We start from the raw sequence: 132,508 nt of genomic DNA, 5'->3' as shown, positions 1-132,508 counted from the left end.
CCTATTCCCTATACCCTATTCCCAATACCCTATACCCAATACCCTATACCCAATACCCAATACCGTATACGCAATACCCAATACCAAATACCCTATACCCTATACCCAATACCCAATAACCTATTCCCAATACCCAATAATCTATACCCAATACCCTATACCCAATACCCTATACCAAATACCATATACCCAATACCCTATACCCTATACCCAGTACCCTGTGCCCAGTACCCAATACCCTATACTCTGTACCCAATACCCAATACCCAATACCCTACACTCCAACACCTGATTCTAATAATTAGCTGGTTTATCAGCTGAATTAAGTTAGTTAAAACTGGGGTTGGAGCGAAAACCTACAGGAGGGTAGCTGTCCAGGAACAGGGTTGGAGAGCCCTGCTATGTACCCTATACCCAATACCCTATACCCAATACCCTATACCCAATACCCTATACCCAATACCCTATACGCTATACCCAATACCCAATACCCAATACCCAATACCCTATAGCCAATACCCAATACCCTATACCCAATACCCAATACCCTATACCCAATACCCAATACCCTATACCCTATACACTATACCCAATACCCAATACCCTATTCCCAATACCCAATAATCTATACCCTATACCCTATACGCTATACCCAATACCCAATACCCTATACCCAATACCCTATATCCAATACCCTGTACCCAATACCCAATACCCTATACCCTATACCCAATACCCAATACCCTATACCCAATACCCTATACCCTATACCCAATACCCTGTACCCAATACCCAATACCCTATACCCTATACCCTATACCTTATACCCTATACCCAGTACCCAATACCCTATACCCAATACCCTATACCCTATACCCAATACCTTATACCCTATACCCAATACCTTATACCCTACACCCTATACCTTATTGCCTATACCCTATTCCGAATACCCTAAACCCAATACTCTATACCCTATTCCCAATACCCTATACCCAATAACCTATTCCGAATACCCAATAATCTATACCCAATACCCTATACCCTATACCCAATACCTTATACCCTATACCCAATACCTTATACCCTATAGCCTATACCTTATTGCCTATACCCTATTCCCAATACCCTAAACCCAATACCCTATACCCAATACCCTATACCCTATACCCTATACCCAATACCCTGTACCCAATACCCAATACCCTATACCCTATACCCAATACCCTATACCCTATACCCTATACCTTATACCCTATACCCAGTACCCAATACTCTATACCCAATACCCTATACCCTATACCCTATACCCAATACCTTATACCCTATACCCAATACCTTATACCCTATACCTTATTGCCTATACCCTATTCCCAATACCCTAAACCCAATACTCTATACCCTATTCCCAATACCCTATACCCAATACCCTATACCCAATACCAAATACCCTATACCCTATACCCTATACCCTATACCCAATACCCAATAACCTATTCCGAATACCCAATAATCTATACCCAATACCCAATACCCTATACCCTATACCCTATACCTTATACCCTATACCCAGTACCCAATACCCTATACCCAATACCCTATACCCTATACCCAATACCTTATACCCTATACCCAATACCTTATACCCTATAGCCTATACCTTATTGCCTATACCCTATTCCCAATACCCTGTACCCAATAATCTATACCCAATACCAAATACCCTATACCCTATACCCAATACCCAATAACCTATTCCCAATACCCAATAATCTATACCCAATACCCAATACCCTATACCAAATACCATATACCCAATACCCTGTGCCCAGTACCCAATACCCTATACTCTGTACCCAATACTCAATACCCTATACCCAATACCCAATACCGTATACCCAATACCAAATACCAAATACCCAATACCCTATACCCAATACCCTGTGCCCAGTACCCAATACCCAATACCCTATACCCAATACCCTATACCCAATACCTTATACCCTATACCCAATACCTTATACCCTATACCCTATACCTTATTGCCTATACCCAAAACCCAATACCCTATACCCTCTACAAGTCCCAAAGGCAGAAAGCCATTCTCTGTTCTAACTAGAGAACTAGTTAGTAATAATACCCTGTCGGTGTGTCGTCCTCTCCAGTCCTGGCCATGCATGAGAACGTGCTGAAGTGTCCGACTCCAGGCTGCACCGGACAGGGCCATGTTAACAGCAACCGTAACACCCACCGCAGGTACTCACAGTGTGTGTGTGTGTTTTTGTGCATGTGTCTTTTGTGTATCTGTGTGTGTGTCTGTGTGTGTCTGTGTGTCTGTCTGTCTGTCTGTCTGTCTGTCTGTCTGTCTGTCTGTCTGTCTGTCTGTCTGTCTGTCTGTCTGTCTGTCTGTCTGTCTGTCTGTCTGTCTGTCTGTCTGTGTGTGTGTGTGTGTGTGTGTGTGTGTGTGTGTGTGTGTGTGTGTTTAGAACCACCAAGACTCCTCCTATAGCTGGCCGCCTGGCCAAACTGAGCAATCGATGGTCACTCTGACAGAGCTCTAGAGTTCCTCTGTGGAGATGGGAGAACCTTCCAGAAGGACAACCATCTCTTCAGCACTCCACCATTCAGGCCTTTATGGTAGAGTGGCCAGATGGAAGCCACTCCTCAGTAAAAGGCACATGACAGCCCACTTGGAGAAACAAGATTCTCTGGTCTGATGAAACCAAGATTGAACTCTTTGGTCTGAATGCCAAACGTCACATCTGGAGGAAACCTGGCATCCCTACGGTGAAGCATGATGGGGCAGCATCATGCTGTGGGGATGTTTTTCAGCGGTAGGGACTGGGAGACTAGTCAGGATCGAGGGAAAGATGAACAGAGCAAAGTACAGAGAGATCCTTGATGAAAACCTGCTCCAGAGCGCTCAGGACCTCAGACTGGGGCAAAGGTTCACCTTCCAACAGGACAACGACCCAAAGAACACAGCCAAGACAATGCAGTGCAGAGTGGCATCGGGACAATTCTCTGAATGTCCTTGAGTGGCCCAGCCAGAGCTTGGACTTGAACCCGATCTAACATCTCTTGAAAACTTGAGCATGCATTCACCCCCCCCCCCCCCAAAGTCAATACTTTGTACAGCCACCTTTTGCAGCAATTACAGCTGCAAGTCTCTTGGGGTATGTCTCTATAAGCTTAGCACATCTAGCCACTGGGATTTTTGCCCATTCTTCAAGGCAAAACTGCTCCAGCTCCTTCAAGTTGGATGGGTTCCGCTGGTTTACAGCAATCTTTAAGTCATACCACAGATTCTCAGTTGGATCGAGGTCTGGGCTTTGACTAGGCCATTCCAAGACATTTAAATGTTTCCCCTTAAACCACCCGAGTGTTGCTTTAGCAGTATGCTTAGGGTCATTGTCCTGCTGGAAGGTGAACCTCCGTCCCAGTCTCATATCTCTGGAAGACTGAAACAGGTTTCCCTCAATAATTTCCCTGTATTTAGCGCCATCCATCATTCCTTCAATTCTGACAAGTTTCCCAGTCCCTGCCGATGAATAACATCCCCACAGCATGATGCTGCCACTACCATGCTTCTCTGTGGGGATGGTGTTTTCGGGGTGATGAGAGGTGTTGGGTTTGCGCCAGACATAGCGCTTTCCTTGATGGGAAAAAAGCTCAATTATAGTCTCATCTGACCAGAGTACCTTCTTCCATATGTTTGGGGAGTCTCCCACATGCCTTTTGGTGAACACCAAACATGTTTGCTTATTTGTTTCTGGCCACTCTTCCATAAATCCTAGCTCTGTGGAGTGTACGGCTTAAAGTGGTCCTATGGACAGATACTCCAATCTCCGCTGTGGAGCTTTGCAGCTCCTTCAGGGTTTTCTTTGGTCTCTTTGTTGCCTCTCTGATTAATGCTCTCCTTGCCTGGTCTGTGAGTTTTGGTGGGCGGCCCTCTCTTGACAGTTTTTTTGTGGTGCCATATTCTTTCAATTTTTTAATAATAGATTTAATGGTGCTCTGTGGGATGTTCAAAGTTTCTGATATTTTTTTATGACCCAACCCTGATCTGTACTTCTCCACAACTTTGTCCCTGACCTGTTTGGAGATCTCATTGGTCTTCATAGTGCTGCTTGCTTGGTGGTGCTCCTTGCTTAGTGGTGTTGCAGACTCTGGGGCCTTTCACAACAGGTGTATATATACTGAGGTCATGTGACACTTAGATTGCACACAGGTGGACTTTATTTAACTAATTATGTGACTTCTGAAGGTAATTGGTTGCACCTGATCTTATTTAGGGGCTTCATAGCAAAGGGGTGAAGACATATGCACTCACCACTTTTCCATTTTGAATTTTTTATAATTTTTTGAAACAAGTTATTTTCATTTCACTTCACCAATTTGGAGGAAAAACGCCAAGGGGGTGAATACTTTTGCAAGGCAATGTATGTGTGTATGTTTGTATGCGTGTGTGTGTGTGTGTGTGTGTGTTTGTGTGTGTGTGTGTGTGTGTGTGTGTGTGTGTGTGTGTGTGTGTGTGTGTGTGTGTGAGTCATTATATGTTTATCTATGTGACTGCATGTTCTGTATGTCACTCTGGATCAGGTTGATGTAGATGTACTGTGCAGTACCCTGACTCCTCCCCAGTATTCACTCTCTCCTCTTATTGGATGTCCCAGTTTGTCAGGATGCCCCATCGCAGCCACAGAGAAGCTGTCCAAGAGCCACAACCTTGACAAGCAGCATCTCTCCCAGCCAATCAGAGAGCACCTCAAAGAAAGTCCCAACAACAATGACAGAGTTTTGAGGTAAGGAACTGCCCTGTGATTGGTCACATCTCTCTATCTATCTATCTATCTATCTATCTATCTATCTATCTATCTATCTATCTATCTGTCTATCTATCTATCTATCTATCTATCTATCTATCTATCTATCTATCTATCTACAGGAAATAAAGAAATACAAGTTGAGAAATGATTTAATGCAAATCCAGGAAGTCCAAACAGCCTAATTCCAATTCTAACTGTAAGATTGTTGAAATTCCAATTGAATTCAACATAAATTCTCCACTTCATGAATGAATTCAAGAATTGAATAGGAATTTCAAATGAAATTGGATTTGACCCCAACCCTGTGACCTTGCAGTGACTCAGCAGCACCACTCGTGTTGTTGTCGACTGCTCGGGAGGCGGAGCCCTTGTAAGATGTGTCAATCAGGACATCCCAGTTTTAATCAGCACTAGTGCAATGATGTTTTTGTCATGTCACCTCAACATCCTGTTCTCTCTATTCACCCTCATCACGCTCAAAAGAATGATAATTACAGTTAACGACTAGACAGGTATTATGCTAAGTACATCCTCATTTCTTGGTATTTTAATTAATAATGCCACCCGATAAGCTAATTATGCGGGTTAGAGGGTATTGTGAGGATAAGGGAAAATAATTGCTTTCCTTGAGGAACCTCGTCTGTGGTCCGACAAAGTGCCCAAGTATTAAAACATAATAAAGCTAGCCTTGTTTTTTCTTCATTGTCATTCAAATGAGCTGGCCTTTTTCTGTGTGTAGAAAACACACCCGAGCTGGCTAAATATTCTACATGATATCATTGTTATAATGGTATCCACGTTGAATAAAGAGAAAGGTTATCCCAGTGCTCAATGGCAGAAAGCACACAGCTCAGTTCAACACTGTGTGTCTGTGTGTCTGTGAACATGACAGAAGCCATTTCCTCCGAGACAGTCCGTGAGCCATGCGAGAGAGCATGTTGTTTGAACCATGGTGTCATAGCCATTCCAGGCTACTGTCTGTGACCAGGGATATGGGATTGTACATGGTAGGAGCGGTGAGGCATGGAGTACTATACTCTGTGATAAGGAGAGGGAAATCACTGAACTACACTATCCCCTCCCAGGACCATTTGCGTGTGTCAGTGGATTTAACCCCAACAGGTCTGACAAAAGCCCTGGCACTCCAGGAAAACGAGAGGGTTTAAAGCTAATCAATTCCATGCTCTACAATATGCAAATGTGCCCTCTGCTGATAAGAGAGCCTTTAATCCTGCCCCTCTCCTCCCAAGCAGACTGTTCCTCTCACACACACCCCCCTTTCTCTCTCTCTCAATTCAATTCAATTCTCTCACCCACTGTCTCTCTCTCTCGCTCTCTTCTTTTCGCTCTCTCTCTCTCTCTCTCTCTCTCTCTCTCTCTTTGTCTCTCTCTTTGTCTCTCTCATTGTCTCTCTCTCTCTCTCTCTCTCTCTCTCTCTCTCTCTCTCTCTTTGTCTCTCTCTCTCTCTTTTTGTCTCTCTCTCCCTCTCTCTCTCTCCCCCCTCTCTTTTTCTCTCTCTCCCCTCCAGGCCCATGTGTTTTGTGAAGCAGCTGGAAGTACCTCACTATGGGCAGTACAGACCCAATATGGTGCCTGCCACACCTCGTGCCAACCTGGCCAAGGAGCTGGAGAAGTACTCCAAGGTCTCCTTTGATTATGCAAGCTTCGACTGTCAGGTGTTTGGGAAACGCATGCTTGCTCCAAAGATACCAACCAGCGAAGCCTCACCCAAAGCCTTCAAATGTAAGGAACCGTTGTCCTATAGCTGTATATATCTTTAGCCCACACATGCACCCCCCCCCCCCCCAGACATACAGACACAATACAGACACACGATTATATAGCTAATATCTCTGTTTTTCTGCTCCCTCAGCTAAACTCTCGTCCCCCAAGTCTTCTTCTCCTAGCCTCAGCCTGCATGGAGGTTATGGAAAAACTGCCTCCTCTTCTGCCTACGACTACTCCCATGAAGCCCAGGCAGCCCACATGGCTGCCACTGCTATCCTAAACCTGTCCACACGCTGCTGGGAGAGGCCTGAGAACCTGAGCACCAAGCACCAGGACCTGGCCAGCAAGGTAGCCCTGTTTATACCTGCTGCTAACATGTGTTCTTTGTCCTGATTGTGTCCACAAGTTACCCCCTAAACCCCTAGAGCTCAACTACTGCTAAGTTACCCCCTAGACTCCTAGAGCTCACCTACTGCCAAGTTACCCCTAGACTCCTAGAACTCACCTACTGCTAAGTTACCCCCTAGACTCCTAGAGCTCACCTACTGCCAAGTTACCCCTAGACTCCTAGAACTCACCTACTGCCAAGTTACCCCCTGGACTCCTAGAACTCACCTACTTCCAAGTTACCCCCTAGGCTCCTAGAGCTCACCTACTGCCAAGTAATCCCCTGGACTCCTAGAGCTCACTAACTGCCAAGTTACCCACCTAGACTCCTAGAACTCACCTACTGCCAAGTTACCCCCTGGACTCCTAGAGCTCACCCACTGCTAAGTTACTCCCTAGGCTCCTAGAGCTCACCCACTGCCAAGTTACCCTCTAGGCTCCTAGAGCTCACCCACTGCCAAGCTACCCCCTAGACTCCTAGAGCTCACCAACTGCCAAGTTACCCCCTAGGCTCCTAGAGCTCACCCACTGCCAAGCTACCCCCTAGACTCCTAGAGCTCACCCACTGCCAAGTTACCCCCTAGGCTCCTAGAGCTCACCCACTGCCAAGTTACTCCCTAGACTCCTGAAGCTCAGCAACTGGCAAGTTACTCCTAGACTCCTAGAGCTCACCCACTGCCAAGTTACTCCCTAGACTCCTGAAGCTCAGCAACTGGCAAGTTACTCCTAGACTCCTAGAGCTCCCCAACTGCCAAGCTAATAGAACGTAAGATCAGGTGGCGTTCATTAACAGGAAGAGGATGGTGTTGAGGTATGGTTGCATCACCTATCTTGTTTTTTCCTATCCCTTCATCCTTTTCATGTTGTTATTGAATTTGGCTGGCTGCCAGTTCCCTGGATTACCCTCCATCAGGTAGTCTTTTTTCATTATCTGCCGGCCGGATCTCTCTGTCCCCCCTCCCTTCCTCCCTCTGTCTATCTGTGCACAGGAGATGTAATTGGAGCAGCACTCTCCCCCATATTGTGTTTTTTTAAAAGCTTTTTGCCTTGGCGGTGAGAGTGACTGTTTCATAATTTTTCGATTTCCTGACATGGTGTTGGGCGATAGAAAGGGAAGATTAATGGCCATAGTAGCTCAGTAGCAGTGCTAGTCAGCCAGGGACCGTTCTGGGACCAGGGCCCGTTTTTTTTTTTCTTGCTCCCCACAGCCAACGTGCCGCGGCGCGCAACTCATTGATTTCTCTGGCTCCTCTACAGCCAATATGAATACCATTTCAGATGATTACTAAAGAGAGGTTCTGTTTCCTCGGTCCCCTCTTATAGATCTGACAATACAAATGGAGCCTGACCAGCGCTGTTAGCAATGTATGTCCATACAAACGTGTTTAAGAGAGACAGGTGGGGCATTAAGATAACAGGCGCTGGGGATAGACTTGTCGTGATACATTGTGGTGTGTATCACATGAGACAATGTAATGTTATTGTGATTGTCAGCATTACCATAATTGCCCTATGCAGAGCATGGACATCGAGGTGGACGAGAATGGGACTCTTGACCTGAGCATGAAGAAACCCGTCAAACGAGAGGGCACCAGCCCTGGGGTATGTTCACCGGACCCCTCCTCTTCCTCTTCCTCCCTGCACCATGGAGGCAGCAGTGGCATGACCTCGCCCCACACGGGCCCCGCCTACAAACAGGAAGACTGGGAGGAGCCTCTGGACTACACCAAACCCAACCGTCAACGAGAGGAGGATGTAGAGGAGGTCTGTCTTCTACTGTCTTCTTCTCCTTCATCTGTCCTTGTCTCTTCTCCTCGTTATGATCACGGAGGCTCGTTGCCGTGTGTACACTCATGCGTAACCAACAATTAAAATGTACTAAAAGATCCGGTTGTGTTTTCTACTCTTCTTGATTCCATTTGATTACACAGATGGAGCACCACACAGCGCGGTCATTTGCCTCGTCCGACCCTGAGGACATGGACCTGATGCAGGACTACCCCGAGGAGAGGAAGTACCCTGGAGAGGTCACCACCCCAAACTTCAAGGTCCAGTTCCAACAGCCAAAGGATTGCAAGAAAGATGTGCTCCTGTAAGTCAATGGTCTGTCTATTCTCCCTGGAGGAACGGCTGTACAAAGCATCCTTTAAGTCCACCACGTCACTCTCTCTCTGATTTTCTGATCCCCTTTCCCCTGAGATACTGTCATTCACCGTCCTCTCCTCTCCTCTCCTCTCCTCTCCTCTCCTCTCCTCTCTATTTCTGTCTCCAGGTGCCCCACTCCTGGCTGCGACGGCAGTGGCCACATCACTGGAAACTATGCATCCCATCGCAGGTATGGTATGCCCCTGTATATAGCACAGGCCCCAAGCCAATGATGTAGTCACACTGTATACAAGAAACATGGCCTCTTATTTAAATAACGATTTAGATTAAGATTGCGTCAATAATAGAATGTTTTCCTTGCTGGCTGTTTTCTATTTCCAAAGACTTTCCCAATAACTTTGAACTATATTTCATCTTTGATTTTTTTCCTCCCTCACTTTCTCTTTCTCTCTCTTCTCTTTATCTCTCCTCTATATTTCTCTCTTTTCTTTCTCTCGCTTTTCTTTCTCTCGCTTTTCTTTCTCTCTCTCTCTTCTCTTTCTCCTCTCTCTCTTCCCCTTCTCTTTCTCTCTCCTCTCTCTCCCTTCAGTCTGTCTGGGTGTCCTCTTGCTGATAAGAGTCTTCGGTCCCTCATGGCGACCCACTCTGCTGAACTCAAGTATGTCTGTCTTCCACTGGGCTTTCCCCTTGGTTCTGTCACTACTGTAGTCTAAAATGATCAATTCTATTTACTTCTATTTCTGCTGTTTTTACTGGGACTGCTAACATCACTGTTACTGCGTCTGCCCTTGTAATTCTCCTGCCCCCATCTCCGCTGACAATCCAGAACTCCTACACCCTCACACCCGTCAGTTGCTATGGTGCAAATGTGATGGTTCTATTTGTCGGTGCGTTGACATTTAACCCATTCCCCTTGATTTCCCAGGTGCCCCACACCAGGATGTGATGGTTCAGGACATAACACTGGAAACTACGCCTCCCACAGAAGGTACAGAGCTCATCAGTGAACTACCAACCTACGTCCACCGACCCTACCTACTTTCCATCTTGTATGGGAGACAGTCGCAAAACGACCTTCTCTCTCCCTCTCCCTCGCTCCTCCTTCTCACACACACAGACACACAAGGCCAGTGAAGCTTAGAAAGAGATCATGGCAGTTTCAGGCAGGACTCATACACTCACACACTCATCTGCAATTGTGAAAATCAAGTTTTATCTATTTTTGATATGCTTATCCTTTTAGTTTGGTTTTACTACTTTGTTGGATTTACTATTTAAAATAGCGGTTTTGGTTTATTTTATTTTAATTTAAAATGTTTCACTTTCTTTCGGGCATTAGAATAAAAAAATAAGATGCTTCCATATAATGTTCCATCCCTTTGTCAAACAGTAACGTCACCACCATAAAAGACGATTGTTCAAGGTGTTTTTTCCACCCTTTTTTTATCGGCTTCATACTTTCTGTTTTCAGTTTGTCTGGGTGCCCCCGTGCCAAGAAAGGTGGATTAAAAACATCTCCCACCAAGGACGACAAGGAGGACTCCGAGCTCTTAAAGTTCGTACCACTAAGAAAGCCACGCCCTTTTTTCTTCCAATTAAGATATACGGTAAAAGTCACTTCCAAAAAAGTAAAGGCAGTCACCATGACCTCCGTGCAGAGGCAGGATGACCTGTCCCCAGTCTGTCTCCTAGAGATGACATCATCACAGCAGTACCACACCCAGACCAGCCTGAGACACACTGCGCTGCCTGTGCTGACTCATAGTACTGTAGTTCATCGTAGAGTATTGCAGTGTAGATCATGTCTCAAAAAATATTACATTAACATTTCTCTGAAATTGTCTCTTTTCAACTGACGACAGCTAATAAAAGACCTTGGTGTCTGTGTTTGTTGAATGTGCTTGCTTGGTTATGCTACCACAACATGATGCCAGGCAACAGGTACAGTACCTATAGTGAGGTACCTATAATATTAAACCTACGGCGATGAAGAAAAACTTTGTTTTTAGTCGGGCAGGTTTTTGGCCTCACAGTGCAATAGTGTTGCATAGTGAAATAGTGTTGCATAGTGAAATAGTGTTGCATAGTGCAATAGTGTTGCATAGTGAAACAGTGTTACACAGTGCAATAGTGTTGCATAGTGAAATAGTGTTACATAGTGAAAGAGTGTTGCATAGTGAAAGAGTGTTACATAGTGCAATAGTGTTGCATAGTGAAAGAGTGTTACATAGTGCAATAGTGTTGCATAGTGAAAGAGTGTTACATAGTGCAATAGTGTTGCATAGTGAAAGAGTGTTACATAGTGCAATAGTGTTGCATAGTGAAAGAGTGTTACATAGTGCAATAGTGTTGCATAGTGAAAGAGTGTTACATAGTGCAATAGTGTTGCATAGTGAAAGAGTTACATTGTGAAAGAGTGTTACATAGTGAAATAGTGTGACATGGTGTTACACAGTGAAACAGTGTTACATAGTGAGATAGTGTTACATAGTGAAAGAGTGTTACACAGTGCAATAGTGTTGCATAGTGAAACAGTGTTACATAGTGCAATAGTGTTGCATAGTGAAAGAGTGTTACATAGTGCAATAGTGTTGCATAGTGAAAGAGTGTTACATAGTGCAATAGTGTTGCATAGTGAAAGAGTGTTACATAGTGCAATAGTGTTGCATAGTGAAAGAGTTACATTGTGAAAGAGTGTTACATAGTGAAACAGTGTTGCATAGTGAAAGAGTGTTACACAGTGCAATAGTGTTGCATAGTGAAAGAGTGTTACATAGTGCAATAGTGTTGCATAGTGAAACAGTGTTACATAGTGCAATAGTGTTGCATAGTGAAATAGTGTTGCATAGTGAAATAGTGTTACATAGTGCAATAGTGTTGCATAGTGCAATAGTGTTGCATAGTGAAAGAGTTACATTGTGAAAGAGTGTTACATAGTGAAATAGTGTTGCATAGTGAAAGAGTGTTACATAGTGCAATAGTGTTGCATAGTGCAATAGTGTTACATAGTGCAATAGTGTTGCATAGTGAAAGAGTTACATTGTGAAAGAGTGTTACATAGTGCAATAGTGTTGCATAGTGAAAGAGTGTTACATAGTGCAATAGTGTTGCATAGTGAAAGAGTTACATTGTGAAAGAGTGTTACATAGTGCAATAGTGTTGCATAGTGAAAGAGTTACATTGTGAAAGAGTGTTACATAGTGCAATAGTGTTGCATAGTGAAAGAGTGTTACATAGTGCAATAGTGTTGCATAGTGAAAGAGTGTTACATAGTGCAATAGTGTTGCATAGTGAAATAGTGTTACATAGTGCAATAGTGTTACATAGTGAAACAGTGTTGCATAGTGAAAGAGTGTTACATAGTGCAATAGTGTTGCATAGTGAAAGAGTTACATTGTGAAAGAGTGTTACATAGTGAAATAGTGTTACATAGTGAAATAGTGTTACATAGTGAAATAGTGTTACATAGCGAAATTGTGTTATATAGTGAAATAGTGAAATAGTGTTACATAGTGAAATAGTGTTACATAGTGAAATAGTGTTACATAGTGAAATAGTGTTACATAGCGAAATTGTGTTACATAGTGTTACATAGTGAAATAGTGAAATAGTGTTACATAGTGAAACAGTGTTACATAGTGAAACAGTGAAACAGTGTTACATAGTGAAACAGTGTTACATAGTGAAATAGTGAAACAGTGTTACATAGTGAAATAGTGTTACATAGTGAAATAGTGAAACAGTGTTACATAGTGAAATAGTGTTACATAGTGAAATAGTGAAACAGTGTTACATAGTGATACATAGTGAAATAGTGTTACATAGTGAAATAGTGTTACATAGTGAAATAGTGTTACATAGTGAAATAGTGTTACATAGTGAAACAGTGTTACATAGGGAAACAGTGTTACATAGGGAAACAGTGTTACATAGTGAAACAGTGTTACATAGTGAAATAGTGAAACAGTGTTACATAGTGAAATAGTGAAGTAGTGTTACATAGTGAAACAGTGTTACATAGTGAAATAGTGAAAGAGTGTTACATAGTGAAATAGTGTTACATAGTGAAATAGTGTTACATAGTGAAATAGTGTTACATAGTGAAATAGTGTTACATAGTGAAACAGTGAAGTAGTGTTACATAGTGAAATAGTGTTACATAGTGAAACAGTGTTACATAGTGAAACAGTGTTACATAGTGAAATAGTGTTACATAGTGAAATAGTGAAACAGTGTTACATAGTGAAATAGTGAAACAGTGTTACATAGTGAAATGATGCCAGCTGCTGTAATGGCAGTCTTACACATTCTTTTTTTATATTAAATTATGTTATAACTATATTTACCATAGACTTTGTGCTTTACATCTCATCTCTCTCTACAAGTCACATATCTATAGATATACTAATGTTACCCCTGTCTCTCTGTCGCTCTCTTTCTTCCCTACAGATGCCCTGTGCCTGGCTGTGACAGCCTAGGTCACATCAGTGGGAAGTATGCCACGCATCGCAGTGCCTATGGGTGCCCGCTGGCTGCCCGCAGGCAGAAAGAGGGGATGCTCAACGGTAACCCTTTCTCCTGGAAGGCCTTCAAGACGGAGGCCCCCACCTGCCCCACCCCCGACTGCGATGGATCAGGACACGCCAACGGCAGCTTCCTCACACACCGCAGGTAAGGACCAATTACAACACAGAACACAGGCCAGCTTCCTCACACGCTGCAGGTAAAGACCAATGACAACACAGAACACAGGGCAGATTATTACCCCTGGTTGCATCATCAATCTAACTGTATCATTTTGTGTTTCATTCATGGTTTCAAATACTCAACTTTATGAAATGGACCATTTTTATTCCTCCTGTTTTGTAGTCTCTCTGGCTGTCCCAGAGCTTCCTTTGCCAAGAAGAAAGCCAAGTTCCCTGGAGAGGAGTACCTGAGCACCAAGTTCAGGGCCAGTGACGGTAAGAGCACAACGGAATAGGGAACACCTTTATGTGGCAGTCAATGTCTAGTCAATACAGTATTTCAAACTGGGTTGTTTGTCCATTACCTCTGTGGCATTGTTCTTTTCGAGCTTTTAATAGTTGGTTTAATAAAATAATGAGTTTTTTTTAATGGTGAGAGAGCGTTGCGTCTTTTCGTTTTTTCAAACTATGATGCTGGTCCAGTTTTCCTGTTCTCTCTTATGACATCATGCGTCTCTCCCTTTTCATCCTGTAGTTCTGGATAATGATGAGGACATCAAGCAACTCAACAAGGAGATCAATGAGCTCAACGAGACCAACAACGAGATGGAGACAGACATGGTGAACCTGCAGACACAGGTGTGTGTGTGTGTGTGTGTGTGGTGTGTGTGTGTGTGTGTGTGTGTGTGTGTGTGTGTGTGTGTGTGTGTGTGTGTGTGTGTGTGTGTGTGTGTTTGCGTACGTGTCACATTATTGAGTCAATATCTAACAGTTTAACATTGTGGTTTATTGCAAAATGACTGAGCTCAAGTAAATGTATGTACAGAATGTGTAAATAACTGTTGGGCTGTGGTGCAGATCTCATCCATGGAGAAGAACCTGAAGAACATTGAGGTGGAGAACAAGCTGATAGAGGAGCAGAACGAGGCTCTCTTCATGGAGCTATCTGGCCTCAGCCACGCCCTGATCCGCAGCCTGGCCAACATACGTCTCCCACACATGGTGAGTTATATACACTTACATACAGTACAGAAACAGCTGTGGCTGAGGCTTGAACATGCAGACACAAACTAATACACACACTAACACAAACTAATACACACACACACACACTGACAGAAACACACTAACAGAAACATATACTGTACATACAAACTGAAATTCCTTGTTTTCACATCACAGCAGGAGCCAATCACTGAGCAGAATTTCAACAGCTATTTGAGCACCCTGACTGACATGTACACCAACAAGGAGTGCTTCCAGAACCCGGAGAACAAGGCGCTTCTGGAGAGCATCAACAAGGCTGTGAAGAGCATCAAGGTGTGAAAACCTCCAACGAGGAAGAAGAGTGAAAACATGTAAAAGGAGAGGAGAGATGGAGTCAAGAGACCACAGTATATTTACCGAGAATACAAATACAAAAAAAGGGCATTCAGGTTTTATAAACGACAACTTAAATTAAACCCAGGGAGCATTCTGTAAAGAAGAAAAACGTAACTAGGACCAAAATCCAAACATGCTGCTGCTGGGATCGGAAGGAGGAAGTGGAACGGAACCAAATCCTTCAGTTTGAATTGATGAAAGAAAATCTATATCTGGGGTTTTGTTTGTTTGTTTTATGTTATCTTTGTCGTTTTCATGTCTGTCCTGTTTTGGAGGTATCTCATTGACTGTCCCATTCAAGCTTTAGTTCAGCAACAATTTGGAGAAGAAAGAAAGAAAGAAAGAAAAAAGATGGAAGTAGTGGGTCTGATCTGCCTACATGAGGTGAAGAAAACCGTTGAGGAAATAACAAAAACCAAGCCGAGAAAACGGCAACACTGTGTCCTAGGGAAGACACTAAGGCTTCAGAAAGGTTGCTCTGGGGCAGGATAAGGAGAGCGTGCTTGTGAACGCTGCAGCAACCCCTATTGAGGAGAAGTGAATGGAAAATCACTGAACTCTGAGGTCTTCTTGAGCAATGGTTCATGTACTTATTGTTGTTACTACTGCAGCAAGATGTCAACACGGCTCTATGTCTCAATTCAGCCGAACAACTCTTCAAATGAAGATTAAGTCACAAATCACTGGGGAGTTTTTCTCTTCTGAAAATCAACAGTACAGCCTGTACTATATTTTTAATGGAACAACTGGTGTATGAGAGCAGCAAATGCAGCCTTTTTTCTTTGAACTGAATGACGATAGTAACGGTCAATTCCTGTTAGTTATATCAATAGTTTTTATGAACATAGAAATTGCACTTCATTTCAATGAATAGTTTGTGGTACAATAATTCTTGTTATATAAATTATAAAAAAATTGGTGAATGCTCAAAATTGTAATTTATTGCCATTTTATGTTAAACTACTTGTATTTATTTAATGTTATCTATTTATTAACTTTATTTTATTGTTTTGTGAAACACAAAATGCAACCCTGCTGGTCTATCATGGCCATAAAGATTTAAAACAGGGAGTCTTCTACATCAATATTTAAAAATCTATACAGATAACTGTTCACACTTAATTATTTTATATATCTTATTTTATTTTAAATATAATTTTTTTTACATTTTTAAGTGCAGATATTTTATAACTGACAAAGTTTTGATAATTTTATAAAACTGTTTTCATTTCTGTTATTTCTGTTATGATAAAGTATCTTCGGAAAATCCACGGCTTAAAAAGAAAGTATGTATTTATTATTTATTTAATATTGAAGAAATTCACTGTCATATGGTTGTATATTTATTTAGTCATTTCTGTTTGTGCTGTGATGGCTGAGTCTTAGTAGTCTTAAAATCCATTGCTAATATTTAAATAAAGAAAAAAACATGGTCCGAAAGAAAATAATAGAATATTGTTTGATTTGCTTTCATAGATATACCAGCAGTTCTTCCTAAGCAGAATAACCAACAAAAGCAGTCACTGTTCTGTTGGTATCAGATTGTTTTTGTGTCAGCAAGGAATTGTTTGCGTTTTGTCAGGAAAAATAAGACCAAGAAAATAGAAGGATAAAATGTTTCTTCCCCGAGCGCTTTGTAGTGGCCAACACTGGCTAACCCAAAACATCTTTACTGTACCAGAGATGTTTTAATGCCTTTTGATCAAATATTTTTCTCTGTTTATTCTTTTCTCTAAATGTCTCTGGCAGAAGCTCCATAGAGCTCTGTTCCAGTGTGTTCTAGAGCTCTGTTCCAATGTGTTCTAGAGCTCTGTTCCAGTGTGTTCTAGAGCTCTGTTCCAGTGTGTTCTAGAGCTCTGTTCCAGTGTGTTCTAGAGCTCTGTTCCAATGTATTATAGAGCTCTGTTCCAGTGTGTTCTAGAGCTCTGTTCCAGTGTGTTCTAGAGCTCTGTTCCAATGTGTTCTACAGCTCTGTTCCAGTGTATTATAGAGCTCTGTTCCAGTGTGTTCTAGAGCTCTGTTACAAAGTGTTCTAGAGCTCTGTTCCAGTGTATTATAGAGCTCTGTTCCAGTGTGTTCTAGAGCTCTGTTCCAGTGTGTTCTAGAGCTCTGTTCCAGTGTGTTCTAGAGCTCTGTTCCAGTGTGTTCTAGAGCTCTGTTGCAGTGTGTTCTAGAGCTCTGTTGCAGTGTGTTCTAGAGCTCTGTTCCAGTGTGTTCTAGAGCTCTGTTGCAGTGTGTTCTAGAGCTCTGTTGCAGTGTGTTCTAGAGCTCTGTTCCAGTGTGTTCTAGAGCACTGTTGCAGTGTGTTCTAGACTAGATGTCTGGGTCTAAAACACTTTAAGGAAAAACTAAACTATCAAGGAGAATGACAACTAATATCAGATCCACTTCTACGCCCATGTAGCCTTATTTTAGATTTCATTTGTTGATGCACAAAGTGCCACAAAACCCTCACTTTCTTTCCTGATTCTTTGCATTCTGCAATGTACAATGTCTAGTCACGTGACATGACCAGGGCATCAGACCGAGAGTTGGGATTGTTTCAGATGCCTTTGTTTCTTTGCCAAGATGGCCATAAGTACACTGTATATACATTCTGTATAAATAGAATTTTAAAAGCTATATGAATAGAAACATGCATATATTTTTCCAGTGTAATTGTTGCCTCTTTTCCTCTTCTGTTAGCTTATCAGAGGAACTACACATGTCTGAGAGTTGTGACGAATAGAGGCGGATATGACTGTGGCTTTTTAGGTTTCCTTTTCTATGGATTTCTCTATCTTTGATCCAGACATGGTGAAAATGCTAACGCATGTTGTAGTGAATCTGAAATGCTAATGTATGTTGTAGTGAATCTGAAATGTCTGTAATCTTAACTAAATGGTTGGCTCTTCGTTCAAGTGTCCTGTGAGTGAGTTCATGCATAGAGGCCTCTTCGTAGTGGTCACATTGGCGCTATATTGTGCTGTACTGTGTCGTTGTGATAAGGTTATGATAAGGTCAGCTCTCAAACACAGATCACAATGTTAAAAAGCCAATAGGGAAAATGTAGTACTTGCTCTGAGTGATCTGTTGCAGCTAGTAGGAGACTCTTTGATAATCTGATGAGGTAGCCTAGTGGGAGACCCTGTGATAATATGATGAGGTAGCCTAGTGGGAGACCCTGTGATAATATGATGAGGTAGCCTAGTGGGAGACCCTGTGATAATATGATGAGGTAGCCTAGTGGGAGACCCTGTGATAATATGATGAGGTAGCCTAGTGGGAGACCCTGTGATACTATGATGAGGTAGCCTAGTGGGAGACCCTGTGATAATATGATGAGGTAGCCTAGTGGGAGACCCTGTGATACTATGATGAGGTAGCCTAGTGGGAGACCCTGTGATACTATGATGAGGTAGCCTAGTGGGAGACCCTGTGATAATATGATGCGGTAGCCTAGTGGGAGACCCTGTGATACTATGATGAGGTAGCCTAGTGGGAGACCCTGTGATACTATGATGAGGTAGCCTAGTGGGAGACCCTGTGATACTATGATGAGGTAGCCTAGTGGGAGACCCTGTGATAATATGATGAGGTAGCCTAGTGGGAGACCCTGTGATAATATGATGAGGTAGCCTAGGGGGAGACCCTGTGATAATATGATGAGGTAGCTTAGTGGGAGACCCTGTGATAATATGATGAGGTAGCCTAGTGGGAGACCCTGTGATAATATGATGAGGTAGCCTAGTTGAAGACACTGTGATAATGGGTAGTGTAATTAGCTTTCAGCAAGTGTAATGAAACTCTCTCGTGTATTTTTTATTAAACCATTGAAAGTGCCAGCATTTGAGTATGGACTTCTAATAGCACACTGGGTTATGGCCACTAGCAATGTACTGGTACTCACCCCAGCAGAGTGAGAAAAAGAGAAACAAAGACCTGCATATTTACCCTGTTTGTGTTTTAACGTACAGTACCAGTCAACAGTTTGGACACACCTACTCAGGGTTTTTCTTTATTTGTACTATTTTCTACATTGTAAAATAATAGTGAAGGCATCAACACTTTGATATAACACACATGGAATCATGTAGTAACCAAAAAAGTGTTAAACAAATCAAAATATATTTTAGATAGAAGATTCTGCAAAGTCACCACCCTTTGTCTTGATGACAGCTTTGCACACTCTTAGCATTCTCTCAACCAGCTTCACCTGGAATGCTTTCCAACAGTCTTGAAAGAGTTCCCACATATGCTGAGCACTTGTTGGCTGCTTTTCCTTCACTCTGCGTTCCAACTCATCCCAAACCATCTCAATTGGGTTGAGGTTGGGTGACTGTAGAGGCCAGGTCATCTGATGCAGCACTCCATCACTCTCCTTGGTCAAATAGCCCTTACACAGCCTGGAGGTGTGTTTTGGGTCATTGTCCTGTTGAAAAAGAAATGATAGTCCCACTAAGCCCAAACCAGATGGGATGGCGTATCCCTGCAGAGTGCTGTGGTTGCCATGCTGGTTAAGTGTGCCTTGAATTCTAAATAAATCACTGACAGTGTCACCAGCAAAGCACACCCATCATACCATCCACATCCTCTTCCATGCTTCACGGTGGGAACCACACATGCAGAGATCATCCATTCACATACTCTGCATCTCACAAAGACACGGCGGTTGGAACCAAAAATCTCAAATTTGGACTCATCACCAAAGGACAGATTTCCACCGGTTTAATGTCCATTGCTCGTATTTCTTGGTCCAAGCAATTCTCTTCTTATTGGTGTCCTTTAGTAGGGGTTTCTTTGCACCAATTCGACCATGAATGCCTGATTCACGCAGTCTCCTCTGAACAGTAGATGTTGAGATGTGTCTGTTACTTGAACTCTGTGAAGCATTTATTTGGGCTGCAATCTGAGGTGCAGTTAACTATAATGAACTGATCCTCTGCAAGAGAGGTAACTCTGGGTCTTCCTTTCCTGTGGCGGTCCTCATGAGAGCCAGTTTCATCATAGTGCTTGATGGTTTTTGCGATTGCACTTGAAGAAACTTTCAAAGTTATTGAAATGTTCCGTATTGACTGACCTTCATGTCTTAAAGTAATGATGGACTGTCATTTCTCTTTGCTTATTTGAGCTGTTCTTGCCATAATATGGAGTTGGTCTTTCACCAAATAGGGCTCTCTTCTGTATACCACCCCTACCTTGTCACAACACAACTGATTGGCTCAAACGCATTAAGAAGGGAAGAAATTCCACAAATTAACGTTTAACAAGGCACACCTGTTAATTGAAATGCATTCCAGGTGACTACCTCATGAAGCTAGTTGAGAGAATGCCAAGAGTGTGCAAAGCTGTCATCAAGGCAAAGGGTGCCTACTTTGAAAAATCTCAAATATACAATATATTTTGATTTGTTGAACACTTTTTTTGGTTAATACATGATTCCATATGTGTTATATCAAAGTGTTGATGTATTCACTATTATTCTACAATGTAGAAAATAGTAAAAATAAGATAAAAACCCATGAATGAGTAGGTGTGTCTAAACTTTTGACTGGTACTGTAAATCTAAACACTGTTTGAGATGAATAATTCCCTTTGCATCAGTGTCCGAGGGGTTTGATTCAATTAATGCTATCGCGTTTTTATGCATGGCAGTAATACTTTTCATACCAAAATCTTTTGACCCTCCCCTCTATTGTTTTTATAGAGGGGATGCAGAGTTTGGCTAGCAGGTTACTGGAAAGAACTGACTAAATCTACATAATAAATACGATTCTAGGGCATTAGCCAAAGCTTGCGGCGATAGCAGGGATTGGATCAAAGCCCTCCGAGTGAAACGAGAGGAACGTGTGGGAGTGGAGATTGATTTGCAGCGCTAGAGGTCTCCCTCTTGGTTTGAGAGAGAGAGGCGTTTGTTACATAAATATGTGTCCATCACTCAGAATGTCAAAACCTTTAAAGGCTTCTCCCCTTTTGTCTTGTGTAACCTTTCCTCAGGAAGGAGTTCTTGATACATTTGATTAAGAAAGCAGCTTATTCTTCCACCTCCCTTTAATGCACATGTATACTAAACTACAAGAGTATACAGATTATGATTATTCTCGTATCTTATTCGAGATGGTATGACCCCTTTTAAACTGCTTTACTGAGATGTAAGATTAAATGGCTAAATGACAGTCCAACACATTTATAAAGCTAGGTACAGAACTTAATCTAATCAAGTGTTAACGACAACAGCTTGTTCATTTGATAATAAGTGATGAACATATTCTTCATATAAGGAGTTTATGTCTTCTGTATTTGTAATGTTTTAGTATTTTTCTAAATGGCCGATTGTGATGGGATAGAAGCACTGAACATTTGGACTGTGTCAAATTGGCACAGAGTAGAGTGTGTGACTGGTTTTGGTTAAACACATGGTCATGTTACGCCAGCCAATGTAATGCTGTGATGACAGTTTTTATTTATAAACACTACATTTGACTACATGGATGATAATGTTCATGTCTATGTATGAGACAGGATGGAGGAGCATGGTGACATATTGTACCATGGCATGTAAAATGATCCATTTCAGTTGGTAGTTGTGAATGAATGTGGTCTCATGTAGTGGTTGTAAAAGTACAGTGTTGCATGTAAAAGCTATAAATCTCTGTTTGCTCGGATCAAAAGTGATCACACACCTGTAAATCGCCCTGAATAATGCAGAATAGAAAAACCAATGATCTAATATCTCAGTCTGTGGTAGGCCAGGGTATACAAAAGATCCTTAATGTCCTCTCTTTAATGACCTTTGCCCTTCCTTCACTAGTTAAATTGAGGACAGACAGAGTAGAGTACCCTGTAAACATGAGGAAAGATAGCCCAAAGCTCCATATTCTGAGATTGGTACTGTACACATCTGGAGGCCCCTGAGAACGGTCCCCTGATTCTGTTCTGTCCAGCAAAGGGAGGGAGGGAGCCAATCATTAGGTGCCTATACTTCAAACATTATCACCCAATTAAAAAAAACACAAAACATAACAAATCAAAGTAGATCACATACATACCCCACTAACATTCCCTGGAGAAAATCCTATCTGGTAGAATGGTAAAAGGTGTCATTTAGCTAATCAAACCAAAACAAACTCTTTCTGTAGGTACTGTAGCTTAAAGCTGTGTGCTTTTATCATGTGTGCCTTTCTCGCTCCACTCATTGCAGGCAAAGGTATGTTTACATTTGAAGAAGCTGGCTCAAATCCTGCTCAGGAGGTTGGCAGGGGTGAAGACAAAATGTTCAGGGGGTCAGGGAGGATTGGGAGGGCTATTTAAAAAAAGAAAAACAGTGATTAAATGTGTCTTTGACAGGCAGGAGAAGATACTATTGCTGTTGCCGTGGTGACACATTCATGTTGTTACAGAGACACAAAACATCAATATGATATAATGGTAAAGAAACTGTGATCTAATTACGATGATTCAGGTACCCAACTGCATGGACAGTTTCTGTAAAGGAAATATCAAAATGAACATAAACTTTATTATAGATAATGCATTAGTGTGTAGGGCATTATTTTGAAAAAAATGTGGAAGTCTCTGTACATATTTGTATTAAGGAACAATGTTATTGTTGTTGTATTAAAGAACATTTGAAAAAACGTTTGTGACTAAATCCACAGCCAAGGGTTGCCCTGCTAGCCCATTTTTACAGAGATGAGCTATTTTTACTGGTGATTTTCTAGGCATTGATATTATTAATACCCTTTTGAAAATTACAAACTTCCAAAATTACAAGCACTTCCACAATGATAGATAGTAAGGATTTTTGTTACTTTTGTAGAGGTGGTTGTTCTTTTGCTACCATTTTGTAAAGCAGGACAGGCCTTGGCTGTAAGGCCTCTGGGTCTCCTGTTTTCTTTTGGAAGTTTACTCTGTAGTTGGGCTGAAATTGTGACTCTGTGTTTGTGTACTTGTGTACATGTTCCCTTGTTCCTGTGTCAGTATTATAAACAAGATAAGTGATGTCAGTTATTGTGGGGGTATCAACCATGTTATCTATGAAAAACATTAATAAAGAATTATAGACAAGTGCATCGGTCGCTTGAGTTAATTGGTGTGTGTGTGTGTGTGTGTGTGTGTGTGTGTGTGTGTGTGTGTGTGTGTAGATGCCATACACTGTAGGCTATGGGTTGCCAGAGAATAAAAGAAAAGAAAAACCATCTCTCTTGTTTTGTCGTTTGCCAAAATGGAGGACAGTGTTTGATGACAGGCTGCACGGACATGGTTGAGCACTGCCATCTGCTGGTCTACATGGAATCTCAAATAGTGTGCCACAGTCACATGACATGTTTGTCAGATATTTGCCAGGTCATTATTGTAAATAAGAATTAGTTCTTAATTGACCTGTCTGGTAATATAAAAGTAAAATACATTTTTGTCAGTGAAATCTCCTCAGACTCCAGTAGCCTATTTTCTATAACACGAACAAGCATGAACTACTATAACCTTTTAAAAGGCATGTTGCTGTCTGTGTATACATAGAAATTTAAATTACTATATGCTATTTATCTTAGGCTACTATAATAGAACAGACAGCATACATTATTCAGCTCTGATAAAATATGATTTGCTTCATTTAGTTTCATGTCCACATCCTGGTTCAACCCTAACCCTAATCCTAACCTCAACCATAACCTTAACCTTAACCCTAGCTTCATGTCCACATCCTGATTCAACCCTAACCTTAACCCTAAACCTAGCTTCATATCCACATCCTGGTTCAACCCTAACCCTAGCTTCATGTCCACATCCTGGTTCAACCCTAACCCTAGGTCTAAACCTAGCTTCATGTCCACATCCTGGTTCAACCCTAACCTCAAACCTAGCTTCATGTCCACATCTTGGTTCAACCCAAACCCTAGGCCTAATCCTAGCTCATGTCCACATCCTGGTTCAACCCAAACCCTAGGCCTAACCCTAGCTTCATGTCCACATCCTGGTTCAACTAAAACCCTAGGCCTAACCCTAGCTTCATGTCCACATTCCAGCTCAAACCTAATCCTAAAGATCAATATAAAGCTCGCATTCAACTGATTGATGTGCTATATTAATCAGGAGTGATGAAAAATGAGCAATCATAGCTGTTGTTGTCAACACTTGATTACATAAAAAAAATCATAGTTTTTCTATTCTACTGTGTAAACATCTAGCAGCCTGCACCACATTCACTTTGGTGTACATTTACAGTTGGGCTTGTTCAATTACTATATTGTATGTTCAGGCCCATTATTTACTTTATTGTATCAATCAATAGCCAATCAAAATGTTAATTAGATCGACGTTGCTTTTTTCTGACGTGTGACGTAAGCGCGTCGACTGGTTGAACGTTTACGTCTCAAATCAAATGGTATTGGTCACCTGCGCCGAATACAGCAGGTCAATACTTTACACTGCAATGCTTTCTTACAACCCCTTAAACCAACAATGCAGTTTTAACAAAATAAAAGTTAAGGAAAAAAAATGTTCTAAATAAACTGAAGTAAAAAAGTAACACAATAAAATAACGAGGCTATATACAGGGGGTACCGGTACAGTGACAACGCGGGGGTACAGGTTAGGTCAGGTCATTGGTACGTTGGTAGGGGTAAAGTGACTATGCATAGATAATAAACAGCAGTGTACACAAATCTAAACTATTTTTTTTTAAACCTGAAACGGGAGGGGGGGTTCAATGCAAATATTCCGAGTAGCCATTTGATGAATTGTTGAGCAGTTTTATGGTTTGGGGGTAGAAGCTGTAACGTTTTGGGGGTAGAAGCTGTAACGTTAGCGCCTAGCTAGCACTAGCATTGAACTGTCTGAGCGCTACCGAACAAAAGCCTTAAAACAAGCTGATTTATAGCGGCAATCGGTATTTTAACACGGAAAAATTGCTTATCAAGTTCTAGGTAATTATATCTTACAATTAACGTTATGTTGGCGTGTGTCTGTCGACCTTGCCTAACGTTAATCCTGAATCTTTGTTGTTCTGCCTGCGTTGCGTGGAAGACTCCGATTACGATGTTGTCGTTTTTTCTTCTTCAGATTTCCAATGTGTCAACCACTTAAAAACATATTTAGATACTAACTAAACCACTTAATTGACATGATCTGACACGTTTGCGTATTTGTTGTGGATATTTTGGACTCAAAATTGGGTTAGCTTGCGCAAAAAAATAGTAACCGCAACGTGTCTCACGAAGGTCATCGAGTGCACGATGCATATGGGGGTAACGTTGTAATTTTGACATTTCTTTCTGAACGGAATGTTGTTTTTAGCATGGGGTGTTTGTTTTTCAAGCTTTGTGTTATAAAACGCAGCGTTCTTTTACAGGAAATAGTGTACTTTTCTCCTTAACACAAGGCAAAGGTCCAAGTCCCACAGCGCCATCTTATGGTCCTGTATTTGTAATCTCTGTTGAAAAATAAATTCATAATGTTATTCAGAAATATTCATTACCATCGAGGATTTTCTCAAATCATTTATTGTGCTTAAATTAGTCATTTGGCAATCAAACACAATGTCTGTTTGGGCATCAAAGGAACTAAGCATTATTAAAGTGGCCAGGCTCTTTTGTTCTCTATTGCTTTATGACACAGCAGGCCCACTCAACATTTGGCTTGTCATGTCCCCATTGGTATTGTTCGCAGGGGCAGGCCACAGGTACAGCACTCACACCTAATGTGCTTAAGAAGTCAATTCATGAAGCACTTTTAGTATAAGTCATTGGAAGGCAAAAATGGGATTGTTTTATTCTGAAATGTACAAAATATGAAGTGGAGGATGATGTTTTGTTAAAGTGGTTGCAATGCAACAAACTCTTTCAATTCAATTGTGCACAACCTGTTTTCTGCTCTTCAGATAAAGACTCAGAAGTTCCCTTTCTCTCTTGCCAGTCAAGATGGGAGGAGCTGTGAGCGCTGGCGAGGATAATGACGAGTTGATTGACAACTTGAAGGAGGCGCACTACATCCATTCTGACCTGGTGGAGCGGGCCTTCAGGGCTATCGACCGGGCCGACTACTACCTGGAGGAGTACCGTGACAGCGCCTACAAGGACCTGGCCTGGAGGCATGGCAACATCCACCTCTCAGCCCCCTGTATCTACTCTGAGGTGATGGAGGCCCTGGACCTGCACCCTGGCCTGTCCTTCCTCAACCTGGGCAGTGGGACTGGGTACCTCAGCACTATGGTGGGACTCATACTGGGTGAGTTGCTGTAACTGGTTTAGCCAGCAGCATACCACCCTGCATCCCACTGCTGGCTTGCTTCTGAAGCTAAGCAGGGTTGGTCCTGGTCAGTCCCTGGATGGGAGACCGGATGCTGCTGGAAGTGGTGTTGGAGGTCCAGTAGGAGGCACTCTTTCCTCTGGTCTAAAAAAAAAATTATCCCAATGCCCCAGGGCAGTGATTGGGACATTGCCCTGTGTAGGGTGCTGTCTTTCTGATGGGACGTTAAACGTGTGTCCTGACTCTCTGGTCACTAAAGATCCCATGGCACTCATTGTAAGCGTAGGGGTGTTAACTCCGGTGTCCTGGCTAAATTCCCAGGCTATCCCTCATACCGTCACCTAATCATCCCCAGCTTACAGTTGTCTCATTCATTCCCCCTCCTCTCCCCAGTAACTATTCCCCAGGTTGTTGCTGTAAATGAGAATGTGTTCTCAGTAAACTTACCTGGTAAAATAAAAAAGTAAACAATCTGGGCCTGGGTGAGTTACTGTAGCAAACAGTACAACCACTCTGGGCCTGGGTGAGTTACTGTAGCAAACAGTACAACCACTCTGGGCCTGGGTGAGTTACTGTAGCAAACAGTACAACCACTCTGGGCCTGGGTGAGTTACTGTAGCAAACAGTACAACTACTCTGGGCCTTGTTGGAGTTGGAAAAGGGGGAAATCAGCATGCCAACTGATTGGAAAAGTTGATTGAAATGTATTGTGGATGTTTGTTCTTTTTCTGTTGTAATCCTGGTTCCAGGTCCATTTGGTGTGAACCATGGGGTGGAGTTATATGCTGATGTGATTGAGTATGCCTATCAGAAGCTAGACTACTTCATCAAAACCAGCGAAAGCTTTGACAAGTGAGACTCTTTACCTCTGATTGCCTTTTTAGTCTACAGCAGCCTTGAAGTTCTCTCTGTCAGTAGACATTGTGGCTAGTTGAATATCAGGTGGGAGTATGTAGCCTGTAAAATAGATTGTTTTTGTCTTTTAGTTTATACTGTATTTGTGTTTTTAGGTTTGAGTTCTGCGAACCTTCTTTTGTGGCGGGGAACTGCCTGGAGATTCCTCCTGAGAGCAGGCAGTATGACAGGGTGTACTGTGGGGCGGGGGTGCAGAGAGACCATGAAGAATTCATGAAGAACCTGCTGAAGGTGGGGGGTATTCTGGTACTGCCCCTAGAGGAGAAGGTGTGTATACTCACACTAACTAGATTTCCATCCAACCTTTTTATGCGACTAAAGCACTTGTCAGATAGAAAATGTCATGACAGGCCAAATTTGTCGGTAAACTCAGCAAATGTCGACAAAATAAAATCCGCTAGAGGTGGTGTGATCTTTTTGTCTGTAAAATGTATTATGCGATAAAAGGCGGTGAAAGTGCCATATGCCCTAACACGACACAGCTGATTGAAATATCCATCTCATCATCAAGCTTTGATCATTTGAATCAACTGTGTAGTGTTATGGGTAAAAACCAAAACGTGCACCCGGGGGTGGGGGTGGCAAGACTGTTTGGGGAAACTCTGCCCTAATGTACCCTCTTCTTGTACCCCTTCCTAGCTGACCAAGATCAGGCGTACAGGCCAGAGCAGCTGGGAGACTAAAAAGATCATTGCTGTATCCTTCGCTCCACTGGCACTGCCCCAACATAACACCAATGGCGAACCCAAGACAGTCCCACTACGTGAGTACCTTGTCAGTTTGGGATTTTATAACATAAAAGTCAGAAGAGATGAGTGAAACACTATAGAGGGAAAAAAACAGACGTTTTGATCACCATCCAAAGCATACTAACGTTCTCTTCATTCTCTCTCCTTTCTGATCTCTGGTGACCCACGGAGCAGCCATGTTTGAAGTGCGGACGCTGCAGGAGCTGGCCCGTATAGCCATCCGCCACACCCTGAGAGTGACCACGGACAACGGGGAGGGTCAGCCACGGGGTCAGGGCTCTTTTGGAGGAGGCAGGGGCCTGGGGGTCAGTGGGCTCCACAAGTACGGCCCACGTTTTAAACGCCGGCGTGTTCACCGCCGCCACTGCACCTCTGTAGTACTGGCACACAAGCGTGTGGTGAACAATGCTGACCCCACCCCTGCTCCCCTGGACAACAACAACAATAACCACGGGGGGCAGGAGGATGGGCAGCGAAGGGCAGCCCGGGAGGAGGAGGAGGAAGCAGAAAAGGAGACAGGGGAGCTACTCCCAGCAGAGCCACCTATAAACATCCTGAGAGAGAGGATTCTCTGTCTGCCCCTCCCGGAGCCTCTGAAGATGTACCTGCTGTACTGCCGGGAGAAATGACTTGTCCACAGATACAGCACCCAGCAGAAACCAACAGCCCCTGACTGGGTCTCTGTTTCTGACTGGGTTTCAGACCCCTGACTGGGTCTCTGTTTCTGACTGGGTTTCAGACCCCTGACCGGGTCTCTGTTACTGACTGGGTTTCTGACCCCTGACTGGTTCTCTGTTTCTGACCCCTGACTGGGTCTCTGTTTCACACCCCTGACTGGGTCTCTGTTTCTGACCCCTGACTGGGTCTCTGTTTCTGACCCCTGACTGGGTCTCTGTTTCTGACCCCTGACTGGGTCTCTGTTTCTGACCCCTGACTGGGTCTCTGTTTCACACCCCTGACTGGGTCTCTGTTTCTGACTGGGTCTCTGTTTCTGACCCCTGACTGGGTCTCTGTTTCTGACCCCTGACTGGGTCTCTGTTTCTGACCCCTGACTGGGTCTCTGTTTCTGACCCCTGACTGGGTCTCTGTTTCTGACCCCTGACTGGGTCTCTGTTTCAGACCCCTGACTGGGTCTCTGTTACTGACTGGGTCTCTGTTACTGACTGGGTCTCTGTTACTGACTGGGTCTCTGTTACTGACTGGCTCTCTGTTTCGGGCCCCTGACTGGGTCTCTGTTTCTGACCCCTGACTGGGTCTCTGTTTCTGACCCCTGACTGGGTCTCTGTTTCTGACTGGGTCTCTGTTTCTGACTGGGTTTCTGTTTCTGACTGGGTCTCTGTTTCTGACTGGGTCTCTGTTTCTGACTGGGTCTCTGTTTCTGACTGGGTCTCTGTTACTGACCGGGTCTCTGTTTCTGACCCCTGACTGGGTCTCTGTTTCGGGCCCCTGACTGGGTCTCTGTTTCGGGCCCCTGACTGGGTCTCTGTTTCGGGCCCCTGACTGGGTCTCTGTTTCTGACCCCTGACTGGGTCTCTGTTTCTGACTGGGTCTCTGTTTCTGACCCCTGACTGGGTCTCTGTTTCTGACCCCTGACTGGGTCTCTGTTTCTGACCCCTGACTGGGTCTCTGTTTCTGACCCCTGACTGGGTCTCTGTTTCTGACCCCTGACTGGGTCTCTGTTTCTGACTGGGTCTCTGTTTCTGACTGGGTTTCTGTTTCTGACTGGGTTTCTGTTTCTGACTGGGTTTCTGTTTCTGACCGGGTCTCTGTTTCTGACCGGGTCTCTGTTTCTGACCGGGTCTCTGTTTCTGACTGGGTCTCTCTCACCGTTTCTTACTCAATTCCTTTCCTGTCACTGTAACAAGGAGACATATTTGACCAGTATGGGAAGGGTTTCACCTTGGGGATAGAAAGGTGTCTCTAGGCTCTCTGGTACTCAGTAACTTAGCTTTCTCAATGGTGCAGATGTTTTAGACAGCCAAACAGATCAATTATGTGAATGGTTTTTCTGTTGCAGTAGTTGGGAAGGGAGGATCTTTGTGATTTAACGTTTTAACTCAACCCAACAGAAGTTGTTTCCCCCTTTTAAGCTGTGTGTGAGAATGGGATCCATTATATATTCTGTGCTGAGTGAGGACTAGACTAGATCTATGGTGATGTCTGTTATCTGGTTGGAAGACCTAGCTCTACTTATTGGACATCACCTGCAGCAACATGACCCAGAGCACGTTGGTCCAGATCTTCTCTACTACGAGAGACTGGAAGAACCATCTGAGATTGCTATCGAGCCTTGTGCTTCATAAATGGAGAGACTGGGGGAGAAGATGGGATGGTGTCAGAGAGGAGGAGAAAGTTTGTCATTTCAGTAGTGTCCAGAAGCCAGAGAGATGTTTGACCTCTGAAGAGAGGTGGTGTCTGTTGATGAGATGTGTTGTGACACTGATGACCCATGATGCCTGTGGTTTAGAGACACTTAAAGCGATATTATTGTTTGACTCTATTTTGTTAGCAGACTGGCAGTGGATATTAGGTGTTGTTTGAGTTAACTTTCTTGAGAATAAATGCAGGAGACACTATGATGCCATGATCATGTCCAGCAGACGTTTGTTTGAACATGACAGACTAGGGTTGACCATGCTTCTTCCATTGTTATGATGGATTCTGCTCAAATTCTCTTCTTTTTGTAAATGTGTTTATTCTTCCCTCTAAAATGGTTCAGTTCCATTTTTAATTTAGTCAATTCTGAAAAATCATTTAAATTTGATTCATAGGTAGTTAAACTGGGATTTTTTTTTTCATGAGTTGAATTTCATTACCTTCTGAATGAATTTAAGATTAAAGTAACTCCAACCCTGACTTGTACATTTATCCAAAGCTGGTCTTTTGGTTTACTCTGTAATCAATAGTGAAAGAAAGTTAGTTTACAGAGGATCATGTTTTTTTTCTTCTACATAAACTATATATACAAAAGTATGTGGACACCCCTTCAAATTTGTGGATTCAGCTATTTCAGCCACACCTGTTGCTGACAGGTGTATAAAAATCAAGCACACAGCCATGCAATCTCTATAGACAAACAGTCAGTAGAATGGCCTTACTGAAGTGCTGACTTTTGTGCCACCGTCATAGGATGCCACTTTTCCAACAAGTCAGTTCGTCAAATTTCTGTCCCGGCTAGAGCTGACCCGGTCAACTGGAAGTGCTGTTATTGTGAATTGGAAACGTCTAGGAGCAACAACGGCTCAGCCGCTTAGAGGTAGGCCACAAAAACTCAGAACAGGACTGCCGAGTGCTGAAGCGTATAAAAGTTGTCTGTTCCAAGTTACAAACTGCCTCTGGAAGGAACGTCAGCGCAATAACTGTTCATCGGGAGCTTCATGAAATGGGTTTCCATGGCCAAGCAGCCACACACAAGCCTAAGATCACAATGCCAAGCATTGGCTGGAGTGGTGTAAAGCTCGCCACCATTGGACACTGGAGCAGTGGAAACGTGTTCTCTAGAGTGATGAATCACGCTCAGTCCGGTGGACAAATCTGGGTTTGTAACACTACCTGCCCGAATGCGTAGTGCCAACTGTAAAGTTTGGTGGATGTGGAATAATGGTCTGGGGCTGTTTTATATGGTTTGGGTTAGGCCCCTTAGTTCTAGTGAAGGGAAATCTTAATGCTACAGCATATAATGGCATTCTAGATGATTTTGTGGCAGCAGTTTGGGGAAGACCCTTTCCTGTTACCACATGACAATGCCCCTGTGCACAAAACAAGGTTAATACAGAAATGGTTTGTCGAGATCGGTGTGGAAGCGCTTGACTGGCCTGCACAGAGCCCTGACCTCAACCCCATCGAACACCTTTGGGATGAATTGGAACGCTGACTGCGAGCCAGGCCTAATCGCCCAGCATCACTAATGCTTGTGGCTGAATGGAAGCAAGTTCCCGCAGCAATGTTCCAACATCTAGTGGAAAGCCTTCCCAGAAGAGTGGAGGCTGTTATAGCAGCAAAGGGGGGTCCAACTCCATATTAATGACCATGATTTTGTAATGAGATGTTTGACGAGGTGTCCACATACTTTCGGCCATGTCGTGTGTCATGCCACTGCTATAAGCCTGGAATCACATAAGACAGGAAATGCATGTAGCTACTATGTGTGCTGTCAAAACAGCAGAGAGAAAAAAGAAACCATTTCTGACTTATGCCATTTTGTTGATGTGTGAAGGTTTATCTTTTTGCTTGTTTAGTTATTATACATTGTGTGGTGGTCATCTGCATATAAATACAATTTTATATATATATATTATTTAGCTCATACTTGCTACAGATACCTTAGACTGGATGTTAACCTTTTGCCTCGATTCAACATTCAGCTAAGTTCAATACTTAGTCAGCCTCCAGTGTCAGTATGTCGCATGAAATTGGCATTTTAGTCAAAACTATTCTGATTTGTCCCTTTCTAATATAACGCTTTCACATTGATTCCAAATGATAAGTGATAAATCTTTACTCACTTGGCCAGGTAGGTTGCTTTGTTCATCTGACTCATAGCACGTTTTGTGATAGTTTACATTTCAATACTGTGGTAGAATATGAGCGATAAAAAGGTCTTTCCCAGTTTACATTTTAGTCATTTAGCAGACGCTCTTATCCAGAGCGACTTACATTTCCTACATTTTTTTTTTTCTGGCCTGGCCCCCCGTGGGAATCGAACCCACAACCCTGGCGTTGCAAACACCATGCTCTACCAACTGAGCTACAGTTTGCTTTTATACTGTGCTGTAGAACCATTCCTTAAGTTCTGTCAAATGTTTATGTGTTGTACTTTCAGTGTTTAAGGATGTTATTTTGGAATTTGAGCTGTACTTTTGACTGCTGTTAATAAAGTCCATTTATGCAAAAGTTGAAAGTTTAGCATGTGATCATACAATTTATAGCACTTTAACTCCACCACACAGTTTCACTTGTTTAAATAGATCAATGTGTAATTAGGTAATCTTTATTCAAATAACAGTCGAGGACTTCTGCGTTGCCAGTCACACCGACTGTAGTGCATCTGCATCATTTTAAAATTTGTCAACAATATCTGCGAGTGAATATCAGAATCATCTTATAAAGTTTAGATACGGTGACATGACAACGGGATAAAAATGTAGGGATTTAATTTAGATGCCAAATTATATGGATTGGTGACGTAAGAATTTCCTAAAAATCATGCTGAGTTAATGTTATGGTCAGATAAAAAAAAAAAATGAAGGGCTAACAATTGTATAAAGATTACCATTTCATGCCAAATGCATACAAGTCTCAACACACAGAATCTGAGTGAACATCACATTTTAGGATAGAACACATCCTTCCCATATAAAACAGTAACAGTTGATCCGACCTTAAAAAAAAAAAACTTCAACACTAAAGCCATTTGAAATGCACGTACCGTGTCAGATAAACACATAGAAAATTAAAGTGCACTTAAAATTATACAAATCCAAAAATAGTCTATTTCAAAGAAAATAAACAATTGAAAAAAAAAAGTATCTACATGTGTATAAAAAAAAAAAAAAAAAAAGAAGTTAACCTTTTTCAGTATTTAATTTTTTACACCTGCAAAGGTGATACAGGACTTTCTATATCTTAGTATACACATATACTGTCACAGGGTAGTATAACCCTGCAGTAGCAGAGAGGGAGTGGGGACAATGCTCAGATGCAGGTTTAAAAACAGTGAATTAAGACTGCATATTTATCCAAAACATACAAGGAAAGCTACCTTCATTTTTTTCAGACCAAGTCCATTTTGATTGAGGCCTCTTGACATAGGTAGAAAGTTTAAGGTACAACAAATCAGTTGATTCCAAGGAACACTCAGAGCCAGATCGGAGGTTGGTAAAGATGAGGTTGAGGCAACACACAGCTCCCTGCCTCTCCTTTAGCCAGCCGCTGTAGGTCTGTAGAGTCTGGAGAATCTAAGGCACCTCAGAACCCTGATAGATGATTAGGCTTGTGTTGACCTCTAGTTCCCCTCTTCCATATCCCTGTCATATGTGCTCCAGGAAGAACAGCATGTAGTGATTCCAGCAGCGACCGGCCACATCGCGTGACGTGACAGACATGTTGCAGCGTGCTTTACCCTCCGGCCTGTACAGTTAGTTCACCATGCAGTACAAACAAAACACTCCCCACTTATTGAGAACAACAGAGACTTAAAGCTCAACTGTGTACAGACAGACCTGGATAACAGCTTGTAAACCTAAAGTAGGGACATTGACAACCAAACACTTCTGGACAGAGACACACCCCCCCCGTCATTGACATGTACAGCAAAGCATTTAGATCAAGGTGTAATCTGCCCTTTCAGATGCCAGTCCCCATGTCCACGTCTCCTCCCGTCACACTGCAGACCTAGGAGGGGCCCAGGAGGACACATGCATAGTAGTGAACTAGAGCTCAAAAAAGGATTGGTCTAGACGACACCATCCTTATCTGTTTACATTAAGAACATGTGTGGGACCCATTAAGACTTAGGCCAGACTTAAGGGAAGGTAGTATTCAACTGCTTGTCTCTGGAACGTCATGCACAGATGGCATAGTATTGTACTGCAGTAACCATGTGGGTTGGTAAGGTAGATACAAATGTCTTTAAAAAAAAAAAAAAAAAGCAAAAATGATAAAGGTAAAAGGTAAAAGAAAAAAATATATATAAAAAATAAAAAAAGTGCTTGAATCAGTCTTTAGTCTCTGTCACTTTCTCTTGCAGACTGCAAATCAGTCTGCAAGACTGTAGAAAAACAAAACAAAAAGCAGTCTTTTCAATTTTGGGTCCAAAAACAGGAAACGTGTGGAGTTATCACTTGGGCACCAGCCCACGGGATTGTGGGTATAAAGGATGTCCTGGGCTGGAGGGGCTGTATGGAGAGTTGGGGGTGCGAGAGGTAGGGGTACCAGTCTTCTTACCCGTTTTAGGTCGGCTGGTTGGAAGAGAAGAAGATAATGCTTTTTTTGTGGGGGGGGGGGAGACATCGATGTGGAAACATCATTGGATGGCTTCTAAATTTACTTATGATTATTGCTTTATAAACCCTGTGGTATCGAGTAGACCTGTGACACTAAACAGGCAGAAACCCTCCCTACTGAAATAACTAAGGACAAAACCCAGAATGGCACTGGAGGGAAGTGACCATTTTACAGCTCCTAATCAATTGTGCCATTTCTTTGCGCTGATCGTAACCTTTTTTGTACATAATGTTTCCGCCATCATTTCTTATGACAGAAAAGAGCTTCTGGACATCAGAACAGCGATCACTAACCTCGATTTGGACGAAGATTTCTACTTCAATGAGTCGGAGGTGAAAGACATTGATTATCGCAGACCAGGCACAAATCCCCAACACTCAGAGGAGGAGACGGCGCTATAGGAGGCCAGTGCGCAGGAGACTACGTCGGAGAGCAGATACGTCACCCCTACCCTCTGTTCACTGGAGAATAAACTGGATGAGCTCAGATCGAGACTTATCAACAGGACCTAAAGAACTAGAATATCCTGTTTCTCAGAGTTGTAGCTGATAAAGGGCAATATAGATCTCTGCAGGACAGAATGGTGACGTCGGGGAAGATCCGGTGTGCAATCTCTTATATAAAAAAATAAAAGTATCGAAGTTCTACTCAGCCGAGTTAGAATACCCCATGATAAGCCGTAGACTAGTGATGTATGGGTTGACTCAACTCGCAGTCCCCGTGGTTATATCCGTGGGGCGGACTGGTTTAGGGTCATGAAATATTGTGTGGATGAAGGGCGGGTGGATGGCAGGCAGGTTGAAGAGAAAACAATACCATAAATTGTTTTTTTTTATTTTTTTTTAAAACATTCAGAAATGTATACTTCATATCTATGTTCTACATTGAGGTTTTTCTTTCATTATTTTAGGCTGTCTGGTATTAGTGCGTTAGCCTAATCTTTAGGGCCTAAGTGTACGCGTAAATAACCTTCACACCAATCGCCAAACACTTTTAGATACGGACAGAAAACATTAACTTCAGTACATGGAGGCAAAAATTGACAATGTCGGAGTTTAATTCAATAAGAATATTTGGCTTCCAATACTGCCTGTGAATCAGCACAACAATTTACAAAAATACTCATCATAAATGTTGATAAAATATTAAACTGTTATTCAACAAATGATAGATAACCATCTCCTTTATGCAACCGCTGTGACACATTTCAAAAAAGCTTCACGGGGAAAGCACACTTTGCAATAATCTGAGTACGGCGCTCAGAAACATACACCAGGCAATACAGATACCCGCTATTTTGGAGTCATCTAAAATCATAAATAGCATTATAAATATTCACTTACCTTTGATGATGTTCATCAGAAGGCACTTCCAGGGATCCCAGGTCCACAATAAGTTGTTTTGTTCGATAAAGTCCATAATTTATGTCCAAATACCTCCTTGTTGTTTGCGCGTTCAGTAAGCTACTCCAAATGTAGGAAGCGCGCCCAGAATTTCACAACGAAAAGTCACAAAAAGTTCTATTTACGTTCGTTGAAACATGTCAAACGTTGTATAGCATCAATCTTTAGGGCCTTTTTAACATAAAACTTCAATAATATTCCAACGTCTTGAAAAGCGTTATGGAACACAGCTACCTCATCACGTGAACGCGCGCCACAAAACTCATGTCATTTTCTGAGTCACCAACTTCCCGGCCTTCTTGTTCGCTCTCTGTTCACTGCAAAAGCCTGAAACTAGGTTTTAAAAGACTGTTGACATCTAGTGGAAGCCTTAGGAAGTGCAAAATGAACCCTAAGTCACTGTGTTAGATAGGCAATGACTTGAAAAGACCACAAGCATCAGATTTCCCACTTCCTGGTTGGATTTGTCTCAGGTTTTTGCCTGCCATATGAGTTCTGTTATACTCACAGACATCAAACAGTTTTAGAAACTTCAGAGTGTTTTCTATCCAAATCTACTAATAATATGCATATTCTAGTTTCTGGGCCCGAGTAGTAGGCCATTTAATTTGGGTACGTTTTTCATCCGGCCGTGAAAATACTGCCCCCTACCCAAGAGAGGTTAAAGAGGATGATAGCAGTGTTATGTATGATGATTGTGAGGCGATATACAGATTCAATAATCACTAGACAGAGACTTCAAATAGGCTTATGGCATGTCAAGGGAACTGTAGCCTTCTGTTTAGATGGGTTGAATGGAAACTGAAATCTGGACACCTACTGTAGGTATATAAAACTGCTCACATAGCCTTAATAATAATAATAATAATAATAATAATAAATAACTACTGCAGAATTAAGCATTTCTTACAGCAAAATTATTACTTGGAAACAGGAGTAGAAATATTTGATTTCTTTCTTTCAGCATCTTGAGAGTATGCGAATACTCAGTTAGGGACCGTCTGCAGAGGTGCCATCTTTATCAGCATCATAAAAGCTGATCGTATTTCATCCACATAAAATATGCATCCGGGGCAAACTGAACAGAAACGTTGGGTCGTTTTCACAGCTTCCTATTTCCATACAACCAGTCAAACTGATGTCGTTTGGACATTTGTATTTTTTTCTATTATTGTCTTTTATCCCCGGTCCCTAAACGTCTTTGCTCCACAAATGAAGAGATGACAGAAAACTTTATAGATGTCAACTAGATTGAAGCATTCATTCTATAAATATATGACATTGTTATATATTTATTTAGTCTTCTAGGTCAACATATGATGTCAGAAGAGAAGCTGCATGGATCTAATTATAGACAAGTTGACTAACAAATAGCCTACAGAAATGTTGGAAATTACAAGCAGAAACACATCTAAAAATCAGGAAAATTAAACAAATATTCTCCACCCCGTCAAAGTTTTGTTCCACCGACTGACTGTAGTGCATTTTATATATTAGCGGGATAGGGTTTGGTGTGGGCCTTAGGTTTTCACATGTAGTCAGGCGGTTTTCACATGTAGTCAGGCAGTTGCGGATGGGTTATTAGCAATTGTGGGTGGGTGCAGCTAAACAAACAGCTGACCCACGCACCATATTATTTACCAAGAGTTTCTTTATTTTTTTGTAGCTGTCCATTTACCACCACTAAGACCACACTCAAAGAGCTGTATAGGGCCATAATAAAATGCTCACCCAGAGGTGGTGCTCCTAGTGGCCGGTAACTAATGCAGGGACACTGAAAACCGTTGACCTAATTTCTACCAGCATGTCACCTGTGCAACTAGAGGCGAAAAAAAATAACCGTACGTACATATCCCAACCACAAGCCATGGATTACAGGCAACATCCGCACTGAGCTAAAGGCTAGAGCTGCCTTTTTCAAAGAGCGGGACACTAATCCAGACGCTTATAAGAAATTCCTCTACGCCCTCCAACGAACCATCAAACTGGCAAAACGTAAATACAGGACCAAGATCGAAACCTACTACACCGACTCGGACGCTCAGAGGTGGCAGGACTTGCAAACTATCATGGATTACAAAGGGAAACCCAGCCACGAGATGTTCAGTGACGCGAGTCTACCAGACGAGCTAAATAACTCGCTTTGAGGCAACCAAAACTGTGGCAAGCAACACAGCACCAGCTGTTCCGGACAACTGTGTGATCACGCTCTCCGTAGCCGATGTGAGGAAGACCTTTAAACATTCACAAGGCTTCAGGCCCAGCTGGATTACCAGAACTCAGAATGCACTGACCAGCTGGCAAGTGTCTTCACTGACATTTTAAACATTCACAAGGCTTCAGGGCCAGCTGGATTACCAGAACTCAGAATGCACTGACCAGCTGGCAAGTGTCTTCACTGACATTTTAAACATTCACAAGGCTTCAGGGCCAGCTGGATTACCAGAACTCAGAATGCACTGACCAGCTGGCAAGTGTCTTCACTGACATTTTCAACATCTCCCTGACTCAGTCTGTAATACTTACATGTTTCAAGCAGACCACCAGAGTAGAGGTCAACCGATTATGATTTTTCAACGCCGATGCCGATTATTGGGTGGCCAAAAAAGCCGATACCGATTAAAAATCGGACAATTATTTTTTAAATTTTATTTATTTGTAATAATGACAATTACAACAATACTGAATGAACACTTAATATAATACATCAATAAAATCTATTTAGCCTCAAATAAATAATGAAACATGTTCAATTTGGTTTAAATAATGCAAAAACAAAGTGTTGGAGAAGAAAGTAAAACTGCAATATGTGCCATGTAAAAAAGCTAACGTTTAAGTTCCTTGCTCAGAACATATGAAAGCTGGTGGTTCCTTTTAACATGAGTCTTCAATATTCCCAGGTAAGATGTTTTAGGTTGTAGTTATTATAGGAATTATAGGACTATTTCTCTCTATACGATTTGTATTTCATATACCTTTGACTATTGGATGTTCTTATAGGCACTTTAGTATTGCCAGTGTAGCAATATAGCTTCCGTCCCTCTCCTCGCTCCTACCTGGGCTCGAACCAGGAACACAACAGCCACCCTCGAAGCAGCGTTACCCATGTAGAGGAAGGGAAAAAAACTACTCCAAGTCTCAGAGCGAGTGACGTTTGAAATGCTATTAGCGCGCACCCGCTAACTAGCTAGCCATTTCATATCGGTTACACCAGCCTAATCTTGGGAGTTGACAGGCTTGAAGTCATAAACAGCGCAATGCATTGCGAAGGGCTGCTGGCAAAACGCATAAAAGTGCTATTTTGAATGAACGCTTACGAGCCTGCTGGTGCCTACCATCGCTCAGTCAGACTGCTCTATCAAATCATAGACTTAATTATAACACACAGAAACACGAGCCTTAGGTCATTAATATGGTCGAATCCGGAAGCTATTATCTCGAAAACAAAACGTTATTCCTGTTACATTGCACAACCTTCAGTGTTATGTCATAATTACGTAAAATTCTGGCAAATTAGTTCGCAACGAGCCAGGCGGCCCAAACTGTTGCATATACCCTGACTGCGTGCAATGAACGCAAAATGACACAATTTCACCTGGTTAATAATGCCTGCTAACCTGGATTTCTTTTAGCTAAATATTCAGGTTTCAAAATATATACTTCTGTGTATTGATTTTAAGAAAGACATTGATGTTTATGGTTAGGTACAGTCGTGCAACGATTGTGTTTTTTTCGCAAATGCGCTTTTGTTAAATCATCACCCGTTTGGCGAAGTCGGCTGTCTTTGTTAGGAAGAAATAGTCTTCACAGTTCGCAACGAGCCAGGCGGCCCAAACTGCTGCATATACCCTGACTCTGTTTGCAAGAGAAGTGACACATTTTCCCTAGTTAAAAGAAATTCATGTTAGCATGCAATATTAACTAAATATGCAGGTTTAAAAATATATACTTGTGTATCGATTTTAAGAAAGGCATTGATGTTTATGGTTGGAGCAACGTGTACCTAAGCGATTATATGCAACGCAGGACAGGCTAGATAAACTAGTAATATCATCAACCATGTGTAGTTAACTAGTGATTATGATTGAGTGATTGTTTTTATAAGATAAGTTTAATGCTAGCAAGCAACTTACCTTAGCTTCTTACTGCATTTGCGTAACCTCGTGGAGTGCAATGTAAAGCAGGTGGTTAGAGCATTGGACGAGTTAACCTTAAGGTTGCAAGATTGAATCCCTGAGCTGACAAGGTAAAAATCTGCCGTTCTGCCCCTGAACAAGGCAGTTAACCCACCGTTCCTAGGCCGTCATTTGCCTAGTTAAATAAAATGCCAAAAATAAATACATACAAATTAAAAAATATAAAAATAAAATTCAAAAAACATATTAAAAAACGGCCAAATCGGCCCTCATTAAATCGGCCATTCCGATTAATCGGTCGACCTCTACACCAGAGTCTCTGTGCCCAAGAACGCCAAGGTAACATGTCTAAATGACTATCGCTGCGTAGCACTCACATCTCTAGCCATGAAAAGCTTTGAAAGGCTGGTCATGGTTCACACCCAGGACCCACTCCAATTCGCATTCTGCCCCAACAGATCCATAGATGATACAATCTCAATTGCACTCCACACTTCCATTTCCCTTCTGGACAAAAAGGAACACGTTAGAATGCTGTTTATTGAAGGCTGAGCTGTAGTCAACACCATTGTCCATTCCTCTCCAAGCTCAGCACTAGCTAAGGACCCTGGGATTAAAACACCTAATCACTAAGGAATTATCATGGTCCACACACACACCAACAGTTGTCAGGAGGCTGAAAAGATTTGGCATGGGCCCTCTGCAGCTGGGCCTTCCGAGTGGTGCAGCAGTGCTTGAGGCTACACTACGGCCCCGGGTTCAATCCCAGACTGTGTCACAGTCGGCCATCACCGGGAGACCCATGAGACAACGCACAATTTGCCCAGCATCGTCCGGGTTAGGGGAGGGTTTGGCCGGCCGGGATTTTCTTGTACCATCGCGCTCTAGCAACTCCTTGTTGCAGGGCTGTGTGCCTGCAAGCTGACTTCAGTCACCAGCTGTACGGCGTTTCCTCTGACACATTGGTGCGGCTAAAGAAATAAAAGCTGAAATAAAATCACTCTACTATTATTCTGACATTTCACATCCTTAAAATAAAAGTGGTGATCCTAACTGACCTAAAACAGGACATTTTTACTAGGATTAAATGTCAGGAATTGTGAAAAACTGAGTTTAAATGTATTTGGCTAAGGTGTATGTAAACTTCCGACTTCAACTGTACGTCAGAATGCTGTTCATTGACTAAAGCTCAGCCTTCAACAACATAGTACCCTCAAAGCTCATCATTAAGCTCGGGGCCCTGGGTCTGAACCCCGCCCTGTGCAACTGGGTCCTGGACTTCTTGACGGTCCGCCCCCAGGTGGTTAAAGTAGGAAACACCTCCACTTTGCTGATCCTCAACACAGGCGCCCCATAAGGGTGCGTGCTCCGTCCCCTCCTGTACTCCCCGTTCACTTATGACTGCATGGCCATGCACGCCTCCAACTCAATCATCAAGTTTGCAGACGACAACAGTAGTAGGCCTGATTACCAACAATGAGACAGCCTACAGGGAGGTGGTGAGCGCCCTGGCAGAGTGGTGCCAGGAAGATAACCTCTCCCTCAATGTCAACAAAACGAAGGAGCTGATCGTGGACTTCAGGAAAAAGTGGAGGGAGCATGCCCCTATCCACATCAACAGGACCGCAGTGGAGAAGGTGAAACTTGAAGCTTTCCTCGGTGTAAACGTAATTGACGATCTGAAATGGTCCACCTACACAGATAGTGTGGTGAAGAAGGCGCAACAGCGCCTCAACCTCAGGAGGCTGAAGAAATTTGGCTTGGACCCTAAGACCCTCAGAAACTTTTACAGATGCACAATTGAGAGCATCCTGTCAGGCTGTATCACCGCCTGGTACGGCAACTGCTCCGCCCACAACCGTACGTCTCTCCAGAGGGTAGTGAGGTCTGCACAACGCATCACCGGAGGCAAACTACCTGCCCTCCAGGACACCTACAGCACCCGATGTCACAGGAAAGCAAAAAAGATCAAGGACAACAACCACCCGAGCCACTGCCTGTTCACCACGCCATCATCCAGAAGACGAGGTCAGTACAGGTGCATCAAAGCTGGGACAGAAAAATAGCTTCTATCTCAAGGTCATCAGACTGTTAAACAGCCATCACTAGCCGGCTACCCAACCCTGTACCTTAGAGGCTGCTGCCCTGTATACATAGACATGGAATCACTGGCCTCTTCAATAAATGGAACACTAGTCACTTTAATAATGTTTACATATTGCTTTACTCATCTCATATGTATATACTATATTCTACTGTATTTTAGTCTATGCCACTCCAACATTGCTCATCCTAATATTTATATATTTCTTTATTCTATTTAACATTTGTGTATTGTTAGATACTACTACACTGTTGGAGCTAGGAACACAAGCATTTCACTTGCTAAGAATGTGTGTGTGACCACTAAAGCTTGATTTGAATAGTTAGTCCGGGTAGTTATTTGCATTGACCCTTTTTGCACCAGCTCTTTTGACTCATCACATATGATGCGGTTACTGTTTATTATCTATCCTGTTGCCTAGTCACTTTATTCATAGTTGTATGTACACTACATTAGTAAAAGTATGTAGACACCTGCTCGTCAAACATCTCATTCCAAAACCATTCATATTAAGTTGCTGCGGGGACTTCCATTCAGCCACAAGAGCATTACTGTGGTCGGGCACTGATGTTGGGCGATTAGGGCAGTCAGCGTTCCTATTCATCCCAAAAGGTGTTCGATGGGGTGGAGGTCAGCGCTCTGTGCAGACCAGTCAAGTTCTTCCAAACCGATCGACCATTCATTTCTGTATGGACCTCGCTTTGCGCACAGGGGCAATGTCATGCTGAAACAGGAAAGGGCCTTCCCCAAACTATTGCCACAACGTTGGAAGCACAGAATAAATCTTGAATGTCATTGTATGCTGTAGCATTTAGATTTCACTTCACCGGAACTAAGGGGCATAGCCCGAAACATGAAAAACAGCCCCGGACCACTACTCTTCCACCAACACCAAACTTTACAGTTGGAACTATTCATTGGGGCAGGTAGCGTTCTCCTGGTATTAGCCAAACCCAGATTTGTCAGTGGGACTGCCATATGGTGAAGGGTGATTAATCACTCCAGAGAACGCGTTTCCACTGCACCCGAGTCCAATGGCGGCGAGCTTTACACCACTCCAGCCGACGCTTGGCATTGCGCATGGTGATCTTAGGCTTGCGTACGGCTGCTTGGCCATGGAAAACAAATTTCAGAAAGCTCCCGACGAACAGTTCTTGTGTAGACGTTGCTTCCAGAGGCGGTTTGGAACTTGGTAGTGAGTGTTGCACTCGGCGGTCCCGTTCTTTGAACTTGTGTTGCCTACCACTTTGCGGCAGAGCCGTTGTTGCTCCTCGACCTTTCTACTTCACAGCACTTACTTCACGGGGGCAGTCTAGCAGAAATTTGACAAACTGACTTGTTGGAAAGGTGGCATCCTATGACAGTGCCACGTTGAAAGTCACTGAGATCTTCAGTAAGGCCATTCTACTGTCCATGTTTGTCTATGGAGATTGCATGGCTGTGTGCTCAATTTTATACACCTGTCAGCAACGGGTGTGGCTGAAATAGACAAATCCACTAATTTGAAGGGGTGTCCACATACTTTTGTTTGTATATATGTAGAGTACATATCTACCTCAATTATCTTGTACATCCACTCAGTACTGGTACCCTGTGTATATAGCCTGGTACCCTGTGTATATAGCCAAGTGATCATTACCCATTTTGTATTTATTCCTTGTGCTATTTTTTTCTTCTTCTACTATTTCTCTATTTACACCCCCCCCCCCCCCCTTGTAAGAATTTCACTTTTAGTCTACACTTGTTGTTTACAAAGCCTGTGACAAATACAATTTGATGATTTGTACAGAATGGGACAGAGCCTTACCCAGACTTTGGTTTCTTGACTGCCCCAGTGCTGGTGGGCTCGAGGCTGCTGTGGAACCTGGAGGCATCCACCTGGATCGCATCCTCTTCCCGCAGAGCATCCTCCAACGCTGCTGCTACCGTGGGCGCTATGACTGGCTCCTCATACTCCTTAGTGGTCCGAGCGGGCAGGTCCATCTCCAGCATCAGGATATTCTCAGCCTGGGGAAACAGACAGAGGGGGGGAGGGGACTGCTACCACTCAGAGGACAAGGCGTGAGTCACAGTCACCAGGGACAGAGAGCAGAGGGAGGGGAGAAGAGCGAAGGACAGAGAGCAGAGGGACAGAGAGCAGAGGGACAGAGAGTAGAGGGACAGAGAGCAGAGGGACAGAGAGCAGAGGGACAGAGAGCAGAGGGACAGAGAGCATAAAGAAGATCATACCTTGTATCTGACCTCAGCCCTTATCACCATGGACGTGCGGGCGTGCTGACTCAGGGGTCTTCTGTAGCCCACCGCTGACACTGGCCTGGTCATCATCTGCTGGTCACTGAGAGAGTTATCAAAAAGACAGCCATACAATTTGTATGTGTTCCTTCCTACACGAGGGATTTTCCAACCACTTAGGTCAAACCCTGTGCATGTATGCATTATTGCAGCATGTTTTGTACGCATATTTGACCATGTGCATGTCTAACTACTACTGCATAATTCATTTGCACATACTCCTCTATGCGGGTGATGGGACGCATCTTCCAGTGGTCGTCCTCCTCGTCCAAGAACGCCCTGTTCACAATCTTATTCTTCTCCTCCATGGGGATGAAATTCTCAATGATGAGATGCCTGGCAGACAGAATAACAAGGTCAGGGGGACCTCTTAACAGCCTGAGGATACTATTATTGATAATAGGAGGATGCCTAGGCAGTCATGGGGCGGTGGGAACCAACCACAGTACAATACCTAATCTAGAACAACTCTCCATGTTCCTTCCAGATATGCAAAATCCAGGTCAAAGCTAATCACTCATGTTTATTCCAGGAATGTGCTCATTGTCAGAGGGGAACAACCAAAATAGACTACATTGATTTTTATTTTTTTTAACAGTGTGTGAGAAATGAGAGATGTGTGCTGGTTGGTGGCCTGGCTGGTGGCCTGGCTGGTGGCCTGGCTGGTGGCCTGGCTGGTGGCCTGGCTGGTGGCCTGGCGGGGTCCATACTTGAGTTTAAGATCCCGGGTCAACTCGTTCTGGGTCTGCTCCAGCTCCTGTCTCTCCTTGATGTGCAACTCCTGGACTTCATAGATCTCAGTTTTCACTGCCTGTAGCTTCGCAAAAAGCTGAGAGGAGACAAATCAGAGGTATAATGAGGCAGAGAGCACAAGAGGAGACGAAAACACCATGGTTTCAGTGTAACAAACAAATGTACCAAGCGCCAATGAAAACTGAACACATTGTGCATGCAACAATCTCTGTTTAACTCTAGTAAACTGACAACATAAAGGACAGTTTTCTATGGAATCAAATGCACTATTTTGATACAGTTCCTGATCAACCTTTTTCAGCTTCTTGGTCTTGATGTCGACTTCCTGTTGTAGAGAGCTGTATGTCTCCTTCAACTCCAGGGTCTCCTCGTCACGATTCTCCACCTGCTGTTGCATCTCCCTCTCTCTGCGTTTCTACACACACACACACACACACACACGCACACACACACACAGCCTCTCAGTAAGAAGGGCAAGGATGTGTAATCCCACAAAGAACACTACTCACATAAATAATTTAACTCTTCCCATCAGATGGCAAATCAATACTATTAAGATTGTCTATTGAGTGTTCAATTCTCTCCATCCATACATATTACCTGTTCAGCAATTTCCTGTCTCTTCTGTTCCAGGATCCTTTGTTGCTCATTGGTGTGGTCTACTATGTTCTTTCCGCCCATCAGAAGCTTACTCTCCATCGCCTGGGAGAGGACACAATCAAGAGGTGTCAAGGAAACACAAAATAGCAGTGAAAAGTTTAGACACCTACTCATTCAAGGGTTTTTCTTATTTTAACCATTTTCTACATTATAGAATAATTGAAGACATCAAAACTGAATTAACACACATGGAACCATGTAGTAAAAAAAAATTAAAAATTAAAAAGTGTTAAACACATTCTACAAAGTAGCCACACTTTGCCTTGATGACAGCTTTGTACACTCTTAGCATTCTCTCAACCAGCTTCACCTGGAATGCTTTTCCAACAGCCTTGAAGGAGTTCCCACATATGCTGAGCACTTGTTGGCTGCTTTTCCTTCACTCTGTGGTCCAACTCATCCCAAAGCATCTCAATTGGGTTGAGGGCTGGTGATTGTGGAGGCCAGGTCATCTGATGCAGCACTCCATCACTCTCCTTCTCAGTCAAATAGCCCTTACACAGCCTGGATGCATGTTGGGTCATTGTCCTGTTGAAAAACAAATGATAGTGGGACTAAGCGCGAAGCAGATGGGATGACGTATCGCTGCAGAATGCTGTGGTAGCCATGCTGGTTAAGTGTGCCTTGAATTCTAAATAAAAATCACAGACAGTGTCACCAGCAAAGCACACCATCACGCCTCCTCCTCCATGCTTTACAGTGGTAAATACACATGCGGAGATCACACATCCATTCACCCACACCGCGTCACAAAGACACGGCGGTTGGACTAAAAATCTCAAATTTGGACTCGTCAGGCCAAAGGACAGATTTCCACCTGTCTAATGTACATTGCTCGTGTTTCTTGGCACAAGCATTCTCTTCTTATTGGGGTCCTTTAGTAGTGGTTTCTTTGCAGCAATTCGACCATGAAGGCCTGATTCACACAGTCTCCTCTGAACAGTAGATATTGAGATGTGTCTGTTACGAGAACTGTGAAGCATTTATGCAATTTCTGAGGCTGGCAACTAATGAACTTATCCTCTGCAGCAGAGGTAACTCTGGGTCTTCCTTTCCTGTGGCGGTCCTCATGAGAGCCAGTTTCATCATAGCGCTTGATGGTTCTTGCGACTACAACTTGAAGAAACGTTCAAAGTTCTTGAAATTGTCCACATTGACTGACCTTCATGTCTTAAAGTAATGGACTGTCGTATCTCTTTGCTTATTTGAGCTGTTCTTGTCATAAATGGACTTGGTCTTTTACCAAATAGGGCTATCTTCTGTATACCACCCCTACCTTGTCACAACACAACTGATTGACTCAAATGCATTAAGGGAAAAAATTAATTCCACAAATTAACAAGGCACACCTGTTAATTGAAATGCATTCAAGGTGACTACCTCATGAAGCTGGTTGAGAGAATGCCAAGAGTGTGCAAAGCTGTCATCAAGGCAAAGGGTGGCTACTTTGAATATAATTTTTATTTTATTTGTTTAACACTTCTTTGGTTACTACATGATTCCATAGTTTTGAGGTCTCCACTATTCATCTACAATGTAGAAAATACTACAAATAAAGATAAACCCTTGAATGAGTAGATGTGTCTAAACTTTTGCCGGGTACTGTATAGAATGAAAAAGAGAATGTTGGGGTGAAAAAGACCAGAATGTAGTCTCCTCACCTTGACTTTGGCAGTCAGCATCTCGCCTGCTTCCTGCTCCTTTTTCAGGGCGTCCATCTTCCTCTCCTTCTCCTTTAGCAGCCTCTGTTTCTCCTCCGCCACCAGACTGTGATCCTCCATGATGGCCTTCCTCTCCCTCTCCAACTTCTCCTGCTGAACACGCCAATAATCTGCACCCACTTTATCAGATGGTTCTACACCATCATCATCCTCATCCTCCATCTCTCCATCCTCTGTGTCCTCTTCTAGTTCATCCCCAGCTTCTCCAACCCTCCTCCTCCTCCTCTTCTTCCCTGAGCGTTTCTCTAACTCTTCTTTGAGCCGAGCAATCTCTTCCTGGAACTCCCTGAGCAGAGCATCTTTAGGGTCCTCGTTGACGCGGGGCTTGTTCTTGATGTTCTTCGCCCGGTTTGAGTAGCGTAATGTGGTCAGTGTTTCCTCCACGTTGTAAGATGCTGGTCCGATGTTAGCCACCATGACTGTGCGGGCATTGCCCCCCAGGGAGTCCTGTAGCAGGCGGGTGAGCTTGGAGTCACGGTAGGGGATGTGGGTGCTCCTGCCATCCACCAGGGCTGAGATAACATTCCCCAAGGCTGACAGGGACAGGTTGATCTTGGTGGCTTCCTTCAGGCGCTCTCCCTGGGCTCCTGTCTTAGTCTGCCTCTCACTGCCAGCCAGGTCCACCAGGTTCAGTTTGCCCACTCGAATGTGGTTCTCTCCGTCGACGCCCAGCTCGCTGCACTCGATGGTAATGACGAAAATGGCATGTGACCGGGAACTGTGCTCATTCATATTGGTGGAGCCCACTGAGCGGTTCTGGTTCCCCACGTTCATGACGTGCTCTATTTCTCGTACACTCTTAGTGACAAAGGAGGAGAGGTCCTTGACGTATACGCCCGTGTCTGGCCTCTCTTTCAGCTCCAGCCGGCAGGACTGGTCCTTGGACAGCAGGTCCCTGATCTCCTCCTGGTAGATCTCCAGGTACGAGGCCCTCACCAGGTACTGCTGGTTCTGGGAGCGGGAGATGTGTGTGAAGACGTGCTCAAAGGAATTGGGGATTACACCCCTTCCCTCTGGGTCATTGCGCACCCCCTCCATAGTGTAGGTCTTTCCTGTACCCGTCTGGCCGTACGCAAATATGGTCCCATTGAAACCAAGTAAGACAGAGTCCACCAGGGGCCTGAAGGTTTCATCATAGAGATCCACCTGTTTGGAGTTCCAGTCGTACACAGAGTCAAATGTAAAGACCTTGGGGTGTTCATGGGCTGCAGCCCCCCGGGGGTTTCGCACGGCCACCTGGCCAAGCTTCACATCCACTTGCACCACCCTCTCAAAGTTGGCTGCCCGCTCCTTCTCATTCATGGGTCGACAGCGGACCACCACCTTCACCGACTCTCTGGTCTTAGACATCGTGACGGTCCCCAGACAAACTGGCCTTGTCCCCCTGGCTTGTGTTTCTTTCCTTCAAGTATTGTACAGAGTCAGAGTTCAGAATATCAGAGATGTCAGCATCAGAACCTGTAAAAATATATATTTTTAAAACACATATGATTATTTTCAAATAGCTATTGCCAACACGATTAGTTCATGTTTTCTTTTGTGATTATGAAGAACTTTGTGCACTGTGTATCAAACTAGCTTCCTGGCTACAACGTTTTCAGACAGATAGCTAGCAGCTACAAAACATGGCTAAGAGTATGTGGACAACTGCTTGTCGAACTTCTCATTCCAAAATCATGGTCATTAATATGGAGTTGGCCTCCACTCTTCTGGGAAGGCTTTCCACCAGATATTGGAACATTGCTGCGAGGATGGGCTTCCATTCAGCCACAACAGCATTAGTGAGGTCAGGCACTGATGTTGGGGGATTAGGCCTGGCTTGCAGTCAGCATTCCAATCAATTCCAAAGGTGTTCGGTGGGGTTGAGGTCAGGGCTCTGTGCAGGCCAGTCAAGTTCTTCCACACCAATCTCAACAAACATTTTCTGTATGGACCTTGCTTTGTGTACAGAGGGATTGTTCTTGTGCTGATTTAGCTTCCAGAGGCAGTTTAGAACTTGGTAGTGAGTGTTGCAACTGAGGACAGACTATTTTTTAGCTTGTGTGACCTACCACTTTGCAGCTGAGCCGTTGTTGCTCCTAAACATTTCCACTTCACAATAACAGCACTTACAGTTGACCGGGGCAGCTCTAGCAGGGCAGACATTTGACAAAGTGACTTCTTGGATAGGTGGCATCCTATGAAGGTGACACATTGAAAGTCACCGAGCTCTTCAGTAAGGCCAGTCTACTTCCAATGTTTGTCTATGGAGACTGCATGGCCGTGTGCTCGATTTTATACACCAGCCAGCAACGGTGTTTTATTTATTTAACTAGGCAAGTCAGTTAAGAAAAAATGTATAATTTACAATGACGGCATACCCCGGCTAAACCTTAACGACACTGGGCAAATTGTGCACTGCCCTATGGGACTCCCAATCACAGCCGGTAGAGATACAGCCTGGAATCAAACCAGGGACGCCTCTAGCACTGAGATGCAGTGCCTTAGACCGCTGCGCCCCTCGGGAGCTGGAATAGCCTAATACACTTATTTGAAGGGGTGTCCACATAATTTTGGCAATGTAGTGTAGTTAGCAAGCGAACAAAACAACACAGCTGGCCGGCGACGTTTAGCTAGCTAGCAGTTTGAGCTGTCAGTTACACTGCTAGCTAGCTGGTTAATAAAACTAGGCAAGAACACAACATAGAATTAGGTTAGCTAAACTAGCTACTGTAGTTAACGTTAAGTAATTTCGTTAGCAAAACGTTGAAAAGGCATGAGTTATTGGCACACACAAAGTCACGTTAGCTTGGCAAGCTAGCTAGATAGTTATCGGTCAGTGCTCCCTAGTGAAAGCGTCGGAATATCTCAACTCTGGTACTTCCAATGCTAGCGTTAGTTGATTGACGGTAACAAGCTAGCTAGCCAGTTCATCGCTGTGCACAGGCAAAATAACTCAATTGTCAAGGCTTTTCGGTTTGCTAATTCTGGCAATTATAGCAACAATAAAAGATATCTAGCTAACGAATTGGAGAACATGTAAACATCATCCGGCAACAGATTAGAAAATGTGATTTTGTTAGCCAGCTCGTTTATAAAGAATCGGGACAGCACCCTAACAACCTCGATCGGACGGCCTAGCAACGGAAAAGAACACATCCTTTCTCCGAAAGGGCTGTAAGACAAGACAGTGCAGTTTGATGATGGGAGGCATCTCTCCCTGTGCAGTTTACGAGAACAAGCACACAATTAAAGGTGAAAGTCATTGACATTGTTAACTAGCTATAATGCAAAATCCATGACAACATTGACATTGTCCGCTAGTTACCAGTCAAGCCAGTGCTTCCACCCAGTCAGCCATTAGAGCAGCCGTCCTTGCATCCCAGAAAACTGTCCCGGATGGAAAGGTGCCGGTTATGGCTTTTAACATCGCAGCCAATCGGTGTCTTTGTCCTGTTATGTAACAGCCAAATACCTCTCCTCGTAATAAATTGGAACAAATGTATCTTACAAAATCGTGTCAATATAACTTGGGACATTTTTCTAAAAAAAAATAAAAAAATGCATAGACAAATTGAACATTAAAAAGTGAGAACATGCATTAATTGGTTTAGGCTACGGACATGCATCACCAGTGAAGCCTGAATATTTTCCATGTATCTGCACTGTGCACATGCAGGAAGCTCAGCCATCATCACATTTTAGTAATTTAGCAGACGCTCTTATCCAGAGCGACTTACAGTAGTGAATGCATGCCATACATTTTTGTTCTCAGTACTGGTCCCCCGTGGGAATCGAACCCACAACCCTGGCGTTGCAAACACGTTGCAAACACCATGCTCTACCAACTGAGCCACACGGGACCATTTCAGGGTTATTTGCATAAATGCCATGTTCCCAGTAATTTTCATCAAAGAGCAATAATACAACTAGTTTGTAGGTACAAAGCTTCAAAACTGAAAGAAAACATCAGAAAGAGACACAGTAATCATGTTGTACACAAGTATAGTAAACATTTACTTTTGGCCTTATTAGAGCACATTACAAGAATGTATGAGGAAGACTGTCAACCTCCCACTATAACTAGTATCTCCAGGATCTGTTACTGCACTCCTGAGAGGGTTATTTTACACCCTCATCCACCAGTATTAAAGAAGAAAAGTAAGACAGGGACATTACACTGGAAGTCTTCTCCACCCAGGGTTCAACAGGGTGAACTGAGCTCCTGCTAACTTGGGGGTGGCAGGTAGCCTAGTGGTTAGAGCATTGGGCAAGTAACCCGAAAGGTTGTGAGGTCAAACCCCATTGCTGACAAGGTAAACATCTGTTGTTCTGAACCACCCACTGTTCCTAGGCTGTCATTATGACATTTGTTCTCCCAAAATAATAAAAACGCTTGAGTAAATGAGGGATACAAAGTATATTGAAAGCAGGTGCTTCCACACAGGTGTGGTGGCTAAGTAATTAACATCTGATCGTAGGTAAAAATGCTGGGTAGGCCATTATTTTGGCTACGCCCCCATAGGATGACAATGGAGCGTGAGTGGTTTGAGATGGATGCCATGGCCATCCATCTCAGTCACCAGATCTCAACCCAATTGAACACATATTGTCGATTCTGGATCGGTGCCTGAGACAGCGTTTTCCACCACCATCAACAAAACACCAAATTATGGAAATTGTGGAAAAATGGTGTCACATCCCTTCAATAGAGTTCCAGACACTTGTAGAATCTATGCCAAGGTGCATTGAAGCTGTTCTGACTCATGCCGTATTAAGACGTTGTTGGTGTTTCCTGTATTTTGGCAGTTACTTGTTTATAGCTGTGGCTATAAATCAAATAACATTTTATTGGTCACATACACATGGTTAGCAGATGTTAATGCGAGTATAGCGAAATGCTTGTGCTTCTAGTTCCGACCATGTAGTAATATCTAACAAGTAATCTAACAATTTCACAACTACCTTATACACACACACACAAGTGTAAAGGAATGAATAAGAATATGTACATATACATATATGGGTGAGCGATGACTGAACGGCATAGGCAAGATGCAGTAGATGGTATAGAGTACAGTATATACATATGAGATGAGTAATGTAGGGTATGTAAACATTATATAAAGTGGCATTGTTTAAAGTGACTAGTGATACATTTATTACATAAAATTTTTCATTATTAAAGTGGCTACAGATTTGAGTCAGTATGTTGGCAGCAGCCTCTAAGTTAGTGATGGCTGTTTAACAGTCTGATGGCCTTGAGATAGAAGCTGTTTTTCAGTCTCTCGGTCCCAGCTTTGATGCACCTGTACTGACCTTGCCTTCTGGATGATAGCGGTGTGAACAGACAGTGGCTCGGGTGGTTGTTGTCCTTGATGATCTTTTTGGCTTTCCTGTGACATCGGGTGTTGTAGGTGTCCTGGAGGGCAGGTAGTTTGCCCCCGGTGATGCGTTGTGCAGCATAGAAGGTATTGCGGAAAAGGAACTTTTTATTTTATTTAACTAGGCAAATCAGTTAAGAACAAATTCTTATTTACAATGATGACCTACCCCAGCCAAACCCAGGCGACGCTGGGCCAATTGGGCGCCGCCCTATGGGACTCCCAATCATAGCCGGAAGTGATGCAGCCTGGATTGTTGATGCTATGAAGAGTATAATAATGTAATGTATACAGCGTGTGTAATAATGCTACTGCTTGTTTAATAGCAGTGGTGTTGTGGAGGGTAAACACAACATTATTTTGCGCAAGGGTTTAGCGGAAAAAATGGGAGCTTGACTTTATTCACCGCGAACGGTGATCAGAGTTTACTAAAAACATTTTTATCACTACAGCACTGTAATAGTGAGTATGGAGTACAAGATCACACTCCCACACTGCAATGTCCTCCTCCTCACCCAAGATTAAAAAGCCATTCTAAAATTCTAAAAGCAATTTGTCATGGACTACCCAGGAAGGGCAAATATTCACAGCTCGTCTTGCTTGTTCAATTTTCCAGCCTAGTCCATTCCCGAAGAAAGACGACGGCCGGGCATGGACATCACGGTCTCGTTTGACAAAAGCAGGAAGAGGAGGACACAGTTCCCAACGAAGTGGTCAGACTGGCTTAGGATGTACAAGTCCAGCTGGGCCAAGTCTTGCTTGTTGCTCACCACCTTCACCTGGGCATGGACAGAAACAATGATACACTGAATATAGCAGTATGCAAACAAAGCATGTTTACCAACAGCGCAACACCTGTGAAAAGTGGATGTACTGGGTATTTGTATTTATTTTTACTGACCAAGAACATCATCCAATCGATCACTCCAAGCTCACCTTATTGGAATAACTTTTGGATCTCAGCGAGGTGGGACTGTGGCGATGTAAACAGAACAGGCAGGGGGTTTTCTTGACCCAGAGCTTGAGGGCCCGGCAGATCTCAGCGAGATCCGGGAAGGACATAACCCATGGTGATGGCGAGGGGGTTATAACCCATGGTGATGGCGAGGGGGTTATAACCCATGGTGATGGCGAGGGGGTTATAACCCATGGTGATGGCGAGGGGGTTATAACCCATGGTCATGGCGAGGGGGTTATAACCCATGGTCATGGCGAGGGGGTTATAACCCATGGTCAGGGCGAGGGGGTTATAACCCATGGTCAGGGCGAGGGGGTTATAACCCATGGTCAGGGCGAGGGGGTTATAACCCATGGTCATGGCGAGGGGGTTATAACCCATGGTCAGGGCGAGGGGGTTATAACCCATGGTCATGACCATGGGTTATAACCCCCTAAAACTACATTTAAATTAATACATTTGTTTTGGTATTTATTCTGTTATACCGCTAGTCAGTTAAGCAAAAATCATGCTGATGTTTCACTAATAGGACAGCTATTTACTGTGGATCCAGTGAGGTAGGTGGTAGGAAGTGAAGGACAAGCCACCAAACAAGACAGACCTGTCAGACTCCACTCCTACATGGTCACAAAATGGAAAGGATGTCCCATTCTGATAAATACAGACAGTGACGTTTCATAAAACACCATGAGTGAGGCTTTACAAGACATTTATACCAGATTCAACTGTTTTCACCACGTGGTAAACATAAATAAACTGAAATAGAAAACGCAACATGCAACAATTTCTAATATTTTACTGAGTTACAGTTCATATAAAGGCAATCACTCAACTGAAATAAATTAATTTAGGTCCTAATCTATGGATTTCACATGACTGGGAATACAGATATGCACCAGTTGGACACAAATACCTTAAAAAGGGTTAGGGTGTGGATTATTAAACCAGTCAGTATCTGGTGTGACCACCATTTTCCTCATGCAGCGTGACATTACCTTCGCATTGAACTGATCAGACTGTTGATGGTGGCCTGTGGAATGTTGTCCTAATACTCTTCAATGGCTGTGTGAAGTTGCTGGATATTGGCGGGAACTGGAACACACTGTTGTACATGTTTGGGATGCTCTGAATCAACATGCTCAATGGGTGACATGTCTGGTGAGTACACAGGCCATGGAAGAACTGGGACATTTTCAGCTTCCAGGAAATGTGTACAGATCCTTGTGACATGGGGCTGTGCATTATCATGCTGAAACATGAGGTGATGACTGCAGATGAAAGGCACAACATGGCCTCAGGATCTCATCAGAGTATCTCTGTGCATTCAAATTGCCATAGATAAAATGTCATTGTGTTCATTGTCCGTAGCTTATACCTGCCCATACATACCATAACCCCACTGTCACCACGGGGCCCTCTGTTCACAACACTGACATCAGCAAACGACACCATACACGTGGTCTGCGGTTGGGAGGCCAGTTAAACGTACTGCAAAACACCAGTCTCAACGTCAACAGCGAAGAGGCGACTCCAGGATGCTGGCCTTCTAGGCAGAGTTGCAAAGAAAAAGCCATATCTCAGACTGGCCAATAAAAAATAAAGACTAAGATGGGCAAAAGAACACAGACACTGGACAGAGATATGTCTTTTTCTTTGCAACTCTGCCTAGAAGGTCAGCATCCCGGAGTCGCCTCTTCTCTGTTGACGTTGAGACTGGTGTTTTGCTGGTACTATTTAATGAAGCTGCCAGTTGAGGACTTGTGAGGCGTCTGTTTCTCAAACTAGACACTAATGTACTTGTCCTCTTGCTCAGTTGTGCACCGGGGCCTCCCACTCCTCTTTCTATTCTGGTTAGAGCCAGTTTGCGCTGTTCTGTGAAGGGAGTCGTACACAGCGTTGTACAGTCGCTCTGGATAAGAGCGTCTGCTAAATGACGTAAATGTAAATGATCTTCAGTTTCTTGGCAATTTCTCGCACGGAATAGCCTTCATTTCCCAGAACAAGAATAAACTGATGAGTTTCAGATGAAAGGTATTTATTTATGGTTATTTTGAGCCTATAATTGAACCCACAAATGCTGATGCTCCAGATACTGAACTAGTCTAAAGGCCAGTTTTATTGCTTCTTTAAATCAGAACAGTTTTCAGCTGTGCTAACATAATTGCGAAAGCGTTTTCTAATGATCAATTATCCTTTTAAAATGATAAACTTGGATTAGCTAACACAACGTGCCATTGGAACACAGGAGTGATGGTTGCTGATAATGGTTATCTGTACACCTATGTAGATATACACATTTTTTTAATCTGCCGTTTCCAGCTACAATAGTCATTTACAACATTAATGTCTAAACAAGGACATTTCCCCAAACTTTTGAACAGTAGTGTATGTAAACTAATTTGTGCACAAAATTTGAGAGAAATAAGGTTTTTGTGCATATGGAACATTTCTGGGATCTTTTATTTCAGCTCATGAAACATGGGACCAACACTTTCCATGTTGCAATTCTATTTTTGTTTGTATAGATGGTATGTGAGAGATGTGTGGGTAAATACAGTTATAGTAACAATCCACCTGGGGGCAGTGTTTTACCGTGCCATGCATTCTTTTCATTGGCATGAACAACACCAAATCAATGAATTAGTTACAAGAAAGGAATTTAATTGATATAAGAAGACAGACTCTGTTCCATGACCTAGTCTTCAGACAATCTCTCTGACCAGTTTCAAAGTGTATTTTTTTGGTAACTAGGCTCAATACCTAAAAAACAATCCTTTAATCATCTCTGACTCTGCACCTCAATCACAACACTCCCCTTTATGGGGCAGGACTTCCTGTCTACACTCCTCTGGGCAGCTGACTCAGTAGTCTGCCCTTAGGCCAGAGTGTTGGGGCAAGCTGCTCCATGAAGTCCTCTAGGCTTACCACGCGTGGTAGTGGGTCAGGGCCTCCAGCTGGAAGAACTCACTGTAGGGGACATGTACCTGTTAAAATGGGGACACAGCTGTGAGCTTGAGATTGAATCCTTCCTGCGTCTCATTTCTCCCAAAGTGTGCAAATCACTTCATAGATTTAAAAGGAAAGGACTGGTGAGATCAACATCAGGAAACGTGATTTCGAAACGTACATTTGAGCCCGGAGGCGCGTGGTGGCGGTACAGTCATTGTGCAACTCAGCGTTTTTGCCAAAGACCCCAGAGAGTCGTCGGCTTGGTTTCCAAATCGACCTGAGGAACAAAATTGGCAATGGCAATTAATTATTTGAATTGGCTAGGCTATAGTTACCCCAACTTAAACTCTGAAGTTAGCCGGTTTAATCATAATTTATATTTGTAAAATAAAAAGCTAGATAGCAATAAATACATGAATCTGCATGAATAAATAAAAGTTAAATAAACTTGACGGGGTAGGCCGTCAATAAGGATTTGTTCCTAACTGACTTGCCTCGTTAAATAAATACAACCATAACCTACACATCACCAGATACTTATTCAAGACACCGGAGTAGCAAACGTTAATGTTTACAAGGAAAGTTGATACAATTATTACCCATGCAAGGCAAATATAAAATGTAGCCATTGTCGGCAAACGTTAACTCTGTAGCAAACGTTAGACTCATTTGTAGCAATATTGCTGTAAGGAAATAACAAACCACAAAAAAAGTTGCAAGTGATTCAGTTTCGCCGCCATTGTGTTTCATTCTACATCCCAGAATGCATTGGATACTGAAAAAAGTTTAACCCCCGAGGTGCTGATCTCCTTGTTCAGCTGTATCACTGAAACTTAAATTGATGTGGAATTGGAAATTCATATGATCTTGGATGGTATATGGAATCTTTAGACACATGTGTCTTTTTACAGACTTTGGTAAAAAGGTTTGAAGAGATTATCTATCACAGGATTTGTATGTGTAAGGTAAAACCAACACAGACCCTTAGACTAGCAACACTTTGTTTGGGTGTGGCCTCAAACCACATTACATAAACTCTTAGAAAAAACGGTTCCAAAAGGATTCTTCAGCTGTCCCAATAGAAGAACCCTTTTTGGTTCCACGTAGAATCTTTTTGGGTTCCATGTAGAATCCTTTGTGGAAAGGGTTCTGCATGAACCCAAAAGGGTTCCATCTGGAACCAAAAAGGGTTCTTCAAAGGGTTCTCCTATGGGGACAGCTGAATAACCCTTCAGGTTCTAGATAGCACCCTTTTCTAAGAGTGTAGTGCTGTGTGTGTGTTAAAGAGAAAGAGTCTGCCTGTATATTTGTGCATTGTATGGGGCATTAAAAACCCTCCCTGTCAACACTGCTGTCAATGAAGACATATGGTCTAATTGGGAGATAATCTAATCTTGTTTTATAATTATTGTAATTTAGAAGACAGCAGAAGTTAATGAGGTGTCTTTAGCTTTAAATGTTATACTGAACAAACAATTTCAACTATTTTACTGAGTTACAGTTCATATAAAGAGATCAGTCAATTGAAATGAATAAATTAGGCCCTAATCTATGGATTTCATATGATTGGGCAGGGGTGCAGCCATGGGTGGGCCTAGGAGGGCATAGGCCCACCCACAGCCAATCAGAATGAGTTTTTCCCCACAAAAGGGCTTTATTACAGACAGAAATACTCATGTTTCATCAGCTGTCCGGGTGGCTGGTCTCAGATGATCCCGCAGGTGAAGAGGTCCTGGGCTGGCGTGGTTACACGTGGTCTGTGGTTGTGAGGCCGGCTGGATGTTCTGTCAGATTCTCTAAAACGATGTTGGACACTGCTTATGGTAGAGAAATGAACATTCAATGCTCTGGCAACAGCTCTGGCGGACATTCCTGCAGTCAGAATGCCAATTGCACGCTCCCTCAAAACTTGAGTCATCTGTGGCATTGTGTTGTGTGACAAAACTTCACATTTTAGAGTGGCATTTTATTGTCCCCAGCACAAGGTGCACCTGTGTACTGATCATGATGTTTAATCAGCTTCTTGATATGCCACACCAGTCAGGTGGATGGATTATCTTGGCGAAGGAGAAATGCTCACTAACAGGGATGTAAACAACATTTTAGAGAAATAAGGTTTTTGTGCTTATGGAACATTTCTGGGATCTTTTATTTCAGCTCATGAAACATGGGACCAACACTTTACATGTTGCGTTTTTATATTTTTGTTCAGTATAATAGACAGACTAACCGTGAGCAGTTGATATGTTCATGGGTGAAATCTCCCATCCCCCTTCTCCCGCAACCATGTGCAGATATGCGTGCTCATGCAGACAAAATACACACATATATGCAGGTACAGACTTTCCTCAAAATCCTTCTGCTGTTCTATATGTATGTGAACCTCTCTTACTCTGAATGTAGTTCACTCATAGAGGTCCATGACATGTATGTGACCGTGCAGAATACCAAATGAAATATGTGCTGTAATGAGCTCTGGTCAATTGCTACCAGGTTGTGGAACTTGATGGATTGGCTGTTCGTCCCATTACTTGAGAGGAAACTGCTCAAAGCCCACCCTTACAGGTTCAAATTCAGTCATCGCAATTCAAGGTATTTTCTCAGTCTCTCTTTCATGTGTTTGCTTCTGTCTCTTCGCTGCCTCTTTTCCTGTCTTTCTCTGCTCCACCCCCATCTCTTGAACACACACTGTTTTTCATTGTTAGAGATGACAGTGATGATAAGAATGCAGAGAGACACAACTCTCCACCCTGAGACCTCCTTCAGATGGATAACTGAAATAGATTAACAGACGACGGGCGGTGTATGATTGTTATTTATATTTATATCTCTGTCTCTTTTAGCCTCACTATTACTCTCTTTTAGCTTCATAATGAGAGATTTACAAATGCTAGGTATGGGAACTTTAAGGCACAGGAAAGGTTGCAGAGCACCGATAAGACAAAAACATTTCCATAATCTGCAAACCTCTGTGTATCTATTTGCATAACAAACTACATTTTATGTGGATGTCTTTCCATCCGTTTCTATGCTTACTATTGTCTTATCTACCCATCCCCCCTCCCTTTACATTGTCTCTATGAAGCTCCCTCTCTCTACCTTGTCTCTATGAAGCCCCGTTCTCTCTACATTGTCTCTATGAAGCCCCCTCTCTCTACCTTGTCTCTATGAAGCCCCATTCTCTCTACCTTGTCTCTATGAAGCTCCCTCTCTCTACCTTGTTTCTATGAAGCCCCGTTCTCTCTACCTTGTCTCTATAAAGCTCTCTCTCTACCTTGTCTCTATAAAGCTCTCTCTCTCTACCTTGTCTCTATGAAGCTCTCTCTCTCTACCTTGTCTCTATGAAGCCCCCTCTCTCTACCTTGTCTCTATAAAGCTCTCTCTCTACCTTGTCTCTATAAAGCTCCCTCTCTCTACCTTGTCTCTATAAAGCCCCCTCTCTCTACCTTGTCTCTATAAAGCTCTCTCTCTACCTTGTCTCTATAAAGCTCTCTCTCTCTACCTTGTCTCTATGAAGCCCCCTCTCTCTACCTTGTCTCTATGAAGCCCCCTCTCTCTACCTTGTCTCTATGAAGCCCCGTTCTCTCTTCCTTGTCTCTATGAAGCCCCCTCTCTCTACCTTGTCTCTATAAAGCCCCCTCTCTCTACCTTGTCTCTATAAAGCTCTCTCTACCTTGTCTCTATGAAGCCCCCTCCCTTTACATTGTCTCTATGAAGCCCCGTTCTATCTACCTTGTCTCTATGAAGCCCCCTCTCTCTACCTTGTCTCTATGAAGCCCCATTCTCTCTACCTTGTCTCTATGAAGCCCCGTTCTATCTACCTTGTCTCTATGAAGCCCCCTCTCTCTACCTTGTCTCTATGAAGCCCCGTTCTCTCTACCTTGTCTCTATGAAGCCCCCTCTCTCTACCTTGTCTCTATGAAGCCCCCTCTCTCTCCAACAGAGTCTTATCTCCTCCTGCCTATATGGAAGGGGTGGTTGACGTTTGACCTCTCCTCCTGTCGACTAGCAGTGATGTCACACTGTCCTTGCTTTACTAGTGCCTGTTGGTGTACACTCCCAGAGGACCAAAAAGGACAGCATATAGACTGAATACATTTTTAAAGCTATACTTGTGCTCAACACACAACACACTACATTGCTAGCATGGAAAGAGACTGAGCGAATAGGAAACCGGGTAGCTCAAAGGTATTTAAGAGAATCTTATTTCAGTGTTGTACTTTTACTGACATCAGGATTGGTTTCCCCTCTGGCAGCATGACAAGGTTATGATGTATTTCTGGTTTGACGGGCAATACTGGGTCCACCCTTCTGCCTTATCAACCTACTGCAGACTGCTGGTGTGGACTGTCTTATGATGATATCACACCTCATCAAAAGTACACAGCCACTACTGACCTCTCTCACGATACCTCCCTACCTAGGTCATTACCGAGCCCACTCAACAAATGTAGGGGTATGTTTTCATTGTGACTAACTATTACTTGTTACCATACTACCACTACGTTATTACATATTTATTCTGCGTTGTAATATAAAGTGTACACTTCCATATAAAGTAACATTCATTCAATCTAACATCAAAACAAGGTCTCAAAACCCTGTTTAACAGTCACTCCTAAAACAAGGTCTCAAAACCCTGTTTAACAGTCACTCCTAAAACAAGGTCTCAAAACCCTGTTTAACAGTCACTCCTAAAACAAGGTCTCAAAACCCTGTTTAACAGTCACTCCTTAAACAAGGTCTCAAACCCTGTTTAACAGTCACTCCTAAAACAAGGTCTCAAAACCCTGTTTAACAGTCACTCCTAAAACAAGGTCTCAAACCCTGTTTAACAGTCACTCCTAAAACAAGGTCTCAAACCCTGTTTAACAGTCACTCCTAAAACAAGGTCTCAAAACCCTGTTTAACAAGGTCTCAAAACCTGTTTAACAGTCACTTTTAAAACAAGGTCTCAAACCCTGTTTAACAGTCACTCCTAAAACAAGGTCTCAAAACCCTGTTTAACAGTCACTCCTAAAACAAGGTCTCAAAACCCTGTTTAACAGTCACTCCTAAAACAAGGTCTCAAACCCCTGTTTAACAGTCACTCCTAAAACAAGGTCTCAAAACCCTGTTAAACAGTTACTCCTAAAACAAGGTCTCAAACCCCTGTTTAACAGTCACTCCTAAAACAAGGTCTCAAAACCCTGTTAAACAGTTACTCCTAAAACAAGGTCTCAAACCCTGTTTAACAGTCACTCCTAAAACAAGGTCTCAAACCCTGTTTAACAGTCACTCCTAAAACAAGGTCTCAAACCCCTGTTAAACAGTCACTTCTAAGGAGATTTAGTAAGTTCTTTCGCCACCTCTCCTGACTGTAACCAAATATGTTTTGTGAAGAGACCTGCAGCTGAACTGCTATAATTTCATTTGTGTCTCCCTTAGTGGCTTTACAAAGTTTATGTGGCTCTGTTGTATTGGTTGGTGTTACTCAAAAGGGCTTGTCTGGTTGTGTGTGTGTGTGTGTGTGTGTGTGTGTGTGTGTGTGTGTGTGTGTGTGTGTGTGTGTGTGTGTGTGTGTGTGTGTGTGTGTTTGAAGTCTGAATCCATACACAAGTAAAGTTGCTAGTGTTCCACTGCTGCTAATTACAGCTTTAGCCTAACTTGTGTGTCTGTTGAATATTGTTAACACTGAATTAAAGTGATTTTTTTGGGACTGACACGTTCCCAATGTAATCCCAGCCAAGCGAGCCAACATGCTACTGTCCTGCTACTGAAAAACCATTGTCTAAACACCATTCTGGGAACCAGATACAGGTGATAGAGGAAGGGAGGGTTGGGAGAAAATGGTGAGGGGAAAGAAATAGCATCAAAATCTATTTATTTTGCTCTCTCTGAAAGTGTAACACAATGTCTTCATTCTTACTGTACATGACACAGTGTACATTATCTTACTGTACATGACCACAACCCTGATTACCGAACATTAGAATTCTACAAAAACAAAGCAATCAAACACATATGAATATGAGCTGGGGAAATACATTTCTTACATCCATTGAAGCATAAGCAGGGCTGGGAACACATTTATTCAATATGTGGGATAGAACAACCAGGGCAAATGGCAGATCCTTCTTGCAATATACATGGACAGAGATCCAAACACTTTCCCTCTCACGGTATCTTAACATCTCTGGCGCTGGCAGGCTGTGATGGCTCTTTTGGTGGTTATGCTATGCGTCTAAGCTGTTTATCGCCAGCCTCTGGTAAAATAAACCACCCATCTGTTTTAATACCAAACACATAAAAAAACGCTATACTAATTTCCCACCAATCGAGCACTCTGTGCCTAAACGAAGGGATGGCTGAGTATTACACTGGTGAGGAAATACACTCCAGATGGGAACAAATCGTCCCCTACTAATTGCCATTGTATTCATTGATGCCGCTTCGCCTGTTTTTCTGGCTTTTTATTCTGAGATGGCAAGGGGGCCTGGGAAGGGAACACCACCAGTTTGGGATGTGGGTGATGTTTAGAACGCGAGGAAGAGGTACATTGAGATAACACTAGAAACAGTTTGGGATTAGGCTGCTGCATGGCTACTGATCCCTATAGTTTGGGATTAGACTACTGCATGGCTACTGATCCTTATAGTTTGGGATTAGATTACTGCATGGCTACTGATCCTTATAGTTTGGGATTAGACTACTGCATGGCTACTGATCCTAATAGTTTGGGATTAGATTACCGCATGGCTTTTTATCCTTACAGTTTGGGATTAGACTACTGCATGGCATTTTATCCATAAACAGATCCATATGTTCCCAATGCCCCACAACTCTATTGGCTTTATATAGGCAGGTCCCTTTCTTGTCTCTTGTCATCATTGCATCTGAAAGCCCAAAATGCTGGCGTCCCAGACCCAAAATTTTATCAGAGTTAATTAGGTGTGTGGTATAGGCTGGGCTGAGACTGGGCTGAGACTGGGGAGTGCCTGCCCTGCTTTGAAACTCACTCTGCTCTTGTTGTTCATGGTGGTTTGTATGAGCAGTTTTGGGATGGAGAGAGTAGGGAAGAAGAGGAGCTAGCTACCACGGCAGGATCTATGTGGCGTTCCATAGGGTCATTTAAAATCGATCTACAACTCTAAATAACAGACCACCACTCAACAGTAATCAACCTGAATGTGGCCCAACCACACAGTAAGAAATAACCAGTCACATAATGAAAGCAGACAGGTTATGCTGGGAAATCGTTTCTCTCTTCCTCCTCTCCCCACACTCTCTCTCTCTCATTGTATTCTTATAGGGTACACTTTCTATTCGGGTATTTAGAGTCTTGAAGGGGAAAGTAGCACAAACATATTCACTAAGTAATGTGGGAACCTTTATGTAAAACAGCAGCAGCAGTGGATATATTAGTTTGATACACAGACAGACTTGTTTCTGTCTACACTCTCAGAAAAGAAGAAGATTGCTGTCTGGAACCACTTGTCCCTGTAGGAAAACCCCTGAACCCGTTTCGGGTCGGATAGAACCTGAGGTTCCAAATAGAACTCTTCTTCCTTTCTGAGAGTGTAATGTGTCTGTGATACTTACTCCTCACCCATCACCCACGTCAGTCTCTCAACATCTTCCTGTCAAAAGTTGTGCTGCGGGATAGATTTTTATTGTCCTCTTCTTTAACTACAGGTATCAGAATATATTAACTGTTGAATCACTTTACTGGGATATTAATATCCTATATTCATATGTTTATGTTACTGTAACATATGTTTAGCATAAAGCGATTTGTTTGTCACTATGGAATTTCTTATATTTATTTGAGAAGTTGAATTGTTTGAATTAGAAGAGTTTTGGAATAAAAAACCTCTCTTGGTGTGATTATTTTTACATTTTATATACCATTTCATTACTTTTTAAGGTTTAAAAGGCTAAAGGTAGGTTGTGAATTTCTTCATCCACACTGTAATCTCACTATAAACTCCTCCATAATATAACTACATTTTATGTTTGATTATTAAATCAAATTTAAATTGATAATAAAGGGACCTCTCAAATGAATAAAATATCAAAACATAACTGAAATTAAACAGATTTTATTATAGTTATTATGTTATGATCAAAGTTATTATGCCATTATGATTTTTCAGTTGAATCAATTCAGTGAATGACAGGGAATAAATACTTCCTGTATGGTACATCCCATGATTCCACGTTCCTGAAAACATTTATCTACAAATTGTATCCAAACAGTTGAACCTAGATCCAAACATTTTAGGGGTTAAGAATCCCAATATTTAATGGGAAACATGAACATCAAAGATATAAACAATAGTACTGCAAAGACTTTAATCACACAGTACAAAGAAAAAGATTCCCAACCACAGTACTTCTTTCTTAATCTCACGTAAAAAATAATAATACTAATGTAACTTTTGTACAAGACATACAGGAACAAATGACTGTAAAACGTCATTTCTATAAAGCCATTAGAAGGTGTGAAGATCGTGTTGAACAATTCACATTGTACTTGTTGAAAAATTATTTAGAATAGGCTATTAGTTGGGTTTGAGTTGGAAATAAGTATGAGCTATTTGTTGCAAAAATATTTTTCTATCGATAACTTCAAAAACTTCATCCAAATACATGTATATTTGCATAAATTATGAATTCGTTTAGGCTACTTCATAATGCTGTGTTTTTATCCAGATCTGCCACTAGTGTGGTTCATGGATACAAACTATACATTTTAGTTTTCAAAAGATCATAAATACGCAAAACTTAGTCAAAGTGATATAAAGTTGTTTGACATAGTTCTTCCGAACATTTCTACCAACTGCTAACGTATATTAACATTACCCTTCAACACATATCAACACTACCATTTCAACAACAAGTCTATTTCTCACAACAACCCCCGACTATTTGGTGTCCAACCACCAGATGTTTTTATCAGTCCAAATTATGAATAGTTATCTCGGTACTTTAATTTTGCCTTTGGACAAAACATTGCAATTTATGATCTTATTATCCATATTAGTGAACAGTGTTGTAACAGGTAGGCTAATATGGTTAGGAGGTATTTCCTTGGCTACCAACAAAAATGTGTTTTCCCCCACTCCATTGAACCAAAGGCTTATTGAAGACTTGCTCCCCCACCCCCTACTCTCTCTTATACACAAACACATCCATCCGCGGTTTGGAAGCGTATGGGGAGGGGGTTGGGGGTGATGAGGAAACGGGTTGATATGCCCTGGAAGTAATTCTTTCGCCCCAAAAGACAAGGTGAAATGAGACCACCAGAGCATCGCACGTGGGACCCGCACTACACATTCCAGAGCTGATGGCTTTTGAGTGAAGAGCTGAACTTCTCGCATTTCTGTGTGTGCTGTTATTTTTTGTAGCAGTGAATTTAAATCCCCTAAAATATGAAAAGTTGCTGGAGAATAATAGATGTTTTGACGTGTTCATATGTTTAACAAAAATATATATACATCATAATTTAGCTACTCAATTTAGTATAATGTTTGATGCTGTGCATGCACAGTTAATTAATGAGTTACTTATGAAATTACATAAGACGAGATTTCATACCATTTTAAACATTTTAATAAGCTTATTTTACCATTTTAAAACATCTATAGGCCACTTTAAATTATATTTCGAAGAGTTACTTATGAAATTACATGAATTATGAATAATTCCACACACTTTAAACTCTATATATATTTCGAAATGATTCGTTCAGTATTATAAAACTTAAACATAAACGAATAAACAGACCAATATGAATAAAGCAATGAGTGAGATGACTTGCAAAGCACAGAGGTAGACTTTTAGTTAGTCAAACACAGGCTACCTATAGGCCTATAAACTTTCCTCTCAATATAATCAATGTGTAATGGTTGATTAAGCAATATTGTCAAAATATTTCAGACTGGTGTTTTGACATAAAACATGTCTTTATTCAATACATATGCCTCAGTTATCATATTCACCACAAACAATGCCAAATCAATAGGCTATAATAACACTTATATCGAAAATAATATTAATATTCTTCAAATATCTAGGCCTGGTGATCAGAATAATATATAGACTATAATTATGATAAATGTGAAATTGTAATATAAATGCTTATTTACCTTGCTTTGTTTACCCATTTACTCATTATCACATTAAGTCTGTCTAAAGTTTAAATATCTCTGTTTGTTATGTACGCTGATAGGGTAGACTGCAGTTGAATCAATTATATTTTGCCATAACAGTTATTGGGGGGAAAAAACAGTCTTTTTAGCGACAGAAAGAGTAATCTGCATGTCCCTAGTAATAAAGTTTGCGAAAAGTGGCCTGACGTCACACTCCCACAATGCTCGCGCCCCTTAACTCTGCTGCAGCCTCAGAGCGAGACAGACATACTCAGGCCCAGAATATAGAAAAATTAGTGAAAAAATTGGAAAAAATAATAAAACAACAGATCGAGGGGAGAAAGACCGTGAAAGGTGGCGTGGGGTCTCCCACGGTAGGTTTGCCAATAATCGGTGATGGAATGTTACCGGGGTTCCATGAGAAATTGACTAATGCGGCGCTGGAAACTTTTTGGTGGGTAACTGCTGGTTTTTTTTGTAAGATCTCATAATGTGGCTGCACGTTCTGATGTGTGCATGTTTTGTTTAATAAGATTTAAGATTATTACAGCAACTTTCTTCAATGATAATCGATAGATTGATGTTCACGACATTTTAATTAACACCGATCTGTTGTAGTTGTTCTGCAATCGGACATGTTTTAATTTAGCTTATTTTGTGGAAGTATGTAAGCGTCGGGGTATTTAATTTTTAATTACCCGATCGTCTCTCCGCTCGAAGCTGTGTCGATAAATGTGTTACAAATGTAAATCATTGAGGTTGTAAACATTATGCATTGTGTCAATGATGGCTTTGGCAATGGTGATTGATGTTCGGTGCAAGTTTTCTGCGAATTGCAGAATTTTAAACAATTTCCGAATATTTATGATGGTGAGCATGCTACTGCAGAAGAGCGAGTGAGATAGAAGAGGGGACGTCCCTGTTGTATTTGAAAGAGTAAACAACTCAGAAAAAAAGTACCTACACATGTCACGTTCGATGTTTCCTTATTCATGGAAGGTGTTGCTTGATTTCTAGGCGCTCAAAAGGCGTCACATTATAGAAGTGAATAACTATTTGAGTGTTTTCCTTCGACTGTTCGTCCATGCTGTAATGGCTTGTGTCATTTGTTTTGTCGCTGATCGGATGTTTCTGGCGGATTGAGGGGCTATGTGACTTTTGTGTCTCTTGCCTTGTATGTTCCTTGTAAGAGCTAAATAATAGTCATTTGGAGGGGGGCAGGATCATGTTATGGACGCGGGGGCTCAGCTCAGCTCATTTCATACCACACCAATACACTTGTGATTGTTTTGTTGCTGTTCTGTTGTTGAACTTTGCTATTTCGTTTCAAACTGTTTTGTCAAACAACATTAGGCTCTAAGAAAAAACATATTCTGAGAAGCAACATGAGGTTATGTTGTCGGCAGAGGATGATTTCATTGATTAGTTTGAATATTTTAGACATTAGGCCTAATTTTTGTATTTGGAAGTGTTTTAGGTTACTTTCATGTTTTGATGTAGCCTACATTATACACGCAAACATAAGACTTCCTGTAATTATTATGTCAAGGATCAACATATTAGTCTAATATTACGTGCATTACATTGTAACAGCATAGAGAACGTTGTGTGCTGATAGATCTGCTGTATGAATAATTGTCATCAATTGGACCAACCCACGTTGCAAACATTGAGCAACATGTCAAACCTCCTGTGACCGAGTGCCTGTTGGAGGCTCCAGTTTACTTCTAGTAGTTCCAGTCATTTGACGTTACTAAACTAGTCGACTTTATTATTAAGCTGCTAACTGCTTATTGAATGTTCGACGACCTATACAGACTATGCGTTCCGTGTGAAAGTAAGACTAACTTACTTTAAAGTAAGACTAACTTACTTTAAAGTAAGCCTTTAGATACAGCGTTGCTTCATTTGGCAACATTGTATGCTAAATAAACAACATGCGTCCCTGACAAATGAAACAGCCTACTGTAGGCTACATTTATGGTTAGGTAGGCCAATGTCTAGCCCAGGCTTCCTAATAATCACCACCAAGCCTTCTCCTCGCCGTCATGGCAGGGCTGACACGAGCTCCCTCCTCCATCACGGCCTCACTTCCACTGCCTCGAGACACATAATACGGAAATGGAAGTGAGAACGTCACGAGACAATGCTTTTGTTATTGACAACAACAGTACAAGTGCAAGTTGAGACGTGTATGTAGTTTGTTATTTTTCCACATTATTTCTGTGTGAGTATACCCTCAAAAAAATATCGAATTCTTGACAGCAATACTTAGATCATACTAAAGTGAAATAACAACGCGTTAACATGATACACGTGTAGGCTACAAGGTCATATGGAATAAAGACATATATTGTGGCTATAGTCTACTTCTGCAAAAGTATATTTGTAACTCCACAACAGATGAACTAGGTTTTTTCCCCTCTCCTCAATAGTCAGTAGAACTGCTCAAAACAAACCATCGTGACTAAGACAATTTGAACAGAAATGTTTATGTAAACATTTCAAAGTTAACAGCTTTTAGAAGCATATGTTCTTTGTGGAAAATACCGTTTATGACTTACAAATAAGTTGGTAATATCATATTACACTTGACTTAATATATTGGTTGTTCCTCACCCTTGTTTATGTAGATAAAGATAACTACGTTTTCTTTAGCAGTAGGGACATTTTCATGGATAAACATTTTTGAAACACTATAGTCAAACATCTTCTTCTGATTACCTTACACATGAATTTATGTGGTTGGAAGGCAACAATCTACATGTTTGCCTTGGTGATCAAGAAATGTGTTTGTGTGTATGTGTGTGGTGGAGGGAGGGAGGTCTCCTCTCTTCCTCTAGAAATGTCCCACAATCCCCTTCACCTCTGTGGGTATGAGGCTGATTTCCATGAGAAAAGAGCATCATTTGGGTTAATGGGAAGGACAGCCCTCGGAGACGACACCCGGTAGTTAATAACCAGAGAAGAACAGGAACAGCTCTGATATTGTTCTTCGTATTTCTTCACCTTCTGGGGAGCTCGGAGGAGTGGCGAGGCCGCTGGGGAGTGTGGGTTCATGTGAGAATGGATGTTAGCATCAGGGCGGCAACAACATTGTTCTATCTGTTATTTCTCAACATGAGAAAAACAGTCAGATTGGGAGCCTGAGAACTGCTGCGGATCATGGGCAACAGTGGCAGTCTGTCTCTCAAAGTGTGTGTGCACGTGCGTGTCAACCAAGAAGGGAAAGATTATTTATTTGTGTTAGGCAATGTTTCACCCCCAGTAGCCGGGCTGACTTATAAACTCTGGGGTTGTTTTGGTCACTCCAACTGGAAAAGGATGAGGAAGGTGAGGGAGATAACATCAGAGCCATGTTCACAGGGCTAATATCACTCCCCAACAGATACTCGGTGAGAGCTACTGAACAGAGATAGATACCCATCTGTCTGGATCAAAACAGATAGCGATGGGCGACGTGATTCATCACACAAACAATTCTGTTGTGTTTATTTCATCAACGTAGTTATGGAATTTCATCTATTTCTAAGATTTAGTTAAGATGTGACATTTTTTTAATGTTTGGATATCACAGTTTTATTTTCCTAAAGCGTTTGTCACTCCCCTGATTTTTTGGTCAGCTTTGTTTCTGATTCCAAGCAGTTCCAATACCTGTTATTGTATCCTTTTAGTTATGGCTAAGATATTGCCTGTTATTTCATTTTCGTGAAGACAAGAGTTGGTGAAACATGAGAACGTTCTCAGAATGAATGCTGTTGCTGCCCTCAGGATATGATCCAGCCAGTTTTCCTTCAATTCTCAAAGAGGTTTTAGAACATTCTTTCATGGCATTGCTATGGCAGAGAGAAGAGTGATGCTGTCTGTCTGGATTAAAGACTGACAGGAAGCAGAACTCCTGTATGCGTATGAGAACACACGTGTATACAGGCACGACGCTCACATGCAAGCACACGCAAACTCATATGCGCGGACACACACACACACTCATATGTAAGCATGTGTTCTTACATACAAATGTCGGATCTTAATTTGAGCCAGTTTGCTACAGCAGGAAAATAATCCTGCAGCAACAGGATATAAGAATTATTATGTGAATTATAATTAATGGACATTCTTGTAGGGGTTGATACATTTTTCGTCAGGGCAAATCAAGACTAACATTATAAAGTGGAAATGACAAACTTTAGAAGTATTTTTTAACCTGGAATACACTACAAGTTTGTATTTCCTGCTGTGCAGTAAAATTCTCAGCAACAAAAGAGTGATCAAATTAAGATCCTACATCTGTACACTCATAAACATATGACACACTCGGCCACACACATTTACTCACATACAGTACGTGCAGAGTTGTAGACGTTTCTTTGGGCCGTTGCACATTCTGATGGCCCTTGCAGTGTGCATGTCTGAAATAGTAAGAGGACGCTACATGCTTGAACCACATACTGCCACTTTTCCTTGTGGAACTTTTTCTGGGAAGAGCGGGGCAGCTGTGGCTTTTCAGGACCTAGTTCCATCCATCACAAAGCACCCATGGTTTACACACACTTTACACCCCTCCTTTTCCTCTGTCTCTCTCCCTCCGTCCTCCTCCATCTATCATAAAGCACCCATGGTTTACACACCCTTACACCCCTCCTTTTCCTCTGTCTCTCTCCCTCTCTCTGTCCTCCTCCATCCATCTCATCCAAAGACTGGGGCTTACACCCCTCCTTTTCTTCTGTCTCTCTCCCTCTCTCTGTCCTCCTCCATCCATCTCATCCAAAGACTGGGGCTTACACGTCTCCTTTCCCTCTGTCTCTCTCCCTCTCTCTGTCCTCCTCCATCCATCTCATCCAAAGACTGGGGCTTACACCCCTCCTTTCCCTCTGTCTCTCTCCCTCTCTCTGTCCTCCTCCATCCATCTCATCCAAAGACTGGGGCTTACACCCCTCCTTTCCCTCTGTCTCTCTCCCTCTCTCTGTCCTCCTCCATCCATCTCATCCAAAGACTGGGGCTTACACCCCTCCTTTCCCTCTGTCTCTCTCCCTCTCTCTGTCCTCCTCCATCCATCTCATCCAAAGACTGGGGCTTACCCCCCTCCTTTCCCTCTGTCTCTCTCCCTCTCTCTGTCCTCCTCCATCCATCTCATCCAAAGACTGGGGCTTACACCCCTCAGGGCCACTTCCTCCATGGTGTCTACTCTAGATTTATTGCCTGGCTTTTCTCTCTGCAGTAAACACATTGTTGGTTTTAGGGGCTTCGCTGTAAGTCCATTGTTTGAATAAGAGTTTAAACCCCAAAACACACTGGAATGTCTCAAGGTTCTTTCCAAACATAATGATGATGAGATCAGTTCATTTACAACTTGTATCTGAGGTTCCAAGTTGGTAATTGATTAAGCTGATGTACAGGAGAAAAAAAGACTGGATGAATATATATATATATATATATATATATATATATATATATATATATATATATATATTATACAGTTCCAGTCAAAAGTTTGGACAAACCTGCTCATTCAAGGGTTTTTCTTTATTTTTACTATTTTCTACATTGTAGAATAATAGTGAAGACACCAAAACTATGAAATAACACATATGAAATCATGTAGTAACCAAAACAGTGTTAAACAAATCAAAACATATTTGATATACTTCAAAGTAGCCACCCTTTGCCTTGATGACAACTTTGCACACTCTTGACATTCTCTCAACCAGCTTCACCTGGAATGCTTTTCCAACTGTCTTGAAGGAGTCCCACATATGCTGAGCACTTGTAGTTAAGTGTGCCTTGACAGTGTCACCAGCAAAGCACCATCACACCTCCATGCTTCATGGTGTGAACCATCCGTTCAACTACTCTGCGTCTCACAAGGACATGGCAGTTGGAACCAAAAATCGAAAATTTGGACTCATCAGACCAAGGACAGATTTCCACCCGTCTAATGTCCATTGCTCATGTTTCTTGGCCCAAGCAAGTCTCTTCTTATTATTGGTGTCCTTTAGTAGGGGTTTCTTTGCAGCAATTCGACCATGAAGTCCTGATTCACACAGTCTCCTCTGAACAGTTGATGTTGAGATGTGTCTGTTACTTGAACTCTGTGAAGCATTTATTTGGGCTGCAATCTGAGGTGCAGTTAACTCAAATTAACTTATCCTCTGCAGCAGAGGTAACTCTGGGTCTTCCTTTCCTGTGGCGGTCCTCATGAGAGCCAGTTTCATCATAGCGCTTGATCGTTTTTGTGACTGTGCTTGAAGTAACGTTAAAAGTTCTTGAAATTTTCCGCATTGACTGACCTTCATGTCTTAAAGTAATGATGGACTGTCAATTCTCTTTGCTTATTTGAGCTGTTCTTGCCATAATATGTACTTGGTCTTTTACCAAATAGGACTATCTTCTGTATACCACCCCTACCTTTTCACAACACAACTGATTGGCTCAAACGCATTAAGATGGAAAGAAATTCCACAAATTAAATTTTAACAAGGCACACCTGTTAATTGAAATGCATTTCAGTATTCAAGCTGGTTGAGAGAATGCCAAGAGTGTGCAAAGCTGTCATCAAGGCACAGGGTGGCTACTTTGAAGAATCTCAAATATAAAATATATTTCGATTTGTTTAACACTTTTTTGGTTACTACATGATTCCATATGTGTTATTTCATAGTTTTGATGTCTTCACTATTGTTCTACAATGTATAAAATAATACAAATAAAAAAAAATTTGAATGAGTAGGTGTGTCCAAACTTTTGACTTGTACTGTATATATAAATAGATAGACATTAGGACTGAGCCCATTTAGCCTTCCCTGTGGCTCAGTTGGTAGAGCATGGTGTGTGCAATGCCAGGGTTGTGGGTTTGATTCCCACGGGGGGCCAGTACAAAAAAAAATGCATTAAATAAAAATGGAATGTATGTATTCACTACTGTAAGTTGCTCTCGATAAGAGTGTCTGCTAAATGACTAAAAATAATAAAAATAAATGTAGTTGACTGGTCCATTGTTTGGTTGATAGGCTTGATGCCTGTTTCAGTGGACTAATCCATTGTGGAGGACTGTCTCAGTGGACTAATCCATTGTGGAGGCCTGTCTCAGTGGACTAATCCATTGTGGAGGACTGTCTCAGTGGACTAATCCATTGTGGAGGCCTGTCTCAGTGGACTAATCCATTGTGGAGGACTGTCTCAGTGGACTAATCCATTGTGGAGGACTGTCTCAGTGGACTAATCCATTGTGGAGGCCTGTCTCTGTGGACTAATCCATTGCGGAGGTCGCGGGGATGGCACACCAGTATCACTAGTTGTACATTTATCGTTAATTCCCATAATTCCTTATCTACAATGTTTGTTTGGTTACTGTAAATACTGTTAATGCATTCAATATGTTATTATTCTAGTCTTTTACGGTTCACATCGTAGGACTGGACACGTTGTTTGAAGAGTGTACAACCTAGGCTACACTTGTGAGAAACAAGTTTTGGTTTGTTTCATTCCATTTACGAGTTGTCAATTTATTCATTTTGCTTTGTTTTGGAGGGCTCCAAACGCTACCTGGCCTGCACACAAATGTAGGCTTATAAATGTGCCCATGTGGGGACCTGATAGTATTTTATAAATGTGCCCATGTGGGGACCTGATAGTATTTTCCGGTGGAAAAGTCATAAAATAGGCCTACCTGAATACTTCTTATCCCTTGCACAAATGGACTATAGCTGTGTCTGTCTGAAGCTCACTGGGGCAGGAAACTGAGGGTCCAAAATGTTTTATACAATGTTGCAAGGGTAACCTTTATTTAACTAGGCAAGTCAGTTAAGAACAAATTATTATTTACAATGACGGCCTACAGCGGCCTAACCCGGACAACGCTGGGCCAATTGTGCGCCGCCCTATGGGACTCCCAATCACGGCTGGTTGTGATACAGCCTGGATTCAAACCAGAGTGTCTGTAGTGACGCCTCTAATGCTGAGATGCAGTGCCTTTTACTGCTGCGCCACTCGTGAGCCCATACTTGTGCTGGACCAAATGGGTATTATATACAATGTTTCAAGTTCCTTGCAGACAGGCCATGCATAGCCAAAGTGATTTATTTTTATCAGGATATTTTCTAACTGTAGGCTGCAATTTTTAAAATTGTTGGCTTTATGTAGGCTATTCTTACAATGGCAATAGAAGTTACTTTTAGATTTGTATAATTTTCATTTAGATAGAATTTTGAATCACATGACAATGATTTTGAGATAGGAAGAAATCTGTTCCACGAAAAGGTGCATATGAAAATCATAACCGGCACGCAGTTCGGTAGAAATAGTAAGATACATTGGCACTCCGAATGGAAAAGGTTGCTGACCCCTGGTGTAGCCTATTACCGGCAACTTCAGGAGCGTAACGGCAGAATCTGCGAAAGCCAGCAGCAGTTCGGGAACAGGCTTATTTCTTCTGATTAGGATATCTTGATCTCTGGCTCCCGCTTTAGTCATTTGTGTGTCATAATTATTTAATCACAGTGTATTTAAAGTATAAGATAAACTCTGTACATATAGTTGATTTGATTAAAACACATAGGGTGTGTCTATATGTGGAAAAATACACGTTTAAAAATGTCGACCAGTCAATTGGTCGAAAGAACAGACTCTTGGTCGACCAACATGTTTTTTAGTCGGGGACAGCCCTAATAGACATGTCAGAGTATCTATCAGAAATGTTTTTGCCCTGAAGTCAAATGTATTGATTCTGTTGTTTAGTACTGCTGTGATTTCCATGGCAACCACTCAGACAATAACCAAGTCAGAGGTAAGAGCCTAAGAGCCAGGTTGAATTGCACACGCCAATGTTTATGCAATATCTTTGTTTACGAACTACTGCCTGCGGGCACGCTCACACTCTGAAAACGGATACCTGTGAGGTGAACCTACCTGGCCGTTGTATAATGTTTTACAGCACACAAAGGGATTCGGTGATTTAATATGACCGCGGGGAATAGATTTAGTGTGTAAGAACTACAAAGCAGGTTCAATTGTATTGAGCCCTAACCAGGACCCTCACTCTGGAGGGTAGACTGGATCCTGAGCTTCACTATGCAAAACCTATTATTCTCTATGATCCTTTCCAAAGACGCTACGTTTAGCTAAGTAGCAGGAGAACATGTAGGTTTGCATTAAAGGCGTTTTGAAATAATAAAACGTTAGTCAACTGCCTGACTAAGGAGGGAGTTATTTGTCTTACCCTTGTAATACGTTAAATATGCTGCAGTTCAGTTACGCTGTTTTATGAGTCAGTGAATCAGAGGAAACCTGAAGGGAGGAGCCAACGAGTGGAGCGGCAGTAGTGAGAGTAAGTCCTGAGTCACACTCAGAGCAGAGTACTGTCAGACATCGGGTCTGTTGACACATTCACCCCCCCCTTTCCCCTTCCTCTCAAGTGATTTTTAATAACCCCTCTACAACCCCGCCCTGCTCAACAATCCCAAAGGCAAAAAATTATTAGTATGCCAATGAATACGTTAAACTCTCTTCTCAGACAAAAGAGCAGAAAACTCCCTAATTAGAAAGGTATAGAAAAACATAGAGTTTTGAAAACGGCTCTCCCTAATTAGAAAGGTATAGAAAAACATAGAGTTTTGAAAACGGCTCTCCCTAATTAGAAAGGTATAGAAAAACATAGAGTTTTGGAGATGAAGTTTAGACCGTGTGAAAATATACCTTATTATTTGGTAACTTTCAAAACTCACAAAAATTTGGCCATAAAGTTTGAGGAAGAGGAACAGCGAAGGAAAAGATGCATACATTAAGATGAGGGATTAAGAACATTGTCTGAACGTTTGATTGATAAAAATGGAGAGAACTTTATTGAGACATCAGAGTGTATGGGAGGGGAAGGTCCATCAGGTATCGCAGCTTTGCTCTGTTCATTCAAGCCCACGTTTCAGTACATTCAGTTTCTGATCTAAGTCTGTCTGAACATGTCTTAATTCTGAACTGCTATAAATTCACTTACTGAATGAGCCTACATTAATGAGTGGTTCATAGTTACAACAGTTGTTCTATACCTGAGAGAGAAAGGAAATAAGTGCCGCGTACAGTGAAGCCACTAACAGCCTACCTCTCTTTTGGACTAGGCTTCCTAATTGGCTGCTCTCATCCTTTTATTTTTTTCTCTTTCTCTTCTCTATTCATCTCTCCTTTGTCAACTTCCTCTGATCTCATCCCACTATTCTCATCCTCTCTCTCCTACCAATAGTGTTGCTCCTCCTATCGCAGTGCTAGCTGTGCCACTAGAGATTCTGGGTTCAAGTCCAGGCTCTGTCGCAGCCGGCCGCGACCTGGAGACCCATGGGGGGGGCACATAATTGGCCCAGCGTCGTTCGGGTTAGGGGAGGGTTTGGCCGGCAGGGATGTCCTTGTCCCATCGCGCACTAGCGACTCCTGTGGTGGGCCGGGCACAGTGCACGCTGACACGGTCACCAATATTGGTGCGGCTGGCTTCCGGGTTAAGTGGGCATTGTTTCAAGAAGCAGTGTGGCTTGGTTGGGTTGTGTTTCAGAGGACGCATGGCTCTCGACCTTCGCCTCTCCCGAGTCCGTACTGGAGTTGCAGCGACGAGACAAGACTGTAACTACCAATTGGATACTACGAAATTGGGGAGAAAAAGGGGTAAAAGTAACAAAGAAATAGTTGCTCCTCCTCCTCCTCATCTATCCTCTCTCTCCTACCAGTGTTGCTCCTCCTCCTCATCTATCCTCTCTCTCCTACCAGTGTTGCTCCTCCTCCTCATCTATCCTCTCTCTCCTACCAGTGTTGCTCCTCCTCCTCATCTATCCTCTCTCTCCTACCAGTGTTGCTCCTCCTCCTCCTCTGTCCTCTCTCTCCTACCAGTAGTGTTGCTCCTCCTCATCATCTATCTTCTCTCTCCTACTGGTAGTGTTGCTCCTCCTCCTCATCTATCCTCTCTCTCCTACTGGTAGTGTTGCTCCTCCTCTCCTCTCTTCCTTTCCTCTCTCTCCTCCTCTCCTCTCCACCTGTCCTCTCTCTCTTCCTGTCCTCTCTTTCCTCCTCTCCTCCCCACCTGTCCTCTCTCTCTTCCTGTCCTCTCTCCTCCTCTCCTCTCCACCTGTCCTCTCCTCTCCACCTGTCCTCTCTTTCACCTGTCCTCTCTCTCTTCCTTTCCTCTCTCTCCTTCTCTCCTCTCCACCTGTCCCCTCTCTCTTCCTGTCCTCTCTCTCCTCCTCTCCTCTCCACCTGTCCCCTCTCTCTTCCTGTCCTCTCTCTCCTCCTCTCCTCTCCACCTGTCCCCTCTCTCTTCCTGTCCTCTCTCTCCTCATCTCCTCCCCACCTGTCCCCTCTCTCTTCCTGTCCTCTCTCTCCTCCTCTCCTCTCCACCTGTCCCCTCTCTCTTCCTGTCCTCTCTCTCCTCCTCTCCTCTCCACCTGTCCCCTCTCTCTTCCTGTCCTCTCTCTCCTCCTCTCCTCTCCTCCTGTCCCCTCTCTCTTCCTGTCCTCTCTCTCCTCCTCTCCTCTCCACCTGTCCCCTCTCTCTTCCTGTCCTCTCTTACCTGTCCTCTCTCTCTTCCTGTCCTCTCTCCTCCTCTCCTCTCTACCTGTCCTCTCTCCTTACCTGTCCTCTCTCTCCTTACCTGTCCCCTCTCTCTTCCTGTCCTCTCCACCTTTCCTCTCTCTCTTCCTGTCCTCTCTCCTCCTCTCCTCCCTACCTGTCCTCTCTCTCTACCTGTCCTCTCTCTCTTCCTGTCCTCTCTCTCCTCCTCTTCACCTGTCCTCTCTCTCTTCCTGTCCTCTCTCCTCCTCTCCTCACCACCTGTCCTCTCTCATCACCTGTCCTCTCTCTCTACCTGTCCTCTCTCTCTGCCTGTCCTCTCTCTCCTCCTCTCCTCAGTCTGTTCATCCCATCTTGTCGTCCTGCTGGTACATCCTCTTTCATCCCTCCTCCTTCTCCTTACCATTTTCTTCTTTCCTTCTCTTCCCCCTCTCTCCTCAATTCTTCATTCCTTCTCTTCCCCCTCTCTCCTCAATTCTTCTTTCCTTCTCTTCCCCCTCTCTCCTCAATTCTTCTTTCCTTCTCTTCTCCCTCTCTCCTCAATTCTTCATTCCTTCTCTTCTCCCTCTCTCCTCAATTCTTCATTCCTTCTCTTCTCCCTCTCTCCTCAATTCTTCATTCCTTCTCTTCTCCCTCTCTCCTCAATTCTTCATTCCTTCTCTTCTCCCTCTCTCCTCAATTCTTCATTCCTTCTCTTCTCCCTCTCTCCTCAATTCTTCTTTCCTTCTCTTCTCCCTCTCTCCTCTCTCCTCAATTCTTCATTTCTTCTCTTCTCCCTCTCTCCTCAATTCTTCATTTCTTCTCTTCTCCTCCCTCTTCAAGTGCTTCGCTTCCCCCTCTCTCCTCAATTTCGGATTCCCTCCCTCTCTCTTATCTTAATACTGCAATACTACCCCATTGACATACGTACCGTACACTTCATGAACACACACGTGGTTGACTGCATGTTGTACCGCCCAGATGCACATACCTCCCCTCTCTTTTTCTCCCTCTCATATCTCTCGCTCTCTCCCTCTCACATTTCTTTCTCGCTCTCGCTCTCTCTCCCTCTCCTCAAAGTCTTGGACAACAACAACATAAAAAAATGTAAGTGGAGTGACAACTGTGAGTCCTTTTCTGTGTCCCCTCCAGGGTCAGTGTGAAGTTTTCAGTTTGATTGAAGGTCCCTTTTCTCTGGTGTCTGGTGTGAAAGCTGTCCTAATTGAATGATAAAGTGCCCTGAGATGGAGTCCGGTGAATAGACAACAATGGCCAGCCTGTGTGTGGTAGAGGGATTTTGGTTCACATCCAGCCTTTGCCTCTCTACTCCGAGAGAGGGCCTATTATACAGCTCTCTGCTGGACTAGGTCACGTGACTGCCTCTCTCTCCCCTCCCCCCTCCGTACTGTGCCCTCCCTTCCCCAGTGTGAGCTGACCAATCACGGGCCAGTGTGTCCTCTTCACACTGGCCATGTTGGTTGAATGGCCTCATTTTGCCAGCGAGTGACTTTCTGTACATATCTCTGTTCTCTCTACCTCAGCTGCCTGCTGGACACCACAGTGACAGGAGGGAAAGAGATCCGTATTCAGACATGTTCAGCTCATAGAGATACAACCACCAGAGAGGTTCTGCAAAACTCACCAGCTACAAATACCCTAAATTCATATTGTACACTTTTGTCTTTATCTACACTTTTAGCAACAAAATAAAGGTGCTATCTAGAACCTAAAACGGTTCTTCGGCTGTCCCCGTAGGAGAACCCTTTGAGGAAACATTTTTGGTTTCAGGTAGAACCCCATTAGGTTTCATGTAGAACCCTTTCCCCAGAGGGTTCTACATACATTTACATTACATTTTAGTCATTTAGCAGACGCTCTTATCCAGAGCGACTTACAGTAATGAATGCATACATTTCAAATCATTTCATACATTTTTTTTTCTCGTACTGGCCCCCCGTGGGAATCGAACCCACAACCCTGGCGTTGCAAACACCATGCTCTACCAACTGAGCCACAGGTAGACATGGAACCCATAAGAGGGTTCTACGTGGAAACAAATAGGGTTCTCCTATGGGGACAGCTGAAGACCCCTTTTGGAACCCTTTTTTCTGAGTGTTCAGTAGAATGTCCTACAATGTAAAGGGGGAGGGAGGGAGACAGTTGAAATGTTGTGTCTATCTATCGTTCATACGTTTATGCTTTATTTTAGTTGTGTTTTCTGGCTGCATCCCCTTAGCTACGGCTGGTTTTGTCCATTCTGTTTTGGTCTGTAAGCTGTTTACCAATGGAATTAGATTTGTTGTAGCTGTTTATTTATTTATTTTTTGACATATTCACAAATACAGGAGATACTTGAAGATAAATAGATTAAACAGACTTTGATCTTGTCTTAACACCATACTGAGACCAGAGCGAGATGTTTATTTAGTGGGCTTCTATTTAGCACCTCTGTCCAAATATTGAAGTACAGTACTTGCCAGTTTGTTGTGAGTTTTTGTGCTGAGGAGATAGGTGACCAGTTGATCTCCCATAAGCCTCAGCTAGATGTTAGCACGCTCACCACTGTGGTGGATGAAGATTTTAAATATATCAATGCTTCATTTGTATTTGACATGTTATTTGGAAAGTGAAGTTATCACTAATACCCTTTCTTAAATGTAATGAATAGTATGGAATGGGGATAATCAAATCAAATTTATTTATATAGCCTTTCTTACATCAGCTGATATCTCAAAGTGCTGTACAGAAACCCAGCCTAAAACCCCAAACAGCAAGCAATGCAGGTGTAGAAGCACGGTGGCTAGGAAAAACTCCCTAGAAAGGCCAAAACCTAGGAAGAAACCTAGAGAGGAACCAGGCTATGAGGGGTGGCCAGTCCTCTTCTGGCTGTGCCGGGTGGAGATTATAACAGCACATGGCCTAGATGTTCAAATGTTCATAAATGACCAGCATTGTCAAATAATAATAATCATAGTAGTTGTCGAGGGTGCAACAAGTCAGTAACACAAGAGTAAGTGTCAGTTGGCTTTTTCATAGCCGATCTTTGAGAGTATCTCTACCGCTCCTGCTGTCTCTAGAGAGTTGAAAACAGCAGGTCTGGGACAGGTAGCACGTCCGGTGAACAGGTCAGGGTTCCATAGCTGCAGGCAGAACAGTTGGAACTGGAGCAGCAGCACGGCCAGGTGAACTGGGGACAGCAAGGAGTCATCAAGCCAGGTAGTCCTGAGGCATGGTCCTAGGGCTCAGGTCCTCCAAGAGAGAGAAAGAAAGAAAGAGAAAGAAAGAGAATTAGAGAGAGCATATTTAAATTCACACAGGACACCGGAAAAGACAAGAGAAATACTCCAGATGTGACAGACTGACCCTAGCCCCCCGACACATAAACTACTGCAGCATAAATACTGGAGGCTGAGACAGGAGGGGTCAGGAGACACTGTGGCCCTATCCGATGAAACCCCCGGACAGGGCCAAACAGGTGGGATATAACCCCACCCACTTTGCCAAAGCACAGCCTCCACACCACTGGAGGGATATCTCCAACCACCAACATACCATCCCGGGACAAGGCCGAGTATAGCCCACAAAGATCTCCGCCACGGCACAGCCCAAGGGGGGGCGCCAACCCAGACAGGAAGACCACGTCAGTGACTCAACCCACTCAAGTGACGCACCCCTCCCAGGGACGGCATGGAAGAACACCAGTAAGCCAGTGACTCAGCCCCCGTAATAGGGGTAGAGGCAGAGAATCCCAGTGGAAAGAGGGGAAACCGGCCAGGCAGAGACAGCAAGGGTGGTTCGTTGCTCCAGCCTTTCCGTTCACCTTCACACCCCTGGGCCAGACTACACTTAATCATAGGACCTACTGAAGAGATGTGTCTTCAGTAAAGACTTAAAGGTTGAGACTGAGTCTGTGTCTCTCACATGGGTAGGCAGACTATTCCATAAAAATGGAGCTCTATAGGAGAAAGCCCTGCCTCCAGCTGTTTGCTTAGAAATTCTAGGAACAATTAGGAGGCCCGCGTCTTGTGACCGTAGCGTACGTGTAGGTATGTACGGCAGGACAAAATCGGAAAGATAGGTAGGAGCAAGCCCATGTAATGCTTTGTAGGTTAGCAGTAAAACCTTGAAATCAGCCCTTGCCTTAACAGGAAGCCAGTGTAGGGAGGCTAGCACTGGAGTAATATGATCAAATTTTTTGGTTCTAGTCAGGATTCTAGCAGCCGTATTTAGCACTAACTGAAGTTCATTTAGTGCTTTATACGGGTAGCCGGAAAGTAGAGCATTGCAGTAGTCCAACCTAGAAGTAACAAAGGCATGGATTAATTTTTCTGCGTCATTTTTGGACAGAAAGTTTCTGATTTTTGCAATGTTACGTAGATGGAAAAAAGCTGTCCTTGAAACAGTCATGATATGTTCTTCAAAAGAGAGATCAGGGTCCAGAGTAACGCCGAGGTCCTTCACAGTTTTATTTGAGACGACTGTACAACCATTCAGATTAATTGTCAGATTCAACAGAAGATCTCTTTGTTTCTTGGGACCTAGAACAAGCATCTCTGGCTTTGTCCGAGTTTAAGAGTAGAAAGTTTGCAGCCATCCACTTCCTTATGTCTGAGACACAGGCTTCTAGCGAGGGCAATTTTGGGGCTTCACCATGTTTCATTGAAATGTACACCTGTGTGTCATCCGCATAGCAGTGAAATTTAACATTATGTTTTCGAATGACATCCCCAAGAGGTAAAATATATAGTGAAAACAATAGTGGTCCTAAAACGGAACCTTGAGGAACACCGAAATTTACAGTTGATTTGTCAGAGGACAAACCATTCACAGAGACAAACTGATATCTTTCTGACAGATAAGACCTAAACCAGGCCAGAACTTGTCCATGTAGACCAATTTGGGTTTCCAATCTCTCCAAAAGAATGTGGTGATCGATGGTATCAAAAGCAGCACTAAGATCTAGGAGCACGAGGACAGACGCAGAACCTCGGTCTGACGTCATTAAAAGGTCATTTACCACCTTCACAAGTGCAGTCTCAGTGCTATGATGGGGTCTAAAACCAGACTGACGCGTTTCGTGTACATTGTTTGTCTTCAGGAAGGCAGTGAGTTGCTGCGCAACAGCTTTTTCTAAAATGTTTGAGAGGAATGGAAGATTCGATATAGGCCGATAGTTTTTTAAATAATTTCTGGGTCAAGATTTGGCTTTTTCAAGAGAGGCTTTATTACTGCCACTTTTAGTGAGTTTGGTACACATCCGGTGGATAGAGAGCCGTTTATTATGTTCAACATAGGACGGCCAAGCACAGAAAGCAGCTCTTTCAGTAGTTTAGTTGGAATAGGGTCCAGTATGCAGCTTGAAGGTTTAGAGGCCATGATTATTTTCATCATTGTGTCAAGAGATATAGTACTAAAGCACTTTAGTGTCTCCCTTGATCCTAGGTCCTGGCAGGGTTGTGCAGACTCAGGACAACGGAGCTTTGGAGGAATACGCAGATTTAAAGAGGTGTCCGTAATTTGCTTTCTAATGATCATGATCTTTTCCTCAAAGAAGTTCATGGATTCATCACTGCTGAAGTGAGAGCCATCCTCTCTTGGGGAATGCTGCTTTTTAGTTAACTTTGCGACAGTATCAAAAAGAAAGTTCGGATTGTTCTTATTTTCCTCAATTAAGTTGGAAAAATAGGATGATCGAGCAGCAGTGAGGGCTCTTCGATACTGCACGGTACTGTCTTTCCAAGGTAGTCGGCAGACTTCCAGTTTGGTGTGGCGCCATTTCCGTTCCAATTTTCTGGAAGCTTGCTTCAGAGCTCGTGTATTTTCTGTATACCAGGGAGCTAGTTTCTTATGACAAATGTTTTTAGTTTTTAGGGGTGCAACTGCATCTAGGGTATTGCGCAAGGTTAAATTGAGTTCCTCGATGATTTGTATGTGTCCTGTGTTTCTCCTAGGATCTTTTTCAGCAGCGGTGGAAAAATTACAAAATGTTGTAAAACAACAAGCTAATTTCCTACAATTCTACACATTTTGCCATGGGGCAGACAGAACGTTTTACAGTTTCAAAGCACATTTCCTGCAATTATACACATTTTGCCATTGGGCTGATAGAAAATCTGCAGTTTTAAAGCAAATGTATTTTAATTATACACATGTTTCCATGGCTTATGCCTTGTTCTTATGCTATTTGAGTGACTCGAACATTATAACAAAGTCAATGGGGGCCCCATTGATTTGGGGAATTTTCTATTCTCCCTGGCTGTCTAGTTTTTATTTTGCCGATTGTAAGAAATTATAATTGCAGTGGCGGCCACAATTTAGCAGCGGTGGTGCGCCACTGCTAAATACATATTTGAGAAACACTGTGTGTATATGATGATATTATCCTGGCATTTACTATGTGACATTTTATGGTAATTACTGAAAACCATATATCTATGTTTAGGGGTCAGTGACAAAGAGATGTACTGTAGACAGAAGTTCATTTGGCATTGAGCAGGACCTCTGGTTAACTGTTTTACCCCTCATCTGAAACCTAAACCTCCCTTTGCCTGAGCAGTGCAGGGCTCCAAGCATTCCCTCCTTTCACGCACGCACGCACGCACACACAACAGCAGTTGTACTTGCAGTGTGTTCGTGGTAGTGAGGTGGAAGACCAGTTATTGTAATGAGAGTGTGTGTTTATCTTTGAGAAGAAAGGAGGAGCTAAGTGTTAAAATGTGTTAATGAAAATCTCCTGATCTGGGAGTCCCCCAGGCCCTAATTCTCTCACTCTTTCTCTTTTTCTTTCCTACACATGTTACATTTCCCCCTCTTGCCAACTCTCTTGCCAACTCTTGCCAACTCTCTCATCGATCCTCTCATGATACTGAAGAGAAATTCACCTTAAGAGTTAGTCCCTTTGCCATCACTTGATCATGCAGGGGGATAGCCTACCTCTGGTATTCCTTATGGAAGAATGGCTACTGCTCTTTAGAGTTGAGTTATCACCATTCCTTCTCCCATATGTCTACAATCCTGAGCGGCTCACTTCTGATCTCCCCATGTTTACAACCTCTGATCTGTTATCCAATGACTGTAGCTCTGTGTCCTGTGACTGACCAGTGAGCTATATATAAAATAATAATATATAAATAATAATAATATATAGCCAGATTTTGTGTGTATATATATATATATATATATATATATATATATATATATATATATATATATATATATATATATATATATATATATATACATATATACATACACATATATATATATATATATATATATACACATATATATATATATATATATATATATATATATATATACACACATATATATATATATATATATACACATATATATATATATATATATATACACATATATATATATATATATATATATATATATATATACACACATATATATATATATATATATATATATATATATATATATATATATATATATACATACACATATACATACACATATATATATATATATATATATATATATATATATATATATATATATATATATATATATATATATATATATATATATATATATATATATACACACAAAATCTGTCTATATATTATTTTGAATTTTGTTACATTTTATGTTATTAATATTACTAAAAACAACAGAGTAAACTAATTTTGGCCAAGGTATCCAAGGAATAATTTTAGAGGGTGTTTATTTATTTATTTCACCTTTATTTAACCAGGTAGGCAAGTTGAGAACAAGTTCTCATTTACAATTGCGACCTGGCCAAGATAAAGCAAAGCAGTTCGACAACATACAAAAACACAGAGTTACACATGGAGTAGAACAACATACAATCAATGATGCAGTAGAAAAAAATAAGACTATATACAATGTGAGCAAATGATGTAAGATAAGGGAGGTAAAGGCAAAAAATGCCATGGTGGCAAAGTAAATAAAGTATAGCAAAGAAAAAGCACTGGAATGGTAGATTTGTAGTTTGAAGAAAGTTCAAAGTTAAAATATAAATAATATGGTGCAAAGGAGCAAAATAAATAAAATAAATAAATACAGTAGGGGAAGAGGTAGTAGTTTGGGCTAAATTATAGATGGGCTATGTACAGGTGCAGTGATCTGTGAGCTGCTCTGACAGCTGGTGCTTAAAGCTAGTGAGGGAGATAAGTGTTTCCAGTTTCAGAGATTTTGTAGTTCGTTCCAGTCATTGGCAGCAGAGAACTGGAAGGAGAGACGACCAAAGGAGGAGTTGGCTTTAGGGGTGAACAGAGAGATATACCTGCTGGAGCGCGTGCTACAGGTGGGTGCTGCTATAGTGACCAGTGAGCGGAGATAAGGGGGGACTTTACCTAGCAGGGTCTTGTAGATGACCTGGAGCCAATGTGTTTGGCGACGATTATGAAGCGAAGGCCAGCCAACGAGAGCGTACAGGTCGCAGTGGTGGGTAGTATATGGGGCTTTGGTGACAAAACGGATGGCACTGTGATAGACTGCATCCAGCTTGTTGAGTAGGGTATTGGAGGCTATTTTGTAAATGACATCGCCGAAGTCGAGGATTGGTAGGATGGTCAGTTTTACGAGGGTATGTTTGGCAGCATGAGTGAAGGATGCTTTGTTGCGAAATAGGAAGCCAATTCTAGATTTCACTTTGGATTGGAGATGATTGATGTGAGTCTGGAAGGAGAGTTTACAGTCTAACCAGACACCTAGGTATTTGTAGTTGTCCACAAATTCTAAGTTAGAACCGTCCAGAGAAGTGATGCTGGACAGGCGGACAGGTGCAGGCAGCGATCGGTTGAAGAGCATGCATTTAGTTTTACTTGTGTTTAGGAGCAGTTGGAGACCACGGAAGGAGAGTTGAATGGCATTGAAGCTCGTCTGGAGGGTTGTTAACCTCTACGGGCCACGGTGGCAGTATTGAGAATTTTGAAAAAAATACGTGCCCATTTTTGAATGCCTCCTACACCAACTCAGAAGCTAGGATATGCATATTATTAACACATTCGGATAGAAAACACTCTGAATTTTCTAAAACAGTTTGAATGGTGTCTGTAAGTATAACAAAACTCATATTGCAGGCAAAAAGCTGAGAAAAATAGATTTAAAAAAAATGAGAATTTTGTGGCTGTACTATTTAGTGTCATTGTTTATTAGATACCATAGTGAGAAAGGATTCAGTTCGCAACTCCTACGGATTCCACTAGATGTCAGCGATCTTTATAAAGTTGTTTGAAGCTTCCATGATTAACAGGGAGCAAATAAGAATGCATTGAAGTTGACGTCCGTGGGATGTCGTCACTTCCATTATGGCCTGCACCTGCGCAATCATGAGACACGGGACATTTTTCAAAAACGTTTTTCTAGACACAGGTGAGGTCGGGTTGAAACATTACTGATGTTTCACGTTAAAAATGGCTCTAAAGATTGATGCTAAACAACGTTTGACATGTTTGAACAAACATAAATAGATTATTTTTGTAACTTTTTTAACTTTTTGCCGTGACTTCACACACCCCCCCGCGCTACTTTTTAGTAGCCACCGAAGCGCTAACAACATGGAACAACTTGGAGTTCTTTGGACATCAATTATGAACTTTGTCAAAAGAAACCACATTTGTTGTGGACCTGGAATTCCTGGAACTGCCAATGGATGAAGATAATCAAAGGTAATGGATTATTGACAATAGTATTATTGATATTACATGGTTACAAGATGATGCTAAGCTAATTAGGCTAGCTTATTGTTCTAAGCACAGCACCTGGTTTATTGCAACTTGTGATTTCCCAGTAAAGTTATTTTGAAATCTGGCAAGACAGTATCATTTACGAAATGTTAAACTATAATTATTTGAATGACAATATTATAATTTACCAATGTTTTCGAATAGTAATTTGGAAAATTGTAACGTTGTTCACCGGAAGCATTTCAGAGAAGAAAAAAATCAGAATTTCACAGCTACTGTAAAATGCGGTTTTTGGATATAAATATGAACTTGATGGAACAAAAAATGCATGTATTGTATAACATAATGTCCTAGGAGTGTCATCTGATGGAGATTGTCAAAGGTTGGTGCATAATTTTAGCTGGTTTCTGCTTTTGGTGACGCCTGACCTTGAATTGAAAATGGATGTTTGTACTTTTGTGGCTATGTACTGTCCTAACATAATCTAACTTTATGCTTTTGCCGTAAAGCCTCTTTGAAAATCGGACAATGTGGTTAGATTAAGGAGATGTTTATCTTTTAAATGGTGTAAAATAGTTGATTGTTTGAGAAATTGAAATTATTAGATTTTTGATGTTTTGAATTTCCAGCCTTGCTAGCAATCCCGTCTCAGGGTTCATTGCTAACCCGTGGCCTCAACAGGTTAACACAGTGTCCAAAGAAGGGCCAGAAGTATACAGAATGGTGTCGTCTGCGTAGAGGTGGATCAGAGATTCACCAGCAGCAAGAGCGACATCATTTATGTATACAGAGAAAAGAGTTGGCCCAAGAATTGAACCCTGTGGTACCCCCATAGAGACTGCCAGAGGTCCAGACAGTAGGCCCTCCGATTTGACACACTGAACTCTGTCAGAGAAGTAGTTGGTGAACCAGGCGACGCAATCGTTTGAAAAACCAAGGCTACTGAGTCTGCCGATGAGGATGTGGTGATTAACAGAGTCAAAAGCTTTGGCCAGGTCAATGAATACGGCAGCACAGTATTGTTTCTTATCGATGGCGGTTACGATGTCGTTTAGGACCTTGAGCGTGGCTGAGGTGCACCCATGACCAGCTCTGAAACCAGATTGCATAGTGGAGTGGGTGCGGTGGGATTCGAAATGGTCGGTAATCTGTTTGTTGACTTGGCTTTCGAAAACCTTAGAAAGGCAGGGTAGGATGGATATAGATCTGTAGCAATTTGGGTCAAGAGTGTCACCTCCTTTGAAGAGGGGGATGACAGCAGCTGCTTTCCAATCTATGGGAATCTCAGACGACACGAAAGAGAGGTTGAACAGGCTAGTAATAGGGGTTGCAATAATTTCGGCAGATAATTTTAGAAAGAAAGGGTCCAGATTGTCAAGCCCAGCTGATTTGTAGGGGTCCAGATTTTGCAGCTCTTTCAGAACATCAGCTGAATGGATTTGGGAGAAGGAGAAATGGGGGAGGCTTGGGCGAGTAGCTGTGGGGGGTGCAGTGCTGTTGAATGCAGTAGGGGTGGTTAGATGGAAAGCATGGCCAGCCGTAGAAAAATGCTTATTGAAATTCTCAATTATAGTGGGCTTATCGGTGGTGACAGAGTTTCCTATCCTCAGTGCAGTGGGCAGTTGGGAGGAGGTGTTCTTATTCTCCATGGACTTTACAATGTCCCAGAACTTTTTAGAGTTGGAGTTGCACGAAGCAAATTTCTGTGTTGAAAAAGCTAGCCTTGGCGTTTCTAACTGCCTGTGTGTATTGGTTTCTAACTTCCCTAAAAAGTTGCATATCGCGGGGGCAGTTCGATGCTAATGCAGAACGCCACAGGATATTTTTGTGTTGGTTAAGGGCAGTCAGGTCTGGGGAGAACCAAGGGCTATATCTGTTCCTGGTTCTAAATTTCTTGAAAGGGGCATGCTTATTTAAGATGGAGAGGAAGGCATTTTAAAAAAATAACCAGGCATCCTCAACTGACGGGATGAGGTCAATATCCTTCCAGGATACCAGGGCCAGGTCGATTAGAAAGGCTTGCTCGTTGAAATGTTTCAGGGAGCGTTTGACAGTGATGAGTGGAGGTCGTTTGACCGCTGATCCATTACGGGTGCAGGCAATGAGGCAGTGATCGCTGAGATCTTGGTTGAAAACAGCAGAGGTGTATTTAGAGGGCATGTTGGTTAGGATGATATCTATGAGGGTGCCAGTGTTTGCGGCTTTGGGGTTGTACCTGGTGGGTTCATTAATAATTTGTGTGAGATTGAGGGCATCAAGCTTGGATTGTAGGATGGCTGGGGTGTTAAGCATGTCCCAGTTTAGGTCACCTAGTAGCACGAGCTCTGAAGATAGATGGGGGGAAATCAGTTCACATATGGTGTCCAGAGCACAGCTAGGGGCCGAGGGGGGTCTATAGCAGGCGGCAACGGTGAGAGACTTGTTTTTGGAGAGGTGGATTTTTAAAAGAAGAAGTTCAAATTGTTTGGGTACAGACCTGGATAGCAGGACAGAACTCTGCAGGCTGTCTCTGCAGTAGATTGTAACACCGCCCCCTTTGGTCGTTCTATCTTGTCTGAAAACGTTGTAGTTAGGGATGAAGATTTCAGAGTTTTTGGTGGACTTCCTAAGCCAAGATTCAGACACAGTTAGGACATCCGGGTTTGCAGAGTGTGCTAAAGCAGTGAATAAAACAAACTTAGGGAGGAGGCTTCTAATGTTAACATGCATGAAACCAAGGTTATTACGGTTACAGAAGTCATCAAAAGAGAGCGCCTGGGGAGTAGGAGTGGAGCTTGGCACTGCAGGGCCTGGATTCACCTCTACATCCCCAGAGGAGCAGAGAAGAATAAGTATGAGGGTACGGCAAAAAGCTATAAGAATTGGTCGTCTGTGACGTCCAGAATAGAGAGAAAAAGGAGCAGGTTTCTGGGGGCGATAAAATAGCTTCAAGGTATAATGTACAGACAAAGGTATGGTGGGATGTGAGTACAGAGGAGGTAAACCTAGGCATTTAGTGATTATGAGAGAGATATTGTCTCTAGAAACATCATTGAAACCAGAAGATGTCATAGCATGTGTGGGTGGAGGAACTGAGAGGTTGGATAAGGTATAATGAGCAGGGCTAGAGGCTCTACAGTGAAATAAGCCAATAAACACTAACCAGAACAGCAATGGACAATGCATATTGACATTAAGGAGAGGCATGCTTAGCCGAGTGATCAAAGGGTCCAGTGAGATTCAGACAGCTAGCCGGGCCATAGGTAGCAAGCTGGTGGAAGATGGAGGGAGGTCTGTTTTTAGCCACCTCGTGCGTTTCCGTCTGTGGGTTAGTGGGGTTCCGTGTGGAAGGGGGGACCTGTCCAAGTTGGCAAAATAGTTAGTTATAGTGGCCCAAGAAAAGTGTCCGATAGACCTATTCAGATTGCAGCTGAAAAGACAGCTAACGATTAGCCGGCCGCAGATGGGCGATCAGGTTACGTCGCGACGGAGGGGCTAGTTGGATAACTCCCTCGGGCAGATAACGTCGGTGGTCCAGTCGTGAAGACCTGATGGGGCTCCGCATCGGCAGTAAAACGGGTCAGGATAGGTGAGTTGTAGCCCAGGAGACACTTCAGCTGGCTAGCTCAGGAATAGCCCAGGAGTGGCTGACGGAACTCTTCAGCTGGCTAGCTGGCTAGCTCCGTAATAATGTGTGTTAATTCCGGGACCGACGTTGCCAATAGTCACTCAGGTAGCAGCTAGTTAGCTGCAAGATCCAGGTGTAAATGTCCAGAGCCTGCGGTAGAAATCGGGGAAAGGAGAGAGAATAGGTCCGCTATGCTCTGGTCTGAGTTGCGCTGTACAAAAACTGGCGATAGCTTTTCGAGCTAATGGATAGCTGAGGACAGCTAACCGTGGCTAGCTGAACTTCAACGTTAGCCAGGGAAAATGGCTAACCTCTGGCTAGCTTCTGTTGTGGAATTCAGATGAGGTAAACAATACTTTATTTTTTAAATTGGTGAGGCGGGTTGCAGGAGAGTGCTTTGAGGTTGAGTATTTAGAATAAAAAATGTAAAAAGATAAGTGAAGAAAAAAATATGTAAATATATATATACACGGGACACGACAAGAGGAGGGTAATGGACGTCTGAACTGCTACGCCATCTTGGAAGAGGATGGTGTAATGCAATACAATTAATAAAAATATAAATGCAACATTTTACAATATTTTACTGAGTTTGTGTTCATTTAAGGAAATCAGTCAATTGAAATAAATTCATTATGTCCTAGTCTATGGATTTCACATGACTGGGAATACAGATATGCACCTGTTGGTCACAGATACCTTAAAAAAAAGCAGGTGCGTGGATCAGAAAACCAGTCAGTATCTGGTGTGACCACCATTTGCCTCACGCAGCGCAGCGCATCTATTCCGCATAGAGTTGATCAGGCTGTTGATTGTGTCCTGTGGAATGTTCTCACGCTCCTCTTCAATGGCTGTGCGAAATTTCTGGATATTGGTGGGAACTGGATGATGCTATTGTACACGTCGATCCAGAGCATCCTAAACATGCTTAATGGGTGATATGTCTGGTATGTATGCAGGCCATGGAAGAACTGGGACATTTTCAGTTTCCAGGAATTGTGTACAGATCCTTGCGACATGGGGCTGTGCATTATCATGCAGAAATATGAGGTGATGGAGGCAGATGAATGGCACAACAATGGGCCTCAGGATCATGTCACGGTATCTCTGTGCATTCAAATTGCCATCGATAAAACGCAACTGTATTTGTTGTCCTTACCTTATGCCTGCCCATGCCATAACCCCAACACCACCGTGGGTCACTCAGTAAGCCACTCGCCCACTGGATGCCATACACACTGTCTGCCATCTGCCTGGTACAGTTGAAACCCGGGATTCATCCGTGAAGAGCACACTTCTCCAGCGTGCCAGTGGGGATCGAAGGTGAGCATTTGCCCACTGAAGTCGGTTACGACGCCAAACTGCAGTCAGGTCAAGACCCTGGTGAGGATGACGAGCATGCAGATGAGCTTCCCTGAGACGGTTTCTGACAGTTCGTGCAAATATTCTTTGGTTGTACAAACCCGCAGTTTCAACAGCTGTCCGTGTGGCTGGTCCCAGACGATACCGCTGATGAAGAAGCCAGATGTGGAGGTCCTGGGCTGGCGTGGTTACACGTGGTCTATGGTTGTAAGACCTGTTGGACGTACTGCCAAATTCTGTAAAATGACGTTGGAGTCGGCTTATGGTAGAGAAATGTACATTTAATTCTCTGGCGACAACTCTGGCGGACATTCCTGCAGTTAGAATGCCAATTGCATGCGCCATCAAAACTTGAGACATCTGTGGCATTGTGTTGTGTGACAAAAATGTACCTTTTAGAGTGGACCTTTATTGTCCCCAGCACAAGGTGCACCTGTGAAATGATCAGCTTCTTGATATGCCACACCTGTCAGGTGGATGGATTACTTTGGCAAAAGAGAAATCAAAACAAATTTGTGCACAGAATATGGAGAGAAATAAGCTTTTTGTGCATATGGAACATTTCTGGGATCTTTTATTTCAGCTCATGGGAGAGCCCTTTACATATTGTGTTTATATTTTTGTTCAGTATAATATTATTAATCTATAATTTATGTTCTTAACCCTGGGCAACCTGGGCACAAGGCGAGACCCAGATGTCGGCAAGAGAATGGTTGTGGACAGTCAAAAGGTCAAAACCAGATCAGAGTCCAGGAGGTACAGAGTGGCAGACAGGCTCGAGGTCAAGGCAGGCAGAATGGACAGGCAGGTGGGTACAGAGTCCAGAAACAGGCAAGGGTCAAAATCGGGAGGACTATAAAAAGAGAATTGAAAAGGCAGGCGCACAGGAAAAACACACTGGTTGACTTGGACATGCAAGACGAACTGGCACAGAGAGACAGGAAATACAGGGATAAATACACTGGGGAAAACAAGCGACACCTGGAGGGGGTGGAGACAATCACAAGGACAGGGGAAACAGATCAGGGTGTGACACTCATAGTGTTATTGATATCCACAGTACTCCACCAATTGTACAATCTTCAACTCAATACTTCTTGTATTCCCCAAAAAGGATTAGAAAAACATGAATGCACTGTAATTTAAGCTATGAAACTGCAAAGTTCTCTCTCAGCCTCATGGCAAAATGTGTAGAATTGCAGGATATTAGCTTTAAAGCTGCAACAACACAAAATCTCTCTGCCCCATGACAGAATGTATAGAATTGTAAGAAATTTACTTGGAAACAGCAAGGTTTTTTCTCCGATGCCAAGAGATAGACCCTTAAAATGTTCCTTCCCAGGGCCTGAGAGTTGATTTGTTGGGCCATGCACTGCCAAAGTCATAGTACAACTCCTTGTATGCTATTTTTATTACATCATTTCTGATATATCACATGCCTTATGTTGTGCCTCTACTGCCATTAATTCCAATTACAGTAGTTTGGATTTCTCCCTGACCAATATGTCTGCCATTTTCATCCCATTCTGGAACTTTGAGGGTTTATGACATAGCCCTTCTAGTAATTTAATAGGATCTTTAATAGGAACTCCCTTTCTCTGGTGGTGCTCTCTCTCTCTCTCTTACCCAAATCAAAAACCGTGGATTGATGGCACCTTGTCGGGAACTGAAGGAGAGATATGCTGCTTATAAACACGGCAAGGTGACCGGGGACAATTGTATGATTAAACAGTACAAATACGATCTACGCAGATCGATCAAGATGGCGAGATACAAGTATAGGGACGAAGTGGAGGAACATATCCTGGGGACGGACATGAGGCGTATGTGGCAGGGACTTCTAATGATCAGGGATTACAAAAAGAAAGCCAGTCATGTCGTGGACACCTTTTTCTCACGCTTTGAGCATAACGACTTTGAGCTGTCGAGGAGAGCCCCTGAGGACAATGAGAGTTACATGCTTATGGGCTCCACGGAGGACTATGTAAGTCATTCAAGCGTGTTAACCCTTGCAAGGCTGCCGGTTCAGATGGCATCCCAAGCCACGCCCTCAGAGCATGTGCAGACCAGCTAACTGTTGTGTTTTCGGACATTTTCAATCTCTCTCTAGCTCAGGCCGTTATCCCCACCTGTTTCAAGATGTCCACTATCACTATCAGCCGGCAGCCTTGCAATAACATGTTTCGTTATAATCTCCACCCTGCACAGCCAGAAGAGGACTGGCCACCCCTCATAGCCTGGTTCCTCTCTAGGTTTCTTCCTGGGTTCCGGCCTTTCTAGGGAGTTTTTCCCTAGCCACCGTGCTTCTACACCTGCTTTGCTTGCTGTTTGGGGTTTTAGGCTGGGTTTCTGTACAGCACTTTGTGACATCGGCTGATGTAAGAAGGACTTTATAAATACATTTGATTTATTGATTGATCACCGTACCCAAGAAAGGGAATGTAACCGAACTGAATGACTACTGACCCGTAGAACTCACTTCCGTCATCATGAAGGGCTTCGAAAGGCTACTCAAAGACCATACACTTCACCATCTCCCATTTGCTTCCCGTCCTGACAGATCCATGGACGATGCAGTTGCCATGGCACTGCACACTGCTTTCACCCAGCTAGACTAAAGGAATGTGAGGATACCGTTCATCAACTACAGCTCGGTTTTCAATACTCTAGTGCCCTCTAAGCTCACCGTAAAACCCACGGCCCTGGGACTCAACCCCTCCCTCTGCAACTGGATCCTAGACTTCCTGACGGGCCGGTCCCCAGGTGGTGAAGGTAGGCAAAGTTACCTCGTCCACACTGCTCCTCAACATGGGGGTCCCACAAGGGTGCGTCTTCAGTCCCCTCCTGTACTCCCTGTATACCCACGACTCCGTGGCCACTGATGACACGGCAGTAGTAGGCCTGATAACCAAACAACGACGAGACAGCTTACAGAGATGTAGGCACTCTGACGTTGTGGTGACAGGTAAACAACCTCTCCTTCAACGTCAGCAAAACAAATGAGCTGGTTGTGGACTTCAGGAGGAACCAGGCTGGGCATGCCCCCATCCTCATCAACGGGGCTGCCGTGAAGACAGTCAAAAACTTCACAGGAGCTGAAATGGTCAAACCATATGGACACCGTAGATGTTGTGGAAGTAGGCACGACAGTGACTCTTCTAGTTCAGGAAGCTGACAAAAATGTGATCTGTCCCAGAGGGCCCTCAAAGTGTTCTATAGGACTACCATCGAGGGCATACTGTTAGGCTGCACCATCGAGGGTGTACTGTCGGGCTGCACCATCGAGGGCATACTGTTGGGCTGCACCATCAAGAGCATACTGTCGGGCTGCATCACAGCCTGGTACAGCAACTCAAAGTGTTCTATAGGACTACCATCGAGGGCATACTGTTGGGCTGCACCATCAAGGGCATACTGTCGGGTTGCATCACAGCCTGGTATGGCAACTCAAAGTGTTCATAGGACTGCCATCGAGGGCATACTGTCGGGGTGCATCACAGCCTGGTATGGCAACTCCACCGCCACTAACCGCAAGGCTAAACAGAGGGTGGTACGCTCAGCCGAACACACCATTGGGTGAACACTGCCTGTCCTCCAGGACACCTACAACACCAGGTGTCGCAGGAAGGCCAAGAAAATCATCATGGATCTCAGCCACCCGAGCCATGGCCTGTTCTACCTATAGTCTGGGTAGAAGCTATTGGCCAGTCTTACAGTTTTTGCTATGATGCTCCTGTACTGCCCGCGTCTGAGTAATGGAAGAGGGGAGAACAGGCCGTGGCTCGGGTATTTGAGGTTGTTGATGATCTTCTTTGCCTTTCTGCGACACTTGGTGTTGTATAGACAGCACTAGGTAGCTACCTGCTCCCACTGGACCTCCTCTCGGTCATATCTCTGACCGAGCCTGCAGCCTCTGGTTAAAAAAATTCTAAGAATGCAAGCTGCCCTGTGCCCATTTTCAAGGTCCTGTTTATACAAGAATCCTCATTTTTGTTTGAAAATACACTCTCATGTTGGTTTCCTTCTGCTTTTTAAGGATGTGCAGGGGGGACATCCTTAAAAAGCAGAAGGAAACAAACATGAGAGTGTATTTTCAAACGAAAATGAGGGAAATTAGAATTTGATTGACAGCAGCAAGGAAAAAGCTCTCCATTGAAACCTGTAGATTTCTGTAAACAAAACCTGGTGAACAATGCCTGTTGTTTTTAAGCACAGCTGACGTTGCCAAACTTAGAGATTGTTTGTTGCTGACCCCGTATGAAAAAGAGAGCGCGAGTGGCGGGGAAACAAAAGTGTAAAAGTCCCTGCGCCTGGCGGCCTGTTGCCGTGGTTGTGGATATGTTAGCTCTAAGACAAAAAACACTATCCTGTTTTCTGTGGGATAGTTTCCTCATCATTCACTGCACACATTCACAATTCATTGTTTCAAATGAAGAAATGTGTGTGTTTGTGTAGAGTTTATGTAGAGTTTGTAAGTAACCTAATGAATTAGCTTTGGACTACCAGTGTCACCAACCTTTATTCTTCTTCAGAGAGTTGCATTTCCCCAGAACAGGTTGGTGGCACCTTAATTGTGGAGGACAGGCTTGTGGTAATGGCTGGAGCGGAATAAGCGGAATGATATCACAAACATCAAACACATAGTTTCCATGGTTTCCGTGTGTTTGATGCCATTCCATTTGCTCCATTCCAGCCATTATAATGAGCTGTCCTCTCCCTCAGTAGCCTCCACTGCCCCAGAACAATGGAGATGATCATTAGAAATCACAACATCATCGGGTTGCTTGGATTGACCAATCAGCACACCCGCCAGAAAAAGATAGACTGCTATTGTCTTAGGAAAGCGGCTGAATAAACACTGCCTTTATTATTGTCTGTGATCAGAGGCTTTATCCTATCATCTTAAAAAAGAGTCTATCGTATATGTCGACTAAACCATTTGTTGATTTGTACCTTTCATCCTTTGAATCCTTTAAAATGAGAAATGCAAATGGTAATCTAGTACCTGGACAAGCAATAAAACAATGTCAATGATAAAAAATAATTTCAACGGTTTGCAGTTTATAGATAATGTATGACTATTCATAAACAAAATATGGACAGATTATTAATCGTTGCTGACCACTCATTTTTATAAACTGATTCAAATTGTCAATTTCTAAACCTGAAAAATGTAGAGATAATCTGTTCTTGAGCTACAGTAGTGTGTAGGTTTACCGTTCGGAGATGCCTGTCAGTTACAACCACAGCGATCAGTAGGTCTACCGTTCTGAGATGCCTGTCAGTTAGAACCACAGCGATCAGTAGGTCTACCGTTCTGAGATGCCTGTCAGTTAGAACCACAGCGATCAGTAGGTCTACTGTTCTGAGATGCCTGTCAGTTAGAACCACAGCGATCAGTAGGTCTACTGTTCTGAGATGCCTGTCAGTTAGAACAACAGTAATCAGTAGGTCTACCTGAGATGAATCTCTGTGAATTTGTGAGGGGATTTGTGTTTGTAAATAATATTTCAGCATACTCCATGTGTTAAGGGAACACACCAGTGTGGAGGAAAGGAGGGAGAACAGGGGAGTGAGATAGAGAGAGAGGGCGGGGGGCCGCTGGTGCGCGCCCGCTGGCAGTATGCCCACTGCTTCGGCTGGAGCACTATGTCACAGCCAGGCCTCCCTGCCAAAAGGGGTTTCCCCAGACTCACGTCCACACACACACGTGCGCATGCACACACACCCAAACACACATGCACGAAAGAACACACACGCACACATACGAAAACACTGTTCCCATCTCAACATTTCAATAGTTCCTCACAACTTATAGTCAACTTCTTGCAAATAGGTGATTCTTATTGCGTGCCAATAAACACAATTTGACGAAGTGTCGCTTACTGACACATCATTTGGGTCAAGCAATGAATATTCAATAATAACAAAAAATGTGTATATCTTCATGAAAGAGTAAGATTGAGATACAGGCTGGTATACAACAAACAACACTCTACTCCTATCAAACTCTTTCCTGTTGGTGTGACTGAAAGCGCTGGAGGTTAGTAGATAGATACAGAGCAGAGGAAGACACCCCCCTCCCTCCCTCGTCCTTCACTATTGTTCCCCACAGATGAGTGTTAGTGCAGGAAGAAGGGGGCAGGGAGGGAGGGAGGGAGGGAGGGGAGCCCTGTTTAATTCGTCTTTGTTTGTGGAGCCTGTTAATTTTCTAATTAGTCCTGTTTCATCCCGTGCCATCGTAAAGAGGACGCCTTGTGTCGTCCAGATGTCTCTGCCCAGTGAGTTCTCAGTAGACTACAGCACATTGAGAGTTCTCAGTAGACTACAGCACATTGAGAGTTCTTAGTAGAACTACAGCACATTGAGAGTTCTCAGTAGAACTACAGCACATTGAGAGTTCTCAGTAGAACTACAGCACATTGAGAGTTCTCAGTAGACTACAGTACATTGAGAGTTCTCAGTAGACTACAGTACATTGAGAGTTCTCAGTAGACTACAGCACATTGAGAGTTCTCAGTAGAACTACAGCACATTGAGAGTTCTCAGTAGACTACAGTACATTGAGAGTTCTCAGTAGAACTACAGCACATTGAGAGTTCTCAGTAGAACTACAGCACATTGAGAGTTCTCAGTAGACTACAGTACATTGAGAGTTCTCAGTAGACTACAGTACATTGAGAGTTCTCAGTAGACTATAGTACATTGAGAGTTCTCAGTGGACTATACAGTACATTGAGAGTTATCAGTAGACTACAGCACATTGAGAGTTCTCAGTAGACTACAGTACATTGAGAGTTCTCAGTAGACTACAGCACATTGAGAGTTCTCAGTAGACTACAGTACATTGAGAGTTCTCAGTAGACTACAGTACATTGAGTGTTCTCAGTAGACTACAGTACATTGAGAGTTCTCAGTAGACTATACAGCACATTGAGAGTTCTCAGTAGACTATACAGCACATTGAGAGTTATCAGTGGACTATACAGTACATTGAGAGTTATCAGTAGACTACAGCACATTGAGAGTTCTCAGTAGACTACAGCACATTGAGAGTTCTCAGTAGACTACAGCACATTGAGAGTTCTCAGTAGACTACAGCACATTGAGAGTTCTCAGTAGACTACAGCACATTGAGAGTTCTCAGTAGACTACAGCACATTGAGAGTTCTCAGTAGACTACAGCACATTGAGAGTTCTCAGTAGACTATACAGTACATTGAGAGTTCTCAGTAGACTACAGTACATTGAGAGTTCTGAGTAGTGTCATGACTTTCCATGAGAATCCAAATAGGTCAGATCAGGTTTGCAATGAAAAACTTCAATCAGGAAAGATCTAGTGGGGATTAACAACTCACATCCTGTTGTAAATCAATGGAGAAGATCCAGGCTTGCGCTCACCAAATTTATCAAAGGAATGTGCTTTGTCTCAACAGACCTTTTCCCTCTGAAACTCTTAACACGTTCAAAAGCCGAATACTGGAATACTATTTCTAATGTAGAATGTGGGGAATGGTCAGAGGCGATCATTTTGTTTGTTATTTTGTGATGTCATTAAAATGTTATAAAGGAAATACTGTAACTTGGAAAGTATACCCACACTATGGATGAAGTTTCCATACTATAGGTAATGCATGTAATATGGAAAATGATGAAAGTGTTTTTGTTAAGAGAGGGATGTGATTTTGAGAGATAATTGTTTTCCATAACTTTGCACAGTGAGTAATCACTGTCCTGGAGTGAGGTCAGGGAGCGTGCCAGCCTGCTGGAACCGCCCCTTTCGAGCAAAAAATGTAAATGATGGGTTAAGAAAAAAAGACATTGAACCAGAAAAAGCATGAAACGTCAGCTACATGTTTAAAATGGTTTGAACTTTGAATCTCAACACGAGGTGGAGATGATGTTAAGTGTTTCTGTCTCTCTCTCTCTCCCTCTCCATCTCTTCTTTAACAAGCATCCATGTTGTTGTCATTCCACTAGGGACCTGTTTTCAGCGTATTACATCTCCAGTCAATAACCAGTGCAGTGTCTATGTTTATCCTGTGTTCCCATTTAATTACCTAGTAAATGAATAATTTAACCAATTTGTGTTGTACTGAATCTTAAGTAAGGCTGGGTTTTTAGCAGATGCAAGGAGGTTACGACTGTTCAGAATGATGATATGATACGAGGTTATGATTAATAAGTTGACTGTTTATAGATGTGATAAGTAAAGACCTTTTAGAGTTTAATTCAGGAGATGGTAACTCTTTAAGGAACCGCTCTCATGGTGTCCCAGATCCTAATGAGTTAATTGTTTCATGATTAATTTAATCGGGAAACAATTAAACATAGTTAGTTAATTATATAAATAACTGTCTTCAGATTATGTTAAAGTCAAGTCACGACAGTATACTACAGCACATTGAGAGTTCTGAGTAGACTATACAGTACATTGAGAGTTCTCAGTAGACTATACTGTACATTGAGAGTTCTCAGTAGACTATACTGTACATTGAGAGTTCTCAGTAGACTATACTGTACATTGAGAGTTCTCAGTAGACTATACTGTACATTGAGAGTTCTCAGTAGACTATACTGTACATTGAGAGTTCTCAGTAGACTATACTGTACATTGAGAGTTCTGAGTAGACTACAGCACATTGAGAGTTCTCAGTAGACTACAGCACATTGAGAGTTCTCAGTAGACTATACTGTACATTGAGAATTCTGAGTAGACTACAGCACATTGAGAGTTCTCAGTAGACTACAGCACATTGAGAGTTCTCAGTAGACTACAGCACATTGAGAGTTCTCAGACTATACTGTACATTGAGAGTTCTCAGTAGACTATACTGTACATTGAGAGTTCTGAGTAGACTACAGCACATTGAGAGTTCTCAGACTATACTGTACATTGAGAGTTCTCAGTAGACTATACAGTACATTGAGAGTTCTCAGTAGACTATACAGTACATTGAGAGTTCTCAGTAGACTATACTGTACATTGACAGTGTGGTTTAATAAAAGACTGAATAGATGTCTTTAGATGTCTTTAGTGTATACAGTTGAAGTCGAAAATTTACATACACCTTAGCCAAATACATTTAAACTCAGTTTTTCACAATTTCTGACATTTAATCCTAGTAAAAATGTCCTGTCTTAGGTCAGTTAGGATCACCACTTTATTTTATAAATGTGAAATGTCAGAATAAAAGTAGAGAGAATGATTTATTTCAGCTTTTATTTCTTTCATCCCATTCCCAGTGGGTCAGGAGGTTTGTAGGCATCCTTGCTAGCACACACTTTTTCAATTCTGCCCACAAATTTTCTATGGGATTGAGGTCAGGGCTTTGTGATGGCCACTCCAATACCTTGACTTTGTTGTCCTTAAGCCATTTTGCCACAACTTTGGAATTATGCTTGGGGTCATTGTCCATTAGGAAGACCCATTTGCAACCAAGCTTTAACTTCCTGACTGATGTCTTGAGATGTTGCTTCAATATATCCATATAATTTTCCTGACTCATGATGCCATCTATTTTGTGAAGTGCACCAGTCCCTCCTGCAGCAAAGCACCCCCACAACATGATGCTGCCACCCCTGTGCTTCACGATTGGGATGGTGTTCTTCGGCTTGCAAGCATCCCCCATTTTCCTCCAAACATAACGATGGTCATTATGGCCAAACAGTTCCATTTTTGTTTCATCAGACCAGAGGACATTTCTTCAAAAAGTACAATCTTTGTACCCATGTGCAGTTGCAAACCGTAGTCTGGCTTTTTATGGCGGTTTTGGAGCAGTGGCTTCTTCCTTGCAGAGCGGCCTTTCAGGTTATGTCGATATAGGACTTGTTTTACTGTGGATATAGATACTTTTGTACCTGTTTCCTCCAGCATCTTCACAAGGTCCGTTGCTGTTGTTCTGGGATTGATTTGGACTTTTCGCACCAAAGTACATTCATCTCTAGGAGACAGAATGTGTCTCCTTCATGAGCGGTATGACGGCTGCGTGGTCCCATGGTGTTTATACTTGCGTACTAATGTTTGTACAGATGAACGTGGTACCTTCAGGCATTTGGAAATTGCTCCCAAGGATGAACCAGACTTGTGGAGGTCTACAATTTCTTTTCTAAGGTCTTGGCTGATTTCTTTTGATTTTCCAATGATGTCAAGCAAAGAGGCACTGAGTTTGAAGGTTGGCCTTGAAATATATCCACAGGTACACCTCCAATTGACTCAAATGATGTCAATTAGCCTATCAGAAGCTTCTAAAGGCATGACATAATTTTCTGGAATTTTCCAAGCTGTTTAAAGGCACAGTCAACTTAGTGTATGTAAACTTCTGACCCACTGGAATTGTGATACAGTGAATGATAAGTGAAATAATCTGTCTGTAAACAATTGTTGTAAAAATTACCTGTGTCATGCACAAAGTAGATGTCCAAACTGACTTGCCAAAACTATAGTTTGTTAACAAGACATTTGTGGAGTGGTTGAAAAATGAGTTTTAATGACTCCAACCTAAGTGTATGTAAACTTCCGACTTCAACTGTATCTCTGATGGATAGGTCTATGATAAAGCAATGCTAATCAGAGCGTGAACAAAGAGGAGGGTGACCACAACAGTGCCCCTAAAACGCATCCGGCCCAATCACAACAGATGACGGGACAGAGAATAAACAGGGAGTTCTTAACGAGCCCACACTGATTTGTGGCTTTTTGGGTTGTCATGGTGATAGTAGGAGGAGAAGAGGGGCAGGGTGGGGTCTCTATTCCTCTCCTTTAATGAGAGGCTGGCTGGCTGGCTGGGTAGCTGGCTGGGTGGGTGGGTAGCTGGCTGGGTGGTGGGATGGGTAGATGGCTGGGTGGCTAGGTATCTGGGTAGCTGGTTGAGTGGCTGTGTAGCTGGGTGGCTGGCTGGGTAGCTGGGTAGCTGGCTGGGTGTCTGGGTAGCTGGCTGGGTCGCTGGCTGAGTGGCTGACTGAGTGGCTGGATGGCTGTCTGGCTGAGTGTCTGCCTGGATGGCTGGGTGTCTGTCTGGCTGAGTATCTGGTTGGCTGGCTGGCTGGTTGTCTGGCTGGCTGGGTGGGTGGGAATAAAATGCAGCTCCAAATGAAAAAAACATCTAAAAGCCAGAAAAGCTGTCTCAAGACCAAACTACTATTCATACACTGTAAACTTACAGTATGGCACCTCTTTGACTTACGCCATTCTCAAGCCTTCCGTGATAAAATAGAGTTGGTGTATGTTCTCTGTACGTGTGTGTGTGTTAGAGAAAAGCACGACCACCTCAGCGAGTCTCTGTGGTCTAAGACACGTTCTCAGAGTGAAGGAAGCAGCATGGACTCAGACTAAGCCCAACAGCCCAGGTGACCTCCCTCTATCATCACCGTTGCAGGATGTACACATAGACACACACAGTAGTAAATACAACACAGAGAGTAGTCAGAGGCAGAGAGTATACCCACTGCAAATCTCTTTGGTTACCTCAGATTTGTCAATGAGAGTTATTGTTATTGAAATGGTTCATTACTGTTTAGTGTGAAAATAAACATGTCTATGCTGGATTAACAAGAGTCTAGACAAAAATGGACAAAGATCACTTGGGAGATCACCATTGAGCAGTGAAAAGTGAACTGAGAGAGAGGTGTTCCTCTGTAACTGTCAGATGAGCCCCCACAACCACAGGGGCTATCTTTAGCCCAGGCAGAGCACAGTGTTGTTTGGCCACATCCCGACCCCGCTGCCTGGCCAGGCCCACTGACTTTAACTGCCGGGAAGGTGAGGGTTTGGCACAGAGTCGTCTTCAGGCTGTGTGTGTGTGTGTGTGTGTGTGTGTGTGTGTGTGTGTGTGTGTGTGTGTGTGTGTGTGTGTGTGTGTGTGTGTCTGTGTGTGTGTGTCTGTGTGTGTGTGTGAGAGAGAGAGAGACACTTTCAGAACTTGTTGGTCATTGTCATTGTTGCTGGTCATTGTTGCTGGTCATTGTTGCTGGTCACTGCTGTTGGTCATTGTTGTTGGTCACTGCATGGGTCATTGTTGTTGGTCACCATACTCTCTCTTTACAGTTGACTATGTGAGGAGCTCTGCTATTCCATGGAACACCTCCCCTTTCTACTCTCCTATTTGGTCCTGCCTGTTGATTGTCTCCCCTTCCTCCCCTGTCACACCTGGTCAATGTGGTCAATGTGGTTAGTAAAGCATGACTTGCCAATCTCCACTTTGGAGTCACTTGACTATCGCTAAGGACGAGTTCCACTAATGCATGTGACTCCCTCCCTCCCTGACCCTCCCCCACCCCCCCCAGCCTGCCTCCCTCCCTGCCTCTCTCCCCCCCGCAAGAGGCGTCATTACAGTTCCTGGTTCGATTCCAGGCTGTATCACATCTGGCCGTGATTGGGAGTCCCATAGGGCGGCACACAATTGACCCAGCATCGTCCAGGTTTGGCCGGGGTAAGCCGTCATTGTAAATAATAATTTGTTCTTAAATAAAGGTTACATTTAAAAAAATACCCCACCTGCCCCATCTATGTTTTTTCTACTTTTGCCTCCTCTCTGTGTCTCTGTCTGTCTGTCTTTCACTCACTCACTCTTACGCTATCTATCTGTCTAATTTCCTCTGAAAACTCTCACTCTTACGCTATCTATCTGTCTAATTTCCTCTGAAAACTCCCACTCTTACGCTACCTATCTGTCTAATTTCCTCTGAAAACTCCCACTCTTACGCTACCTATCTGTCTAATTTCCTCTGAAAACTCTCACTCTTACGCTATCTATCTGTCTAATTTCCTCTGAAAACTCCCACTCTTACGCTACCTATCTGTCTAATTTCCTCTGAAAACTCCCACTCTTACGCTACCTATCTGTCTAATTTCCTCTGAAAACTCCCACTCTTACGCTACCTATCTGTCTAATTTCCTCTGAAAACTCCCACTCTTACGCTACCTATCTGTCTAATTTCCTCTGAAAACTCCCACTCTTACGCTACCTATCTGTCTAATTTCCTCTGAAAACTCCCACTCTTACGCTATCTATCTGTCTAATTTCCTCTGAAAACTCCCACTCTTACGCTACCTATCTGTCTAATTTCCTCTGAAAACTCCCACTCTTACGCTACCTATCTGTCTAATTTCCTCTGAAAACTCCCACTCTTACGCTACCTATCTGTCTAATTTCCTCTGAAAACTCCCACTCTTACGCTATATATCTGTCTAATTTCCTCTGAAAACTCCCACTCTTACGCTATCTATCTGTCTAATTTCCTCTGAAAACTCCCACTCTTACGCTACCTATCTGTCTAATTTCCTCTGAAAACTCTCACTCTTACGCTATCTATCTGTCTAATTTCCTCTGAAAACTCCCACTGTTACGCTATCTATCTGTCTAATTTCCTCTGAAAACTCCCACTGTTACGCTATCTATCTGTCTAATTTCCTCTGAAAACTCCCACTCTTACGCTACCTATCTGTCTAATTTCCTCTGAAAACTCCCACTCTTACGCTATCTATCTGTCTAATTTCCTCTGAAAACTCCCACTCTTACGCTACCTATCTGTTTAATTTCCTCTGAAAACTCCCACTCTTACGCTACCTATCTGTCTAATTTCCTCTGAAAACTCCCACTCTTACGCTATCTATCTGTCTAATTTCCTCTGAAAACTCCCACTCTTACGCTATCTATCTGTCTAATTTCCTCTGAAAACTCCCACTCTTACGCTACCTATCTGTCTAATTTCCTCTGAAAACTCTCACTCTTACGCTATCTATCTGTCTAATTTCCTCTGAAAACTCCCACTGTTACGCTATCTATCTGTCTAATTTCCTCTGAAAACTCCCACTCTTACGCTATCTATCTGTCTAATTTCCTCTGAAAACTCCCACTCTTACGCTATCTATCTGTCTAATTTCCTCTGAAAACTCCCACTCTTACGCTACCTATCTGTCTAATTTCCTCTGAAAACTCTCACTCTTACGCTATCTATCTGTCTAATTTCCTCTGAAAACTCCCACTGTTACGCTATCTATCTGTCTAATTTCCTCTGAAAACTCCCACTCTTACGCTATCTATCTGTCTAATTTCCTCTGAAAACTCCCACTCTTACGCTATCTATCTGTCTAATTTCCTCTGAAAACTCCCACTGTGACATTCCCTCTTGTACTTTCCATCTAGTCAGACATGCCATACTGGCGTGAACTTTCATAATATTCTCTGATCATCCAAAAAGGAAGTTACAATTTCAAAAGGTGAATAAATACTAACAACTAAATATTCACACAAAGTGACACTGATATAACTAGCAAGAAATATGAGGGTTTGTTTGTGTATTTATGTATCTGTCACAATATTTGTGTTGTCAGTGTTTTGCCAACCCCTCCTCCTCTCCCTTGGCGAGTGAGGCTCAGGACGCTGAACTCAGTTTCTATATTCTATATTTATCTCAGTGGTTTAGTTGAACAGGTTCTATAGCCTCAGGCCCTCTGCCCTCTCTGCTCTCAGGCCTAGTGTTGCCTAGCACCCCACATTTCACCAGCGGTAACAACTCTCGTGACTGTACTCTGGGGTGGAGGTGGGGAAGTGAGAGGGTTAAAATCACTCCACACACAGGAGACACAAGCAGTGTACAAGATGACCCCTGACCCCGCAGGAAGGGAATGTGGAAGCTCTTTCATCTCAGGTGGACAGTTGGAAAGTGGAAGATAATTTCTGTTCTAGGTTTAGATTAGAGAGTTGCAATGTGAAAGTGTTTACTCAGAGTCTTGTTAAATGACATGCTGCCATCCATGTAGTTCTCTGTCAGGGGTTTTTGGGCACATCTATGATGACCTGTTATGTACTAGACTCACCATGCACTTTTGCAATCTCAGTAGATTCGATTTTTTTTGTCTGCACTGCAAACACTCAGCACTGACAATCGTCAGCATGGACTGTAGTTTACTGTGCCCCTGGGTAGGCTATGCTACCACATGATGAAATCATTATCCATGGGCTTATTATTTCTAGACGTTCCCAGTGATTACACAGTACCATTTCGGAAATGGGTACCATGTCCATTCTCTGGGACGTAAAGCATTGAGTGCGGTGTCTCACTCTGCTTTGCTATGGCTATGTGGACTACTATACTGTCTACTATGCTGACTACTATGTTGACTACTATGTTGACTGTTATACTGACTACTATACTGTCTACTATGTTGACTACTATGTTGACTACTATACTGACTACTATGTTGACTGTTATACTGACTACTATACTGTCTACTATGCTGACTACTATGTTGACTGTTATACTGACTACTATACTGTCTACTATGCTGACTACTATGTTGACTACTATGTTGACTACTATACTGACTACTATACTGTCTACTATGTTGACTACTATGTTGACTGTTATACTGACTACTATACTGTCTACTATGCTGACTACTATGTTGACTGTTATACTGACTACTATACTGTCTACTATGCTGACTACTATGTTGACTACTATGTTGACTACTATACTGACTACTATACTGTCTACTATGTTGACTACTATGTTGACTGTTATACTGACTACTATACTGACTACTATGTTGACTACTATGTTGACTGTTATACTGACTACTATACTGTCTACTATGTTGACTACTATGTTGACTACTATACTGACTACTATGTTGACTGTTATACTGACTACTATACTGTCTACTATGCTGACTACTATGTTGACTGTTATACTGACTACTAAGTTGACTACTATGTTGACTGTTATACTGACTACTATACTGTCTACTATGTTGACTACTATACTGACTACTATACTGTCTACTATGTTGACTACTATGTTGACTGTTATACTGACTACTATACTGACTACTATGTTGACTACTATGTTGACTGTTATACTGACTACTATACTGTCTACTATGTTGACTACTATACTGACTACTATACTGTCTACTATGTTGACTACTATGTTGACTGTTATACTGACTACTATACTGACTACTATGTTGACTACTATGTTGACTGTTATACTGACTACTATACTGACTACTATGTTGACTACTATACTGACTACTATACTGTCTACTATGCTGACTACTATGTTGACTACTATACTGACTACTATGTTGACTACTATACTGTCTACTATGTTGACTACTATGTTGACTGTTATACTGACTACTATACTGACTACTATGTTGACTACTATGTTGACTGTTATACTGACTACTATACTGTCTACTATGCTGACTACTATGCTGACTACTATACTGACTACTATGTTGACTACTATACTGACTACTATGTTGACTACTATACTGTCTACTATGTTGACTACTATGCTGACTACTATACTGACTACTATGTTGACTACTATACTGAATATTATGTTGACTACTATGTTGACTACTATACTGACTACTAAGTTGACTGCTATGCTGACTACTATACTGAATATTATGTTGACTACTATGTTGACTACTATGTTGACTACTATACTGACTACTATACTGACTACTAAGTTGACTGCTATGTTGACTACTATACTGACTACTATGTTGACTACTATGTTGACTACTATACTGACTACTAAGTTGACTACTATACTGACTACTAAGTTGACTGCTATGTTGACTACTATACTGACTACTATGTTGACTACTATACTGAATATTATGTTGACTACTATGTTGACTACTATACTGACTACTATGTTGACTACTATACTGAATATTATGTTGACTACTATACTGAATATTATGTTGACTACTAAGTTGACTACTAAGTTGACTACTATGTTGACTACTATACTGACTACTATGCTGACTACTATGTTAACTACTATACTGACTACTATGTTGACTACTATGTTGACTACAATACTGACTACTACGCTGACTACTATACTGACTGCTATGTTGACTACTATGTTGACTACTATACTGACTACTATGTTGACTACTATACTGACTACTATGTTGACTACTATACTGACTACTACATTGACTACTATGCTGACTACTATACTGACTACTATGTTGACTACTATGTTGACTACTATACTGAATATTATGTTGACTACTATGTTGACTACTATGTTGACTACTATACTGACTACTATGTTGACTACTATGTTGACTACTATGTTGACTACTATGCTGACTACTATACTGACTACTATACTGACTACTATGCTGAATATTATGTTGACTACTAAGTTGACTACTATACTGACTACTATGCTGACTACTATACTGACTACTATGTTGACTACTATGCTGAGTACTATACTGACTACTATGTTGACTACTATACTGACTACTATGCTGACTACTAAGTTGACTACTATGCTGACTACTATGTTGACTACTATGTTGACTACTATGCTGAATACTTTACTGACTACTAAGTTGACTACTATGCTGACTACTATGTTGACTACTATGTTGACTACTATACTGACTACTATGTTGACTACTATACTGAATATTATGTTGACTACTATGTTGACTACTATGCTGACTACTATGCTGACTACTATGTTGACTACTATGTTGACTACTATGCTGACTACTATGTTGACTACTATGTTGACTACTATGCTGACTACTATGCTGACTACTATGCTGACTACTATGCTGACTACTATGTTGACTACTATGCTGACTACTATGCTGACTACTAAGCTGACTACTTGTACTTGGAAGGTTAAGTGGTTGAGAGACCGGAGCCATTTTGGTGCTTGTCGTGCTTGAACATGAATGTTCCGTCCAGGGGGCATCTGGTGTCCATACCCTGGTCCCTGCCGAGGCGTGCGAGGCACTGAGCGTGATGGATCAGGGGAATGGGGGGACAAACAAAGACAAAGAACAAAGACCAAGAAAGGACATTAAAGCTGGACTCTGTAGTTGGTGAAACTGCCACGTCCATTTGGAACATTATAATAACAAAGAAGAAGCATCATAAAGGCATCAGAGGAATATAGCCTGTGTAGCCCATACACAATACACGTCTCAAAGGCCAGTAGGCCACACAGTATGAAGCTATTAGTTGATAAATGACGGAAAACAATCTGTATGGTTTTACTGCAAATACTCTGCTACTGTGTGGGCAGGTTATTAGAATGGGAAATTGTATATCATTGTAAGGAAATGGAATGAAGGGGTGGAGCTAGTTATGGTAGAGATGGAGAGAGTATGGGGATGCTGAGAAGAAAGATGATCTGCTGGGGTTCAGGAGGTTATCATGTTAGATGGTGTTTAGTTTCAGGAGGTTATCATGTTAGATGGTGGTTAGTTTCAGGAGGTTATCATGTTAGATGGTGTTTAGTTTCAGGAGGTTATCATGTTAGATGGTGGTTAGTTTCAGGAGGTTATCATGTTAGATGGTGGTTAGTTTCAGGAGGTTATCATGTTAGATGGTGTTTAGGTTCAGGAGGTTATCATGTTAGATGGTGTTTAGGTTCAGGAGGTTATCATGTTAGATGGTGGTTAGTTTCAGGAGGTTATCATGTTAGATGGTGGTTAGTTTCAGGAGGGTATCATGTTAGATGGTGTTTAGGTTCAGGAGGTTATCATGTTAGATGGTGTTTAGGTTCAGGAGGTTATCATATTAGATGGTGGGGTAGTTAGTTTCAGGAGGTTATCATGTTAGATGGTGTTTAGTTTCAGGAGGTTATCATGTTAGATGGTGTTTAGTTTCAGGAGGTTATCATGTTAGATGGTGTTTAGGTTCAGGAGGTTATCATATTAGATGGTGGGGTAGTTAGTTTCAGGAGGTTATCATGTTAGATGGTGGTTAGTTTCAGGAGGTTATCATGTTAGATGGTGTTTAGGTTCAGGAGGTTATCATATTAGATGGTGGGGTAGTTAGTTTCAGGAGGTTATCATGTTAGATGGTGGTTAGTTTCAGGAGGTTATCATGTTAGATGGTGGTTAGTTTCAGGAGGTTATCATGTTAGATGGTGTTTAGGTTCAGGAGGTTATCATGTTAGATGGTGTTTAGTTTCAGGAGGTTATCATGTTAGATGGTTGGGTGGTTAGTTTCAGGAGGTTATCATGTTAGATGGTGGGGTAGTTAGTTTCAGGAGGTTATCATGTTAGATGGTGGTTAGTTTCAGGAGGTTATCATGTTAGATGTGGTTAGTTTCAGGAGGTTATCATGTTAGATGGTGGGGTAGTTAGTTTCAGGAGGTTATCATGTTAGATGGTGTTTAGGTTCAGGAGGTTATCATGTTAGATGGTGTTTAGTTTCAGGAGGTTATCATGTTAGATGGTGGTTCGTTTCAGGAGGTTATCATGTTAGATGGTGGGGTAGTTAGTTTCAGGAGGTTATCATGTTAGATGGTGTTTAGGTTCAGGAGGTTATCATGTTAGATGGTGTTTAGTTTCAGGAGGTTATCATGTTAGATGGTGGTTAGTTTCAGGAGATTATCATGTTAGATGGTGGTTAGTTTCAGGAGGTTATCATGTTAGATGGTGGGGTGGTTCGTTTCAGGAGGTTATCATATTAGATGGTGGGGTGGTTAGTTTCAGGAGGTTATCATGCTAGATGGTGGTTAGTTTCAGGAGGTTATCATGTTAGATGGTGTTTAGTTTCAGGAGGTTATCATGTTAGATGGTGGGGTGGTTAGTTTCAGGAGGTTATCATATTAGATGGTGGGGTGGTTAGTTTCAGGAGGTTATCATGTTAGATGGTGGTTAGTTTCAGGAGGTTGTCATGTTAGATGGTGTTTAGTTTCAGGAGGTTATCATGTTAGATGGTGGGGTGGTTAGTTTCAGGAGGTTATCATGTTAGGTGGTGGTTAGTTTCAGGAGGTTATCATGCTAGATGGTGGTTAGTTTCAGGAGGTTATCATGTTAGATGGTGTTTAGTTTCAGGAGGTTATCATGTTAGATGGTGGGGTGGTTAGTTTCAGGAGGTTATCATATTAGATGGTGGGGTGGTTAGTTTCAGGAAGTTGTCATGCTAGATGGTGGTTAGTTTCAGGAGGTTATCATGTTAGATGGTGGTTAGTTTCAGGAGGTTATCATGTTAGATGGTGGTTAGTTTCAGGAGGTTATCATGTTAGATGGTGGTTAGTTTCAGGAGGTTATCATGTTAGATGGTGGTTAGTTTCAGGAGGTTATCATGTTAGATGGTGGTTAGTTTCAGGAGGTTATCATGCTAGATGGTGGTTAGTTTCAGGAGGTTGTCATGCTAGATGGTGGGGTGGTTAGTTTCAGGAGGTTGTCATGCTAGATGGTGGTTAGTTTCATGAGGTTATCATGTTAGATGGTGGTTAGTTTCAGGAGGTTATCATGCTAGATGGTGGTTAGTTTCAGGAGGTTATCATGCTAGATGGTGGTTAGTTTCAGGAGGTTGTCATGCTAGATGGTGGGGTGGTTAGTTTCAGGAGGTTGTCATGCTAGATGGTGGTTAGTTTCAGGAGGTTATCATGTTAGATGGTGGTTAGTTTCAGGAGGTTATCATGTTAGATGGTGGGGTGGTTCTAAGTAGGGATTGATGGAAGTGTTGGTTACTGCTATACATTTGTTGGCCGATGAAGAGGTCTCATGTGAAATTATTCTGAAATTATTCAAATGTAACGGCACAGCAGAAACTAGTCTTTGTTGTTGAGTTTTGACGGGGGGCTGGTCCTGGTGTAGGTGTGTGATGTAGGAGGCGTTAGTTATTGGATGCTAGGCATGTAATGCCTAAGACCAGCGGGGCGGGGGTCATGGTGTGAGTGTAGTGTACGGCGTGTGATGCCGGCCAGGAATGTGCCTTGTGGTGCAGCTACACAATAGACCAGGACTCCCTGGGGCTGGTCAGTGGGAGGAGTCACCCCCCTGCACCCATCCTGCTGTGTGATGAGCTGTCAGCTCCTCTTAACCACATCTATACACACACACACACACACACACACACACACACACACACACACACACACACACACACAATGGCTCACACACACAATGGCTCACACACACTCTCTCTCTCTCGCTGTCTCTCTCTCTCTGTGCCTCTCTGTCTCTCTCTCTCTCTCTGTCTCTCTCTCTCTGTCTCTCTCCTCTCTCTCACACACTTCCACACACCATTCAGACCTGTATTCTCCTAATAACTCATTTACCCTCTCAGTCTGTCACAGAAACACACAGTGCACCTATCAACAGAGAGGAAGCAGTGTGAACTGTGTTAGTGTGTGTGTATGTCGTTTGTGAGTGTATGCACACACACTTGTGTATGCATATTTGTTGTTGCGCACATGTCTGTGTGTGTGTGTGTACATTCTTAGGTCATGTGACTAAAGCACAGCCAGGTGACAGTGTGGTTAGTAGGATCCAGGGTGACCTTGGACTTGACCTTGTGACTTAGCTGTGTGGGAGGAGAGGGGTCATAAAGGCCGACGAGGTGACTGAAAGACATGGTGCAACAGTGTTACTTCTGGGGTGTGAGAAATGTATGCCTGCTTGACTTGACTGTAAGTTGCTTTGGATAAAATCTTCTGCTTAATGGCATTTATTATTATTATTATCCTCTCTAGGGTATGTGGGACGAAATCGTCCCACCTACTCAACAGCCAGTGGGATCCTGTGGCGCGATATTCAAATACCTTAGAAATGCTATTACTTCACTTTCTCAAACATGTGACTATTTTACACCATTTTAAAGACAAGACTCTCGTTAATCTAACCACACTGTCCGATTTCAAAAAGGCTTTACAACGAAAGCAAAACATTAGATTATGTCAGCAAAGTACCCAGCCAGAAATAATCAGACACCCATTTTTCAAGCTAGCATATAATGTCACATAAACCCAAACCACAGCTAAATGCAGCACTAACCTTTGATGATCTTCATCAGATGACACTCCTAGGACATTATGTTATACAATACATGCATGTTTTGTTCAATCAAGTTCATATTTATATCAAAAACCAGCTTTTTACATTAGCATGTGACGTTCAGAACTAGCATACCCACCGCAAACTTCCGGTGAATTTACTAAATTACTCACGATAAACGTTCACAAAAAACATAACAATTATTTTAAGAATTATAGATACAGAACTCCTTTATGCAATCGCTATGTCCAATTTTAAAATAGCTTTTCGGCAAAAGCACATTTTGCAATATTCTGAGTAGATAGCTCGGCCATCACGGGCTAGCTATTTTGACACCCACCAAGTTTGGCACTCACCAAACTCAGATTTACAATAAGAAAAATTGGATTACCTTTGCTGTTCTTCGTCAGAATGCACTCCCAGGACTTCTACTTCAATAAAAAATGTTGGTTTGGTTCAAAATAATCCATAGTTATGTTCAAATATCCTCTGTTTTGTTCGTGCGTTCAAGACACTATCCGAAGGGTAACGAAGGGTGACGCGCCCGGTGCGTATCGTGACAAATAAATTCTAAATATTCCATTACCGTACTTCGAAGCATGTCAACCGCTGTTTAAAATCAATTTTTATGCGATTTTTCTCGTAAAAAAGCGATAATATTCCGACCGGGAAACCCTGTTTTCGTTCAAAGACTGAAAATCTAAAATGGACTCTTCACGTGCAAGCGCGCCCCCGTCTCATTGTTCTCAGATCGACCACTTACCAGATGCGCTACCGTTTTTCAGCCATGGCCTGCAAAGTCATCATTCAATGTTCTGCCGCCTTCTGAGAGCCTATGGGAGCCGTAGGAAGTGTCATGTTACAGCAGAGATCCTCAGTTTTCAATAAAGAGAGTGTAGAAGGCCAAGAAATGGTCAGAGAGGGCACTTCCTGTACAGAATCTTCTCAGGTTTTTGCCTGCCATATGAGTTCTGTTATACTCACAGACACCATTCAAACAGTTTTAGAAACTTTAGGGTGTTTTCTATCCAAATCAAACATTTATATGCATATTCTAGTTTCTGGGCAGTAGTAATAACCAGATTAAATCGGGTACATTTTTTATCCGGCCGTGTAAATACTGCCCCCTACCCTAGAGAGGTTATGATGTTATTATTCTGTTTGTTATTATTATTGTTATTATTGTTTTTATTATTATTGTTATTATTATTATTGTTATTATTGTAATTATTGTTATTATTATTATTATTATGATTGTTAATATTGTAATTATTGTTTTTATTATTATTATTATTATCATTATTGTTATTATTGTAATTATTGTTGTTATTATTATTATTAATAATAATGCATAGTCACTCCGCCCCTACCTACATGTACAAATTACCTCAACTAGCCTGTACCCCTGCACACTGACTCAGTACCGGTGCCCCCTGTATATAGCCACGTTATTCTTATTGTTATTGTGTTACTTTGTATTATTACTTTTTATTTTAGCCTACTTGGTAAATATTTTCTTCTTCTTGAACTACACTGTTGGTTAAGGGCTTGTAAGTAAGCATTTCATGGTAAAGTCTACACTTGTTGTATTCGGCGCATGTGGCAAATACAATTTGATTATTATTATCATTATTATTATATAGCACTCAGAAATTAAACTTTATCCAGAAATATAACTACAGAAGTCTAATATCCCTCACAAACAGATTTCCATTTTAAACTGACCAAATTAGACCAGTGTTGTTCTCATGTAAAGTTTGCTTTGCCAGGACTTTTACAGTAGTTTGAGGACTCTGTTGAATTAGGCAGCTGACAGGTACCGAAGCAGCAGGTTTTAGGAAGCGCTCGTTTATGGCCTAAACACCTTAGGGGCTTGGTGTGGTTCACTGTTTTCTGTAGGATTATGTGAGCCTTTTATCCTGTTTCATAACATGTACATGCATGTACGCACGCACGCACGCGCACACACACACACACACACACACACACACACACACACAATGCCTGCTTTGTGCACCTTACATTCATTTTCTTGTTTAAGCCACACAACATGATAAGGACATGTAAAATATATTATATAGATGATGATGTGGCAGATGCTCAGTGGATAAGACATACATAGATGAATACTGTGATGAGTGGAATGACTGAATGACTCAAACTGGAAATGAACAGTCTTTTAAAAGACATTCCTATTAGTCACTTTGCAGTTGTGTACCTCTATGTCACATTGTCCTTTAGTGCCCCCTACTGCCCAACTGGTGTTTGGACTGGAAGTCTGTAACCATCAGAACTTCCCAAGTCAAGATTTCATAGCAGAAAAACGACATCAGTCCATAGGCTCAGATCTAGGCCTGGATTCAATTCGTATCACAAAAGTATCACGGAAAATCTGTGTTATAGCTAGAATGAAATTAAAATGAAATGTTCCCGTGTTCACGGAGACTGCATTCAGGGTAAAGGTTGAATATGTCGGCTCAATTGGACATTTATTTGTTTACTCTAATCTTCTGCGATACGGATTGAATCCAGTCTCTGGTCAGGAATATTCTTTATTGGCTCATTGGCTAAAATGTATTTGTGGCAAAATTCACGAATAAACTTCAATAAGAAAAACAGGATTTACTAATGTCTCGCTTTTCTTTCCTTTACAGGGGAATAAAGATGCAGAGCAGCATTTCCTACTCACCTCCAACCATAGCTGTTGGGACTGGGTGAGAGAAAGAGAGAGAAAGAGAGAAGGAGAGAGAGAGAGCGGGAGAGAGGGAGAGAGAGAGGGAGAGAGAGGGAGAGAGAGGGAGAGGGAGAGAGAAAGAGAGAGAGGGAGAGAGAGGGAGAGAGAAAGAGAGAGAAAGAGAGAGAGGGAGAGAGAGGGAGAGGGAGAGAGAAAGAGAGAGAGGGAGGGAGGGAGAGAGAGGGAGAGGGAGAGAGAAAGCGAGAGAGGGAGAGAGAGAGGGAGAGAGTGAAAAAAAGGAGCTCCACAGACAGAAGGACCAGTTCTCACATAGTAAACAAGTACACAAATACTTGTGTTTTTCAGCAGACATTGACAACAACAGCACTATCTAGACCGTAGTCCCCCCCCCCCCTCTACGGCCTACCCGGCCCCGCCTGGAGCCACGCCCTTCACTGCACCCCACCACTGCCCACGTAGCGCCTGGAAGGCAGGGGAGCCACGGCCGGGATTTCATGGCAACAGCACCCTAGGGCTGCCATGGCAGCTGCTGCCGCCGATGCCCCACGCCATATTACCGCACTGACGCAGGAGGACGAGGAAGGAAGAGCCGCTGCCAAGCTGTACGGAGGCACTACCCTGCCACGAACAGAGAGAGAGAGGGAACGAGAGAGGGGAGAGCGAGCCAGCGGGAACGAGTGTTTGGTGTGTGGGACTTTGTTTGGTTCCCAGGATAAACTTCGGCTTCACGCTTTCTGTCACACGGGAGAGAAACCCTTCCACTGCTCTCAGCCACACTGCCCTAAGGCCTTCAGCTCCAAATATAAACTGTTCAGGTAAAACATCACTCCACCAAGAGTTTTTAAACTCTTAACATTTCCTCTAAAACATTTTCACAGACTAACTTGTATCATAATGTACTCTCTCTTTCTCTCTCTCTTTCTTTCTTTCTCTCGCTCTCTATCTCTCTCACTCTCCCTCACTCTCCCTCTCTCCCTTTCTCGTCGTTATCCAGGCATATGGCCACACACTCGCCACAGAAAACTCATCAGTGCTCGTTCTGCGAGAAAATGTTTCACCGCAAAGATCACCTGAAGAACCACCTGCAGACCCATGACCCCAACAAAGAGGCCTTCAAGTGTGAGGAATGTGGCAAGCACTACAACACCAAGCTGGGCTACAAGCGTCATGTGGCCATGCATTCAGCCACGGCTGGAGACCTCACCTGTAAGGTGTGCCTGCAGAGCTACGAGACTACCCCTGCCCTGCTGGAGCATCTCAAGAGCCACTCGGGCAAGTCCTCCGGAGGTGCCAAGGAGAAGAAGCACCCGTGTGACCACTGTGACCGCCGCTTCTACACACGGAAGGACGTGCGTCGCCACATGGTGGTCCACACCGGCAGAAAGGACTTCCTGTGTCAGTACTGCGCCCAGCGCTTCGGCAGGAAGGACCACCTGACGCGGCATGTGAAGAAGAGCCACTCTCAGGAGCTGCTGAAGATAAAGACGGAGCCTCCGGACATGCTAGGCCTGCTGGGCTCTGGCTCCTCCCCCTGCACTGTCAAAGAGGAGCTCAACCCCATGATGTGCAGCATGGGTTCTGACAAAGACCCCATGCTGGTCAAGCCGTTCCCCAGCGGCACCTCCTTCCCCATGGGCATGTACAACTCCCACCACCTCCAGACCATGTCCAACCCTGGGGTGGGCCACCACCACTCTCTGATGCCCGGCTCCCTGTCCGCTGCCATGGGGATGGGCTGTCACATGGAGCCCCCCATCCACCACCCCCATCACCCGCACCACCACCACCACCACCACTACCATCACCACCACATCCAACACTCCCCCCCGCTGCCCCACCTGCAGCAGCCCCAACACCAGCAGCAACAGCAAGCCCAGCCGCCGCCCAAGTACCAGCTGGGATCTACCTCATACCTGCTGGACAAGCCCCTCAAAGTGGAGATGGAGAGCTTTCTCATGGATCTGCAGAGTGGGCTGCCGGGCCACCACTCAGGCGATCATCATCATGCTGCTTCCTCGCCCCCCAAGGAGGGACTAGAGCACCCCTCAGGCCTGACAGACGAGCTGTGTGGTGACCCCCTCCTGTCCAAGAGCCCTGCGGTCATCGCTGAGGCTCTGTGCGCTGCTAACATGGACTTCTCTCACCTGCTGGGCTTCCTGCCCCTCAACCTGCCCCCCAACCTGCCCCCTTACAACGCCCCCATGAGCACAGCAGGGCTAGTCATGAGCTACACCTCGTCTACCCCTGCCTCCTCCTCTTCCTCCTCTTCGTCATCCTCATCCTTGCATGCTGCCGAGCCCCACGCCGCTGCCACAGCTGCAGCCGCACCTCTTACCTCTTTGCAACCTCAACCTCAGGAGCAGCATGGCTCCAGTGGGGGCCTGGGTCTAGGGCCCCTGCACCCTCTCCCGCCAGTGTTTAGCTCCAGCCTCAGCACGACCACCCTGCCTCGCTTTCACCAGGCCTTCCAATGAGGGGTCACCAGGCCCGGCCCGGTCCCTACGCCTTCATCCTCAGCTCACTGCCTGGGCGCCCAAGGTCCAAGGGGCCTCCTGCTGGCCGCAAGGACGGTGATAAAAACACATGAACACTTAGATGCCTTAATTGAATCACACGAAAGCTTTTGATTGAGCCTTAGAGAAAACTGAACCCTTTATTGAAACAAAAGGGAAAAGATGAGACATTTTAAAACAAAACTTTCTTTCTATCCTTTAGTTATAACCTCTCCCACCAACCTATCTCCCTGATCTATGATCACCTCTCCCACCAACCTATCTCCCTCATCCATGATCCCCTCTCCCTTTATTATGTAGGTAGTAGGCAGCATCAGTAGGCCTGAAGGCATGGTACTGCTACTTAATAAGTAATAATATTAGGAAAAAAATCAAAGATTAATTTTAGAGAAGATGTTTTGAAGTGGATGAAATATAATTTTCTTGCTTTTCCAAATGTGACTGAACATGCTAGATTATCTCTCCTATGAGTGTAAAGGTCTGAACCACCTGCCCAGAAACACACCCTGTCTGTCATCATCACCGTCAGGGGGAAAACACACCCTGTCTGTCATCATCACCGTCAGAGGGAAAACACACCCTGTCTGTCATCATCACCATCAGCGGGGAAACACACCCTGTCTGTCATCATCACCGTCAGGGGGTAAACACACCCTGTCTGTCATCATCACCGTCAGAGGGAAAACACACCCTGTCTGTCATCATCACCATCAGGGGAAAACACACCCTGTCTGTCATCATCACCGTCAGGGGAAACACACTCTGTCTGTCATCATCACCGTCAGGGGAAAATACACCCTGTCTGTCATCATCACCGTCAGGGGAAAACACACCCTGTCTGTCATCATCACCGTCAGGGGAAAACACACCCTGTCTGTCATCATCACCGTCAGGGGAAAACACACCCTGTCTGTCATCATCACCGTCAGAGGAAAATACACCCTGTCTGTCATCATCACCGTCAGGGGAAAACACACCCTGTCTGTCATCATCACCGTCAGGGGAAAACACACCCTGTCTGTCATCATCACCGTCAGGGGAAACACACCCTGTCTGTCATCATCACCGTCAGGGGAAAACACACCCTGTCTGTCATCATCACCGTCAGGGGAAAACACACCCTGTCTGTCATCATCACCGTCAGGGGCAAACACAGCCTGTCTGTCATCACCGTCAGGGGAAAACACAGCCTGTCTGTCATCATCACCGTCAGGGGGAAAACACACCCTGTCTGTCATCATCACCGTCAGGGGAAACACACCCTGTCTGTCATCATCACCGTCAGGGGAAAACACAGCCTGTCTGTCATCATCACCGTCAGGGGAAAACACACCCTGTCTGTCATCATCACCGTCAGGGAAAACACAGCCTGTCTGTCATCATCACCGTCAGGGGAAAACACACCCTGTCTGTCATCATCATCGTCAGGGGAAAACACACCCTGTCTGTCATCATCACCGTCAGGGGAAAACACACCCTGTCTGTCATCATCACCGTCAGGGGAAAGATTAATGAAGGAATGAAATGATAATGCCCCGCCAACATTGCCCTCCTCCAATAGGCTACAACCACACTAAAAATATCTCAGAGAAAGACTCGAACAACTGATTCCTGTTATGACTCATAGAGGCAGATCAGTTGTCCAGAAAGTATAAAACATAGAGTTGATTAACATAGATAACCAACGCTGCCAAACACAGCGACCAGTGGCGCCCACATATTTAATGGCAAAGATATGTGAAAACATCTGAGTCGGTAGAAAACATGCCAAGTCATGCTGGTTTTATGCTGTTTTTCTAGAGAAGCATTTTTCTTTGCAGAAGGCTCTTCACCTTTAAGAATCTCTTTGGGTAACCCTCAGTGACGATGACCCTATTTGGGAAAAAACACAACTATAAAAGCTGCTCTTGAAAACAGGTCATTACCAGTATTTGACTCATGATGATTTTCCTTCCTTCAACTGTCTTCCTTCCAGTATTTGTTTTAAGAAGTCTCCATGGTAACAATATGCCACACATTACTGGTATGTATTGTTTTTTTGAAGAAAACATATATTTTCTCTCTGTTAGAGATGCATGGTAAAAACCACCCTGACATATGTGAATAGCAAACAAAAATGACAACGACGACATTGAGGAAAACGTGTAAGAGAATGTTATTGCAGTGTACAAAATATCTCATCAAAAATGTATATTATAATTGCTTTTATCTCAGTAAGGTGTATTTAGGAAGACATGCTAAAACAAAGTGATGATGTTTTTTTTAATGTCTGGCAGGTTTACATTTGTGTGTATCTACCATTTTATTGCTCAAAAAAGGATGAAGTATTAGCTTTGCCCTTTAGCTTTTCTCCGCTGTATTCATTCTTTACCTTTATCGTTACCTTTATCTTTACCTTTACCTTTACCTTTATCTTTACCTTTACCTTTACCTTTACCTTTACCTTTATCCTTACCTTTATCTTTACCTTTACCTTTACCTTTACCTTTATCCTTACCTTTATCTTTACCTTTACCTTTACCTTTATCTTTACCTTTACCTTGATCCTTACCTTTATCCTTACCTTTACCTTTACCTTTATCCTTACCTTTACCTTTACCTTTATCCTTACCTTTACCTTTACCTTTATCCTTACCTTTACCTTTACCTTTATCCTTACCTTTACCTTTATCCTTACCTTTACCTTTACCTTTACCTTTATCTTTACCTTTACCTTTACCTTTACCTTTACCTTTATCTTTACCTTTATCCTTACCTTTACCTTTATCTTTATCCTTACCTTTATCTTTACCTTTACCTTTACCTTTACCTTTATCCTTACCTTTATCTTTACCTTTACCTTTACCTTTACCTTTACCTTTACCTTTATCTTTACCTTTATCCTTACCTTTACCTTTACCTTTATCCTTACCTTTATCTTTACCTTTACCTTTACCTTTATCCTTACCTTTATCTTTACCTTTACCTTTACCTTTACCTTTACCTTTATCTTTACCTTTATCCTTACCTTTATCTTTACCTTTATCCTTACCTTTATCTTTACCTTTATCCTTACCTTTATCCTTACCTTTATCTTTACCTTTACCTTTACCTTTATCCTTACCTTTACCTTTACCTTTACCTTTATCCTTACCTTTACCTTTACCTTTATCCTTACCTTTACCTTTACCTTTATCCTTACCGTTACCTTTACCTTTACCTTTACCTTTACCTTTATCTACTTGAGTTAGTAGCAGAAACTTGGATTGTGGATTTTGACAAATGTTTTAGTAGGCTGTTAGTGGAATAATAATGAATTAGCAGTCGACATAGATAACATTGATAGACTCTCCAGTTTCAATTCATTCTCTACTTTCTCAGTATGAAACCCAACCTGACCCTAAGTAAACAAAGCGATCTGATTTTAGATGCCTTTTTTTTCTTCATATTCACTAGCCTTTTGAAAACTTAAGCCCAAAGTTATAAAACTATAACAGGTGCTCTTATTTGTGTCCCGTGAGTTATGTTTGTAGGATGGACAACGTTAAAAGATAAATTCTGCCTGGAGAGTACAAGGACTAAACTTTACGGTATGAATATCATTCTCTTTGTTTTCAACTTCTCTCAAACCCCTTGACTTTGTCTGTTTGAGTACTGAGCCCAGTCCACAGGCATCTATTAATGAATATGTAGTTTCAAGTATAAGTCAAGTAGAAATATAAGAAAAAGAAATACAAACATGAGGAAAATAAAACATACGGCTGCTTTTAGCTATGGTTGCCCAGCGACTGTAGAGCACTAGAACATTTCAGTGTCTCCCTTCCTCTCCTGTACTCCTCCTCACTCAGCTGCTTCCTAGATTCAAGAGAAAAGGGTCTATGTAAAAAGGACAATATCCAGAACAGACAAGTCACCAGCCTGCTCTTTGACATTCAAAGCATGGGACGCCTGACTGGGATATTTCTTAGTCGTTTTTTTGTTGTTGTTGTCGTATGCTATATTACTTTCTGTTTGTTAAAACAGGACCTCGAAACAACACAACACATCACCTCATTTTATTTTATTTTTCTTACCAAAACCCGGAGAGAGGAAACTAAATCTTGCACAATTGCTCATTAAAATCCATGTTAAGTTCATGTTTGTTTGGTTGTTACAAATAGTGCCACTGCCAACCAATGCTTGTGAGGTAATAAGTGCAGGTGTGTTCAAGTTGACACTTACCAGTCTATCCCTGGAAAACTGTCCGCTAGGCTGATACATTGTCTAAACTATGAACATTTAATGATTGATCATGATACATGCGATTCTTACATTTGAAAGAGTTTGACTGCTTCTTACAGAGGAAATTGGATATAAATATTGATATAAATGTAAAAAAAAAAAGGTTATGTCTAAATCATAGCTAAATCAAGTATACATTTTAAAAGACCATGGCTATGTTCAATTCCACACAAAATTGTAGGATTCAAATGTAGCATTTATCTTTTTATTCATTTATTGATAAAAAAAAGTAAAAGTAATTAGCATTGAGTTTGTCCTCTCTGGGTTTCTGTCAGCTGATCTGAATTCTAGCACTTTCAACCTTTAAAAAAAATATATGTTTTTTTTTTCTTTTAACATTTCATCTTATATGTTGATATGTTTTTTCATTTGTATTTGATCCTGTATATGTATGTGCCATTAGTTTGATGTGTAGATTTTTATCAACCTTTGTGTATTTTTCTCCAAAAGAATAACAGTATTTTTGATAAGACTTTTCACTAATACCTTCTATCATGTGCCCCCACTCCCCTCGCAGCCCGTTGGGTAACCAGCGTTGCCTTCTCTATTGAAATGGTATCTAACCAACAACAAATATATTCTACAACCAAGTATCTGTAACAGAGAGCATGGTGAACATTACACATCATGTCCCTAGGACATCACATTGACAATCTGGAATAGAAGGACAACCAGATCGACCTCTTCTTCAAGGTAAAAAAGAGCAGGTCCTGTTCTCCGACAGATGTGACATAGTTCCATTTAACAGCACATTATCTGGGGAACCCAGTTTTAAAGCACTTTTATTTAGCACCCATGTTCATAACAACTGACTGATGCATGACTGAAAAGGGTTGTACTACTGCCTAGTAGCTAGATAACACATGTTGCTTCTAGACAGATTCAGGCAGTCTTGAAATGAATATTGTACAACACTCTGTATTGACCATGCTGTGCCAAGACAGGGCTTGCTATAGAGAAGGCAAGTAAGTCTCCATCTGCCCCAGTTTACAGTAGACTTCACCTCACACATAACAGTTTACAGTAGACTTCACCCCACACATAACAGTTTACAGTAGACTTCACCCCACACATAACAGTTTACAGTAGACCTCATCCCCCACATAACAGTTTACAGTAGACTTCACCTCACACATAACAGTTTACAGTAGACTTCACCCCACACATAACAGTTTACAGTAGACCTCACCCCACACATAACAGTTTACAGTAGACTTCACCCCACACATAACAGTTTACAGTAGACTTCACCTCACACATAACAGTTTACAGTAGATTTCACCTCACACATAACAGTTTACAGTAGACCTCACCCCACACATAACAGTTTACAGTAGACTTCACCTCACACATAACAGTTTACAGTAGACTTCACCCCACACATAACAGTTTACAGTATACCTCACCTCACACATAACAGTTTACAGTAGACTTCACCCCACACATAACAGTTTACAGTAGACTTCACCCCACACATAACAGTTTACAGTAGACTTCACCTCACACATAACAGTTTACAGTGGACTTCACCTCACACATAACAGTTTACAGTTGACTTCACCCCACACATAACAGTTTACAGTAGACCTCACCTCACACATAAGATTACAGTAGACTTCACCTCACACATAACAGTTTACAGTAGACTTCACCTCACACATAACAGTTTACAGTAGACTTCACCTCACACATAACAGTTTACAGTAGACCTCATCCCCCACATAACAGTTTACAGTAGACTTCACCTCACACATAACAGTTTACAGTAGACTTCACCTCACACATAACAGTTTACAGTAGACCTCATCCCCCACATAACATTTGACAGTAGATTTAACCTCACACATAACAGTTTACAGTTGACTTCACCCCACACATAACAGTTTACAGCAGACTTCACCCCACACATAACAGTTTACAGTAGACTTCACCCCACACATAACAGTTTACAGTAGACTTCATCCCACACATAACAGTTTACAGTAGACTTCACCCCACACATAACAGTTTACAGTAGACTTCACCCCACACATAACAGTTTACAGTAGACTTCACCCCACACATAACAGTTTACAGTAGACTTCATCCCACACATAACAGTTTACAGTAGACTTCACCCCACACATAACAGTTTACAGTAGACTTCACCTCACACATAACAGTTTACAGTAGACTTCACCTCACACATAACAGTTTACAGTTGACTTCACCCCACACATAACAGTTTACAGTAGACCTCACCTCACACATAAGATTACAGTAGACTTCACCTCACACATAACAGTTTACAGTAGACCTCACCTCACACATAAGATTACAGTAGACTTCACCTCACACATAACAGTTTACAGTAGACTTCACCTCACACATAACAGTTTACAGTAGACTTCACCTCACACATAACAGTTTACAGTAGACTTCACCCCACACATAACAGTTTACAGTAGACCTCATCCCCCACATAACAGTTTACAGTAGACTTCACCTCACACATAACAGTTTACAGTAGACTTCACCCCACACATAACAGTTTACAGTAGACCTCACCCCACACATAACAGTTTACAGTAGACTTCACCCCACACATAACAGTTTACAGTAGACTTCACCTCACACATAACAGTTTACAGTAGATTTCACCTCACACATAACAGTTTACAGTAGACCTCACCCCACACATAACAGTTTACAGTAGACTTCACCTCACACATAACAGTTTACAGTAGACTTCACCCCACACATAACAGTTTACAGTAGACCTCATCCCCCACATAACAGTTTAAAGTAGACTTCACCTCACACATAACAGTTTACAGTAGACTTCACCCCACACATAACAGTTTACAGTAGACTTCACCCCACACATAACAGTTTACAGTATACCTCACCTCACACATAACAGTTTACAGTAGACTTCACCCCACACATAACAGTTTACAGTAGACTTCACCCCACACATAACAGTTTACAGTAGACTTCACCTCACACATAACAGTTTACAGTGGACTTCACCTCACACATAACAGTTTACAGTTGACTTCACCCCACACATAACAGTTTACAGTAGACCTCACCTCACACATAAGATTACAGTAGACTTCACCTCACACATAACAGTTTACAGTAGACTTCACCTCACACATAACAGTTTACAGTAGACTTCACCTCACACATAACAGTTTACAGTAGACCTCATCCCCCACATAACAGTTTACAGTAGACTTCACCTCACACATAACAGTTTACAGTAGACTTCACCTCACACATAACAGTTTACAGTAGACCTCATCCCCCACATAACATTTGACAGTAGATTTAACCTCACACATAACAGTTTACAGTTGACTTCACCCCACACATAACAGTTTACAGCAGACTTCACCCCACACATAACAGTTTACAGTAGACTTCACCCCACACATAACAGTTTACAGTAGACTTCATCCCACACATAACAGTTTACAGTAGACTTCACCCCACACATAACAGTTTACAGTAGACTTCACCCCACACATAACAGTTTACAGTAGACTTCACCCCACACATAACAGTTTACAGTAGACTTCATCCCACACATAACAGTTTACAGTAGACTTCACCCCACACATAACAGTTTACAGTAGACTTCACCTCACACATAACAGTTTACAGTAGACTTCACCTCACACATAACAGTTTACAGTTGACTTCACCCCACACATAACAGTTTACAGTAGACCTCACCTCACACATAAGATTACAGTAGACTTCACCTCACACATAACAGTTTACAGTAGACCTCACCTCACACATAAGATTACAGTAGACTTCACCTCACACATAACAGTTTACAGTAGACTTCACCTCACACATAACAGTTTACAGTAGACTTCACCTCACACATAACAGTTTACAGTAGACTTCACCTCACACATAACAGTTTACAGTAGACTTCACCCCACACATAACAGTTTACAGTAGTTCTCACCCCACACATAAGTTTACAGTAGACTTCACCTCACACATAACAGTTTACAGTAGACTTCACCTCACACATAACAGTTTACAGTTGACTTCACCCCACACATAACAGTTTACAGTAGACCTCACCTCACACATAAGATTACAGTAGACTTCACCTCACACATAACAGTTTACAGTAGACCTCACCTCACACATAAGATTACAGTAGACTTCACCTCACACATAACAGTTTACAGTAGACTTCACCTCACACATAACAGTTTACAGTGGACTTCACCTCACACATAACAGTTTACAGTAGACTTCACCCCACACATAACAGTTTACAGTAGTTCTCACCCCACACATAAGTTTACAGTAGACTTCACCTCACACATAACAGTTTACAGTAGACCTCACCCCACACATAACAGTTTACAGTAGACTTCACCTCACACATAACAGTTTACAGTAGACCTCACCCCACACATAACAGTTTACAGTAGACCTCACCTCACACATAACAGTTTACAGTAGAGATGATAGAAATGCTAATAATTCATTGGCGGAAGAGAACTAAAACTAAAGTACTTGTTGGGAGGCAGCTGTAAATGCTACGTTTTGCAGAGCTAACCTTGGGAAGTGGCCTTTTCAGGAGTATTTTAGCAGTACTTCAGTATCATCAGGATGACCTAATCATGAGTCCATCCCACTCGTTTTTGGAGAGATACCTCTGCTCTACCCCTGAGAAGGCCTACCTCTGACAGTGGTGTTATGATTTAAAGCATCAGATAGGTCATTGGCATCGTTAATGAAAGGTTGTGGAAGTAATATCTCGCCTTCAGTTTTGACTGAGTGCGGAGCGGATGTTTCCGCTACAATACCTTGTTGGTTCATTACCTCACCTGCACCTACTAGAGATGCACTTGTCCTCATAGTTCCTCTGTTAGTAGGTGAACAACACAGAATTTAAGGGAATTATTTGATCAATTTTAAGTCAGAAAACCAATTGGATTTCATGAATGCTTTTTTTGGTTTTTTTTTCTAGTGAGAAACTGGGTACTGTCTGGTGAAGACAAAATCCACATGTAGTTTTATATATTTTTTAGCTTAATGTAAGTCTTGCATTCTAAGCTTTTTGTGTATCTTGTTTAGTGACATAGACATTTATTTTTAGTACTTGCTTATTACAGCCAACTCTGGAAAAAAAGGTGAACAAAACAAAAATGGAATATTTGCATTCATCCTTACACTATTTTCTATAGCATGGAGTTTATCAACTACAGGGAGAATTGTATACAAATATTCTTCAGAGAAAAACGTAGCTTTTTTTGTTACATATCTCACATGCAATCAGTTGCTGCAATGTAAAGTGACAGATTTGTATATTGGTTGATCCAAAGAGATGACATAACAGCAAACCTCTTTACTTATTGTACAGTACATTGTATCTTTGACTTGTCATGTGTTATGTTGAAATTATTAAAAGACAAATTCACGGTTTCATACTTTGGCTGCGTTTTTTACTCCTTTGTCTTTTGAAAGGAGCATGGTTAGAACACAGAAAAGTCAGAAATGGACTAAACAGACTCATGCTGAAAAAGGCAGTGTACACAGCGCCTTCAGAAAGTATTCAGAGCCCTTGACTTTTTCCACCTTTTGTTGTGTTACAGCCTGAATTTAAAATGGATTATGTGTCACTGGCCTAAACATAATACCAATAATGTCAAAGTGGAATTATATTTTTAGAATGTTTTTTACACATGAATTCAAAATGAAAATCATAATGTGACTTGTTAAGCACATTTTTATTCCTGAACGAATTTAGGCCATAACACAGGGGTTGAATACTTATTCACTCAAGACATTTCAGATTTTCATTTTTGAATTCATTTGTAAAAATCCATGTGTGCAATAATAGGGTTTAACATGATTTTTTAATTTGTATTTATAATGGATCTCCATTAGCTGCTGCCAAGACAGCAGCTACTCTTCCTGGGGTCCAGCACAATTAAGGCAGTTATACCATTTTAAAAACATTACAATACATTCATAACAGATTTCACAACACACTAAGTGTGTGCCCTCAGGCCCCTACTCAACTACCACATACCTAGAACACAAAATCCATGTGTACGTGTGTGTGTGTGTGTGTGTGCGTGCGTGCGTGCGTCTATAAGGTGTATTTTTACCTGCTTTGTAAATCTGATTCTACTGCTTGCATCAGTTACCTGATGTGGAATAGAGTTCCATGTAGTCATGGCTCTATGTAGCACTGTGTGCCTCCCATAGTCTATTCAGGGTTTGGGGACTGTGCAGAGACCTCTGGTGACATATCTTGTGGGGTATGCATGGGTGTCTGAGCTGTGTGCTAGTCATTTAGACAGACAGCTCGGTGCTTTCAACATGTCAATACCTCTCATAAATACAAGTAGTGATGAAGTCAATCTCTCCTCCACTTTGAGCCAGGAGAGATTGACATGCATATTATTAATATTAGCTCTCTGTGTACATCCAAGGGCCAGACGTGTTGCCCTGTTCTGAGCCAATTGTAATGTTCTGAGGCCCCTCTTTGTGGCACCAGATCACATGACTCAACAGTCGTCCAGGTGCGACAAAACTAGGGCCTGTAGGACCTGCCTTGTTGATAGTGTTGTTAAGAAGGTAGAAACTAGGGCCTGTAGGACCTGCCTTGTTGATAGTGTTGTTAAGAAGGTAGAAACTAGGGCCTGTAGGACCTGCCTTGTTGATAGTGTTGTTAAGAAGGTAGAAACTAGGGCCTGTAGGACCTGCCTTGTTGATAGTGTTGTTAAGAAGGTAGAAACTAGGGCCAGTAGGACCTGCCTTGTTGATTGTGTTGTTAAGAAGGTAGAAACTAGGGCCTGTAGGACCTGCCTTGTTGATAGTGCTGTTAAGAAGGTAGAAACTAGGGCCTGTAGGACCTGCCTTGTTGATAGTGTTGTTTAGAAGGCAGAGCAGCGCTTTATTATGGTCAGACTTCTCCCCATCTTATCTACTGGTGTATCAATAGGTTTTGACCATGACAGTTTACAATCCAGGGTTACTCCAAGCAGTTTAGTCACCACATTATTTATTACAATATTTTGTTGAGGTTTAGGGTTTAGTGAATGATTTGTCCCAAATACAATGTTTTTTGTTTTTGAAATACTTAGGACTAACTTATTCCTTGCCACCCATTATGAAACTAACTGCGGCTCTTTGTTAAGCGTTGCAATAGTAACTGAATGACTACCTCATCTCTGTACCCCACACATACAATTGTCTGTAAGGTCCCTCAGTCGAGCATTGAATTTCAAACACAGATTCAACCACAAAGACCAGAGAGGTTTTCTAATGCCTCGCAAAAAGGGTACCTATTGGTAGATGGGTAAAAATAAAAAAGCAGACATTGAATATCCCGTTGAGCATGGTGAAGTTATTAATTACACTTTGGATGGTGTATCAATACACCCAGTCATTACAAAGATACAGGCGTCCTTCCTAACTCAGTTGCCGGAAAGGAAGGAAACCTCTCAGGGATTTCACTATGAGGCCAATGGTGATTTTAAATCAGTTAGAGATTAATGGCTGTGATAGGAGAAAACTGAGGAATACTAACATAAATGACAGAGTGAAAAGAAGGAAGCCTTT

At 42.5% G+C, this 132,508-nt stretch overlaps 5 protein-coding genes and 2 long non-coding RNA genes across 18 annotated transcripts; 4 read left to right on the top strand and 3 right to left on the bottom strand.

Annotated features, from left to right (window-relative positions):
• Positions 1-2,165: 2,165 nt before the first annotated feature.
• LOC115168653 (myelin transcription factor 1) lies at positions 2,166-16,563 on the top strand (the record flags this gene model as incomplete). 4 transcript variants are annotated; one of them, XM_029724114.1, is given in 15 exon segments in its annotated part: positions 2,166-2,256; positions 4,677-4,805; positions 6,358-6,572; positions 6,703-6,905; positions 8,463-8,708; positions 8,876-9,036; positions 9,217-9,279; positions 9,640-9,708; positions 9,976-10,038; positions 10,522-10,605; positions 13,500-13,721; positions 13,920-14,011; positions 14,271-14,374; positions 14,594-14,737; positions 14,918-16,563. In XM_029724114.1, coding segments are annotated over 15 exon segments (2,030 nt in total), but the record flags the coding sequence as incomplete, so codon positions are not given.
• Positions 16,564-24,671: 8,108 nt separating this feature from the next.
• On the top strand, positions 24,672-30,978 carry LOC115168652 (protein-L-isoaspartate O-methyltransferase domain-containing protein 2). 7 transcript variants are annotated; one of them, XM_029724111.1, is made up of 7 exons: positions 24,718-25,023; positions 25,766-25,778; positions 25,977-26,323; positions 27,094-27,196; positions 27,355-27,526; positions 27,899-28,022; positions 28,183-30,978. In XM_029724111.1, exons 3-7 carry the CDS (start codon positions 26,017-26,019, stop codon positions 28,635-28,637), a joined length of 1,161 nt encoding a protein of 386 aa, XP_029579971.1. In that variant the 5' UTR covers positions 24,718-25,023; positions 25,766-25,778; positions 25,977-26,016; the 3' UTR covers positions 28,638-30,978. The 7 variants fall into 7 exon arrangements, with proteins under 7 accessions (XP_029579968.1, XP_029579971.1, XP_029579970.1 ...); XM_029724110.1 differs by having other exon boundaries at positions 25,718-25,778; XM_029724109.1 differs by having other exon boundaries at positions 25,715-25,778.
• Positions 30,979-34,692: 3,714 nt separating this feature from the next.
• Positions 34,693-51,492, bottom strand: LOC115168650 (kinesin-like protein KIF3B). Of its 3 annotated transcripts, none has more exons than XM_029724104.1 (9): positions 51,390-51,492; positions 48,023-49,540; positions 46,302-46,403; positions 45,994-46,116; positions 45,659-45,777; positions 45,168-45,284; positions 44,886-44,991; positions 44,464-44,663; positions 34,693-34,967 (listed from the first exon to the last, which is right to left on the bottom strand). In XM_029724104.1, exons 2-9 carry the CDS (start codon positions 49,430-49,432, stop codon positions 34,847-34,849), a joined length of 2,298 nt encoding a protein of 765 aa, XP_029579964.1. In that variant the 5' UTR covers positions 49,433-49,540; positions 51,390-51,492; the 3' UTR covers positions 34,693-34,846. The 3 variants fall into 3 exon arrangements, with proteins under 3 accessions (XP_029579964.1, XP_029579965.1, XP_029579966.1); XM_029724105.1 differs by having other exon boundaries at positions 48,023-49,484; positions 51,390-51,459; XM_029724106.1 differs by lacking the exon at positions 34,693-34,967 and having other exon boundaries at positions 44,355-44,663.
• Positions 51,493-53,846: 2,354 nt separating this feature from the next.
• LOC115168648 (GDP-fucose protein O-fucosyltransferase 1-like) lies at positions 53,847-54,574 on the bottom strand. The gene is made up of 2 exons (XM_029724103.1): positions 54,382-54,574; positions 53,847-54,224 (listed from the first exon to the last, which is right to left on the bottom strand). Exons 1-2 carry the CDS (start codon positions 54,505-54,507, stop codon positions 54,063-54,065), a joined length of 288 nt encoding a protein of 95 aa, XP_029579963.1. The 5' UTR covers positions 54,508-54,574; the 3' UTR covers positions 53,847-54,062.
• Positions 54,575-57,043: 2,469 nt separating this feature from the next.
• LOC115168649 (uncharacterized) lies at positions 57,044-58,156 on the bottom strand. Its single transcript, XR_003870718.1, has 3 exons — positions 58,055-58,156; positions 57,531-57,629; positions 57,044-57,387 (listed from the first exon to the last, which is right to left on the bottom strand). It is a non-coding gene; the product is annotated as an uncharacterized LOC115168649 (long non-coding RNA).
• A 9,500-nt stretch (positions 58,157-67,656) lies between these two features.
• LOC115168647 (uncharacterized) lies at positions 67,657-118,181 on the top strand. The gene is made up of 2 exons (XR_003870717.1): positions 67,657-67,939; positions 118,102-118,181. It is a non-coding gene; the product is annotated as an uncharacterized LOC115168647 (long non-coding RNA).
• A 208-nt stretch (positions 118,182-118,389) lies between these two features.
• LOC115168646 (zinc finger protein PLAGL2-like) lies at positions 118,390-121,014 on the top strand. The gene is made up of 2 exons (XM_029724102.1): positions 118,390-118,957; positions 119,137-121,014. The coding sequence occupies exons 1-2, from the start codon at positions 118,662-118,664 to the stop codon at positions 120,614-120,616; spliced, it is 1,776 nt and encodes a 591-aa protein (XP_029579962.1). The 5' UTR covers positions 118,390-118,661; the 3' UTR covers positions 120,617-121,014.
• The last annotated feature ends 11,494 nt before the right edge of the window (positions 121,015-132,508 follow it).

Source organism: Salmo trutta, chromosome 30, assembly GCF_901001165.1.
Source record: "Salmo trutta chromosome 30, fSalTru1.1, whole genome shotgun sequence".
In the NCBI taxonomy this organism is placed as follows: Eukaryota; Metazoa; Chordata; class Actinopteri; order Salmoniformes; family Salmonidae; genus Salmo; species Salmo trutta.
This window is presented reverse-complemented; position numbering and strand designations above follow the sequence as displayed.

Bases quoted from the DNA above. Each gene is read 5' to 3' on its own strand.
- LOC115168648 (XM_029724103.1), bottom strand. From the start codon at position 54,507: ATGTCCTTCCCGGATCTCGCTGAGATCTGCCGGGCCCTCAAGCTCTGG. The intron at 54,225-54,381 runs GTGAGCTTGGAG...GTCCATGCCCAG, and splicing joins CCAAAAGTTATTCCAATAAG to GTGAAGGTGGTGAGCAACAA.
- LOC115168646 (XM_029724102.1), top strand. From the start codon at position 118,662: ATGGCAGCTGCTGCCGCCGATGCCCCACGCCATATTACCGCACTGACG. The intron at 118,958-119,136 runs GTAAAACATCAC...GTCGTTATCCAG, and splicing joins TCCAAATATAAACTGTTCAG to GCATATGGCCACACACTCGC.
- LOC115168652 (XM_029724108.1), top strand. From the start codon at position 26,017: ATGGGAGGAGCTGTGAGCGCTGGCGAGGATAATGACGAGTTGATTGAC. The intron at 27,197-27,354 runs GTGAGACTCTTT...TTGTGTTTTTAG, and splicing joins ACCAGCGAAAGCTTTGACAA to GTTTGAGTTCTGCGAACCTT. The intron at 28,023-28,182 runs GTGAGTACCTTG...CCCACGGAGCAG, and splicing joins ACCCAAGACAGTCCCACTAC to CCATGTTTGAAGTGCGGACG.
- LOC115168650 (XM_029724104.1), bottom strand. From the start codon at position 49,432: ATGTCTAAGACCAGAGAGTCGGTGAAGGTGGTGGTCCGCTGTCGACCC. The intron at 44,992-45,167 runs GTATGTGCAAAT...TAACTCTCTCAG, and splicing joins CCCATCACCCGCATAGAGGA to TGACCAGCAGATGATGACCA. The intron at 44,664-44,885 runs GTATGATCTTCT...CTGTTTCCCCAG, and splicing joins GGGCTGAGGTCAGATACAAG to GCTGAGAATATCCTGATGCT.